We start from the raw sequence: 121,896 nt of genomic DNA, 5'->3' as shown, positions 1-121,896 counted from the left end.
GTGGTCTCTTTCAGCAGGATAATGTGCCCTGCTACAAGGCAAAAATGGTTCAGGAGTGGTTTGAGGAGCACAAAAACGAGTTTGAGGTGTTGACTTGGAAGATGCAGCAAGATAAACAGTAATATTAAAACTAAAAGTCCTCTGGGGTCATTTTAGGTACAATTTTTTTTAAAATGAAGAGAGAGGGAGATGGGGAGAGAGAGAGAGAGAGACGAATGGTGAATATTAGGAAATATCAGACTGCCGAATTCCCAAATTATCCAAGGACCCATGTAATAATAGATGTTAGTTTCTACTTACTGAACCTGATTGTTATTTTTGGCAAGTATGTATTTACACACAGCATTCTGAATGCAATGTTACGATTGTTTCTGTGTGCGGTGGACTGTACAAAAACATCCCTTCGCTCTGCTCTCTCTGTCTGGTGAAGTGTTTATTGGCATTTCCATCCACACTCTGATTTAACAGTTGTATCAATAATTTATGCTCTGACTGCCTGACAGTGTTTTTTTTTCACTGCTCTGCTCAGCAGAATGATAATAGAGCAAAATAGTCTGCAGATTTAATGTTCATCAGTAACATTATGCTCCAGTGCCTAAATCTAGCTTTACATCCAAATCATCCAACAATAAAAATGACTAATACCAAACATTATGGTGTGGACATTTAAATTAATTCTTATGAATAATGTGCGAACCTGGTAGTGTATCTGTAAAGCAAAGCTGTAAATCCAGGTTAAACATTGCCAAGAAGTGTGGAAATGAGAGTATAATAGACACTGGATTTATGCAGAGGCAAGCATAGCATGCAGTGACTGGATTTTTCATCACGGTCATATATATATATCTAAAAATTAGCATCACTTGCAGTTTTGTCAATAATGAATGTACTAATAGCTCAAATTAAATTAAATAAATATAAAATGTCTTAAGTATGGCATTAATATAAATATAAATGTCAAATATAAAATGACATAAAATATATTGTAAAGAACCATACAAACAAAATAGCTCCATCTAGTGAGTAATATGTTCCATTACACTGATTACAGCAACTCAGGATGGATAGACACTACAGTAAACTATTTTTTTTTTACGGTCTATGAGTCTAACCCTTAAAAGCTTTGAGAAATAATCATGAGGTCTGAGCAGGGTGCATTTCAGCCTATTCCCCCTCAGCCATAGCATTACTGCACTGCAAGACTGGCTTAAATATATTCTCATGGATGAATACATCAAAGTTATTTGGCAGTTTCTTCATCACATCAATGGTGAGCATATTAAAATGCAATCCATGTCATCTAATCAATGAGAAACAACAGCATGAGGTCTGAACCAAATTGTGTCAGCATTTTCTGGGCCAATTAAAGCTGATTATTTTCCATACAGTTCGGTTCCATGCAAACACTTGTTTTTAAAATAATAATTATAAAGTTATCTGAATGTGCATTCTAATGAATACAAAAATAAAATATTAAAATAAATTATATCCTTATGTTCATGCTAAATACCAACTAACTTGATTAAATGTGCAGTAATTTGCATTTCTGGCATGAAACTGCTTCAGGATTATACTTGCTCATTGCATCTCATATAATTTAATTCGTCACATATATTTCATCCAGATTTAGAGTTGAACATGGTTGAAAAAGCTGAACTGATGTAAACTTAATCTTAGCTTTTCTTAATCATGATGTCAAAAATCCTATCAAAAAGGCAAGCTTTCCTTGATAGCATTCATTCCACGTTTTTTTATTTATTTATTTATTTTTCCCATGTTCCCATTCATTCACTCAAACAATTATCTCTGATTATTCATGCAAAGATGTATTCTTGGCAGAAAGATTATTTTACAGCTCCAGGGGGCTCAGCATCTTAAATCAAAATCACAAAAGCATAAAATAATCTCTTTGCTTTGAAGTCAAAATAAAACAAACAGACAAACAGTAAATATAAAAACAGTTCAATCGGATTATAGATTTGAAGTAGTTTCGTGTGTAAATAGATAGCTATGGAAAGCCCAGACTAGTTAAGATTATATGCAAAGGTGTTTTACATTTGGTTAGCTATAGGCCTACTTTATTCAATTTCTGCACCTGAAAACTATAAATAGCCGGAAAAGCACTGTTTATTTTGTTTGTATTTGCTTAAGTGTATTTATTTGTGCTGTACGTTGCTTGTAGTGATTATTTGTTCTTATTGTCTTTATTTTATTTGACAGTAGCCTTTTTTCCCTGAGCACAGCATAACCTATTACCGACACCGTGACCAAAACCCGTGAATAATTTGAACTGTTACACACCTAATTTATATGCCACAAATCAATTTACTTAACTTATTCCTTACTTAACATATATTTCACTACTATGTTCCTTTCATTTGTTAACCAAAAATATATTGCAAAAAAGGTGATATTTTGTTGATAGGATATTGAACAAAAAACCACTGCTAGCGAAAGCAAGCATTTTTAACTAAATAAAAATAGTGTATTATACATACAAAGAAGTCGACATCTAACCCGGCCTTTAATGTTTAGCAATTTATTAATAAAAACGTACTTCTTCTGTTCAAAAATACCGGTCTCACGCTGAAAGTAAATAGAGAATAATGGAATGGATACGCATTACATGTGCGGCGTTAGTTCAACAGTTTGGACACTCAAACTTGAGATCACGTCACCGTTTAACTGGTGCACAAGTGTCCAATGAGGGTCTCTTATGATGCGGAGTCATGGCGCTGACATGAGCGAAGAAAAAAAGGACACACTAGCAAAGTTAAACGATACAAAGAGACATAGCACATATTTTAACAATCTGTCAAGCTATCCGAGTCGAAGAGCAACCGAAATCTTTAGCAGCTGGATTCGGTGAGTAGAAATGCGTCAGAAACAGACTGTGCGTATGAAGGTGAAAATGTGACGTCTCGTGGTGTTTTTCTCAAACGAAGCAGGCAGACAGCATACGGTTATTGTGTCGGAAACCGACTTTACGTTTGTTTCTGTTTTGGTCATTACGCTGGATTTTCCTCAGAGGTCTTTATAATTATTTTACTGCATTGAAATCATATAAGACACGTTTCCGTTGTTCCGCGAAGCCTCTTTGCTATGTAGTTGGCAGTAGCCTAGGTTGGTGAAGATGAGCAATGCATGACAACCAATAGGTCAAATCTTAAAATAGACTGTATTTTGAAGGTCTGCTGGCTGTAGGCTATTGCAAAAATGTCTGATGAAATGTTGGCCCATATTGATAGGATAGCATCTTGCAGTTGATGGAGAGTTGTGGGATGCACATCCAGGGCACGAAGCTCCCGTTCCACCACATCCCAAAGATGCTCTATTGGGTTGAGATCTGGTGACTGTGGGGTAGGGCTGTCAAATTTGCTCAAAAATGACGAATCCCTCTAAAACAAACACGAATATTCGAACTATTCGAACACCTGGGTGCACATTTTGTCAATGATGCGCATTACGTCAATAACATGACAAATTAATAAAAAGAAACATAATTACTTGTACCTATACAACTTGTATAGGTAGTCTATTTAAGTAATTTAACTAAATCTCTCTCTCTCTCGCATAACGGTTTAAATAAACAAGCTTTGAGTGTGGACCATTGTCCAATAATATGAGTAGCTATGTGAGGAACCTCGGCGTATTATTTGATACTGAAATGTGTTTTAACCGTCAAGTTAACAGTGTTGTGAAATCATCTTTTTTTCACTTGAGAAAATTAACCAAACTAAAATCTTATCATACAAGGATTTGGAGATTGTTCTGCATGCCTTTATTTCAACCCGCTTAGATTATTGTAATGCTCTTTACCTGGGCATAAGTGAATCACTTGTTACTCGTCTTCAGTACGTGCAAAATGCTGCAGCGAGATTTTTAACAAATAATAGAAAACGAGATCACATAACACCTGTATTGATAACCCTTCACTGGCTACCTGTTAAATTTAGAATACAATACAAGGTGTTAATGTTTGTTTTTAAAGCACTACATGATAGAGCCCCAGCGTATATAAAGGACATGTTAATCCCATACAAGCCTCAACGTCCGTTACGTTCTTCCCAGAACATGCTCTTAACCGTCCCTCGATCTCGTCTGAGGCGTAGTGGAGATCGCGCCTTCTCGGTCGCGGCCCCTGCACTTTGGAATGAGTTGCCGCTATCTCTCAAATCCTTGCAAAGCTTGGACACTTTTAAAAAGGACTTGAAGACTTTTTTATTTAATCAGGCTTTGGGCGTCTGACTGGGTTGGAAACTGTGAGTGATTATGTGATTATGATTATGTGTTTGATTTTTGGTGTCATGTGTGATACCTTGGCTTTGTAGTTTTTTGTGTGTGTGCATTATTGTAAATTGTTGTATCTTCTGATGTTGCTTTATACTCATGGACAGCACTTTGGTCCATTCTAATGGTTTTGAAAGTGCTTTAGAAATAAAGTTGAGTTGAGAGAGTTGAGTTGAAACAAACTTTGAGTGCTAAACAAGAGTTTTGTGCAAACAATTTAAGGTCGTGAGACTTGTGACTCTTGTCCCAAATATTGCAGTCTTCATTCAGTGATTGAAACAAATATTATTAATACAAATTGAAGTTTTACAGCATATTGAGCGCTCCGAGCGAGCTCTGCTATGGTAAACTTGGCACTTTTGCTTGACATGAAATGGTAAATAATCACACCAGTGAAAGCAGTGCATTTATCCTTTATTCATGCAGTATCTCTTCAGTCAGTACAGTAGCCTACACTTTAGTGTTTCTGTTTAATTTTAAATCAAATTAGGCATGCTATGCTAACTGTATCTTACATAGCTTGCATATAACTTTATCTCGCGGCTCAACAATTTTACCTCCTACCGACCAAAATCCAACGTACTTCCAGACATGGCTTTAGATTTTGGAGAGTTAAAATCGCTTTCTCTGCCACGGTTGAGTTAGGCTTTGCACTTCCTGCCATCTTCACTGCAAGACGTGTCAACTTTCAGCAGTGACAGTGTGACCTGTCCCTGAACCCACATGCGCGCACTCACTCGCAAAGCAGACAACCACGCCTCTACTACCGCAGTGTTGTTGTTGTTTTTTTAATAAATATTAATTTTCACCTTCGAAATTCGTTTTTTTTTAAAACTATTTGAATTTAGAATATTCGTTGACAGCCCTACTGTGGGGGCCATTTTAGTACAGTGAACTCGTTGTCATGTTCAAGAAACCAATTTTAAATTATTTGCGCTTTGTGACATGGCACATTTATCCTGCTGGAAGTAGCCATCAGAGGTGGTTATAAAGGGATGGACATGGTCAGAAACAATGGACAGGTAGGCCGTGACATTTAAACAATGCCCAATAGGCACTAAAGGGCCTAAAGTGTGCCAAGAAAACATCCCCCACACCATTACACCACCACCACCAGCCTGCACAATGGTTACAAGGCGTGATGGATCCATGTTGTTGATGTGATCAACAGTATTGTTTTCAACAGAAATCGAGGCTCATCAGACCAGGCAACATTTTTCCAGTCCTTAACTGTCCAATTTTGGTGAGTTTGTGCAAATTGTAGCCTCTTTTTCCTATTTGTCTTCTGCTGTTGTAGCCCATCCGCCACAAGGTTGTGCGTGTAGTGGCTTCACAAATGCTTTGCTGCATACCTCAGTTTTAACGAGTGGTTATTTCAGTCAAAGTTGCTCTTCTATCAGCTTGAATCAGTTGGCCCATTCTCCTCTGACCTCTAGCATCACCTCTCCCCCTCCCCCCTGGCTTGAGGTTGCCAGATAGGCTGCAGGAATGTTTGTAGCTGCAGTTATAACCCGGATGAAGAAACACTACTGCCTTCGTGATTGGTAGATAGGTGGAGGGTGGAGCTTCAGGCCAAAACACAACATTGTTGAGGGCTGCAACAACAACTTTTAAATGACAATATCCTGGCTGGACTAATGTTGTCAGTGATATAAGTATTTTAAATTAACATGATTTCTTAATGTCTAGTGACATATCAGGGACATTTTATGATTAAATGAAATAAATTACTTACATACAGTTCCTTTGATAATAGCAAGAAATTATTGATGATAATAATAATAAGAAATGGTCTTTGAGCTGCAAATAAGAATATTAGAATGATTTCTGTGTCATGTGACACTGAAGACGAGTAAAAATCCTATTGTAATCCTATCCTTATTACAAGGGCCAGTGATGGTTTCAGAATAAATGTTATGGATTGAGGACTGATCTAATTTGGATAGAGTGAAGCAGAGGCTGATCATGGGTGTCCTGAGGCCCAAACACGCTCAGCTACTTTGGGATCGTGCTGATAGAATGCAGAGCCATGGCAGCTGTGTTATGAAGGGCATTTTTCAGTCAGGTGCAACTTTAGACTGTAGGACACTGGTGGGTTAGAGACACATAAAGGGTGTACAATGGCTGTGCAAATGGAAGAGGGCCCCAGGCCTGAGGGGGTTCATAAAGGGGTTTGCTATTCTGAAGTTGTACAAAGACGATACTTCTACTTCTTACAGCATGCAAAATCTAAAGCATTCATCCAGTAAAAGGACACACGTGAAGTTCACTCGACTAATATACTATATATATATATTCAATAATGACAGATATATGTTTTTTCAATAAAGGCCTATTGTTGATACGGCAGCTCATGCTACGTCACAGACGTGCATTTCTTGTAAATAGTCATCTGTCCTAACTATAGATCATGACACCTTATTGACATGACAAGACAGGAAGTCAGGAGAAGTGAAGTGTTTGTCACTGCCAGCCATGCTATTCTCGGACTGACTGGTAAACTGACTACTAGTAAGCACCTTGGTATTTGAGTTGCCTAATACACAACCGGTATGAGAGGAATGAAATGGTTGCTTCATAAACCATGACCTATTTAAAACCAGGGCTCACTTATACAGAACTCTGTGCTTTATTTAAACATTATACAGTCAGCCATTGTCAAGAATGAAATTTGGATTTGAAGAGCAGTGATTGTTAGAAATTAAAACAATAACATTATGTATGGTGATTCCCAACCCACCATTTCAATTTTTTTTGTTTCAAGTTTACAAGGATTTGGTAACTCATTTGGATTACACTCCCGCTCAAAAGTGTGGGGCTGTGTATTTATAAAAAATAAAAAAGTCACAGCATTTTCTTTACGGCAGCGGCTATTTACACTAAGTGAAAATAGCATTAGATTCTATTTACACTCTATGTAAATATAGCAGTGTTTTCTTAGCAGTAAGTGTTAATGCTATTGTATTTATACTTATATATTTGCACCTCAGTGTTGTTGTACATTAAAGAGTATGCAGTAATAGTGTAAATGATTGTTTATTGAAATTATTAAATGGGTGCCACCTTATTGGGACAATAAAGCCCTCCCTACACCTACTGTACCCCTAAACCATAACCTATAAACATTTTATTATTAAACACACATTTAGATTTAGTTTTACAGCATTGAGCATTATAACCAATTATAGCCGATTAACCGTTAAAAATTGCTTAACCGAGTGAAACATTTTGCTCGGTTAAGTGGCGTCAATGACGTGCTTTGAATTTAGTTGTAATATATTTTTGCACCCCTAGAGACCGCCAGAGCACTCCCAGACATTTGTAATATCCACAAGAAGTCATGACCAGCTTTCTAAGCGGGCAATGAAGCGGGCAAAGAAAGCGTGGGAGCACTTTAAAAATGAGAATGCTTACCGCATTTTTCAGGCTATAAGTCGCTCCGGAGTATGAGTCGCATCAGTCAAAAAATGCATCATGAAGAGGAAAATAACATAAGTCGCACTGGACTAAAAGTCGCATTAGGGCAGAAGCAGAGCGGGAGCCACGCGCGCTGTGCATAACGGAGCAGAAGAAAGAAAGTTTGAAGTGAGAAAATTGTGAGGGACTAGAGAAAAGCAGAGGTTACTTTAACTGTAATGAAGAAAACAAAAAAGCAAGATGGCCAGAGCTGAAGGGACGAGTCCACAGATGCTTGAACTCTGCCGGGAGAGGCTCAGCCGCGCGAGTCAAACGCTGTGTGAATCATTCTCCACTGCATATTTTACTACAGGCCCTAATCATGCAGGCGCCCTCGCGGCCACTTGCATTGCTCGTGAACTGGAGCAGCGCATCTCATCTCATCCTAATTTAACGAAACTCAGCGTACGCCTCACAGACATGAAATATATCTTTTAACAATTTAAAACGAAAAGAAATAGGCTACTCTCTGATTATGTAATCCATGATGTGCATTTCTCTCTATAGGCGCGTTCACACTATGGCGGTCGTCAAATTAATAAACTAAAAATAATAACCCTGACGCACACTATGGTTAACCGAGTATGAACCTCTAAGGGCCTCGGTTAACGGTTAATGAAAAACGTGAAAACGTGCAGCCCTAGTCTCCAACCTTTTTTCATTTGAGAGCTACTTTTTAAAAATGAAAGTCGCCAAGAGCTACTCATGTTCTACAATACTTAAAACTCTTAATTAATGCATCATAATTGTCATTTTAACAACAATCCAAAATGTTTTACACCTGAAAGAGTGTAGTAGAAGTTCCTGTAGTCGGTACAAACACCATAAACATTTTACGGTAGTCAGTACCAATTTTGGTACCACAGCAAAAAATTTTTTTTTTTTTTTTACTATTTAAAAAAAAAATCTATTAAATTTAAAAAATGTATTAATGATGATAATTATTATAAGTAAATCATACACATTTAAAGGCTGTATGCTGTTTAAAAGTAATCATTGTTTATACATAAAATATCAAGTGAAAAATAAGGAACCATCTAGGCATAATTATTATTATTAGCAGAGACGTATTATTATTACATAGAGATGAAGTTACATCTACTGTATAGGCTGCAACAGTAGCCTAATATATTCTGTCAATTTCTCCACGTTAAACTTCACGTTAAACCAAACTTTTATTATGACGGGTTGCCATGAAGACCTTTGAGTGTCTGTGTTCATATGACAGCTTTGAAACGTTAAATTCCCATGAAGTGACAGTTTATGCGTCCGTGTGTCCTCATAGTGGCACAAGGCAGAGACACGCATGTGTGTATCTGCGCCTGTTATTCAAGCAGAGACGCAGAATTTGCAGGAGTAATATTTAAATAGTAATCTGCAGTTTAATATTCATAGACACTAGTATATATTCGGCTACAGTTTGGAGCCCTGCGCTTGGATTAACACGGTAGCTGCGTGTACCGAATATACTCGGGAGTCGGTACAACCGGTAATACAGAAATGCTGGTATCGTCATTTTTTTTTAAATTTCACTACCAACATTGTACTAAAGTAGCCTACCTGTACTTGTGACAACCCTACATTTGCATGTTTACATTTACATTTGTTCATAAATAAAAAATTCTAAGTCAGTCTAAATTAGCTCACTCTGACTAGATGCAAAGTTGCCTATGTCTTGGCTATCTACCTCCAATCAGGCCACGAGCTAATGGTAGCTCGCGAGCGACGTGTTGGAGACCCCTGCTCTAGAGTATTCTGATTGATTTAAGCAATTGGTTAAATTTAAGTATTTGACAAAAGACAACATTGGTAATCCTAAAAATTGCAATTGCCAGTGGAAATCAATTAATAAAAAAGTTAATTTAATAGGGTAACGTCTGGCAGTTGCTGTTTGTACTTGGGTGGAAATTGCAAAAATGAAATATAAACTGTTCTGGGTAATTCAAATAGTTATCTTGTTTATGATTGATGGTTATCCAATGAGATTAATGGTAAATAGGAGGCAAAGTTGTTCTAAAATCTATGGTAACGGTGTCCTTGTTACATATATTACATGTACGTACTATAGTAATGACAGTAAATTATGCATAATTACATGTAATTTACCCTCAACCAAGCCCTAATCCTACCCTAACCCTAGTACAGTGGGTACGGAAATTATTCAGACCCCCTTCAATTTTCACTCTTTGTTATATTGCCTCAAAAGTCATGGAAATGTATTGGTAAAAATGTGTATGAACTCTGTATATATTTGCATCTAATCAATTCCAAAAATACCCAGGTTCGGGAGCCCAGTAGAAAATGAATGCATTATTCCTCCTCAAGCCTGCTATACATAATGTAGGTCACTCACTGAAAACTTTAGAGCTTTTCTGTTTAGAGCAGTTCTATTTCTCTGCAGTTTGTTGAACCTTTGGGGCCTCTCTCTCTCTTTCTCTCTCTTTCTTTTTGACGAATCAACCTTCGTAAAACTTCAGAGCTTCAAATCTCTGCAAGTCACATTGCTCTTTAGTAAGCTATGGTTGTTTTGTGCCTTCATATGTGTTTGCCACTGTTTTGATACCTGATCCTGGAGATGGAAATGCCGTTGTATTTTAAACTCACACTGCCATTGAAAAAAACCCTTTCTTTAGATGCTTGCCTTGTGATTTTACATGAGAATATACACAGAATGAACAGGGGAAACAAAAATATTTATGCAGATTGCTAAATGCTCTTTTTCATATTGTTAAATTTAGTTTACTTTTAAAGGGGTAGTTCCCCCCAAAATACACATTCTTTATTCACCTGTATGACATTCACATTACTTTCTTTCTTATGTGAAACACAACAGTAGATGTTAAGCAGAATATCTAAACTGCTACTTTTCCACACCACAAGTCATTGGTAATTTACTCTGACAAGCTTAAAAATTCAATGAATTTTGAAATCATATAATAGCAAATGTGAGCTGTTAATGCCTATTCATACCAAGAAAGGAGTCGAAATAGCAAATTTAACTCGCAGCCAGGGTAGTCTAGCAACTCTCCGTTGTATTGTGAGCTGGAAAAACCAAACTGGTCAGGTCAATCACATAGTGTATGGAGTCAGTGGGCGGGCTTAACAGAATGATGGCAGAACTGTGGTGGTTCCGTGTGCTACTTGTCAACAGAGAAGCTGGCAAACAACAGTCTTACGAAATGGCTTTGGCCGCAACTCTGGAAGACTTGGAGTTGAGCTTTTCTTTGAGAAAAGAATGAAGAACGGTACTGAAGTCATTCTTAAGAAAGGAAGATGTGTTCAGAGTTTTGCCGACCAGATACGGCGAAAGTTAAATCTACCAACTAGCTGCGCTTCACCTTCTTGGTTTCTCTGGTTGGTTGAAGCGCTATCCTATTGCGTGCAGAGGGAATTTGAAAGACAACCATTTATCCCGCCTCTCGAAATAGAGCCCTGCCAATAGTGAGTTCCCAGACCCAACATCTTGATGTGGGTCTGGTTTGTCAGGCTACAGATCCACACCCCACGGCTATAATAACAACACAAATGAACAATATCGTTGGAATCACTTTCAGAACTGTTTATTCCAGCTGATGAATCTAAAATAACATTTAAAACCAATCAGAATCCAGACTTTAACAAGCTCAAGCATTTAAAGTAACAGACAACAACCGCAGTGCATGCTTCTAATAAATTGGAACATTATCATCCACCAGTGGACAATATGCGTGAACAACAGCTTTGTTTCTCACACAAAGCTCACAATCAGCTTCAGAAGACTTTGAATATTGTACACAAGTATTTTATGGTGGGTTTCTGGTCAATTTTTTCCATTCACATTTCTAGTATGGAAAAGAGCAGCTCTGATATTCTCTCTTTTGCATTTCACAGAAAGAAAGAATACAGGGTTAAAACGAATAAGGTTTGAGTAAATGATGACTGTTTTATTTTTGGCTGAACTACCCCTGTAAACCTTCTTTAGTTTTGTTGGTGTATGAGGAATTACTCAGAGTGGAGAAGTTTCTGTAATCTCCAGTAAAAGTAGCTAAACGGAGTGTGAAGACCCCCTCCCATCCTGTGAAAGTGGACACTGCTGGTGTATTTATAGACCAGAAAGGATGAGAACTCTTTCATAAGAGACCAACGGTTGCGCACATTCGTCATAACCACATGATGTTTCATTCTAGAAGCTACTGTGTCCCCTTTCCTTTCACAAATTTAAACGCTTTGAGAAGACACACAGGTAGGCTAAATCTTGAGTTTGAGCAGTTCTCTTTTTTATGACTTGTTTAAGTTTGTATCACAAAATCAAATGGAAAAACTACTACTACAAACTACTAATAAAACTTCTGTTCTCTGTTTAAAGATGAATCCAGCGACTAGACTTACGGCAAGAGAAATACAGTAAGCTATAAGGAACAGCTATGGAGAAACCAGTTTTACAAACGCAGCCCTCAATGCTGCCTTTCTTTGACACGGCCCATGCCATCAACTTGCTCCGAGGCATCCACGAGCTCCGAGCAGAGCGCAAGTTCTTCGACGTCACATTGTGTGCTGAAGGCAAAGAGTTCCACTGCCATCGAACTGTGCTAGCAGCTGCCAGCATGTACTTCCGTGCCATGTTTGCCGGGACTCTTAGAGAGAGCGCCATGGACCGTGTGGTGCTACACGAAGTATCAGCCGAACTGTTGGGCCTTCTAGTGGACTTTTGCTACACGGGTCGCGTGACCGTGACACATGACAACGTGGACCTTCTGCTCAAGACGGCGGACCTCTTTCAGTTCCCTTCCGTTAAAGAAGCGTGCTGCGCGTTCCTGGAGCAGAGACTTGATGTTTCCAACTGCTTGGAGATCCAGGACTTTGCAGAGGCTTATGACTGTCGTGAGCTAGCAACTAGCGCCCGCCGTTTTGTGCTGAAAAACATTGTGGAGCTGGCGAAGAGCATGGACTTTGAGCGATTGTCGTGGAAGCGACTACTGGAGTTTGTGTCTGATGATGGACTGTGTGTGGATAAGGAAGAAACAGCATACCAGATTGCCGTACGCTGGGTCAAATCCGACTTGCAGCACCGGTTGCATTACTGGCCCGAGTTGTTGCAGCAAGTACGTCTGCCGTTTGTTCGCCGTTTCTACCTTCTAGCCCATGTGGAGAGTGATCCACTGGTCTACTTGTCACCGGCCTGTTTAAGGTTAGTCAGTGAGGCACGCAGTTTTCAGTCCTACGAATACGACCGCCATGATCAACCTGGTCATCGGATGCGCCCACGTCCGTCCACCGGCCTGGCAGAAATTCTGGTGATGGTGGGTGGATGTGATCAAGAGTGTGATGAGCTTGTTACTGTGGATTGTTACAACCCACAGACTGGACAGTGGAGATACTTGGCAGAATTCCCAGACCACCTTGGAGGTGGCTACAGCATAGCTGCCCTGGGCAACGACATTTATGTGACAGGTTAGTACAATGATGTTGTTTCCTGTTTGGGACCTGAAAGTCCTCTGTCAAAGACAAACTCATACTTAACAAGCAAATTTCCAAGCAGACTCTGTGTCCTTTTTTCCAAACTGTTTACAACATGGCAGCCAATGTATAAATAAAGCCCTTTATATTTGACTATGTGAGAGTGTGGCGATAGGACAAAATGTTATGCCAGATAATCAACATGATTTCAGTTGACACATCTGTTACCTTCAGGCAATTTTTTTTTTCAATTGAGAAAATTATTAAGCAACATGTTGCTTACATTTCAATCATTTATCTTTATAAATGATATATTGCTGATAGCATACAAAGTGTGTATTTTAACTACATGCTATATGAACAACCAGCCAAAAACTATAATGCTTTAAGTCTAATTTAAGGTGTGGCCTCATTTAACATTATAAGGCCATTTTTTTGTGGGCGAAATCCAAGAAATTCAATTGGAATCCACGTGATCTACATGATTGTGAGCTGTGCTTCAGCTGTTCACATCACTACACTCTTGACAATAGACAATGCACCTTTTTGCCTCTTTCCCTTTTTGATCATTTTCACAAAAATGTGGGGGGCGGTAACAGAAAATGCAACAATGTTGAGTGAAGAATTGTCTTCCCTATTTACAGGTCCTTCTCAAAAAAATAGCATATTGTGATAAAGTTTGTTATTTTCCATAATGTAATGATAAAAATTAAACTTTCATATATTTTAGATTTATTGCACACCAACTGAAATATTTCAGGTCATTTATTGTTTTAATACTGATTTCTTTCTGTGTCTTACCCTCTCGCTTGAGGGTGTCAATGATGGCCTTCTGGACAGCAGTCAGGTCGGCAGTCTTACCCATGATCGCGGTTTTGAGTAATGAGCCAGGCTGGAGTTTTTAAAAGCCTCAGGAATCTTTTGCAGGTGTTTAGAGTTAATTAGTTGATTCAGATGATTAGGTTAATAGCTCGTTTAGAGAACCTTTTCATGATATGCTAATTTTTTGGGTTTTCATGAGCTGTATGCCAAAATCATCAGTATTAAAACAATAAAAGACCTGAAATATTTCAGTTGGTGTGCAATGAATCTAAAATATATGAAAGTTTAATTTGTATCATTACATTATGGAAAATAATAAATTATATCACAATATGCTAATTTTTTGAGAAGGACCTGTATATAAAACTACTCTGAAGAGGCACACATAATCTAAAACAGAGGTCTTCAACCCTGCTCCTGGGGACCAACTGTCCTGCTGAGTTTAGTTCCAACCCTAATCAAAGACAGGTAAAGCTAATCAAGCTCTTCAGGATCACTTGTTAAAAAAGTACAAAGGCAGCTGTGCTGAAGCAGGTTAGAAATAATCTTTGCAAGACAGTGGGTCCCCAGGAGCAGGGTTGAACCTCTCTGATCTAAAAAGTTTCTTGATGAAGGCAAAGGTTTTTGGCTATTTGGCATTGCATATCTGTTTAAACACTTAAACCTTATTCATTGTGACAGGTGGCTCGGATGGATCCCGTCTCTATGATTGCGTTTGGCGATACAACTCCAGTGTGAACGAGTGGACTGAGGTCTCCCCCATGTTGAAAGCCAGAGAGTATCACAGCTCCTGCGTCCTGAAGAGTCAACTCTATGTGGTAGCGTCTGACAGCACAGAGCGCTATGACCATACCCTAGACTGCTGGGAGGCTCTTCCAGCCATGCCGCATCCAATGGATAACTGTTCCACTACAGCATGTAGGGGGCGGCTTTATGCCATTGGATCCTTAACTGGAGAGGACACAATGGCAATTCAGTGCTACGATGTTGAAAGCAACCGCTGGTCACTAGTCAACAGTGGAGAACTGCCTCCATGGTCCTTTGCCCCTAAATCAGTGACTCTAAATGGCTTGATCTACTTTGTAAGGTGAGGTGCTCACTTTTTCCCCAAAATTTTAAAATTTTGGTATTGTCGAGTTTTTATGTGGTATGTAGAAAAAGGAGGAAAGTTTCTGATATAATGGTTGTGTTTTAGGGATGATTCAGCAGAAGTTGATGTCTACAACCCACAGAAAAACGAATGGGACAAGATTAGTCCCATGACACAAGTATGTAAATTTTACCTTGTTTCACTCCATTAAGGTGCGGTCACATTTGCAGCTGTTCTTCACATTTTCATGGTCAAAATAATTAATTTAATAGTCATTTAAAACGATATAACAGTGCTTTTGCAAGCAAGCGAAGTTTCTAGGGGAACACAATACTTTGAAATATTGGAACATATCAATATTCAATATTAATTTCAAAATATATATAAAAATATTAACCATTAAAATGTATCCATTAATCATTAAAATATATATTTTATGTCCCATTTCATGTATTTTACCACCACCATGTTCCCTTGGGGGCTTTTGTTATACAAATTAAATTGAAAAACGTTTTGTATTTTTCAAAGTAATACTTTATTTTATGGTGACACAGTTGCATGTTACTACATGTACTTACTATAGTAATAACAGTAAATTATGCATAATTATAAGTAACTAACCCTAACTCTATAGTAAGTACATGTAGTTAATTAATATTACTCTGTAATTATTTGAGTATGTAACTGCCTCAGTTTGTTTTTCATACCACAACTTATTTTTATACCACAAGTGTGATTATTAGGACAGTTGTATCAACAAAATCATAAAAGAGTGTGTTCAAGTCATTGTATTTATGACTTGCATTTTAATTGTATTTTTGAACAATTTAATAGGATATCACACAGATAAGTAAACAAAGTTTTCACTTACAACATCTCACCCTCCACAGGTACATGTTGGAGGCAGTGTAGCAGCTCTGGGTGGTCGACTCTTTGTGTCCGGTGGCTATGACAACACTTTTGAGCTATCTGATGTGGTTGAGGTCTACGACCCCGCTACTCGATCTTGGACCCCAGCTGGCCGGCTCCCCCAGCCCACCTTCTGGCATGGAAGTGTTAGCATATTCCGACAGTTCATGCCCCTTGTTCCAAGCACCTTCGAACCCATCGACGTTCCTGAGGCCAATGCCATCCATCTCCACAGACACCACCACAACCACAACAACAATGTTAATCGGAACCGCAACCAAGATGTCAATCAAGTGCATTGAGAACTTTCAAAACGTGAGAATGAAGGTCATTCAATGTGACATCGCTACTAAGTGTTTTGCACTTTATCACATCAACTTCACCTCAACTGGGCAGCAGGGAGCTGGTGAATGGACAATCAGTGTTTGCATTATTTCTCCCAGTAACCCAGTGTTACTACAGCTTTAATTGTTGCATGCATTTCTAATGCTGGCTGTGTTTACTTTGAACAGAGACTTGAGTGAAGTGGCTCACGAAATAGTGCCTATCATGTTTGGCAAATTCGAAGCAAATCCATGCCTTGGAAATTGCATGGCTGTTACTTTTTTCTTTTGTTTTGTTTTGGTTTTATAATTCATCACGGACCTTCTAAAGTAATGCACACAATTGCAACTTCAAACCCAAGCCTCCAAAATAATACAATACAATACAATAGTTACCTAATGAGAAATATATGTTCTTTTCAAAAATTATTTTGAGACCAGGCATTCCAAAAGGTTAAAGTTTGGAACACTTAGGAACACTTGTAGATGCATGTTTATAGTATAACTGAACTTTTTTTCTGAAATGTGGAAAACAAATAGTATTTTATATAAGCAGAGACGAGTCAAGATGAAATATTTTGGAAAATCCAAGACAATCTCAAAAACAATTTTGCTTGACAGGTAAACTTAATATCTGTGCAACCCATTTTTTATGATCATCTTACTAGAATTACATATGTGAGACAATCTAGCATGCATGTAGTAGTCATAGTTTTTTTGTTGTAAATTTGTATTAGACTTGCTTTTAAACTCATTTTATTAAATGAAGTTAATGATTACCTAGTCATTCTTTATTTTAGAGAAAGATATGTTACAGTTTATGAAACGCAGCTCGTATTTTTTTTAAGCTCTCTGCGATGATCAATCCATGAACATGTTGTATTTTTATGTCAAATTGTATTTGGATGCTGTACTGATAACTGGAAATAGTAATTCAGTATCTCATTATTCTTGAATAAATGTATGTATTTGAAACCAGTCCTTATGAAACTAATTATTTACAACACGCTTAAGTGGTTCTTGACATTTTGTTTTTCTTACATAACGTTTAGTTTGTTTTGTGCCCAAAACTATATTTGTTCAATATGGACAAGGAGATGATTTGTGTAATGTTTGTATGTGTGGTCAACCAATAAATGACTTAAAGCTACACTGTGTAAGTTTTTTTAGTTTATTCTTAGCTAAAAACACTTAGTTCTTTCAAAAATATATGTGTTCATTAATGTATATTTACTTCTTTCAAGTTATAAAGTATTCTCGTTAGTTTATAATACGCCATTTAAAATACATACGGGTGAGGGGTTCGAATGCCGGTCACCATGTTGGCCCTCCATCTTGAAAGTACATTAGCCAAAGAGGGACATACCCGTAAATTCAACCTTCGCCTTTTGCGTTTTAACACTCGATGGCACCGTGTCGAATGTGAAGAGGGGGATTTCCATGTTAATCTTGGACTAAATCGGCCACCGTAGGAGTTAAAACGAAATCAGAATTGAGAGGAACAGAAACTATTATTTCCTGGATGGTCATATACCTTTTCACCACTAGATGGGGAAAAATAACACAGTGTAGCTTTAAGTGCTTTTACTTTTGCTCTTTTCATGCATGTGAAAAGCAAGATCTTGAGAGACCAAATGTCTGGCATACATTTTTATCATTCAAATGTTCTGTACAACTGTTTGTGCTAGACAATCTAATTTGAGAAACTGTTTGTGTGACTGCGATTGGTACATCCTGCCCTCTGGAATCAATCAGTGGAAGACAGTATATAAGGATGCAGAAACAGGCTTCAGCTCAAGCACAGTGAATATCCAGTAGATCATCTAGCACACATTACAATGAAGATAAAACTGAAAGATTAGGAAGTCAACATAAAATCAGAAATGTTAGGTAATGTTATGAAATGTCTCAACCCTGGTTTTATTGTGAACTATTTATCGCAGCACATTATTAAAAAAAATGTATTTGTGTATTTTAGCTTTTTTTAAATCACAGTTTAAGTATTTTTAAATACAATTGAATAAGTAATAAGTGCTTCAAATCATTAGACAAGAAGTGCATAGAAAAGTGAATAAACACAGACTTAGATTTATGTTTTAATGGTTTATTCTAAGAAAAAGAGTATACATGATATTTATGACTGTTTTCACTTGATTTACAAAAGTCTTTTATTCAGTTTACATTATGAAATCCAGATGCTGAGTAAATCATGACATTCTCTTACAAGAACTCTGGCTGTATGTAATCAAGTCCAAATTTGTCAAAATCTTGCAGTTTAAAGTGTCAGTCGTAGATGGTAGAAATAAGATTTAACTTTTAACTTATAGAATAAAAAGCTTTAAGTTTTGACTGTTCATCCAAACAGAGAAAAAACATTTTCAAGCAAAATTTGTAATTTTTTAGATTAGGAACAATGTATTTTTGTAGACATCAGACTCAAATTACTTCTACTGAGTACAGTAGACAGTTTCTTATCCCAAAAATGTGGTTATAGAAACCTCAAGTTGATCTTGTGTCATGTCATGCTTAATACAACAGAGTCCTCTGTTTTTGCATAATTTCCAAATGAACTTCGCTGAAGATAATAAATTATCAAAACTATTTCTTACCTGAATGTCATGCAAGAAAGCGGTTTATTTACAATGCTGTACATGTCTCAATGACTTTTTAAACTCTTAAACTGCATACTCCAACATGAACCCCCCTCTACATGTCTTTGTTCTGGAGTCAGAAGTCTCCATTTAAACTTTCCCATCAGCTTCAGCGTTGGACAGTTCCACCACCACACTGGACTGATGGATGGGGTACGCGTTGGTCACTAGCAGTGTCTGCTCCATCACATCTGCTACAGTGAAGGGCGTCTGCGCGATTCCACCATCAGTCCTTCCAGTCAGAACAAACCCAGTCTGTTCACCATTCACTGATCCATCAGTCACTGAATATGTGGCCTGCTCTCCTGTTGCTCCAACAGAGGCTGAGGCGACCTGTTCCACCACAACCGCCTCTGGCTGGATAACCAGGTTAACCATGTCCCCTGATCCTGCCTGAACCTCTGTCTGGCTGGGAGGACTAGATGAGGCTGCTGCATTCTCATCCTCCACAATCAGGTTACGCAACCGTCTTTGTCTGGGGTTATAGTTCTCCACGCGGTTGTGGATCTGTGAGTGTCGTCGCAAATGTGCCTGTCAAAAGCAAGATAGAGACACTGAGCTCTCGAGATCTCAAGTAAATCATTTTTCTGATATGTGAATCCATGAATACAACTAATTCGTACCTGTCTAGTAAACTTGTAACCACATTCAGAACACTCAAATTTTCTCATGCCTTTGTGACGTCGTACATGAACACGGAGCTGCTCGATGGCTGATGAGGCATCATGGGATATAAATTATTATTCAACACTTTAAATTATTGCTTTTCATCTATTCTTGTTTTTTTAATAAATAAAAACAATATAATTTATACAACATGTATTTATATTATTTAACTTAATAAATAAATGCTTATAGTTAGATATTAATTATATATAAATTGTATAAAATATATACAATTATATTGTTAAATCAACAATGGGAAATATATTCAGGTCATTCAGGTCAAATATAATAGAAAATAATCAAAAACATTTAACTGTTATAGAGATATTCATGTTGTTGACAATTATCAATTAATAATTATAATATAATATAATATAATAATATCTATCTATCTATCGTCCATCCATCCGTGCAAGTATACCATTTCTCGCCAAATTGCCTCAAACGTGTAATTGTATACCTCTTTATGTATACCTCACCAGATATCTTACCTTTAAAACTTTTGTTGCAGATGTGGCAGAAGTGCGGTCTGCCTTCTTGGTGTTTGCTGGCTATGTGGCGTAATAGAGGACCTTTCTCAGTAAAGCGTTGCTCACAAAACTCACAACTAAACGGCCGCTCTCCTGTGTGTGTGCGGTGGTGTTTGTCCAGACTCGCTGCTCACACAATCAGCAAACATTTGGTTAACAACACAAAAGTAATAGAGAAACTTCCATTATAATGAATGAATTGGAAATCTAAATGGCAAAGGAAAAGTTACCTTGTGTGCGAAACGTCTTGCCACAGAGGTGACACTGGAAAGGTTTCTCTCCAGTGTGTGTTCGAAGGTGCATGTTGAGATTGGCTTTCTGGGTAAAAGCATGATTGCAGAACTCACACACATAAGGACGCTCATTTCTGAAGAGAAGCGCAACAAATGTGGCTCAGCATTAATTCAACCGGTAAACTCGAAACAAGCAAAACTGATTACACACACAAACATCACATCAGATCCCTTCAGATTGTCGGCTGGCCACACGCATGCATGATGCATTTGCTAACAGCCTCATCTTTGAAGAGCGGACAGACCTAAATAACATGTTTCAGTTCTTTGTGTCTTTATGCTCATAATCCGTGAGGCAATATGTCACATGCCTGTGAATGGCTTTGATGTGCATTTGCAGGCCGTTGCGGCTGGAGGCCCGGTGGCCGCACTCCTCACACACAAACAGTTTCTCACCACGATGTTTGGCCGCCTCATGCAGGCGTAGCTCAGTGCGGGACAGGAAACACTTGGGACACAATGAACACTAGACAACACACATGACAAAAATGCATAACTTTTATTAGTAATACCATAACATTTGATCTGATATTTGATTTAATTTTCAATGGCAAGGCATTATGGTAATGCAAACCAAGTTATTAGCATTAGAGTGACTTACAGCGTGTGGTTTAGGAGCTCCATGGATTTTAATCATGTGGATCCTGAGATCTTTCTTCTGCATGAACTGCTCAGGGCATGATGTGCACTAATATGACAAATAAAATTACGTTAGCAAAATGTCCGTAGATAAAAGGTCACATCTGACCTCCAAAATGGATGATGTACCTTGTTGGGCATCTCTCCTGTGTGTGTGACTGTGTGAAGACGCAGCTCATGTCGCTTTTTAAAGGTCATGCCACATTTTGCACACGTAAACACCTAACACAAATTTTAAAAAGGTGCATCAAGTCATTTGCCATTGTGTAACAGTAACCAAAAAGGATACATTATGGTTATTTCTATTACATGCGTGCATATTTTAAATTGTCCCTCATTATCATACTCACCACCTCTGTTCTGCTAAGACAATTCCTGGCTTCATGCTCCAGCAGGTTTTCCTTCCTATAGTAGCACTTCCCACATTTAGAACATTTAAAGGGCTTCTCCCCTGTATGTCTCCTTGCAGACAGAACGCAGGATCATATTAATTCATTACAAAACCAATTAATTCAATTACAATTACCAGATAGCCTTAGTTCAGATCTTTGAACAGTTTTGTCCACATCAGATTTGAATTTCTTAATGATTTAAGCAAAGCGCATGTGTTGTGTGCAAAAGAGGAAGTACAATTTGCACAATAACTAAATGCTTGTTGATCAAAAGAACAGGAAGGAAGATATGAAATATATGGTGGTGTTAGGGAAAGACGTAATAGAATATGTAAAATGAAAACAAGCAACTGTGTATTGTCTGTTTAAATATTACACATTTCTAAAAAAAAAAAAAAGTGATATACAAATACAAAAGTTCGGCCCCACTTTATATTAAAAGTCTTTAACTATGTCCTAACATTTAAATGAATCATTTGATGCAATGCAATTATTGTGTAAATACATGGTTTTACATAATCCTTTTTTTAAGAACCTGCATGCAATTGCAGCACCATCCCTCAAACCTTACCTCTCAAACCTACCTATACCACCAAACCTGTCCCTAACCTTACTTCTATCAAAAAACTATTACTAATTATTGCCAAAACTAAAGTTTAGAAGGATAGTGTGCACATACCTGTTGTGGACTTTCAAGTAGTACTTGCTGAGGAATGTTTTGTGACATGTTGGACATTGGACAGAGCCTTTCTTGCTGTTTTTAGAAGTTCCTTCCCCATTCTCTTTATTAGTACTTTTTTGTTGTTGTTTGCGCTTTCCCCGTGGAGTCTTTGGGGTCGAGCAAGGTGAATCATGAGGCATATACTCTTCATCGGTTCCCTCTTTAAGCATATCCATACTCCCATCTCCGTCATCGTCGTCATTATCATCATCATCATCGTCGTCGTCGTCATTTTGATCATCAAAAGATCCATCCACCTGATTATAGAGACACAATAGTAAATATAATACAGATTACAGGTAAAAATTATTTTGATGTAGTATGAAATGAAAATCAGAACACATGAATTATAGAAATTTTAATAATCAGTGCATTAGATTTTCAGTGTCAGACCAAAGCATTCTACCTAGGAGAAATAGATAATTGGGTTTAAATTATTTGAAAAAATAAATATCTTCTGGGTGAATATAAATGTTTAGAGTACCTCAGCCTCACTCGTGCCTTGATGTTTGAATTGATCTCCTTCCTCAGTGGCAGCAGTCTCCTGCTCTCTCTCATCCAGAGATGAGGGTTTTCTCCTTCCAGCTCCCTGCCTCATAACAGCAGACATGGGACTTTCGCCAACTAGTCGCTTGGGCCCTTTTACACGCCTTCCAGAACGGGTGGTGGTAGTAGACGTCGAAACAGAGCTGTCATCATCGCTAGCTATGACCGGTGAACCGAATCTGCATGCATCAGGTTTATTTTTCGTCCTCTGCCCAGATCTAGTCTTTCCTTTCGGGGTCGGATTAGGCTGAGGGTCTGCAGATGTGAGAGGGAACAGTGGTTTGGCTTCCTCATCTTCACTCAAGGCAGCAGGTGACTGCAAAGTCTCTACACCTGGCGAACCCTGGCAAGGTATGAGACAATCTGGCACTGACAGTCCAAAAGCTGCATTCTGAATCTTTTCTAAATTGCTGTCATCTGACTGGAGTTCACCAGTGTAAAAAAAATGAAGCAGCAGCTCAAGCCCATCATCAGGGCACTCTAATGGCAGGTCGATCTGTATACACGGTGTGTTTGAACTGGGTTCCTGGAACAGGTGGCTGAAGCAGGCAAGAACATTTCGATGGGCCAGATGCACCTGCCCACTTGCTGTGTTCAGCATGGCATCACAGAAGTGGCCTAGACCCCTCTGTTGGTTGAGCAAGGACAGTACACGCTGAGCATGTGAGGTCCTTTTAGCAGGCATCTCCATCTAGACATGCAGGACACATCAATTTCATTTCAATCAATGATTTTATTTGAATGACATTTAAGATAAAGACAACGACAACATAAATGTATAAATTTATATTATAAATATTATATTTAAAATAAATTGTATATATAATTAATATATATTAAATTATTACTACTTTAATTAATAATAATAAAAAATAATGATTTTACAATTTGTTATGGATATTTATAATAATAATAATAATAATAATAATAATAATAATAAAAACTAAGAAATATAAAAAAAAACAATAAAAAATGTGCCTGTTCTGGTGTGTTTTTGATAAAAATTGTGTCATTATTTATTACATATTTACTATTTAGTATTATTACTACTTTAATTAATAATAATTAATACAAAATAATGATTTTACAATTTTTTATGGATATTTATGATGATGATGATAATAATAAGAATAATAAAAACTAAGAAATATAAAAAACAATAAAAAAAATGTGCCTGTTCTGGTGTGTTTTTGATAATTTTTTTTGTCATTATTAATAAATATTTCAAGAAGATATAATGGTTGTATTGTTCTTTTTACATATTTACATATTTTATTAAACACTATTATTAATTGTATTCATGGATATTTATAATAATAATAATAATAATAATGCTCATAATAATGCTCATAATAATAATAATAATAATAATAATAATAATAATAATAATAATAATAATAATAATAAAAACTGTGCATAAAATAAAATAAAAGGTCAGCCTGGTCGGGTTTTATTACTATACTGTCATTATTAATAAATGTTTCATGAAGATAATATCTTATTATATTATAATGTTTGAGGTCATGCAACTTTAACAAATTCTTGAAATACTGCAAATATTATTTTACAAGCATAGTTGGTTATTCCAAGATCTTACTTATTTTGGCTAAACTCGTTATATGAAACAGTACACATAATAAATCTGCACATTTTCATCTATCCATGTTCAACAATGCTTGCCCATACAATGCGCATGACTCTGACAGATTAATTATCTGATTAACTAATTAATATTACCTAAACGTTAACCACGATGTCCGCATTTTACTGACGCTCCCTAAACTACTCGCCGCACAATCAACTGTGTAAGACTCACCTTTCGCATAAATTATGTCATTGCTCTCATGTTTCTTTTCATATACTGAAACTCGACATATATGCTTAATGTAATATAGTGAGTTACTTATATATTACATAGCATCAAATGCTTAATTTGGGCTAAACAACAAGAAGCCATGTTGAAACAGAAACAGGAAGTGACGTTGCAATATTGTTTGAGCTCTGTTGGCCATTCAATCCATTACGCTGAGTGTGACTTTCTTAACATACGCGCTGATTAAATTGTTTAGCTCATGCAACCAAAATAACACTAATTCTTCGATTGTATAACATTTTTGATAGTTATGGTTAAGTATTTTATAGTGAAATATTAATTCAGAAAGGCAGTGTAGAATTAAAGTTCATTTAAACTCCGGGAAGTCTGTTTCTGTCCATCACGTGGCACATACGTTAACTGTGAGGCGCCAGTGCTGCACAAAATCGTTCCTGTTAGCCAACGAGTTGTATATTTAACATGTAGTACGTTTCATCTCTGTTTCTCTTATATGTATGCTTTCAAACGCATTCCCAAAACATTCACAATGCGGTCATTAAAGCAGATTAAAAAGGGGAAATAAACGGCTTCGTATCGATTAGTGGAGTGAAAGCACAACAGCATCGTGCGTGATTTTGATGTTTGCATGGTGCCACTGCCAGGTACATTGAAACAACAGCATATTCACACAAACTTTGATTCAAATCTTGCACCAGGAGAATCGCCAGTTCTCTCTACAAACAGGTCAGTGAACTTACAACCATTAATGTGGCTTTCAGAATCATAGTTTAACAACAAATGATCTAACTAGTGGTTGGTAATAATATGATGCAACAATTTTTCACCATATTTTACCAACTGAATAAATTAACTAGCTGTCTGTGTTTCTCTACTTATATCCAGAAGTCATTTTCCCCCCTTCATTTCTTATTTACAACATTTTTAGTGATTCCTTCATTGCTCTCTTCCTTTACAGGTGTTCCCCTGCCCTGGATTTATGTTGTTTTTAGCCTCGTTGGAGTTCATTGGTTGACAATGAAAGTACACAAGGTTTCTTCTCGGTCCCAACATGAGCAACGGAATGCCACCAAACGTCACAGTAAGAATAAATGGCACAAAAAAACACGCAGCCTGGACTCAACTCTCCTAAATACAAGTCCTGGGACTGCAAAGTTGGAGCAACAGATAGCTAAAAGGGAAAAACCCACAATAAAACGGTTGAAGAAGTTGTGTGCAAAGCCTGTGACTTTTGTCCCTGAAACCAGTTGTGCCGAGGAGGTAAAGGTAAAGCCCACTTCTGTGACTTTTGATCATGGCCACACAAATGGAGGCACGGAACTGGATGACAGCAGCTCTTCAGTGGACTCACAAGAATGGAGTGAATATGCCAATAGTGTTCTTCAGAATGGCATGGAAAGTTCTACAATACCTGACACAGACCAGCAGGAAGAGGATGATCTTCAATTCTATGCCCACCTTGACCAAACCCACAACCGTGCGGTTTTAGTCATGAAACAAGGCCAGGTAGACAGATAATATCAGCATTTAACCACTATGATGTTGAATCAGTGATATGTTTTGTTTATGTGTGCTTGTGTAGTTCTTGCAATTGTTTAATGCCTGGATTACCACTTGTGGTTGACCAGAATGAGCTTTTCAACAGCGGATGCATATTGATACACCTTAAACCCAATTCACACTGCACCGACAGATGCAGTCCGACGGCAAAAGTCACCAGATTACAGCACGTCACTTCTAATTCCAATTCAGCATGTTCAATCGGCGAAGGTTCAAACAGATACCAAGACTCCGATGATCTGACAGTGTCTTTTTTTGCTTTCTGTCAGTGTAGTGTGAATTGGGTGAGATCATAAAATTGCTCAAATTCAATGAAAACTAAGGCTAGAATATCTGATACTAACATAAGAGGCAACTACCAAGTCTTGTTGTTAATATTTGTATATACCTTTTATCATTTTTTTAGTATTAACATTGTGAGTGTTAACATTACAACAAATTGCTGCCAAAGTTGCTGCCGATTAATCAGCCTGACCAATATATAAGTCAATCGCTGTTTTCTGCACATAGGCTGACTTTTGTGTCTGATGTCTGTGCAGGTCTTGTGTTTCCGTGGAAAGTGCCTGCTCACTTGCCTCTATGGTCATGTAGAGGTGCTGGGCTTCACCATTGAGGAGGGCCAACAACCTTACCCCCTGTTCTCGCCACCGTCTCACTGCCCTCTTACCATCAAAGCCTTAGGAAACAACCCCCCCTCCAGCAAGAAGAAGAAAGAGGGGCTGCTGGAAGCCAAAGCCATTGTTCGCAATTATTTCTCTTCAGGTAGCATCACAAGAAGCCTCATTAATACCTTTTATTTGCTGATTTCACAAGGCTTAATGCTGCCTTCACTTGCTATCGGAATTATTGTGAAGCTCGTAATCACGACTTCAGAAGGTGGAATTATCACATTTCTAATAGCATTTGAAGGTGGCATAAGCCTAGTCCCAATCTAAAATTCATGTTTGAGCTGTCTTAACTAAAAGAAACTTTCTGACTTATCTTAAAATTTGTCAGTGCCATTGTTTTGTCTCAAGATTCACGGTTCATCAAGTCATGTTTTTTTCTTTTCTTTCTAAGACACATTTATAAAATCTACTTAAATTTCCTAATTGAGCTAAGGCCTAAGCCTGGCTTAATTGTTAAATGTGAAACCTGGCCTATACAACTTTTAATGACCTTTTTTTTCCTCACCCTTGTATCGCCCTTTAATGCTGCCTTCACGTGCTCTCGGAATTATCGTGAATACGAGTTTCCTAGGTAAAAATTGCACACCCTCCCATTTCCAAATTTGAATGGCATGAGCTCGTAATCACGACGTCAGAAGTGGGAATTATCAAATTTCCGATAGCACGGGAAGGCGGCATAAGCCAAGGCATCCCAGGTTAATAGGGTAAAACATAACTGATAGACATCACTACTTCCCCAGTTGATTGATTACATTAAGATGTTTGTACTAGTTTTCTGAATTGTTTAATTATGCAAATAAGGCATTATCTAATTAAATTGCTCTAATGCACTAATTTGCATACTCTGAACATTGGATAAAGCCTTGTTCGAAATTCTTTTTATTTTGTTGCCAGTGCTTTTTTTGCATATCTCTTTTTATTACTGCATTAATCATAAAATACAGTCAACAGGTCAGACAAAAAATCATCTTGATTTTAGTAATTAAATGTAAAAAAATAATATAATATATCATAGTATAAAATCAGAGAAATGTTATATGAGCCAACACTCTGTAAAACCTTCAGAATATAGATGTGAGTAAAACTGTAATGTTTGGTGTATGTAAGGACTACTGAAGTGGCGCTTTCTGACTTGACACCTGAGGAAAAAGCTCATTTTAAAAAAGAAAAAAAACACCTTAAAAGATATGCATTACATTTGAATTATACAGACAAAAATAGATAATAAACACCTAAAATAGTATTTTGGATGTTTTATTTCCACTAGTACAAACGCGTTATGAAAAGCCAAGTATCTCAAAATTAGCCAGTGCCTGAAAAAACAGTTTACACCTATAGTGATCCCTTTAGTTTCTACCTGCACCTACTTTCTAAAATTGTTGCAATTTGTCTTTTTATGTCTAGAGCCAAGTAAAAGGCTCATGAGTGAGGTGGACTCGGACTCCTGCGTGGTGCTTCTGGAACCTCTAGACACACCACTCACTCGCTTTCTCACCAGCTTCTCAGAACTCGCAGAGATCTTCGGCCTCAACTCGGTAAGTCGTGACATTTCTGATTTTGCATGCTCATGTTCAAATAGCTGATGTGTATATTGTTTATAATGTTAAAATACATTCCCAGTTTAATATGCAAAGGCAACTCTATGCAAGATATTTGTAGGTTGACTTTCAGAATAATTTAGACATGGTTGGCTTTTTCAACATAGTTTGAGGTCCCTGGCATTGCAACACATATATTTGTGTCTCTGTTTATGCATTTTGCAGAAGGAGATGAAGTCTCAGGCTGCCATCTATAACCCCGTTCTGTCAGCCGTGGGTGTAACAGCTTTGCGTGGACCCTGTGCGCAGGGTTTGGTGACGTCACCTAGCTGCAGAGAAGCTATAAGCAGTTTGCTCAGTGCCTGGGAAGGTATATTTTAGTAGTTGTTCAAACTATTGTTCCCGTTCGCCATCTCAGAGTCAGAGAGCTGCCTTCTAAAAAATCAGCATCCATAGAAATAATGATTGGAAAAGCCCCATCCCACACAATGACGGGATTAGTTACAAGTTTCAAACCATGTTTTTGAATTTCGAAGCTTTGATTATGTTTACAGTGTGCAATATAACATGAGTTCATGTTTCGCGTGTAAAAAACAGTATTTTTCACACAATTTACTTATCTGAACACCGCTGTTTCCTCTGTCCTAAAAACATCCTGATGATTTCCTTGTTCTATGAAGTCCCTCCTTCAGAAATACGTAACGAGTTCTGATTGGGCCAGCGCTTCCCGTGTTGTGATTGGACAGCAGCTTAGCGCACTTTGCCCGGAAAGGTCCCGCCTCTTACCATAACGGGGAGATGCCAGCGCTGAATGCGTGTTCTTCTCCACGTGGGAGAGCAACAAGACCACGCCCCCTATTTTGCGTGTTCTTGTGGGCGGAGGGTTAGTCAACAAACGGTTCTAGTGACGTCATTACATCCCTGCACTTCCTGCTGTAGTCCAAACCGGCCGTTTGCTGTAGGCTTTGAAAGGGAACTTCAGTTAAATAAAATATCTCGCTTGGCATTGAACTTTGAGCTTTATAATTTTTCAGGAATTATTTATGCTCTAACAGCAACATTACACACTAACTAAAGTTTGAAAGATGGAATCGCTAAGAACGGGACCTTTAAAGCATATTAAAACACCACACAGATATATAAACAACAAAAAACTTTAACCTTAAATATTATAGAATATACCAACAGAGTGGGTTCCCTGTTTAGTTTACAGATTGATTTCCATAAAAAAAGTACTGTACCTGATATATCAACTACATCAAGAGCTTGTGAATCACAGAATTTTCATTTTGTGGTGAACTGCCACGTTAAGTGTAGATTTTCAATTCTAAATGCATATGTAGAGAAAATAAAAATTTTGTGCTCTGTGAAATGTATAGATCCCCCCCATATGACATGGACAAAAATATTGTGGCTACAAATTAAGTGTTCAGTCCCTCGTTCTAGTAAATCAATGCAATTTGCAACCCCAATTAACTAATTTGTTCCCTGCTTTTGAATCAAGTCCTGTCAACAAATCCCACAATTTACTTATACAATTAATGTGTAAGTGTGTTCAGTCTAAAGCAATGTACAATGTTTTTTTTTTTTTTTTTTGTCCAAAGGGGAATTTGACCGGTGTCCTGTAATTCTTGTGTGTGGGGGGAAATCCGCTGGGAAGTCCACCTTCAATCGGTACCTTATTAACAACCTGCTCAATCAGTGAGTTCAACCAGTTCATTTTATCAGTTTAGTAATGAATTGATGAATTGAGAACGATCTTGTTTTTTTTGTAGGCTAGCCTGCATGCCAAGCTGTAAGCATGATGGTTAGAAATTTGCAAGCATTGTAATTTCAAGGTGATATACATCTCTCTACCTTCTTGTGTGTGCAGCACTGTAAGTGTGGAGTATTTGGAGTGTGATCTAGGCCAGACTGAGTTCACCCCTCCTGGATGCCTTTCCTTATGCACAGTAACAGAGCCACTGCTGGGTATGTGGCATACCCATTTCTATATAGCCAAATGAAGTAAAAAAATGTCATCAATATAATTTAAACAGATTCTGAAGAGCTTTGTACTATAGATATGTAAGAAACAGTGTCTTAAATTTAGCATGTTGGTGGACATGTTAGTGATTTGTGTTGTTCTTTCTTTAGGGCCTCCTTTCACACACATGCGTGACCCAAAGCACATGGTGTATTATGGTCAGGCAGATTGTGAAGCTGACATTGATCGGTATCTGGAGTCTCTCAAATCCCTCTGGCGCCATGTCAATGGAGAGAGTCCTGTCATCATCAATACTATGGGCTGGATCAAAGGTCAGCAAAAACATTGCACATTAAAGGCAATAAAATAGGAATATTGATTTGAATTGCAGAAATATGGACTCATTATTGGATCTTGAATATTTTTGCAAATTTTAGGGCTGTCAAACCAGTTAGAGACATTATTCAATTTTTGTTTTCATTGATAGCCCTAGTAAATATATCAATTCTTTATTTTTTTGTATATGATACATTTTTTCATTTGAGTTTATGGTGCTAACTTGCTAACAATTGTTTTTCTCTCTTTCACAGGCCATGGCTTTCAGATACTAGTAGACCTTATTCGTCTTTTTTCCGTTACGCATGTAGTGCAGCTGAGTTTCGGAAATACGTCACAGTGTCAACTTCTCACCCCAGAGTTCCTCAGAATTGCCCATGGCTGGCAGACGCATCCTCCGACGCCATCCACCTTGACAGAGGAGCCAGGCAGTTACCTCACCATTCGATCTCATGTATTTCTCAGTGTCCAATCAGAGTTCGAAGGCGCTGGGACACCTGGAGAAATGTAAGGCAGCCAGCTGCACCTTTTCGATTTTAACTGTGATCATTTGGCAGTTCTCGCAGTGAAGATTTAACTAGGTAATTTTTGGTTAGTTATACTTTACAAACCAAAGTAAATTCCCATCCTGCATTCCTCTTAGGCAACATCAGCGCAGTAATGAGCTGCGAGACCTGGCTCTGCTCGGCTACTTCAGTAAGCTACAGTCCTCAGAACCTGACCCCATCCGCCCGCTCCACTGCTTCGTACCCTACCAGGTTTTTATTTAATTCAAATTTTTTAAATATATATACATTATTTTGATTTTTTTTTTTTTTTACTCTGCAATTTTGTTTACATTTAATATTTTTACACACATATTTTGTTGTAACTAAAATTTTTTTTTAATGAAATAGTGATTTATCATTATTAATAACATTGGAGTTTTTTTATATATTTATTTTGTAATAATTTCATAGTTTAGTTATTTTAAATGTTTGTTTAATGGCATTTTTTTTTATGAATGAAGGCCAGTATCAGATACCAATACTGGTATTGATATCTATGAATTTTAAAACATTAATTATAGATATTCAGCATTTCCGTATAACTGAGTGTTATAAATTTCAACATGTATTGTTTTTTTATTTTTACAAAAAAAACACCTTTTCATTTGTGAACTTAAAGGGATAGTTCAACCAAAAATATTAAAAATGACCCCATGATTTAGTCACCCTCAAGCTATCCTAGGTATATATGACATTCGTTTTTCAGACGAATACAATTGGAGGTAGATTTAAAAATGTCCTGGCTTTTCGGAGCCCAAAAAGTGCATCCATTCATTACCATGCCATTCACTGCCATTACAATGCTTGGACTAGCCAAGACATTTTTAAATCTAACTCCAATTGTATTCATCTGAAAGAAGAATGTCATACATGCCTAGGATGGCTTGAGGGTGAGTAAATTATGGGATGATAATAATAATAATCATAAATAATAAATGTAAAATGTATTTGTGGCCTTCCTACCTCTCTAACAGTTAGGAAATAGTCTTCACTGCATAAATTATAAAAAAAAAAAATAGATTAAACATTATTAAAGCTACCATTTTCTCTGGTACCTTTTGGTCTTTTATTAACATTTAATAGTTGACCTTTATTCCACACCGCTGTCTCCACTGTCCTTGAACGGCTCGCTTGCTTCCTGCTTCTATGAAGCCCATCCCTCCGAAAAGCGCAATGGTCTTAGATTGGTTAGATGGAAATTGTAGTTTCATGTATTTTTATTGGCTGAGGTGCCAAGCACAGGTTGTCCGGAAACGCCATACCCCTTACCATTACGGGCAGAAGTCACATCTGGGGCAGTGTTTATGTTAATAGCTAGGGTTTATGATGTCGCCAACCCAGGAAGAAGCTCGTTGTAGTCCAAACCGGATGTTTTTGTAGGCAATAAACTGCCATAACTTTAAAAGACAACATCTCCGTTTGCATTGAACTTTCAGTGCTGTAACTTTGCAGATACTGTTTATGCTCAAGCAGCAATATTACACATTAACTAAAGTTAAAAAAGTGAAATCATATGCAACCACCCCTTTAATGACAGACATCACAGCAACTGGTGCGCTGACTCGAAGACCTGCCACTGCTGAACATGATGTGGATCTGACAAACTTTTCTCTGCACGAGTCGTGTTTTTGAGTCACACAGACAGTGCATTCTCCTGATTTGTCCTGATGCGCTTGAGCGCTTTAAAAGCATTTTTGTAAATAAAAGCGTGATCATATAATGTAGCGCTACCCAAATTATGATGCTCCGTTAATTGCGAAAAAATATTTTCCATTAAACTGATGAGAAAAAAAAAATATATATAATTACATTTTGATCATGTTTTATGTGAACACCTTTTTGTGCTCTTATTGCAGGTCCCACACTCATCAGTGGCTATAGGGATAACACACTGTGAGGTTGCACCCAGCAACATTTTTTATGCGGTCAATGCCAGTATAGTAGGGTTATGCTGTCTGAGCGAGAAGGTTGTGGGCAGAGGAGGTCCTGTTGTACTCTCCCAAACTCCTATCTGTCAATGTGTTGGCCTAGGTGTGTATTCAAGGCATTTATATGTGGATCTGAGATGAAATTCTGTAAAATTGTACAGCATATGTACAAATATTCATTATACATCATGCAGACTTAGAAGTATAATAATGACAAAACTTTTATTAAAAAATAAAGATATAAAACCTTCCTTAAACTGCAATTGTTTACCTGCTGTTGTGTTTTTAAGGTGTTCTGAGAGGGGTAGACATGGCACGAGGTCTGTACTTTCTGGTTACTCCAGTGTCTCCCTCTGTCCTGAGGCACGTGAACTGTCTTCTGCTGGGAGAGATCACCCTGCCTAAAGTATTGCTCACCAACCAGGTATGTGAATCAGCGATATACACTATCATTCAAATGCTTGGGGTCAGTAATATTTTCTTTTGAATAAGTATTTTATGCTCACCAAGGCTGCATTTATTTGATAAACAAATATTTTTGAATTAGTATTACAAAGCTGAATTTTCAGTATCATTACAGAATATAAGGGTGCAAAATAATATGTAGACATTTGTTTAATGGCTAAATGATCAAGTACAGTTTATCCAACCTGATGGCTCTTTCTTGTCAGTTGATACTTGACCTCTCTTTCTCTTGTTCCAGCATGGAGTTGAAGGAGATTTACCTTACATCACCACAGACTACAGCTTTGAAGCCAAAGGGGCAGGAAAGCTTCACATCTACAAAGGACTGACAAGACCTGGTTTTACAAAGTCAAATAACTAAGCTCTTCTGTATGGACTCTACTTTATGTGAATGACATTTGTATCCTAGTATTTGTTTTATACCCTTAAATTTGAGGTAAAATTTGCCATTGAATGTACAAATCTACACAAGTATCTTGGCTTTTGGAACTGTGTACTATGGGGAGATGTATGAGTTGAGTTCATATGTTGTTGCTTTATCTCTTGTTGAATGGCTCCATGTTTAAAGGGTTAGTTCACCCAAAAAGGAAAATTAGATGTTTATCTGCTTACCGCCAGTGCATCCAACATATAGGTGTGTCTGTTTCTTCAGTAGAACACGAAGACTTTTAACTCCAACCGTTGCTGTGTGTCATATAATGGTGTGAATAGGTAACAACTCTATGAGAGCAAAACAAACAAACAAAATAAACATGCTTAGGCAACGTGCACAAAAACCCTGCTGCTTCTGACGACACATTGATTTGTTAAGACACGAACCGATCGGTTTCTGTGAGAAACAGAACAGTATTTATTTTTTTACCTCATATCGATCATATATATACCATGTAGATTCCTCATTCGATTGATGAGGATCTATATATACATCTATGATCGCACCAGCTTGACCTCACCTAACAGAAGTTACTGCCGATGGGAAAACTTGATGAGACTCGTCGGGATATGAGGTAAAAAAAAAAAATACCGTTCAGTTTCTCACAGAAACCGATCGGTTCGTGTCTTAACAAATCAATGTGTCGTCAGGAGCAGCAGGGTTTTTGTGCACGTTGCCCAAGCATGTTTTTTTGTTTCGTTTGTTTTGCTCTCATAGAATTGTTACCTATTCACACCTTTATATGACACACAGCAATGGTTGGAGTTAAAAATCTTCATTTGTGTTCGACTGAAGAAACAAACACACCTACATGTTGTAAGCAGATAAACATCTCATTTTCAATTTTGGGTGAACTAACCCTTTAAGATCTAAATGGGAACTTGTTTTGATTTGCTGTATTGTTACAGTTTGTTAACATGTCCTTAAGAATGTCTTTTCTTTTCTTTTCCCAAGTCAAATTCCCAAACCGAGATAATGCAGACTGTAAAATATTAAAGTGGGTTTCATTTTTGTCAAGAAATGAGTCTCCTTCATTGACATTTGCAAAAAATAAATTGAGAAGTGAATAGATCAGCACACAATTGCTGCTGTAATAAGTTACGACAACCTGCACTGTTTTATTTTGAATACTATCTTGTTGGCTCTTGCATGTTTGTTGAAAGCCAACACAATCGTTTGCAAGATGCTTCAGTTGGGGGTTTTAACCAGGATGTGCTTGATGTGCATTTATTCACATCTGCATTTGATATCTGCATTAGATATGGACATATAAAATTCCAAAAAACATTGGCCTTCTACTAAATCTGCTGCCTTTTGCTGTTTAGGTCATGTATTTAATTGTAGGAAGAAGAGTTTAAATAACTTGCAACATTTACTGATTTTGCCAGTAGGTGGCAATGCAATTCTGAAATTCTCACTTTCTGTAACTAGTATTTACTAGCATGATTGGCATTGCATAGAATATTGTCAAAGCAGTAAACACAAACTGTGACTGAATGAAGAGTATAATAAGATAGGTAACAAGATTCCAGAATGTTGGAATAATTGAAAAAAGTACTTATAAATATTATTTATTTAAAAAACAATGTAACGTTATAATGGCAGTAATTTCTTCTATTTTTCAAATACCATGATGGAAAATGATGCAAACAAAATTAAGAAAATACGGGGTGAGAATAATATTAATATAATAACCACAGCATCATGTACTCTTATAATTTAACAATTACACAACGCACTACAGTATTGTTTAATGTTATGTATAAATTGGAAAATTGCATTTTACGTAGGCTAACCTATATGGAACTTCCCCACTAATATTTTTTAGCCGTTTCTTTTTCTGTTCCACAGACATGGAAATTGAATCCCCTAAATTTAGTTGTAAAACTACATTTAGTTTCTTTCTAATTTTCTATTTAATTTCTACAGAAAATAATCTATATTTGATCTAAAACGTTTCAGTTTCACAGTCTACTTTGGTGAACACCTGCCCAACCCAGAGTCTATGACGTCATCACCAGCATGATGTAAACAAGGAAGATAATTAATGCGCCGAGCAAGGAGAGGTTTGTTTTGTGTTTTGTGTAATATTTTTTAGCCATTTCTTTTTCTGTTCCACAGACATGGAAATTGAATCCCCTAAATTTAGTTGTAAAACTACATTTAGTTTCTTTCTAATTTTCTATTTAATTTCTACAGAAAATAATCTATATTTGATCTAAAACGTTTCAGTTTCACCTTCTACTTTGGTAAACACCTGCCCAACCCAGAGTCTATGACGTCATCACCAGCATGATGTAAACAAGGAAGAGAATTAAAGCGCCGAGCAAGGAGAGGTTTGTTTTGTGTTGATTAATTCAATTCAACTCAACTCAGTTCAAGTTCTGTTCATTCTGGGTTTTTTTTAGGAGTTTCTGTATATCAAAAGTTATTAACAAGAAATTGTCGCATAGTCATAAACCCTTTAAATACAGAATCAGTGTAAGAATGGACCCTAAACACAGGCTGATTCTTCGGCGGCGCAGGCGTGATCTAGTCGAATCATTAAATCCTGGAGACATCTGCGATGGGCTTTTGTCAAAGGGGATCTTCACCAAGGACATGATCGAAGAAATTCAGGTAATAGTGATGTCTTTGTTCTCATAGAGAAAACTTCGGAATTGTGGAAGTTTACACGCTGTCTTAAATCAACAGTAACGTTACACCAATAAATTACAATTTATGTTATTTGTTCACTCTCCCTCATTAAACCAGTATATCTTTCGTTCTTTTGTGGAACACGAAACGAGATTTTAAGTAGAAAGACAGCACCAATCATTACTTTCATTGTTCACTCGTTAAAGGGATAGTTCACCCAAAATTGAAAATTAGCCCATGATGACTTACTCGCCCTCAAATCATCCTAGGCGCATATGACATTCTTCTTTCAGACGAATAAAATCGTCGTTATATTTTTTAAAATCCTGGCTAATCCAATCATTAATGACAGTGATTTGTTTTGTTAATGAAGTCCATAAAAGTGCATCATATAACTGCTCCACGCAGCTCCAGGGGGTGGTTAATAAAGTGGTGAGTTTGTGTAAGAAAAATATCTATATTTAAAACTTTATAGAGGTAGGGTAGGTAAGAATTGGTTAAAAAATTTTTTTCCAAATTTGTTTAAACATTATTGATATGTCAAAACATAATTAAAATGTAAGTACTCTAAAAAAGAAAGTATAAAATTTGAGTGTCTGTAGACCTCTCACGAGCTGTTTTAAAGACAGCTCATTATTTCCATTCACTCCACCTTCTCCCATCTGGGCTCTTTCTAAAGCCACGCCCCAAAATAGAATACCGATACTGGTAAAGTTTAAAATATATTTTTATTTAATTCTGTAACGAGCTAGTTTTATAAGGCAAAGCTAAAAACGGGTAGCATTGTTAAAAAAAAATTCCCCAATAACATCAGTTATACTGTGATGAAGATGAATTTTGTGTAAGATTTATAACATATACTGTGTTTTTGCATGTAAGAGTTTCCATGATGAAAGCATTGTTGATTAGTAGTAGCTAAAGCTAACTTAGTTCTAAAAAAAAAAAAAAAGTTCCTGGATGCAGTGTACTGGATTTTACACATGCATTTTGTTATCTAAAGTTAAATTTTGCACAATTCAACACAACAGCGATCAACTTGAACTAAGCATATTGAGTATTTATCATCTCTACTAATGGCTAAGTGTATAATATTGTAACTTTGTGCTAAGTAATGTTGTGCTATATTAGGCAGCTACATGAGTTAGTGATACATGCTTCATGAAAACATAAACCGAAAAAATATATAATCAAAATGAAAGATTACCTGTCCAGCAGAAATACAGCCATCAATGAGTAATTTTTCATCCCCTTTAGGTCCCTCAGTTCTCGACATCATTGGAAAGCCACGCTGATATTTACTCACGTTTGATTTCTTTGTTTATCCAAAGACTTCTTGTGCATTGCCTTTACATGTAGGCCTACTGTCTTCCTTTTTTTTGCATTGTTTGCCTTCGCTGACTGCAAAACCGGGCACCGTGCATTATTAATGCTTTTGCTCTTCCTAGGGGTGCGCGCATGTGTGGGCAGAACCTGTAGCGAAGCGGTGGTGGCCATGGTAGCGAGAGAGAGTTACAGTAGCCCAAGCCAAACATTTGTTTCATCCCGAACGAAAATAATGAGCGGTGTTTATTGCAGATTAAACAGTCTAGATTTACTTGATTTTTATACTCTCTTTTTCAGAGTACTTACATTTTAATTATGTATTGACATATAAAGAAAGTTTAAACAAATTTGGACAAAAGTGTTATAGATCATTCCTACCTACCCTACCTTTAAATAACTAACTTATGGCGGATTGCCTTATTTACTGCAAAAGAATAACCCTTGACCCCGAACCCTTAACACATGCGTATTGACAAACACAGAAGCGCAGAAGAAAAAACAAGGTCTAAAAAAGAATTTTAAGAAAAGAGAAATGGCAGAGAATTTTGATATAAGAGAAGAGGGCTTGGGTTTGTTGACCAGCCCTATCTGCGAGAGGCGTCAAAGCTTGCAATGCTTCAATTCATTGCGTCAGGGGTTACTCTTTTGCCGTAAGTCGAACTGCATATGTACGGCTTTCCACCTGAAGTTAGTTATTTTAGTCTATAAAGTTTTAAATATGGATAATTTTCTTACAAAAATGCACCACTTCACTTCAGAAGGCCTTTATTAACCCCCCGGAGTCGTGTGGACCGGTTATATGATGGATAGATGCATTTATGGGCTTCATAAACGAGACAGCAATTCACTGCCATTATAATGCTTGGATTAGCCAGGACTTTTTAAATATAACTCCGATTTTATTTGTCTGAAAGAAGAATGTCATATACACCTAGGATGGATCGAGGGTGAGTAAATTATGGGCTAATTTTCATTTTTGGGTGAACTATCCCTTTAATATGTGCATTGTTTAGTTTCCAGTTGTGAAGGTAAGACGATATGACCACTGTGCAGGGGCGTTGGACTGGGGGGATAAAGGGTACTGAGTAACCAGGGCCCGAGGCAGGGGGGGGCCCTTAGAAGTCAGTTTTCTATACATACACATACATGGTACGGGGGCCCAGCAAGATGGTTTGTACCCAGGGCCCAAAATTTGGTGCTACGCCGCTGCCACTGTGCATTCATGTATGAGTAGTTCTGCTGTTGTAAATTGTGTAAATTATTTTTCTCCTATCAGAGCAAGGCAACCAGACGAGACCAAGCCAGGCAACTGGTGACAGACCTGGAGATGAGAGGGCATCAAGCTTTCCCAGCCTTCATGGAGTGCCTGCGTGAGACTGGCCAAGATGATCTCGCAGAGCTCCTTCAAAGTGGAGATGGTGCTCCTCTGCCTCCTTCCATCCAAGTACAGCCTTCACTGATTGTTCTGCCAAGCCGTAAGTGTTACTTCCATAATACAGTGGAATATAAAACACCCTATCCATAATCCTCTTGAAATGTGTCTGTAACCAGCACTATGAAGTATATTAAAAGAAGCAAGTTATATAAATATATCTTATCTTATCTGTTCCTATGATTCAATGCAGAGAATCCAAAATATACTGAAAAGCCAGACAGACCTGATCTCACTGCTCCAGTAGTACTACCATTGAGACCAGGAAGCCTCCCTGTGCCCAAGCCTCTTAGCCCACGTAAGTCACTGTCGTGTAAACAGCTTCCTACATTGTATTTTTAATTCTTAAAGGAACTGTATGTAAGAAATGTATTTCAACTAATCATAAAATGACCCTGATATGTCACTAGACATTAAGAAATCATGTTCATTTCAAATACTTATATCACTGACAACAGTAGTCCGGCCAGGATATTGTCATTTAAAAGTTGTTGTTTCAGCCCTCAACTGATGATGATGTTGACATCGGGGTTGCCAGCTCTGCTCTAGTTACCACAGCTGCAGCTACAAACGTTCCGCTGGATTTCTGCAGCCAATCTGGCAACCTCGAGTCAGGGGGGAGGGGGGAGGGGAGAGGGGATAGTGATTGCAGTACCAGTTTTGACCACAATCTTTCATACACTTCCTTTAATAAATGTTCATTTTCATCTGTTTGATACTATACATTTAAAAAATACTTAAAGTCTTGGAATATTGCTGTATTTATTATGTGATTTATCCATGCACATCATCATTTTTTTATGATTCATGAGAGCAAGAAAACCTGCCACACTGTCACATGATGAGACACAGCAATAACATGCAACAAGACTTATAACTTATAAATCTTTAAAGACAGCTGTTTACAGAAAATTCCACCAATCAGAGTCACCACAAACAAAATGTGCCAAAAGAGCTTTTTAGCTCCTCCCACACATTATATGTATATTTTAAAATGTGCAATAAACTTTATTGTTTTTATATATGTATATTTTATATGAGTAGTTTTAGATTTATCCACTGCCTGTTTGCAGTGCTTCATGGGATCGTAGTTCTTTTCCTCACTAAAGCCGTTTAGTACACCATCTTGTACTTTTGAATTTTTGTCCGATTTTCAAATACTTCTTGCTTCAAATCAAAGTTTGTAATGTTATGATTCACCTTGTAGCTTGTAAAGCTTAACAGTTAAACAAAAGCTTCTTTTTTTATCCCTGTGGGATAATTAAATGAAAGAAATACTTCCAGAATCATATACATTGAAAGACTGTGTGGGCACTGTTGAACTCAGCATTCCAACGATCCAATCAATTACAGATGAACAAAATCAAATCCTGTGCTACTTTTTATTTCCTTGTTTGAGAAGGTGTTTTACTATTGCAACTTCTGTTTCATGCATGTCCACAGCTTCTGAAAAACAAAGGATGAGACAAAACAGGCCGAGACGTGACAGTATACAGGTAATCATGTTCACTAATTGTTGATTACAAGTGTATTTAGGTTCTCAAACTAAATGTATCACGGTTTGCACAAAATTGTTTTTAATAGTAATTTATAATTTTATTTTTTTATAAAATATAATTTTTTTTAGTTTAGTTGTATTGTAGTCTAATGTATTTAGGTTCTCAAACTAAATGTATCACGGTTTGCACAAAATTGTTTTTAATAGTAATTTATAATTTTATTTTTTTATAAAATATAATTTCTATTTAAATATATATAGACTTACATTTTAATATTTTACTACAATAAACACTAATGTTCAAAAGTTTGGGTTCAGTTAGTTTGGTTGTCTGGCTATCACCAGACCAAGCTCAATTTAAGATTAAACATTGGTCTGGTGAGTCTGCTCTGTATTTTCTACTGCACAAGAGGCATGATCAACGAGCATTATTTGAATGACTCTGTATGCAATTGGAAAGTCCTTCAACCAATCAGACCACAAGAGATGTGATCAACGGGGGCAAAGACCCATCGTTTTTCGATCTGTCATCGCGTTAAACCTTTATTAAACCTAAGACTTTTTTAATGTTACTAATAATAATGCATTTGAGTTGGTTCTAAATGTTCATTCAACATAAAAAAAGAAAAAGCTTATGGATGATTCATGATATCTGCATATTTGTGTTCACACAAGTTTTTAGTGTTTTCATTTTAAAACTTTATTTTTCATCCTAAGCAACTGGCAGGGAACACAGTGAGCATCCTTGTGGAATAACATGGAATTAATATTTGCACCATTGCACTAAACACTCTAAATGCACTAAATACTTTATTTCTTGTACAGTGCTACAAGATGGATGCCAGTCCGTGTGGGATCTGCCTGATCATAAACAATGTAGATTTTGAGCCAGCCTCTGAACTACAAGATCGAAAGGGGTCCAACATTGACTGTGACAAGATGGAAAAACGATTTAAAGCTCTCAACTTTGAGGTTATTGTAAAAAGGAACTTGAAATCCAAAGTAAGCACAATATTTCCTCTTCTTTTCATTGTAAACACAGCTGTAAGACAAATGTCCGCCTGTCCTTAATGTTTAACTCCAACCGTTGCTTGTATAATGTCAATGGGGTCTAATTCTAATTAGACCCCATTGACGTGCATTAAACAAGCAACGGTAAACATCAAATTTTCATTTTTGGGTGAACTATCCCTTTAATTAATTTTAGAAACATTTTTGCTTCCCTCTGTAGTATATAAGACATGAGATGTCATCTTTAGCGAAGAGGGATCATTCTGCATATGACTGCTGTGTGGTGATCATCTTTTCGCATGGTACTGAGGTAAAACAAGTTGTGAATGTGTATATATATGTGTTCTATATAATAAAAAAGAGGATATATGCTATTTTTGTTTTTACACTAAGGCAGACTATTAGTTGCTCAACATAGAAGTGCAACCTCACTTTTGTTTGCATGAGCAATTTTATTTGCTTCCTCATTTTGTAAAACACCATCATGCTATCCCATTACAAAAGGATTAGTTCTATTTTCTCATTCTACTCTGGTGCTCGACATGTCTATAATGTTTAGGCAAACCACAATCGTTTCCCTGGAGCAGTTCATGGTGTTGATGGACCAGCTGTCCCAGTTCAGATAATCACAAACTACCTCAATGGACAGAACTGTCCTTCCCTGCAGGGCAAGCCCAAGCTGTTCTTCATCCAGGCCTGTGGAGGAGGTGGGTAGCCATTTACCATCGTTCAGTGAATTGTCATGTTTGAAGTCCAGCCATTTAAATGGAAATCCACACAATTGGTAATTTCGCAAGTTCAAGTTTGTCATGTGAACTCGACGTGTTGACCAACAAAAAGAGTTTAGTTTAAAAGAGACTTCTCTGTGAGCTGTGCTTCATACATTACTACACTCTTGACAATAGACACTACACATTTTTATTCATAAATTTCACAAAAATTACACAAAATAATGTGACTGCACCTAAACACAACCCAAGGTTTTTAAATGGAATGTTTCTTAGTGGGCTGCAGTTTTTCATCTTATTCTGTGTAGGTGAGAAGGACACCGGTTTTGAGGTTTCTCCAGATGAGGTGGAACCCTCTTTGGGTGGGATAGATGACCAGACGGACGCCATTCCCCTGTCCTCCAGCAGTGACTCTCTCAGCACGTCTGATGAACTTGATGCTCGGGCCACTTTGCCCACTCCCAGCGACATCCTGGTGTCCTACTCAACCTTTCCAGGTCTGTGTTTTGGTAATGTTGTGCCTTAAATATATGGTTTGGTTGACTAATAGTTGAGGAAACAAACCTTTTGATTTACGAACACAAACGGCTGATCAACATGCAATGTATTTTGCAGGCTATGTCTCTTGGAGGGACACGCAAGCTGGCTCCTGGTATGTGGAGAATCTCGATCTTGTCCTTGAGGAGAATGTTGCCACAGATGATCTGGTTACCATGCTGATGATGGTACGTCTTTGTCCCGTAAAGCTTCTTAAAACTTTTAAGATTCATGCGACAGAGGCAGCCACTAATAATTGCAATAAATATGTTATCAAAATTGGAAAAAATTACAAACCATCCTCCATAATAATGCCACCGATTAGGTTAGAGTAGCATGATAGTATGTACCATATCCAAAACTAGATATTCTGCTATATATCAACACTAAACAAGAACTTTAGTACTATATACTCTTCAAAATGCATTAATTTCTAGTTAAAATACAATTTGCACCCTGTATCCATATATATATATATATTTAATAAGTTAAAATAAGCATAAAGTTTTAAAAAATATTTTAGCAAAAAAAATAGATTAGGAAAAAATGTATAAATGTAAAATTGAGTTTGACTGTCCAGCAAAAAGAACTATATTGTGATATTAATTAAGATTAAATATAATATAATATAACATAAATTAAATATCTGTTTTCTTTAGGTAAATGATGCTGTCTCCCAGATATCTGCGAAAGGCCTTTATAAACAAATGCCCGGATCTTTCAACTTCCTCCGAAAACTTCTCTACTTTCAGTCTTCACAGTCATGATGCCTTGAAGATCTGCTGTACGTTTTTGACTGCTGCCTTCCGTTAGAAAACTATATGTACCCTTCTATTGTACTTTTGATGTGATAAAAACATATTTGTTGTTTTTTTTACATCATAAACTAAATCATGTGATCAGAAAATTTGACTGGAGGTCTTGTTTTTAACTTTTATTTTTCAGTTAGCAAGCATTCACAAATATAAACCATTAATATCTAGTATTAAAGCTGCACTGTGTCATTTTTCAGTCCACTAGAGGGCGCCTATTCAAAGCAAAGGTGTAGTTGGATGACACCAAGTTTGTAGTCTTCACCTCACAGCCGGTGGAAAAGAATCAGGATAGGACTCTGGCAGAATCCATGTTCATGGATGCGGTTATTAACGTTACTGTTGTCTGAAGCAGAGCAGGATAGAGTGTTGTGGAGCTGAGCAAGGCCGCTGGAGCGATTGTTACACAAACACATGGCTCACGAGCAGCGGGACTTTTAATATGACATTACACAGTCTGAGGCGGAACAGAGTATGAGGCACTATTTCCGCTTTTCCAGTCATGAATATGGCGTTACTCAGCTCTGTTTATCATATTAGATATGCTTAAGTGTGTTTAAAATGATGGTATGACGTTACTCTGCGTGTTCGCTCAGCGGCTGCTGTGACACTTGCTGCACACTGCTAAGAGTAAAATATTTCTGCCAAAAACCTGAAACCGAGGGTAACTCCGATATGAGGCAATTGACAGGCGACTCCCTCAGACGTCCCGGCCCCTTGGTTAAAATAGCAATTTTCTCACAATTTACAAATAGTTGGAAATATTTGGGATATTGTAAGAACTCAACTGAACAAAATACACTGGCCTAGTAGTTTTTGGATATTTTACTGCAAAAAAACTACATAGTGCACATTTAATACTATTATTAATAACCATTATTGTTATTTTAAAAGTGTAATTTGATTATTGTTTTACTGTAGTTTGCAGGAGGACAATAGACCTTAGTGCACTTGTGGTTCAGTTGTGGTATTGGAAAGTGGTTAACTGTCACACCATGTTCTCAACAAATACCCAATTGCATAGTGTGCATCTTTTGAGTTAAAAAAATAAGTAGTTATTATAGTATGAAAATTATAGTTGTGTAGTAATATTAATACATTGGCAAACAGATGGATTTTGATTTCTCAGGAAATAGATAAAGCATCAAGGAGAGGAAGGAAATGAATAGGGTCTCACACACTAACACCATGAAAACACAGATGATAGCAAACGAGCTGTGACTTTTTTTTTAAGAACAGAGACAGAGTGAAGTGAAGTGAGATATCACTTAATATGCTATTTCATGTTATGGTTGGTAATAGGTTCCATCTGTTGCAAAAACAAAACAGAACATAACTATTTTATTTCCTTTTGTGTTTTATACCTGTGGGTAGATTAAATAAATAGGAACAATCCATCTGCATGAGTGAACAAAAAGCATGTGTGCAATCTAATCCATATAAGCTGCTTCTCCTTCTGTAGGAGGAAAACCGAAACGTTACAATGCTTGTGTTAACGTGATAGTATTCACTTTAGATGCATCAGAATCAAACTGTTTTCAGCTTTTTACGTTGGTCTTATGACTTCCATTGCTATCATCAACCTGTGTGGGCAGACCTTGGAAACCGCTGTTTACTTTCAGAATGACAACCATTTTTAAGAAACAAGCAAGCAGGCATAAACAGCTTTAACTGTAACGTGCCACCCCAAATAAAGCCGGTCAAATACAGTAAATAGTAGCTTGAATCCAAAATTTAAAAGGCAGTGTTTGTGAAAGAGAGAAGGCACAGTGAGGGAGGAGGGGCCAATAAAGTGAGGTTTTACTCCGCATTCAGTACACTCTCTGTCTGTCAGCACACAGTGACTGAAGGAGTGAGGAAGGAACAACTACCTTGTCTTTCTCTATATTTCATTGTGTTTTAAGTGCAAGGGAAAAGAGTTTCTCATTGATAATATAACAGAGTGGGGGTTGTTTAAGAGGATATATTGAAAATGCCAATGTAACCACCAGCAGGTATTACTAAGGTAAGAGTTTTTATAAAATAAGATGGATATTGCACAGATGCTTTTTTTACTGTAAGACTTGATTGTGCATGTGTTTGGTATTTTTTTTTATCAAACATTACTTTTGGTTAAAAATATGTAACAATATAATTTTAGCAATGCATATTAAAACACATATATTCTTAAAAATGTTTTAAGAATAGTTTGTTTTAAAAAAGGCGGCAAGAGTAAATAGTGATAAATCATAAGTCAAGAAAATGTATCATGCTTATTGTTGGGAAGCAGGCATTGATAGATGTGAAAGTAATTATTTTGGTGAACATTTGGCTACTTTCATGAGATGTAAATGGGGAAGTTTCTGTGAAGAATGATAGAAGGAGAGAGTCTGAGGGGGTGGCTTGTCATCATGAATCATGGTGAGAATGTACTCCTGCTGTCTGATTTGCTCTTAACACAGGAAGTCTGCTACCTTCCCCTTTTTTTGACACCCTGAAGTGCAGTTTGTTAACTAAAACAGAACAGTACACTACACTATGCATCCCATGTACTGGAGGTCATGGTATGCCAGTGACCGATGACATGTTGAATGAGGACACTTTTTTTGCAAAAGATTACAATGAGCAGACAAGCATAAATGAGTGCAATGTCTTATTGTAAAAATTACTCTGGAGTATATATGTATATATATGTATATATATAATGGTCAGTTTGTTTTTAATCAGAATATATTATCCAATACATTTTACTATGATGTTATATACTGATAACCTTATTGTGAATTAATAGCATAGATACTCAGTTCTTGTACAACATGGTTTATTTTCTTATTTGTGGTATTGTGTAAGTTGGTAGACAATTAAAGTTGAGTGATTATCATAGTCCAAATGATCTGAAAGCCAAAGCAATTTGAGTATGGATTTGACCTTGTGACTGATCTTGGAGTTAAATTGATTAAAGGAGAATATGAATAATGCCTTAATGTCAATAATAGTTCAGCCATGAAACTCTGTTCACATTCTGATTGGTTTGTTCAATGTAAAGTTCTCAGCCAATCGATTTCATTTATCCATTACCATTTCCCTTTTTAACCACGACACATCAAAATTAATCTCTGTCCGCAGTGCAAAAATTCTCATTCTAGCCCCCCGCCTCCCCAGCACCACCTGCCTAGTCTTAGCCTCAGACGTCACGTTCACGGACCGTTGGCTGAACGTATGATGCATATGACATATTTACCTGGACACACTTCAAGAGTTTCAAAGTCGTCATCCGATTTCTACAGGATGTCCACAAGACGTGTATGTAGAATTATTTAACAGTCCGCCTGAAAACAAATGACATGATGTCAATCTCCCTTGTGAGAAGAATGCTATCATATATACAACTGTGACAATGCTTACTAGGATCGACTAAACGCTCAATTTTGACAAGTACAAACCTCATTCCAAAAAAGTTGGGACACTGTACAAATTGTGAATAAAAAAGAATGTAATAATATACAGATTTCAGATTATCTATAGATTATAGATAACATAAATGTTGAAAGTGAGACGTTTTGAAATGTAATGCCAAATATTGGCCCATTTTGGATTTCCTGAAAGCTACATATTCCAAAAAAGTTAGGACAGGTAGCAATAAGAGGCCGGAAAATTAAATTGTACATATAAAAAGGACCAATTTGCAACTTATTATGTCAATTAGCAAAATGATTGGGTATAAAATGAGCCTCTCAGAGTGGCAGTGTCTCTCAGAAGTCAAGATTCTTCTCTGAGAAAAATTGCAGAGTTTGAAGTTATCATCATCTACAGTGCATAATATCATCCAAAGATTCAGAGAATCTGGAACAATCTCTGTGCATAAGGATCAAGGCTGGAAAACCACACTGGGTGCACTTCGGATGATCTTTGGGCCCTTCGACGGCACTACATCACATCTGCTACTGTAATGGAAATCACAACATGGGCTCAGGAATACTTCCAGAACACTGTCTGTGAACACAATTCACCATGCCATTCACCGTTGTTGGCTAAAACTATTGTGAAAAAAGGAGCCACATCTAAATATGATCCAGAAGATTTTTGGCAAAAATGGAACCCCATAAGTTGTCATCAGTGCTCATTTCAGAAGCCTGCATCTCTGATGGTATGGGGTGCATGTGGCATAGGCAGCTTACACATCTGGAAAGGCACCATCAATGCTGAAAGGTATATAGTTCTAGAACAACATATGCTCCCATCCAGATGTTCTCTCTTTCAGGGAAGACCTTGCATTTTCCAACATGACAATGCCAGACACATACTGCAATTACAACATCATGGGTGCGTAGAAGAAGGATCCAGGTACTGAAATGGCCAACCGGCAGTCCAGATCTTTCACCCATAGAAAATATATGGCACATCATAAAGAGAAAGATGCAACAAAGAAGAAGACAGTTGAGCAACTAGAAGCCTGTATTAGACAAGAATGGGACAACATTACTATTCCTAAACTTCAGCAACTTGTCTCCTCGGTCCCTAGTCGTTTGCAGACTGTTATAAAAAGAAGAGGGAATGCCACACATTGGTAAACATGGCCTTGTCCCAACTTTTTTGAGATGTGTTGATGCCACACTCTTAGAAGAAAAGGTTCTATATAGAACCTTAAAATGTTCTATTGCTGCTAAGTAGTTGGAACCCCTAAAAGGTTCACTGCAAAAAATGCTTTTCTTACTTAGTATTTTTGTCTTGTTTCTAGTCCAAACATCTAAAAAGTAACAAGGTTATATGTTCATCTCAAACATTTTTTTACCTGCAATATGCTCTTTAAAACAAGAATTTATTTACTAGACAAGCAAAAGTAGGCTAATTGTCTTATTTTGGGGGGGGAAATAACTCAAAATGAAGAGAGTTTTTGCAGTGTTGTATATAGAACCCTTTTTAAGGGTTTTTAAGTTTAAACATTTGATATGTCATCTATGTTGTATTCTGAATAAAATATTGAAATTTAAAACTTCCACATCATTGCATTCGGTTTTTATTGACAATATGTACACTGTCCCAACTTTTTTGGAATCGGGTTTGTATATGAATACGGCTCTATCGTTCTTGAATTAATCATTTATTGATGCACGCCGGTCTGTTATTGCAGTGACATCGAATTTACATTTCCACGCCCATAAACATGACGTGGAATAAAACGAACTGTGATTGGTTGCGTTTCATGTCAGTCAAACATCCTCTTGGGCGGTCCTTGACCAATGAAAGCTGCCGTCAGTCTGAAGGTCTAGTTGCCTAGATCTACAGTGGTCTCTCTCTCTTTGTAGCAGCATCAGCTGCACGTTTCCAATTGATTTAGCATTAGCGAGTCGTACCCAAGAGTTTTCATGACTGAACAAAAAGCATATATTGCCAATGAAATTATATATTTTTTAAGTAGGCTATATATCATGTTCAAAGCAGAATTTCACCTAGTTGGAGCCACAATGTCATCCCACGTCAAACTTTGGAGGGACAGAGTGGTGACGGCGGACTATGACACACAGATTAAAGGTAATAGATGTTCAAACACTGAACACCCAATAAGCATTCTAAGGAATAGAAAGTGGAACTCAACTCATTGCTTTCCAATTAGATGAAATCTGCTGATCAGTTTCTACTTCAAGTTTTGTAAGCACTTCCACCATCACGAGACAGATAACCAATCCTTATTGCCTCCTATCTTTGTGGACCAACATGTTCTAGTTATTTGACACATGTAAGGAGGAACTATATAAATATAACTGCTCTCTCTTTCTCTTCTCTAGAGGTGCGTTTGCAGCTGGCAGAGCAGTTGAGGATATTTGACGGTGAGGTTGAGCAGAAGAGTCAGGTGTTTCAAGATCTGATTGATTATTTGCGCAGACGAGGCGAGATCGAGGGAGAGTACGCCCGCTCACTGGACAAGCTTTGTGACAGGTTCTCCTCTAGAACCAGGAAGTGAGGATACACAATAAACAAATCCCCATTAATACACAATTGATCAACCTATGAACGGATTCTTTACAAACGTATGCCACCCTTAAAAAACCTCGTAAGAGCAATTATCTTAAAGAAAGATAGCCAAAGTACTTTTTCCAAGCAAAAATTTCCACAACAAAACTAGTCAGTGAGAATGTTTTTCAAAGAAGACATTTATGCTCACCAAGGCTGATCGTTAATACAGTGAAAACAGTAATATTGTTGCATTTTGTTATTATTTAAAGTATTTAATATATAGGCCTAATATAGGCTATTACAATATTTAATATATTAAAAGTTTTAATATATTTTAAAAGCAATCTAGTCCTTCGGGTATCAAACTTAATTTTCATTATAATTCCTCCAGGCTTCAGTGTCACATGATCCTTTAGAAACTATTTGTATGGGGTTACTATTATGCCACAATTCTGCGCGCGCAAGATAATATTTTGAGCGTGTGAACTGAGTTTTGCCGAAAAATGTTCGTCTCGCAAATAAGAAAGTATTTAGAGCGAACGAAAATCAATTTTGCATTTAAAATAAGCTTATTAGGATGTGCGCCGACATTAGGCTATATTTCACATGTGCACCGTCTCGGTTGTTTGCGCTCCGATAGTACCCGATACAATAAGAATTGACAAAATGTAAAAATGTGTACCTTGAATGCAATGTAAGTCGCTTTGGATACAAGCGTCTGCCAAATGCATAAATGTGAATGTAAATACCCAGTTACCCGTTCAACGCATAGACAGTAAAAGAAATGGACGGAGCGTTCCCATTGACGTCAACAGCGGAAGAATGAAGTCAACCTAGAGGCACTCACTTCCTGATGGCTGAGCGAACTGCGCAGGCTCAGACTGAGCTTGACGACGTAGTTGTGACGTGAGCAACCTGTCTGACAGCTGTGAGTCTTCTAGTAGATGTGGAAAGCGAAATCTGAATCACGTTGTTTAAATATTTTCTCCCGTTGCTTTTGGCTCACTATGGGCTTCTCCCCATTCTTCCCCCTTATCAGACTAGTCTCCAGGACATGTCTCCACGTCCCCCCGACTGTCTCATAGACAGTAAAGATTGCCTGCGAGCGTCTCCTCAGGTCTATACGGTAATTTCTCAACTGTGCGACAGAGTCGCGTTGGTTATGACGCAATCGTTAGCCTCTTTTTACAAAAACAGCTTCTGCGGGGCGATAGTGTAAGATACAAGGTAATGGAGCCTTTTATACATTGTCGTGTTTCTTTAGAAATAAACAATGGACAAATGGAGTCTTTAAACGTCTCAGATGTAAAGTTATTCACTGTCAAAGTGACTCAAAAATGAATGGGAGTCAATGGGATGCTAACAGCAGGTGATGGCTTGGTTAGCAATGGCAGCCCCTAGGGGTGGAACGCTTTCCGAGCGCTAGATTACCCCCTTGGTTCAACGGCTCGCTTGCTCAACACAACTCAACATTAGCCTACAATATGACATAATTCCAGCCAATCAGAGATGAGAATGCTAAATTCTGTTAGGCTGGCTTAACCTCTCACAAGACTCCCTGCATTAGGCTACTCTACAGCGGACAAGGAAATATACATGTAAAATTAAATTTAACACTGTTATAAAGTCTTTGGCATTTATTTCCGCCCACTGCCTGTTGATTGGCATTTGTGAAATGTCCTCTATTATTATGAAAAAAATATTTGGGAAAATCATGCTTTGGAAATGCATGATTCGTCAAATAGGTGTTGGTAAATGTAGCATATTATTATGAAAAACAGCTTTTTGAAAAAGCACATTAAATAATGAAAAAATATATTTTTTAAACACGACAATAGTGTGTGTGAAAGAGGTAATTGTGAAATATATTAAACAATTTCATGTAATTTTACAAAATAAATAGATACATTTATTTATTTAATTATCCAATTCATAAATTATTTAATTAATTATTTATTTCAGAATAAAATGGTACATTTAATTGTTGTTTATTGAATTCATTTTTTTTTTACATTTTTTTAAAATTTTGAATAAATTGGTCCTCCATATTTTGATGCTTGTTTGTTAAATAATATTAATGTCATTAAAAAAAAATACTGACCTCAAAATATTAAATTGCTGTATTTTAGGAACTTGATCAGTTTTCTGTTCCTATCACCCTCAGGAAGGAGCCTAGCCATCAGTCAGTGGTTAACTGCTGGCAGGTGTTGTTGACACAAACACGTCAGGAAAGCCGAGATCACGGTCTCTTGAGTGATAGCTACATCAACACTCTGCCTCAGCAGCTTTCACACTGTGTTGAACATGCTCAACGCCTGGCTAAACGGGTACACACCTACCATCTCACTGACACACAAACATTTTTACATCCTTCCACATTTGCAGACATAAACACCCACACATTACAAGACTTGAAGGAGCATGCATGCCCTATACAATCAGTACATGTGGCTTCCTTTGCATTTTGCAGGCACCCACAGAAACAACAACTCTGGCATAGTCACGACCACTCTCCTGATGTTGTAATACAATGCTACTAAAACAATCATTTACCTGTCTCTTTTTTCCCCTATTATTTATATTTTTCAGAGCAGGGACATTTGCACCCAGTTACAGGATGGACTTCTGAAGGTCACCACAGAACTTCATACAGTGAGTTCAACCTCTCATCCCTTTCATCAAGCCACTTTTTTGTTTCAGAATCAATTGTAAACATGCATTTACAGTTAATGGACTGCAAATCTCATTTCTATGTTTGTGAAAATCAGACCTTGAAGACATATTATCAGTACTATACTGAGTTCCTGTCCGCAGAAGGCAAACTAAAGGAAGCAATCAGAATGGAGGAAAAGCAAAAACAAAGTGCTTCTAAAAAGATGGAACGACAAATAGAGAAAGTATGTCTTATTTTTTTAATACTAGAATATAAAATGGATGTGGATGAAATGGTTATAAGTAAATATATATTTAAGGTTCAATACAAGTTAAGCTCAATCAAACAGCAAAGAAAAAAAAAAAAACTTTAAAAAAAAGGACAAAGTATGTTTTCTGTGTAAATTTATGCCCAACAGCTTTGTTGCCATTACAACTTACTGCCTAAAACCCTATTATTGCCTAAAACCCTAAACCAATCATAACTTCTATTAAAAGTTATATTATTTTTTAACAATTAAAGGGTTAGTTCTACCCCAAATAAATATTCTGCCATTAATTACTGCCCCTCATGTTGTTCCAACCCCTTAAGACCCTTCATCTTCAGAACACAAATTAAGATATTTTAGACAGCTATTTAATTAACACTCAAGGCCCAGAAAGGTAGTAAAGACGTTGTTAAACATTGTTAGACTCTTACGCTGTTGCACAAGTCATTCTTCAGTAGAACTAGGAAGCGCTGCACTGTTTACAAGAGCCTGACACAGACTTGAAATTGTTGAATAAAGTTATTTTTGTTTTTGTTTTAGTTCCCTTGTCACTTCTTGTCACACAAAATATCTTAAAATATCTGTGTTCCAAAGATGAACAAAGGTCTTACAGGTTTGGAATGACATGCGGGTGAATAATTTGGCACAAAGAATGGCAGAATTTTCATTTTTGGGTGAACTAACCCTTTGATATTAATATTAATAATGTTAATATTTTTATAAAATTATGAGGTTCACATTTGAAGTTTTAAATATTTTTTTTTTTAATGTCTGTAACGCAAGTTGCAATAGTCTTTTCACCCCCATATGTGATGTACATTACAGTTTATCAGAGTGAATTGTCTTATCGAGCAGTGTGGGACTGTCCATCAGGATTCAATTGGATTGTTGGAATGTTGTGGTTTGCTATTGCTGTAATTCTCAGGCAATCTCATGTGAGTGAGAGGTTGTCCCGCCCTCCTTGTGCCAGTGAACACATCATGAATTTAAAAAATAAATGTTCACAGATAAATCATTAATAATAAATACTGCAATATTCAATACAAAAAAAACGTTTAAAAAAACTTGATAGATTTGGATTTCAGTGTGGCTTTAAGGAAAAATAGCCATGAGTTGAATAGTTTTTTGTGTGTTAATCATCATAATGCAACAAATGCTGTTGGCTTGAACTTAACATGTATTGAATGTAGTTTTTTGTGTGTTAATCATCATAATGCAACAAATGCTGTTGGCTTGAACTTAACATGTACTGAATGTAGTTTTTATTGTGTTAATCATCATAATGCAACAAATGCTGTTGGCTTGAACTTAACATGTTTTGAATGTAGTACAAAGTCAAAAGAACAAAAGAATATAGCTGTGTTTTGCCTACATGAACAAGGGCAGCATCCTCCTCTGTGCAGTGATGTGGGGCAAGGGTTCTCTGTATGTGATTGTGGCTGATTGTAATGCAGAGTGTTTGGTTTATGTGGTTAAGTAGTGCAACTTATTGAATGTGTGTGGATAAATTATTGTTCCAGTAACATTTGAGTTTTCACCTTTATGTGTGCACAGAGACAATGTAAAGTTCAAGAAACTCAGCTTAAGTGCACAAAAGCACGCAATGACTACCTGCTCAACTTGGCTGCAGCAAATGCATGCTTGAACAAATACTACCTTCAGGATCTCTCCACTCTCATAGATGTGAGTTTCTTTATATTAACTCTATATGATCAGATTTTCATACTGTGCAGGCAAAATTCAACCTCATTATATGCCCTTTCAGTGCTGCGATCTGGGTTACCACCAGTCCATATCCAAGGTGTTCCGTTTCTACCTGACCAGTCGCCAATGGGCAGAGCAGAACTTGAGCTCTGGGCTACAGCAGCTGGACACAACTGTGTCAGAGCTGAACCAGAACCAGGACAGAGACACTCTCATGCAGGCCAACATCTCAGCCTTTTGCCTGCCCCTGCGCTTTCAGTACCAACCCTACGAAGGCGACCAGGTACTGCGTGATACAATTTCTAAGTGTAAAAATGTGATATTGGTTATGTACTGTATGTGTCCTCTTTCAGGTGGTTGAAGTATCTGCAAAGTGTGAGATGATGAGCGAGCTGGTGACTCGCTTCCAACAGCTGCAGTCTAGGCTGTCTTCAGTCACCATGGAGGTTGAGGAGGTATACAAACCCCATCACCATCACTCTATGGTCAAATGACAGGATAGATGTAGTGATATCTGGATGAATAAATACTGTACGAGTACTCTTTATAAGTCTGGTTAATCAGTAAAAAAAATATTGCAGTCCAGCAAATTACTTCAGTCAGCTCAGTATTCCATGCTGGATAGCATCGTTGAGGACACCTTTGGATCCAGCCCAGACTTTCCCAGCAGCCCTTCATCACCAGAGGGGAACAGTGACCTATCATCCAGTAAGACCAATCAGCTGAAGCGCAGAGCCAGCCTTCCGGACACAGAGAGTTTGTACTTCACAGTAAGAAAACAAATTATTAGTTATTTAGAACAGCCTTTTCATCAAAGAATCCTGGAAAAAAATGGTTTAATTCCAAACAAAAAATTTTAAGCAGCAGAACTGTTTTCAACACTTGTAATAATAAGATATTAATGAAGAATTATGCGACAGTGAAGAACTGGAGTGATGCTTAAAATTAAGCTTTGCTGTCACATAATTTTAAATATATTAAAATAGAAATCCATTATTAAATAGTTATGTCAAATATTTTAGATATTAAATATAGTAAAATTATATATTTATATAATATAAATCATTTTATGTAATTTTATTTTTCTGTAATAAAATACACATTGAATATTATAAAATATTATTATAGTAAATATTAAATCTAATATATATATATATATATATATATATATATATATATATATATATATATATATATATATATATATATATATATATATATATATATATAATATTATTTTTATTTTATTTATTTTATTTATTATATATTTCTTTTGTCTTTGACTTTTTCTATTACAATGGCCTTCTATTGCAGAAAGTCAGGGACCATCTATGCAACAGCTCTTTAATATCAAAACTGGAGGCTAAACATGACCTGCTGAAGGTTGCCATTCAGAAAGGTAGAATTATGTCTTCTATCTATACAGAAATTGTTCTGAAGCGAAAACCTTTGATTTTCTTCAACTTTGTTCTTTTTTGTTATCAGCTGAAAGTGTTGATGGCGCCCATTCCAGGTAAGGAAACAAAGAGTTTCTTTAACTGAAATCTTACAAGAGGTAATGTTTAAAATAAAAAAAATTATAAATAAAAAAAAAAATATATATATATATATACACAGTGCCTTGCGAAAGTATTCGGCCCCCTTGAACTTTGCGACATTTTGCCACATTTCAGGCTTCAAACATAAAGATATAAAACTGTAATTATTTGTGAAAAATCAACAACAAGTGGGACACAATTATGAAGTGGAACGAAAAACTGAAAAATTGGCCGTGCAAAATTATTCTGCCCCCTTAAGTTAATACTTTGTAGCGTCACCTTTTGCTGCGATTACAGCTGTAAGTGGCTCAGTGAGGTTGGATGGAGAGCGTTTGTGAACAGCAGTTTTCAGTTCTTTCCACAGATTCTCGATTGGATTAAGGTCTGGACTTTGACTTGGTCATTCTAACACCTGAATATGTTTATTTTTGAACCATTCCATTGCAGATTTTGCTTTATGTTTTGGATCATTGTCTTGTTGGAAGACAAATCTCCGTCCCAGTCTCAGGTCTTTTGCAGACTCCATCAGGTTTTCTTCCAGAATGGTCCTGTATTTGGCTCCAAATATCCTGTCCCTGCTGAAGAAAAGCAAGCCCAAACCATGATGCTGCCACCACCATGTTTGACAGTGGGGATGGTGTGTTCAGGGTGATGAGCTGTGTTGCTTTTACGCCAAACATAACTTTTTGCATTGTTGCCAAAAAGTTCAATTTTGGTTTCATCTGACAAGAGCACCTTCTTCTACATGTTTGGTGTGTCTCCCAGGTGTCTTGTGGCAAACTTTAAACAACACTTTTTATGGATATTTTTAAGAAATGGCTTTATACTTGCCACTCTTCCATAAAGGCCAGATTTGTGCAGTATACGACTGATTGTTGACCTATGGACAGAGTCTCCCACCTCAGCTGTAGATCTCTGCAGTTCATCCAGAGTGATCATGGGCCTTTTGGCTGCATCTCTGATCAGTCTTCTCCTTGTATGAGCTGAAAGTTTAGAGGGACGGCCAGTTCTTGGTAGATTTGCAGTGGTCTGATACTCCTTCCATTTCAGTATTATCGCTTGCACAGTGCTCCTTGGGATGTTTAAAGCTTAGGAAATCTTTTTGTATCCAAATCCGGCTTTAAACTTCTCCACAACAGTATCTCGGACCTGCCTGGCGTGTTCCTTGTTCTTCATGATACTCTCTGCGCTTTAAACAGACCTCTGAGACTATCACAGTGCAGGTGCATTTATACGGAGACTTGATTACACACAGGTGGATTTTTTTTATCATCATTAGTCATTTAGGTCAACATTGGATCATTCAGAGATCCTCACTGAACTTCTGGAGAGAGTTTGCTGCACTGAAAGTAAAGGGGCCGAATAATTTTGCATGCACAATTTTTCAGTTTTTGATTTGTTAAAAAAGTTTGAAATATCCAATAAATTTCATTCCACTTCATGATTGTGTCCCACTTGTTGTTGATTCTTCACAATTACAATTACAGTTTTATATCTTTATGTTTGAAGCCTGAAATGTGTCAAAAGGTTGCAAAGTTCAAGGGAGCCGAATACTTTCGCAAGGCACTGTATATATATATATATACAGTGTATTGGCAAAATGCCTTCATTTTATCACTTTAAAGGGGTAGCGGGAGTAAAAGGGCCTGTTTTTAGTTTTAGTGTTGACTAAATTATACATTTTTGTTTAATTAGAACACGCTCCAAAAGATCTGTACGTCATAAAAAGAGTTACCCCGGTGCCCAGATCAACCAGAAGCTCTTCAATGGAGATATAATATCATACATCCAAGTAAATCTCTCAGAAGTGCTCTGGATTTACTCAAAAAAGTTCAAGGCATCTGACTCACTCAGTGTTTCCTCCCTATTAGGCATCAGGACAGCTTATTCCTGCAGTGGTGGAAAGTTGCATTCGGTTCATCAACCTCAATGGTAAATCTAAGACCGTAGATAATTCCTCTTTTTACCATTCTTTCCATCTTAATCACTGGTTATCTAACCCATTCACTCTTTTTTCTTTGGTAAGGTTTACATCATGAGGGATTGTTCAGAGTGCCGGGATCTCAAATGGTGGTAAATCAACTGAAGGATGCGTTTGAGAAAGGTATGTGCAATGGGTGATGATATTCTCCTCCCTTTCACTGAGCATTAGTAATAGGCTGTGATTTAAAAAAAAAAAATTGTATTCATAGGCGATGACCCCCTTGCTGATGGGATATGTGACATGGACTCTGTGGCTGGAGTGCTGAAACTTTATTTTAGAGGACTAGAGAAACCCCTCTTTCCTGAGGACAGTTATGACAAACTGATGGAATGTGGCCGTAAGAAAACTCTACACCACACTATTATGTGCTTGTTTGCTGGATTAACTGTATATAATCTATGTGAGACATTAGGTCTGTAACTGTTCGAAAATTCAATGAAATATTTTGAATGTGCTTTTCTTTATAGTTACAAGGTTTCCTGTTGAAGCTTGATGTTGAGGCGGGGAAATTTAATGGGCTCGTTTTTAGTTAGCCAGTATCCTTCAGTTTATATGATGTCATGAAGAATTCGGCCCGCTCGTTGAATTGCAGTTTTATTAAATTAAAATAAGGTTTTATTCAGTGCCTAATTCAAAATACAGAAAATAGCTTTTTGGTATACACTACCATAAGTACATTTTTAAAGAAATAATATTTTTTATTCAGCAAGGATGCATTAAATAGATTTTTACACTATTCCAATCATCTCAAATTCTTCAAAACATTTTTTTTAAATTGCTATTTATCAAAGAATCCTGATATGTATCATGGTTTCCACAAAAATGTTAAGCGGTTTTAAACACTAATTATTAGAAATGTTTCTTGGGAACCAAATCTGCATATTCTGAAGGATCATGTGACACTGAAGACGTAATGGCTGCAGAAAATTCAGATTTTTTTTTTTTAAAGTATATTTTTAAAAGTTATTGTAATAGCCTATACATTTTATCACTAAGAGATTTAAGACTGTATTTAAAAGAAAATCTTACTGACTCCAAGTCATAACTTTTGAAAAATAGTTGTATAATTTTTGCATAAATTTATGAAACTTTTCTTTCTTTATTTCATATGGAATTTTTATATATATAATTTTATATTTTGAAATGTGTATGTATATGTATAGATATGTATATATACACCGATCAGATATAACATTATGCCAGATGAAGTTAATAACACTGATTATCTCTTCATCACAGCACCTGTTAGTAGGTGGGCATATATTAGGCAGCAAGTGAAAATTTTTAACTCAAAGTTGATGTGTTAGAAGCAGGACAAATGGACAAGCGTAAGGCTTTAAGCGAGTTTGAGGTCAAATTATGATGGCTAGATGACTGTGTCTAAGCATCTCCAAAACAGCAGCTTTTGTGGGGTGTTCCCAGTATGTAGTAGTCAGTATCTATCAAAAGAGGTTCAAGGATGGAGCAGTTATATATATATATATATATATATGTGTATATATGTATATATGTGTATATATGTATATATATATATATGTATATATATATATATGTATATATATATATATATATATATATATATATATATATATATATATATATATATATATATATATATACACACATATATACATATATACATATATACACATATATACATATATACACATATATACAAAAGAAGAAACAGGAGCAAGAGACAAAAAATAGAAAGTAGGCAATTGATTGAAAACTGCATTTAAACTCAAACATTGATCATTGATCAGCTGATCAAAGGTTTAAGACCATAGGCCAAAAATAAACGCACAACAGTATTAAAAGTGTCAAAAAAGGACTCAGTAGTGAGCACAGCCCCACCATTCTTTTGATCACTTCAAAAACTTGTTTCGGCATGCTTGATGCGACTGTTTCCAGGAGGCTGGTGGATGAAGTGCTCCATGTGGTGAAGATGGCTTCATGAAGGGCATGCACGGTATGGAACTAATGTCCATTTTTGTACACTTCCCTTGCCATCCATCCCCAAATGTTCTCAATGGGATTTAGATCAGGAGAACCCGTGGATGGTCCAAAAGATCAATGTTATTCTCCTGGAAGAAGTCCTTCGTCAGGCGGGCGTTGTGAATTGCAGCGTTGTCCTGTTGAAAGACCCAGTCATTAACGCACAGATGGGGGCCCTCGGTCAAGAGGGATGCCCGCTGCAACAGATCCACATAGCCAGTCGCCGTTTGACGCCCCTGCACAACCTGAAGCTCCATTTTCCCACTGAAGGAAAAAGCACCCCAGATCATGATGGAGCCTCCTCCACTGTGGCGCGTAGAAAACATCTCAGGTGGGATCTCCTTGTCGTGCCAGTAACGTTGGAAGCAATCAGGACCGTCCAGGTTAAATTTTTTCTCGTCAGAGATTAAAACTTTCTTCCACTTTTCAATGTCGGATGTTTGGTGCTCCCTTGCAAATTCCAAACAGGCAAGTTTGTGTCGTGGGAGGAGACGTGGCTTTTGAAGATGTTTTTTGTTCTTGAAGCCCTTCTCTAGCAGATGACGTCTTATGGTTATTGGGCTGCAGTCAGCATCAGTAAGGGCCTTAATTTGGGTTGAGGATCGACCTGTGTCTTCACGGACGACCCGTCGGATCATGCGGATCAGTGCAGGTGAAATCTTTTTGGGTCTACCACTTAAATTTTTAAAAATTTTAAAAAACTCTCAGGATTAAAAAAAAAAAAAAGTTAAATGACTATCTTACTGCGTCCAACCTCAGCAGCAATGGCGCCGAGGTTGCTTGTGCAGCTCAACAATCCTGCCACATTCAAAGAGAGAAAGCCTTTTTGCCTTTGCCATCAGGAGATCTTGACAGTATGACTGCTTGAAGGATAATGACATGAAAGGCATATTTTTGTGCAGATTTGACCTTTTTATGGCTATGGTCTTAAACTTTTGATCAGCTGATGAACGGCCTGTTTGAGTTTAAATGCAGTTTTCAATAAATTGCCTACTCTCTATTTTTTGTCTCTTGCTCCTGTTTCTTCTTTTGGCATTTTGAAGCAGCACTTACAACCCGGTTATGATCCACTAGTGCGAAATGTGTAAAACTTGCAATGCATCCCCTGGTTTTAAGATTTTGTGTGTATATATATATATATATATATATATATAGAGAGAGAGAGAGAGAGACAGATAGACAGATAGACAGATAGACAGATAGACAGATAGACAGATAGACAGATAGATAGATAGATAGATAGATAGATAGATAGATAGATAGATAGATAGATAGATAGATAGATAGATAGATAGATAGATAGATAGATAGATAGATAGGTATCCTGGTTAATGGCAGTCAATTATTTAGTGAGCATTGCATTTTATTAGTCAATACATTTGCACAAGTTGTCAACTTCAGTAGAAGCATTGAATGCATTTCATGGTGTCTTTAACTTTTCCACTCTTCTAGAAATAGATGATGAAACAAAAAAAATAACTCAGCTGAAGTGTGTCATCTCCTCATATCCTGCCTCACTCATCATTGTCATGAGATATATTTTTGCATTTCTTCACCAGTGAGTATCGCAAGGTGTCTGTAGGTTTTGTCACTTTTTGTAAAATTCAACACATTTTTTAATGAAATCACCACATCTAAATGTTTGTATGTGCATGTGTGAAGTGTTTCCCAGTACAGTGACGAGAACATGATGCAGCCCTATAACCTGGCAGTCTGCTTTGGGCCTAGTCTAGTGAGGGGGCCAGATAATGGTGATGCATCAGAGCTTCAGCGCATCAATGCCCTGGTCAAGAGTATCATCATCCAACACGAGAGCATCTTCCCTAGCCAGAATGAGTTGCCCGGGCCAGTGTATGAAAATTGCATGACATTGGAAGAAGAAGACTGGTGAGAATTAAGCTCCATCTGTTTCACTCACTCACTCACTCACTCTCTCACTCACTCACTCACTCACTCACTCACTCACACACACACACACACACACACACACACACACACACACACACACACACACACACACACACACACACAAATATTGTCTATGTGGTTTACAGGGACTCTCCATAGGCATAATGGTTTTTATACTGTACAAACTGTATTTTCTATCATTGCCCCTGCCCCCAAACCTACCCATCACAGGAAACATTCTACACACACACACACACACACACACACGTGATAACAACATAAGGCAAAAATCTTTTATGCATGCTTGGTATTTGTATTTCCAACTTTATTCACATACATACAATATTCTTAAATAAAGTAAAGTGATATGTGCCATACAAATCTCAGTTACTTGACTTTTACTATCATTGGCAAATGTAATTGCCAAATTGTGTCCAAGCCATGTTTGCAATTACGAGATTTCAGCTAGTAAAAAGTGTTCACGTCCTTGTAGATTTCATAATTACAAAATTATAATATGCAATATGTAGCAAATCTTCATCATCATAAAATGTAAAACTATATTATCACCTAGCTCTAATCTGCTGAATGTGACTACGGTGAAGGTATTGATATATCATAAACATTAACATCAAGGTTTTCTATAAAATTGCATTAAAAACAATGTGTATTGTGAAAAGCAATATACAGACAAATTGGTGTATTTATTGTGCCTACAGTGAGACTGTAGCAGAGGAAGGAGATGGGGAACCAGATCAATCTCAAACAAAAGAAGGAAAAGATGGTAAGGTTCACATAATTTACTTATCAACATCTGGGCTTGTAGAACCTAACTAATTCCTCTCGCTCTGTTTTTATGTGCAGAGCTGCAAGGAGTGGCCCTGTTTGACTACACTGGCCGTTCTTCAGCTGAGCTGTCTTTTAAACAAGGGGACCGCCTCATCCTGCACAGCAAAGCCTCCTCTGATTGGTGGAGAGGGGAGATGAATGAGACAAAGGGTCTCATCCCAAATAAATATATTAGTGTGTCAAGGTAGATTTTTATCTCTAAATGCATAGAGCATACAGGACACTGTTAACAGTTTAACAACTGAAGAAACGACTTACTGATTTCACTTCTGTATTAACTTGATTTCCCACAGTCAGTGGATGATTTATACTCGTATACACTTACCTAAAGGATTATAATGAAACACCATACTAATACTGTGTTTGACCCATTTTCACCTTCAGAACTGCCTTAATACTAACGTGGCTTTGATTTAACAAGGTGCTGAAAGCACTTTTGAAATGTTGGCCCATATTCATAGGATAGCATCTTGCAGTTGATGGAGATTTGTGGGATGCACATCCAGGGCACGAAGCTCCCGTTCCACCACATCCCAAAGATGCTCTATTGGTTGAGATCTGGTGACTGTGGGGGCCATTTTAGTACAGTGAACTCATTGTCATGTTCAAGAAACCAATTTGAAATGATTCAAGCTTGGTGACATGGTGCATTATCCTGCTGGAAGTAGCCATCAGAGGATGGGTACATGGTGGTCATAAAGGGATGGACATGGTCAGAAACTGCTCAGGTAGGCCGTGGCATTTAAACGATGCCCAATTGGCACTAAGGGGCCTAAATTGTGCCAAGAAAACATCCCCCACAGCATTACACCACCAGCAGCAGCCTACACAGTGGTAAAAAGGCATGATGGATCCATGTTCTCATTCTGTTTACGTCAAATTCTGACTCTACCATCTGAATGTCTCAACACAAACCGAGATTCATCAGACCTGGCAACATTTTTACAGTCGTCAACTGTCCAATTTTGGTGAGATTGTGCAAATTGTAGCCTCTTTTTCCTATTTGTAGTGGAGATGAGTGGTACCCGGTGGGGTCTTCTGCTGTTGTAGCCCATCTGCCTCAAGGTTGTGCGTGTTGTGGCTTCACAAATGCTTTGCTGCATACCTCGGTTGTAACGGGTGGTTATTTCAGGCAAAGTTGCTCTTCTATTAGCTTGAACCAGTCGGCCCATTCTCCTCTGTCCTCTAGCATCAACAAGGCATTTTTGGCCACAGGACTGCCGCATACTGTATGTTTTTCCCTTTTTACACCATTCTTTGTAAACCCTAGAAATGGTTGTGCGTGAAAATCAGTAACTGAGCGAAATACTCAGACCAGCCGGTCTGGCACCAACAACCATGCCACGCTCAACCTTGCTTAAATCACCTTTCTTTCCTATTCTGGCATTCAGTTTAGAGTTCAGGAGATTGTCTTGACCAGGACCACACCCCTAAATGCATTGAAGCAACTGCCATGTGATTGGTTGATTAGATAATTGCATTAATGATAAATTGAACACGTGCTCCTAATAATCCTTTTGGCGAGTGTATAGGTCACTGTCAGTTGAAGATACATGACGTTAAGTCATTAGAAGAATTGGTAACACTCTAGTTTAGGGTCCACTTCTCACTTGTTATTTGTTGCATATTACTAAGGTATTAGCTGGTTATTAGTACTTAAAAAGTCACACTCAGTGTGAACTACTTACTGATTCCACTTATTTATTTGATTGCCCATAATCTATGCATTTACATACCTGTGGCTGTGGGTCACCACCTGTTGGAGTTGTAAAGCTTTGTTGGGAGAATTAGAGGCATTTAAAAGAATTAGCTTTATGTTGTGACTCAGTAATCACTATTGAGTCAAAAGCACAGTCAGTTACTACAAACCACAGTGCAAAGAGTCATAACACTCCTCAATTCTCTCCCTCTGTATTTTTCAGTGTGGATGGAAGCCAAGATCAGAAAGGGAAAGAAACTCTGAAATCCATCTGTGGTAGACAGCAGACAGAGGAAGAGCTAAAAGCAGAGCAAAGTATACGGTAAAACACTCACAGATGACTGCTGTATATAAAGACATAGCCATGTGGAGGAGAGTTTTGTTAAATTCTGTTTAGTATGTGACTTGTACATATTTTATATAGTAAAAATATAATGTACATTTGTGAGCCTTGTGCGAACCTCATTATTATTGCATAATGATGATTAAAGAATGAAACATCATTCTTACTTCATAAAGATGACCAATGATTCTAGATAAACTAGACAATAATTCTATCAGTATTCGTTTTCTAGGCCCAAGGTCACAAGTGACAAAGCCAGGGTCGGACCCAGCCATGTCACTTCAGGAAAGACTTTGTTACAAATACCCACAGGACAATATACACAACCAGGAAATTCTCCAGGGGCCCTGCGGAAAACATTAGCGTGTGTAATTAGACTGTTTATTTGGCATTATGGAGATTTTAATGTCACAGATTATTATCTATGGAATAAAGACTAAATCAGTTAATTTTTAACTTGACAGCCCTCAAATGAGACGATTCACTGCGGAAGGAGGAAAAGGAGAGGAATTCTCAGTAGAAGTGGATAAGGTCAGGATGTTTAAATCACAGTTATAAGTCCAATGATATCTCCTCCCTCCCCCTGCTAAAGTGTGTTTTTTTCCATCATATTTTGCAGGAAGTGCATCAAAGGATGCACTCAGTGTTTAAGGAGCTTCTTGTCCAACAATCTTCCCCAGATCGAAACACATCTACATCCATTGAGACCACATCCTCTGTGCAAACACCTCAGAACAGAGGGCTGGGGTGGAAAGGAAAAGGTTTATTTAGATCAGCTGACCATGTTGGCTGAGAAAAAATAAATGAGAGGGGGAAAACTAGTAGGGCCTAACGAAAATAAAGAGCACAAGAAAATTTAGGTGAAATGTGTGCGAGCTCACTCTGTATTTTTTATGCTGTTTAAAAAGATGGGGTTAAGAGGCACTTTCAATCCATCATGTGAAATAGTTGTATGTACAATACGTATTCTATGTAAAATGCCATTTTCTTTTTTCTGCAGTCTCAATTGCACACTTTGTTGTAACAAACAACTGTTCTTCAGTGTACTTTACTCTGTGGAATAAGAACATGTCAGGCCTACAGTAAGGCTAGACTTACAAAGGCTCATCTACTGTAATTTCTTATATTATCTATGTAAGTGACTGAAAACTTTGTAAGAATTTTAAAATACTAGCCACACCGCACCAGACCTACACAAGGTAAACTAATTTTAATATCAAGAGAAATTCGATAAGTGTGGCAACTGATTAAAAATTAACACACTGAAGTTAAACAACAGCATGTTTATGAAAGACAATAATATGCGATATAAACACCTCAAAGACAAAGGGAGAAAATGTTAAGAAAGGGTTTAGGTGCTTTAAGAGATAATTTGTATGCAGAAATAGCCTTACTCCCTGAAAGGTGTAACCAAAAGATCAGCCCTGACTGAGATAAACAGTGAAATTAAAGATGGCCAAAATGTTTTATTTCTAACTTTGAAAGCGAATCGTTTATTTGGGTACATATCACGTGACATACACAGGCGAATGACATGCAAATTCCACCTAAATTTGTCCCCAACTACAGCTCTAAATTATAAATCATTATTAGGCTATGTTTATCAAATTGTATTTTTGTAAAGACTCTCAAAAGGTCTTTAAAAAAATCTGTTGTTCTTTTTATTTAATAAAAAATAAATACATAAATCACTAAGTCTGAGGTAAGCTACTTTCTTCATGTCAATCTTTCTTCATGTCAACCAGTCCATATATGGTAAACCGGAAGCTGGGAGCACGACAGACCATTTTCAAGCGAGTTGTGAAATCTTCGCGACATCTCAACGCTGACACGTAGATTAAGAAAACAGAAAAAGAAAGAAGAAAAACTGTACTAAAGTGACAAAACGTATTAAAGCTAAAGTCTAGTGGAAGTTCTAAACATTGTTCACAGACTATTACGTGGTAGGACCTCGCTCTCTTTCCACCCTTTCCCTGTATACATTTTTTTTCTTATATAAATGCATAGTTTTAATCATTCAACCAAACTCATTCAGTCATACTTTTAAAATTGCACTAAACCTCCACATGTTATAAGCCTATATCACATTTGATCTATCTGAATACTCTCTTGGGCATTCTATAATAGGCTATAGCTTACACATAACAGTTGGTTTTGATAAACAGTTTTTTCTTTCTTTGAAAAAAAAAAGCAGCATACTATCAGCGATTATTATTTTGTGAGGTGAATCTCACAAAAATCTCTAAAAATGTAAAATTACATTTCATGTTTTTTCTTTTCATATATTGATTTTCCGTGGTGTCCACGACCTGCTCTTGTAGTTCATATGTCTCCATTAATAGCCATATTTTTTTTTTTTTTTTTGGTCGCTGTGATGTAATGGTCTGTTTGTATGGTTTGTATTTCATTTCCTTTGACATTTTTACTTGAGTGCAGTAGCTAATCACTGAATTGTAATATTGCCTGTTGTTCAGTGGGTTTTGAACTGATTTAAATACTTCAAATATATATATATTTTGTAAAGTGCAAATAAGTAAACAATCGTTTAACTTTAAAAGGTAAAAGCAAATTGTAGTTTTAACTAATACACACTTGAGGGCAGTAGGATTCCTCTGATATCAAGTGACAAGTGAGACATAAAAATGTTCTTCAAGATTTAGTAACATTATAATAATAACATGATCTTTTCCCAAAATTGTAAGAGCACAAACTTGACACATTTCCACCCCATAAAAATGTCAGTATAGGCTAATTGGTTACACAAGGAACAACATATTGGAGCAGTTATTTCCACATTACTATCCAGTAGTTTCCAAACTGTGTATGTCTTATTTGACAGCTTTACATTTTTATAAACTTTATAGACCATTCATAACTTTTATATAATACTACAACGCTTAAAGATATTTGCAATTAACTATAAGTGCAAATATTAAACAGAATGCAATGTCTGGCCTTCAGAATTGTGTTTCTTGTTTTTTTTTTCAGTATCCAGCAGCGCCATGGCCAGCTGCCAGGACGTCCTAAGGCCAACTGAAACTCAAGGTGTAAGTAATTTCATCCTTATTAGAGTGTAATGCTCAAAGCTTATGCAATACTGTAAAATAAACACGCAGTTCTTGCCTAAATCCAGGAAAACATTCTATCAAAAGGGATTCTATTTCATCTCTGAAATATAATAAATATTTCAGAGATGAAATGGGGTACAAAATAATCTTATTTTGAGCAGCTTTTTATCATAGGCTGATTTGGTATTCTATTTTTATGCATGATTGGCTATCATTTGGCTATCATACCTAACTGAAAGATACATCTTGCAAACACTAGTAAAACACATTGATCAGCGTCAGTTAAATTCCTTCATATGCAGAACTGAACTCTTACAATCACTAGAAAATCACTAGTGAAATCAAATGCATCAACCTTAAAGAAATTCATTTATATGCATAACTGGAAAAAAATCTCAAAAACACTAGTGAAATAGCATTGATCAACCTTAGTGAAATTCATTCATACACATTATTGAAATGAGAAAAGATTTCAGTAGGTGATGAGAGCTAATTTCACTTGAAAAGGAAGCTGTGTACACACTTTTGTTTAATTTGGCGCGTGTCTCACAAACTATTTAAGGCAATGGCGGTTAGTCGAGTTGCGAAGTGGGATGAAACGTGCGGTCACAGCTCGCGGTGCAGCGCTGACTACAACGGTAAAATTAAATAGTCTAAAAATAAAGTTATGAAACTTCACTTTGCCCTCATTCGACTAAATGCCATTCCCTAAAATAGTTTGTGAGACATGTGCCAAATTAAACATTAAAAGTTTTTTCAGTTATGGGTGTTATGGGGGACTAAGGTTGATCAATGTGTTTGTTTCACTAGTGTTTGTAAGAGGCTTTTCAATAATTATGGCCTATACAGGCCCTCATATTCAGCCCCTAAATACTAGTTCTAATTTGGACCAACTCTTTGTTATCATGCTGTATACTTAATAATAATAATACATTTTATTTGTATTGCACTTTACATTTCTAACACATCTCAAAGTGCTACAGTTAAGGAAATTTAAAAATGGGAAAATACAAATAGATTAAATGGCTAAAAGACATAAGCTCTCCCAAAAATAAAAGTTTTTAGTCCTTTTTTAAAAGTCTCAAGAGCTTGAGGTGCCCTCAGATGGTCGGGTAGGGCATTCCAAATCCGACGAGGAGCAGAACAGAAAGCCCGATCACCCATAGAGCTGAGCTTAGTCTTGGGAAGATGACGGAGGTTTGAATTTGTTGAATGAAGTGATCGAGTAGTTCTTTCAGATAAGAGCTTCCATGCAGCACATCAGTGCTTAGTATTCAGTCAGCTTTTATATTACACAAAGTTCACACCGTTATTTCTTGTTCATCGTACTGTCGTTTTCTCAGCTAGTTATAGGGATATATTTTAAACAATTACACAGAATGGAATAAGAATAATATACTTCCATGGTGTCTTAATATGTGTCATCATAAATCAATAAACGATAGGCTCTAAAATCCAAACTTAAAGACTCTGCTGCTGGAATGATAATTATTTATTGAGATCCCAAATATGCGTTTGCTCTAAAATGGACCACATTTGCCAAAAGAAAAATGTTCATTATAGTATTTTGGAATCCATCATTCATCATTCAGAGTGGAATTCCAGGCCAGGTTTGGCATTTCCGGACTATTTTGAAAGTTTAAATTCTTTGTTGTCACTTCATGCTGTTTATTGAGTAATATATCTTTCTATAAAAAGAAATCTGATTTATTTCCTTTATAAAATCTTCTGATCCCAATTTCCTCTTCATGGATGGGTCAGCCTCTCAACAGATCTATTCCCCCTTTATATCTCTAAAACTGACAGAAAAGACAAAGAATTAGTTAATGACTTCGGCCACATACACACCACTCCGTCTAACACTGGCAGGATTTCTGTTGTTATCCTGAACCATGGCCATTAATAAGCACCGTGTTTCTGTCCAACAAAGCCTACGGGATGAGAAGAAATTATGGTTTCATTTATAGGAATGTTTCAGGGATCCAAATCTATCCCACATGACCCTGACTTTCAGGTTTGCACTTTCAGACGGATGTATATTTTCTGCCACATAAACAGTGTTTAATAAAGCCCACTTGCCCATCAGTTCACATTAGTTTAATACTGGTCTTCATTGTATTTCCTGTTCTCAGAGCAAACAGACTTTAAAGGAATTCGAGGGATAATCTAGGATCCAAAGAGATGTGTATATGATTATGTCAGAGTGATGGATACCCATTTAAGGACATAGTTTTGGTTTTGCTAGTCAGCACAGAATGTTCCAATTACTATCCCTCTATGAAGTAAACATTATATGTTAGTATGAATTGTCTGTTACCTTTATAAACAGTAGTGTTTTTGTGTACAACTTTTACCAGCACCTTTATAACAACTGGCGATGTATATAATTTAAATAGGTAAATATTAAAGCTGCAGTCCATAAGTTTAACCTATTTGTCGCCATCTCTGTTTGAATTCTAAAATTGCAGTTATTTGTGGAGTTGTGGAGTTGGAAATAGCTTACTAGCCCGGACTCCCTTATGTATACAGACGTGATGTAATGACGCAAAGACTATCGTATTTCCAGCGGAAAGCTACCAGTACCACTCAAATTATAACACATTATTACAAACTTATCATTGTTAGTCAGGCTAAGGTAAAGACACAGCTGGTTATACACTTGCTAAAAAAAGTGATTTTGCATATTTTTTTACCAAAACAGTTACGGACTGCAGCTTTTAATATGGATTTAGGGTGCTGATAGCATTACCTGTATATTATCTAAAATTTTAAATAGTCCTCTGCAACATACAAAACAACTGTCGTAGCAACAAGAGGAACAATGCAACAATATTACATTAATGCAAGCATTGCCATGGCTTTTGGGTTGGCTAATCACATAGATGGATGCTGGATTTAAATGAGAACAGTGAAATGATATTTAATACGTTGCAGTGATTTTTAAGGATCCTCATTTGGAATGTGCAAATTACTTTCATTCACAGATGAATATGGAACAAATCAATAAATAGTTTAATAGTTTAAAATAGTTTAGGTCATTAGGTGTTTCGTCTGGCTCAGTATGAGCTTCAAGAAGTGAAATTATTTGAAATGCTGAGAATTGTCTTCCTGCATTATAGTTAAAGGGGTAAATTCTGTCATCACTCAAGTTGTTCCAAATCTGTATGAAACAAAAAATACTATGGCTGTCAATGGAGCCCATCAGATGTTTGGTTACCGACATTTTTCAAAATATCTTCCTTTGTGTTCAGCAGAAGAAAGAAAGGTGAGTAAGAGATGACAGAATTAACATTATTGCGTGAACTATACCTTTAACAAATGTGATGTTTATGTTTATTTATGTGAATATATGCAAGCAAACATTGCCTAAACTAACTAATCTGTTGTGCAGATCAGTTTGTGAAGAATTCTAGCCCATTTGTACAGTCCGATGCCAAGTGATAATCATCATCATATGTTATGGCTGAAATGAGATACTTTCCTGCAGTGATGCATCAAACTTTCAGTCCTAATTTATGCCGCAAGTTTAACTTTCATCTAATCTGTCTGCAGTGCATACTTCAGATATGCATTCTGCAGTCATAGATAATCCAGGTGGTCTTTGACAAACAGTCATGGTGGCAAGCCTGGGGTTATTTGAGACCCCCTTGTGTGTTTGCTATATGTGCAGTATTCCTCTTGCATTAATTTCGACTCTTAACAACTGTGCTTGGCTTCTTCTATTTGTACACCATTTACCAAGTAGTTGTGTAAACCTTTTTCATTGTCCAGAAAGCCTTTAATCTTAATGATATAAACCACTAAAGGTGATGTTAAAAATGTTTTGTTTGACAAAGAGGACAAATTGTTTCAGTTTTAATTTGTTTTCTGATTTCATGAATCAAACCAATCCTCTTTGACTATCAGTAAAGATAGTCATGAAGATCAGCTCACATTTGGAATTATCCAAAATATAAATTACATTAACACATAACAGATAAAATAATAAAGAAATATATATATTTTAAAACAATAAATAAAAACAAATGCTGTATCTGTAAGTGTCCCACACAATACTAATAGGTTTTATTCATTTTTGTACAGATTTGTCCGTATACCTTGAATTTGTTTTTAGCTTTTGTTTTCTGGACTATATCACAAGCAGGGCTCGACATTTAACATGTTCATGTGCTTGTCCTTTGAACAAGCAAATCGGTCATTCACTTGGCCAGATAAAACATTTGCTTGTCCGGAAAAAAAGTTAGATTTGTGTGTGTGTGTGTGTGTGTGTGATTAAGACTAATTCTTACTTACCCCTCTTGTTTAATGGGGTAAGCACACTTGCATTCTTATTTCAGAGGTGTTGTGAGTAAATGATTACACACCGATTCGTGAGTTCAGTGTTGGACAGATCAGTTCATTAAAATGAATCGGTTCAAATGAGTCATTAGTTTGCGAATCGGACAAAAGCGGACGCGTTATGTGTGAATCCAGTTAAAACAACGTAACAGATGTGAGTGAGAAAGAGCTAAGAGTGCGCTCTTAGCTAAGAGTGAGCTCTCTGCTCGTTCTCTGTCACTCAGTTACCCCCCCCCCCCCAAAAAAAAAAAATCAATGTAGGAAAAACCCTGTAGGCTATGCTTCAGGTTTCATATTATATTCTTAAATTTGATCTATACATTAAATTAAAATAAGACACTGTTACCAATCCAATTAAATAATGTACACAGAAAAATGATAACTGCATTCAATAATGTTTTGAGATTTGTGTTTTTGAATAAACAAAATAAATGTTGAGAAGTATATGAAACTAAACCACCAGTAGGTGGCAGCAGGTGGGTCTTAATGAGTGAGTCATTAATTCAAATTCATTCAAGAATGAGGCAGTCATTTACGAATAGGTCATTAAAACTTTGATTCAACCGATACATTCAAACACTGAATCATTCAGTAACACTGTTTCTGTTAGAGGCGTTATGGTTCTGCTGTTTGGAACTTTGTTGCTTAGAATCTTTGTTTGGAACTATTTTTGCTGCTGAAATAGAACAAAAACACTTAATATTGCATCTAAAATGTAAGTAACTAAAAGTAATTAATTGTTTATGGAACTGTCATATGAAATCAGTGTCATTTTCAGTCGTGATGGTATTCAGGCAAACATCACATTTGGTTGTGTGATGTTGTTTAAACGTATCATGTTATAAATATAAAAACTTCACATTTTGAATATTTGTTGCAATTTCTCTGCAACATTATATTGCATTATATATTATCCATATCTAGTATCCATCACCAACACTAAATGTTGATGCAGAATGCAGAATCATTCTTGCATTTTTGTCATTGGCGTTTTAATCAGGCTCTTGTCCCTCAGGCAAGTAAACTTATCTTTCACACTTGTTCCTTCAAGAAATCCACTTGTCCCTGACAAGCGTTAATGTCGAGCCCTGACAAGGATATAACAGACATTTTTTCCTCTTTAAAATACAGAATAAATATATTAAGATAAACATCTGTATCAATAGATTTGTACTTTTATTTACATTATATCGTGTGTGTTTTGTTTAATCTAAGCCTATATGAACAGTGAAAAATCCACTACTGCTACAAAAATATTCTCTTAATCAGTACTTTGCTCTTTTTTTATTGAAAAAAGAAAATAGCCAGTCTTAAAAAAAATATATATTTAATTGATAAGCAAAATCTTGCAATTTATTACGACTTGTCTTTTTTAGAGGTTTATGTTTCTTACCCCGCTGGCAAATGATTTGTTCTTGTTTTAAGTAAATACTGATTAAGAAAATTATTATTATTATTATTTTTTACAGAGGACAGGATCTGACTTATACATCAGTTCATTTCAAGGCACTGTATAACCTGAAGTCATTTTAGTTTCCCTTCCTTTCCCATCTTCATTCTTTATGACTTCCTATTATGCTTACACAAATTTAAATAGTGCTCCTATAAATAATTTTCAACTGTTATTGAGGAACTGAAAGTGCTTCTGTTTTGCACACTGCTTATTTTGTCAGCCTGCTTATTATTCAAAATATGACACATTAAATATACAAATCAGTCCATGTTCAGTTTGTATACCTGAATCTTTTGTACTGAATGTGTAAGTCAGGTATTTGTCCAATAAGGAACATATGTTACTTTTTAGTCCTGGATTTTTCTGTTTGGCATGGATTTGAACTGTCCCCTGGATGTAGTTTCCATGCATGGATCCCATCATTTATCTTCCTCCTCAGTCCTTGCCAGCCATGAAAGCTCTGAATCTGAAGAAGTCTTATGACAGAAAGGCTGATAAATGGGATGAAATTGCTGGCTCTGAGGTTAAGGCCTTGATCTCTTCTTCCTCTGCGGTTAAGACTTTTATCTCCATCTCTCACACAATAGTGGACAATTTCAATAAAGTATAATGTTTAATAAATTATCTCAGTATTCTTAGGAAGTTTAATTAAGTTTATTATGACAGTCAGTAAGCCGTTCTTTATCCTGATGGATGAGAGCGGCCTCATTATCATTGGTCTGTTTGTGCTTAAAATCCTCATGATCTTTATGTTATTGGGCCTGTTTGCTCATTAAAATGTCACTCTTCACAGTTAAAACGGCATCCTCAGCTACTCTGAATAGAAGATGTAGCAATATCTCATGACAGCAAGTCTTCCACATGCGTAGGGGGTAATGCATTAATCGCCACCTCCGCTGACACTCAATTGTAGCTTGTTAGGGGTCAGTACTGGTTGTCCTTGGTGGTTGAAGTGTTTATATCGCTGGAGTGGTCATGTGTCGAGCTCCTGCGGGGCAGCTTTGGCCGACAGCGCAGTAGAGCGAGAAGTTCACGGGACACGCTGCTGGAAAAGGCTGTGTAGATCCACGGGTTCGTACAGGAGTTCAGACTGGCTAACAACATCAGGATGGTGAAAGCCACTCCTGAAAATGAGGGGGGAGAAAGTCGAATCAATTTCAATTCAAATAGGTCAAGTTTATTGTCCTCAATTAAGGGCTACTACTATATAAACCACATCAGAGACGGTGACACCTTGAAATGTGCTGATCTAAGAGAGGTTTCAAAACTCGACTAGCATAAAACCTTGTTTATACTTACGCAAACATTCGCCACCGCTAACAGGCAATGTTCTGAGAAAAGATTCTTTCAAAGTTGCGAACAAACATTATTTGCGTAAAGTTATCTGGTCGTAAATTACATTATCAAAACATGATAATTTTTTTATGCATGCATACATTTCTGTTTATGCATAGTTCATGGCTGTTTCCCTGAATATAATTTTTATACTCATTTCAGATGGTTCATTCAAAAGTAATGATTGTAAATTAAAAAAATTGAACATTCCATTAATGTTTTCTCTAACATTGACCATTAACGATGAAACAGTTTTTTCAGGATTCTTTGATAAATAGTGGGGAAAAAATTGGATGAATTTTTGAATTTGTTCCTGTACTTTTCAGGCAGTGTAACATTACAGAAAATAATGCGAAGTTTAATTTCATTATAAAAAAAATCATATTTTCTTTATACTGCATAAAATCAAAATGTACACTTCATAAAATTATTTTAAAAAATCATAAACAAACCCCATAACTTACAAAAACACTGGAATGTATAATGTAAAGTATCCTACTGATTTGGTTCTTAAGCTTGTTTGTTGCTTTGTGAATATAAACTATAAATGCCTTGAGGCACTGAGAGTGGCCCCAGCTAACAAAAATATGTTCTAAGAACATTTAGCTAACATTCCCATTAAGTTATAAAAACATTATTTCCTGATGTTCTCAGAACATTCAACACATACATGTTTCCATTGTGGGAAATGCAGTATGAAAATATTTTATACTAAGCAGTTTATATGACTAATGGCAGAATGTTGCCCATTTGACTGCACATAAACAACTGAAACCAATCAAAAAGCAGCTGGAGTGGGAGCACAGATGTGTGTACATTAGCAGCTCTGCAGTGGTCTGTGGTGCGAGATATCAAAATCTGATTATTGATTTAAGATCAGCAGGGAATTAGAAGGGTTATTTATTGGTGTGAGGAAAAAAGGCTTTAAAATGAGATGAAGAGATGGAGTGCATTTGCAGGGCATTTCTTGTAGTAGTAAACACCGATTTGCTTCATTGCATTGACAGGCTCCACATTTTCCGGATAATTTGCAACCATTCCAAAGCTCTTCCACAATCCAATGAGTCCGGAATTAATAATACCCTTACTGAACAGCCAAATGTCCTCATTGAGTTGTACCTCATGTTTTACCTACAAAAATGACTATTCTATGGTGCTGGGTAGTAGCTGATTAAATGTAATCTGGATTACATAATCTAAGTATTTATGTACTTGTAATTAGATTATTTTACATTTTAAAATGATTTTAATCAGACTACAGTTACTTTTTATTGATTGTATGATTGCATGTTATTCTCACAACCTTTTTTTTCATCGGAACCTCATTCACCTAATATGTTTACTTGAAGTGCCCCCTGATATTTTGAGTTAGTAAATTAGGCCAATAATAAAATTAAGCCCATTAATAGATTTAAAGCTTCACTGTGTGATATTTTCCCCCATTTAGCGGTGAAAAGGTATATGACCATCTAGGGAATAATAGTTTCTGTTCCTCTCAATTCTGATTTAGTTTTAACTCCTACGGTGGCCGATTTAGTCCAAGATTAACATGGCAATCCCCCTCTTCACATTCGACACGGTGCCATCGAGTGTTAAAGGTCCTGTTCTTCACGTTTCCATCTTTCAAACTTTAGTTTGTGTGTAATGTTGCTGTTAGAGCATAAATAATACCTGTAAAATTATAAAGCGCAAAGTTCAATGCCAAGCGAGATATTTTATTTAACAGAAGTTCCCTTTCAAAGCCTACAGCGAACGGCCGGTTTGGACTACACCCCTGCACTTCCTGCTGTAATGACGTCAATAGAACCGTTTGTTGACTAACCCTCCGCCCACAAGTACACACAAAATAGGGGGCGTGGTCTTGTTGCTCTCCCACGTGCAGAAGAGCGCGCATTCAGCTCTTGCATCTCCCCGATATGGTAAGAGGCCAGACCTTTCCGGGCAAAGTGCGCTAAGCTGCTGTCCAATCACAACACAGGAAGCGCTGGCCCAATCAGAACTCGTTACGTATTTCTGAAGGAGGGACTTCATAGAACAAGGAAATCATCAGGCCGTTTTTAGGACAGAGGAAACAGCGGTGTACAGAAGTAAATTGTGTGAAAAATACTGTGTTTTTTTACACGCGAAACATGAACTCATGTTATATTGCACACTGTAAACAAAATTAAAGCTTCGAAAACACGCGAAGAATGGGACCTTTAAAACGCGAAAGGCGAAGCTTGAATTTATGGGTATGTCCCTCTTTGGCTAATGTACTTTCAAGATGGAGGGGCAACATGGCGACCAGCATTCGAACCCCTCACCTGTATGTATTTTAAATGGCATATTATAAACTTACGAGAATACTTTATTACTTGAAAGAAGTAAATATACATTAATGAGCACATCTTTTTTGAAAGAACTAAGTGTTTTTAGCTAAGAATAAGCTAAAAAAGTTACACAGTGTAGCCTTAAGTTCACTATTCTCTGATATATGTTAATGGTCACATGACATGCAGGTAAACAAATAAAATATGTATCTTTTTAGAAAGTGTATTTTATCAGGTGTTTAGATATTATTTTATTATATTATTATTATTAAAAAATATTTTAATTTGACTATTAAGTTGATTACTTAATAGCTTTTTTTATTAAAATCACAAACCACCTGCATTTTCACGAACCCCAGTCTGGGAAACCCTTGTCTCGCGTAGCTCCATTGCAGCATTCATTGGACGAGGACCACCTAAGAGGACGTTTGACTGATATGTAACGCAATTAAATCACAATTAAATTTGTTTCGTTCCTCGTCATGTTTAGTGGTGTGAAAATGTAAAGTTGATGTCCCTGCAATAACAGACTGGTGTGCATCTATAACTGATTCATTCAAGAATGTTGTGTAAGTTTACTGCAGCAACGTAGCCGCAAACTTCACATACTTACACATCGAGTTACTTAGTTACTTTATTAAAAAAGTAATGTTACATTACTTTTGCGTTACTTTTTCTCACCTTTGTTTTTATAACAAAAAAGTTATATTTTTGTGCAAATGTAAAGACCTCTTCACACCAACATTTAAATAATAAGCCTCAGGCCGAAGTAAAAATGCAAATTCACGCATGTACAGTAGAGAGCACAACTCAAACAAAACTTTCAGCTGTTCTGTCGTTCTGTATAAAGGAAGAATAGGACGCAGGAGAAAAAAGTTTAACACCCTTACCAAAAAAAAAACACAATAATTGAAAGTCATTTTTGCTTTTGGTTTGAATCATTGAAAGTTAGCAGCAAAACATTGGTAATTATTGGAGGTTTGCAAAGTATTCTGATTTTGCATTTGACTGACTTTATTCATTTTAAAGATTACTTAATCTTTATTGAGCAAGTGAGATAAATAAATGCTCACATTTGCACACAACGCCTTTGCACTTACGCTCAATTTTTTTCAACATGGGGAGAAAAGAGCTGTCAGTGAAATGTAAAAAAAAGTAACTTGCATTACTTTAAAAAAAAAAAAAAACTATTTTGTTGTAAATTTTAAAACTAATGCTTGGAAATGTAATCTGATTCTGTAACTCAAGTTACTTGTAATGCGTTACCCCTAACACAGGACATAATGTTATATCTGATGCACTTGTTGTAAATCACAAAGAATGGAATATATTCTCTTTGTATTTTTATATTAATATGGTACAGGATTATCTTATTCAAATCAATGTGATAAACGAGTTAAAAAGTCGTCAACTTTATTTAATGCTTTTTACAATGGCGATTGTTTCAAAGCAACTTCCCAGTGTTAACAGGAAAATAATGCAAAATAATTTGATTTGGCTGTACAGCTGCTCTGAAGAAAATGGTGTTGTCATCTAGCTCATTTCAATTATCATATAGTGACAATGTGGGCAAATCAGTAATTTAGTTGATATAGTTTAGTTAGTTTAGTTAGTATAGTTTAGTTTAGTTTAGTAATTAAATGTATTTGGATATTTAGTTACCGAGCAAGCCAAGCCAAAGGCGAAAGTGGCAAGAAACCAAAACTCCAAAAGTAATCTAAAAGTTTAGATTAGTTTGTAAAACTAATTACCATTTTTTTGTCATGTAACTTGGGATCAGTAACCGACTATAATTTGTATAATTTGTTACTGATTACATGTAATCTGGATTGTTTAATCAGATTCTAAAAATCTAGTACTTGTAATTAGATTACATTTAAAAGGTTCATAACCAGATTAAATGATTGAAACAAATTCACAGATTCTCCCAATTTTTTTTTTTTTTACTTTAAATTTTAGTTTTCTTAAAAAGCCAACCACTTATAGTATATTTGCAAGGGTTCCAGTTTTGTAGAACAGCACACACCAGACATTAGTCAGGTGAATCACCTAAATTGTTTCTCTTTGCAGGAGACCCTTTTTTTATATTTAGTTAGTTATTCGTTTTTCATCAATTTACAAACCAAAGTTTGTAAAACCTTTATCAACATCGTACAAAATAATTCTACTCAAATCTATTGTGATAAGCAAGTTACTAACTACAATTATCGTCATGTAATTGGTAATCAGTTATGGACTACAATTTGTAAGCAAACAACCCAGCACTGGCTGTGAGGACTGCTTTAGTTTCTCACCTTGGTTAGGGGGGTTGGGGTCCCAGGCAGCCCACAGCTGTACAATGAAGAAGGGTGACCAGCACAATGTATAGACAAGCACAATGACCAGAGTCATCCTCACTGTTTTAGACATAGCTTTCGACACGCCTGTAAGCGGTGGATGGAGAGGGCAAGGTGGGAAAGAGGGGTTTGATGAAATATTGGATTCTTCTCTAGTGGTGTTCCTGTGAGAAGCAGAGTTGCTCCAGATGGTGGGAGGGTGAGTCTGAATACGAGGCAGCACATCAGGGGATGAATTCTGAGTCTGTGAGGCTAGATAATTGGGACTGTAGCCATCCTGACAAGATTGATCACAACAATGAGGCTCTGGTGCGTCCTCAGCGTTACAGGTGTGAGAATGGGTTGAGCCACTGTTGGTGTTCTTTTTGTGGAGTTCTCTTGTTTCTCTCGGCATGTGTGAGAGTCTAGCTTCGCTGGCCCGCTTTTTGAAGATGGGAAAGTGAAAAATGACCAGGTTCTTCTTCATGTCAGCAGAAACTATGCGTTCTGTTTTCAAGTAGATGTTATCATGGATCTCTTTGAATATGCGTACCTGGAGACACACAAATAAAAGTTTTAATTAACTTGTTACTTAAATTTGACATTTCACATGCTTTATCCTGTTCTAGGTTATTACTAAAGCTCACAATCAGTTGGTGTTGCGGTTCAATACACATATAAATTGACATTGTGGTGGGTTAATCACATTATCTCGAAACGTTTGAGAACCCTCGAACCATGTAAATCATTTAATTGAAAAGGTTCACTCAGATAGGCTCACTTGTTAAAGGTGCAAATTTTTGTAATTTTTGTCCCTCGCGGCTACCCCACAGCATGGGGGGGGGGTTCCTCACATAAACCCATAATAATAATACATTTTATTTGTGTACCTGTGCTCTTCCTACATGTATAACAACTTATCACAACTTAAGGGAAATTTATATTTCCCTTAAGTGGGAAATATACAGAAATTGTAGTTGTACTGCATAAGTTAAGAATTATATATAGATTAATCCTTCTTAAAGGTACTGAAGTTATTTACTCAAGAACAGAGCATATTTAGTGAGCAATTACTTCTGTTCTTTATATTGTCATTATAAGTGAATGCTGTCACTTTAAAAGATCTTCCCCTGTCGCACATGAAGTCAGTTACAAAACTTACAAAACGCGTGACTGTCCTCCATCTGCTCCTCTTCAGAAAATTAAATTCGCTGTCCCATTGATCACGGTATTTACACAGGGTTTGGGTTTGTTGGCAGGAGTGCCTTCCATCTCTATCGTTAGTAACGTCCATCATCCGTCTGTTTTGTTTTTCCCCGCGTTGTCACTCGTCGTCATCTGACCTCACACACTATAACCTCGCGACAACGGCCACCTGTAGGCTGGTGTAGGCTACTGCAGATGGCAGTTATCGCGAGGCTAGTTACAGAGCTCAGATTGGAAATGTTTTTTAGTTTTTTTACTCCGGTATTATTATTTTTTTAATAACGCAGGTTAAAATACGGGAGGACGGCGGGAAAGAAGGGTAAAATACGGGACTTTCCCGGCCAAAACGGGATACTTGACAGGTATGCCCCACTGTTTATTTACCCTCAAGCCATCCTAGGTGTATATGACATTCTTCTCTCAGATTAATACAATTGGAGTTATATAAAAAATGTACTGACTAATCCAAGCTTTATAATGGCAGTAAATGGCAGTTAAAAATTTGAAGCCCAAAAACGTGCATCCATCCATTTTTAAAGTAATCCACACTGCTCCAATGGAGGTTAATAAAGGCCTTCTGGAGCAAATCAATGGGTTTGTGTAAGAAAAATATACATATATAAAACTTAATAAAGTAAAATATCTAGCTTCCACCAGACTGCCTTCAGTATTCAAATTACGAAGAAAGTGTAAAGCCTCTCGCAGTTCAAAACGCTTGCGCTATTTCCAATTTCATCTTCGGGCCAGTAACGCTTTTTTCCGAAAGTTGAATTAGGAAGATGGTCTGGCGGAAGTGAGATATTTTACTTTATAATGTTTTAAATATGAAAAATATCATATTATGAAAATATCTTTCGTACACACAAATGCATCAATTCGCTTCAGAAGTCCTTTATTAACCCTCCGGAGCAGTGTGAATGGATGGATGCACTTTTTTACTGACATTATAAGGCTCATATTAGCCAGGATATTATATAACTCCAATTGTGTTTGTCTGAAAGAAAAATGTCATATACACCTTGGATGGCTTGAGGGTGAGTAAATCTAGGGATCATTTTCATTTTTGGGCGAACTATCCCTTTAGTAAGCAAAATGGCATGCGTCTTGCAGAAGAACATAGTGAACGTGATATCATTTTTTTATTTCCCCCGCAAAAACGTCCCAAGCCCTTAACATAAAAATCAGTCAACAGGCTTCAGTGGACAACCTAGGAAGATGGGGTAGGTCTCATTACTCGCAAACAGTGGTTTTTAATTCTGGATTGTTTTCAAATTTAGCACATGGAGTACCTATTAGGTGGTGAATTGATTCTGTAGTGTTACATAGAGAGGATATCCTAAATGTGCCATTTTGAGAATCACTGCTTTCTAGTCTCTAGCACTCATTTATTAAGTAAAAGTTGGCGAAAACCTCTCTTAATGGAAATCTTGTTTATAAACTAAACCCAGATGGGACATTTAACAGAAGTAAAGTCATTTAAAGACTTTGTATGATGGAACTGAATCACAAATGAAGCTCAAGTATGAAAAATTAACAGCAAGTAATACATAGCATCATTTATACAAACATTCACAAGGATGTCAAAAGACATCTGGAGGTCAGTGGCAAAAAAAAGTTCACAAATGTGGGAAGTTTTTCATTATTGCAGGCTTTTATTTTTTTTCACGATGTATTTTAAGATATATAGAATCTTTTTTAAATCAGGAAGTTTGCTTGAAAGGATTACCATGAAGGTATTTAACGGTCCAGAGGTTAAAGATTCTTGCAAACTGTTTTCAAACAATGTTTGTTGCCATTGTCACTCAGTGAGAAGCAGTGTTAGGTTTGGTTTATGCATGGTGTACTTTTTCTTAAATAAAACTGGCTTCATGGGAACAGTATCAGCTGGTGGAAGGAGAGATCTGCACATTAGAGAATTTCTCTCCTGAAATAGAACTTTACTGACCAAAACCCCTTGCCCAGGTCAGAGAGCATAATCTCACCAAATAAGCAGTATTGGGACATGTCAGGGGGGACAGGGACAGCCTGAAGGGCAGGACTTTGTGCTGATATGTTCAACCCCTCGAATGCAAAGTGCAGAAACGGCCTGTGTCAAGGAAGAGTCAAGATATGATATTACACGTCATTCAGGTCGAATGCTGCACACAAATCTCTGGGATGGATGTGTTCAAAAATGTGTCTCTGCGTGAGCATCTTGAACGGTAGCTTGTGAAGGCTCTGATTCAGAACTCTCAGGTCCAAGATTGGCCGTATCCCACCGATTTTCTTGGGTACAATGAAGTACGGGCTGTAAAGTGGTACAGCCAGTGGTATGTTGCGCTTTATCGATTGCCCAGCACTATCCTTCATATTAACGTGGTACATTTAGACTGTATTTATATAAACTATTAGAGTGTAGATAACTAAACTATAGTCTATGGTAGAAAGAAATAAAATAAAAATCCAATGTTGATTTTTTAAATTTATTTTTTATGAAGAAGCACTAGATTTAAAAACTGTTAATCACATCAAATACAGTAGTTCCTTTTAAACTAGGCCCAATAATGTTCATTCTAATGTGATTCTGTAATGTCTAACTAATGTCTTCACATTTATGTATTTTTATTTAAGGAGAATGAGAACTGGGATTAGAGACAAATGAAATGCACTGGCACCAGCAGTACCTGACAAATGGTGATGATAAAGGTAGGAAGCACAAACACGGCTATAGTCATCCAGGTAACATACGCTTTCAGACCCCAGGGCTCAGCAAAGTGTCCCCAGCATTCAAACACTCCTGGAGAGACCTCTGACCTGGAGAAAATAAACACCTGTAGGGAAGACAGCATTGAGAAAATATGGAAAATATTTTAAATTAGTTCCTTTTGTGTTGCATGCAATATCACCATATGGGTTTGGAAGACTTGAAGGCGAATAAATAATGCCAAATATTGGGTGAACTATTGCATTTAAAATGTTGTAAACTTTAGTATTGACAACCATAGTACCTGTGGCACACTGAGAACAAGGGCTAGACTCCAGGCTACCATTATAGGTGTATTCCAGCATGAAACTGCCCCTCCATTGTAAGTCTGTAAGGGGCAGCAGATGGCATTATGGCGGTCCACTGTCATAGCCACAATCATGTAAGAGGATGCAAACATTCCCACAATCTGCAGATATTTCACTGAGCGGCACAGCACATCAGGACCTTGAAATCTCTCTGTAATAACCCATACCAGCTGCGGGAGCACCTGCAAAACAGTGCACTGCGGTTGACAAGTCACTTAAAAGAAATAATGCCAGGGTTGCAACTTTGGTTACCTGGCTGGAGTGACATTTTAAAGACATGGCTAATTCACGAAATGGAAATACTTGTGTGACTTACATGTTATAATGTTTACAGAATAACGAATATAAGAGTAAAATGTAAGTTATGGTGGCGTGAGAGTGGGAGACACCCTGAAAGCATGTTGGCAACCCTGCAATATAATGCTAAGCATTAGACAAAGTTCAGCTCACCTGAAAAAACGCCACCACAAGGTCTGCAACACACAGATTGACCATAAATAGGTGCATTGGAGCGTTGTATTTGCGTCGCCTCAGCAGAACCCACAGTACAAAGCTGTTTCCTAGTGTTGTCAGCGCAAGAACCAGACCCAGAATTCCAATCTCAGCTTGAGCCAGAGCCATGTCCCGCATACTGGTTGGACCAGGCGCCTGAGTGGAGTTTATTGAGCTGTTTTGAGACACCAGCCAGAAGTATGATCCTCTTCTGAAAGTGCTGTTGAGTTCAGCATGCTCAGAGAATGAGGAGGTGAGGTTGGACCATGCAACGGTTGCATGGAGGGATCCTTCCCAACCTGCCTCTTCTGAGAAGGTCTCCATGCCTGCAAGAATAGGTTACATAGAGATATGGTATCATCAAGTGGCAACCCAAAAGTAAATGGTCTTGAAATTAAACACGTAAATGTATTAAAAAAATTATTGCATGTGCATAATTATTGACATGACTAAATTCATTATTTTGTGAATTAAATAAAGCACATGAAGTGTTATTTACAAACACTAAGGTAGATATTGTATTAGTATTAGCCCTTTGCTCTACACACACATGGCCATCACATTGCATTGCAACTCTTGTCATCAATCTTGTTTTATGAACTTTTGCCACACAGTTAGTTTAGCAATTTCACAGAAACACAAAAAGCAAGCAAACAAATCTGCTTCCTCTTCCACTCTTTGATTTATTTTATTCCCCCATTGCTACAGCCCCCCACAAATGAGTCTGTCAAGTCCTCTCTTTTGTTTTCTTTTCAAAATTTTCCCTGACTTGATTTGACTCCAACTATCCCACCCCAGCTTAGTCCATCACATTCGCTCCCTATTAGTATCTCTCTCATCCCTGATTGACTCCATTAAGTACTCCTCCTCCTTCTTCTACCCTTCTCTGTTTTTCCATTGCTCATTCCTTTACCCCATATTCTATCGCTTCCTCTGTCTGTTATCAACTGCTCCTTGATCCCAATAAAATGTGGTTTATTTTTTTAACTATACAAATAAATAATAAAAATAAAAATATCAGTTGCAAAAATGAGACTGACCGTTTGAGAAAGAGTGGTAGCATGGGACGCTGGGTTAAATAAACAGAGAGGAGGAGGTGGAGTGAGCAATAGGATACAGGGCATGAGATGAGAACAAACAAAAGAGAATTAACTAGATATAGGGCCACACATACCAATACAAAGTTTGCCCATATATGTGAATAAGAAAAGAGAAAAATAACCAAAATACCATCTCACATGAAACATTATCCCCATACATTACACACTGAATCTGACAGGATTGTATAGTGTGGAACACAATGCTGATAATTCATCATAGACTGGTTGAACCTGGATACTTGATAATACTTATTAATTCATTTCATTATACTTTGAAATTAATTATAGATTATACAGTCCAAATAGTCTGCCTATACATCTTTTTTATCATGTCTTTGACTCTACCTTTCCCTTTGTTTCTACACATTCTCTCACTCCCTTTGTTTCTCATTCGATCTCTCTCTTTCTGAAAGACCATTGTTTCCAGCAATCGCTTTATCTTAAATCAATGAGAGGTTTCTTTGCACTGTGTGTGAGCTGTATGTCTCTCTGTGTAATTATCTGGATTTTGGTGTTAAATTAATCCAGTATTCATCTGTCCTCCCCATTATTCGCACACACAAGTTTAGAACTTTCTTGCAGGAAATCAAATTCAGATTAAATTATTTACATATTTACAGTCTTTAATCAGTGATCTGAAAGTAAATATTATTTTTTCTTTTTTTATATTGAACCATTTTAACTCTTTAGCCCTGAAATACAAATTCTAATTGTAAAAACAAATTTGTTCAGTTTACTCACTCTTAGAAGAAAAGGTTCTATCGGCGTTACGTATTTGGAACCCCTAAAAGGTTCTATATAGAATCCTTTTAAGTGCCAAATGCTTGTCATTATAAAACCTTTTTAGCATAAAAGGTTCTTTGGAAACTTCAAAGAACCTTTGGAGGTTCCATATAGAACCTTTTCTAGAACCTTTTAGGGGTTCAAAATACATAGCGTCGATAGAAAACAAATTCCTTGTTACGATTGTTGTGTTTTGCATGCTGAATGTTGAAGTCTGTGTGTGACTCAAGCATAGTCAATTTCTATTGTCACAAATATATATATATCAACCCAATTAAAAGGTTATGCCATGAATATTAGCAAAAAAAAGTTAAAAGATCATTATTTGACATTGTTATGTTATATCATTAATATATAATATTTTAATTAATATATAATTATTACTTTACTTCCTTTGAATTCAGAAAACTGTGATTTCTTGTTGCATTATACTGCATTAATAAGAAAATTACAATAATATGAATGAAGTTCCAAGTGCCACACCAAAGGGAACATTAATCACAATTATTGTGAGAGGAAGTGTAGGAAATGAGTACCCTGACGTGGTCATACTCAATTCTAGTCAGAAAATGAGTTTGAAACTGCTCCATTAGGCTGTGATTATGGGGCGAGTTTCAACCGAACCAGGAAAGACATCAATTGGATAGACCTACAACCAATCAGAGCAATGAAGCGACGTATTACGCTAGTTGTCACATGTCAACAGAGCTCAGCTGCACTGTGTTGCCAAGTCCGCGTTTTTTTCCGCGGGTTATTTTCTATACCCGTGGGTTGAAGCGACTATTATGAGACATATAGCCGCATGAGTGCGAATTTTAGCAGGCAAACTTGCCAAAATAACACATTTTATCCCCCAGACACAATTTTTTCCTTCCCCCCCTGTGGACCAGGGTTAGGGTTAGGGTTCCTAACCCTTCCCCACACACACACACACTTTTATTTATTTTTATTTTTTAGCAAAATGTTACTCAAACCTGTCAAGTAATGTTTGAATGAAGTGCAAGCGGTTCAACCCGGCGCTCAGGTGGAGTAAAATAGTCTTTAATAGGTGCTCTTGGGAAAGGGAAAATTCCCAATGACAAAAAAAACAACAACAACAAAAAAAAAACAAGGAAAAATGGCAGGTCCAAGGCACTCAGTCAGCCGTAAACAGGAGAAGGAATGATTTAAAAAGCCTTTATTTGGTACGGCTTAAGTCAAGAGCCAGCATGTTTCAACCAACAAATGGTCTTCTTCAGGGCAAAGCAACAAGGCTTTTAAAATCATTCCTTCTCCTCTGTTTACATCTAACTGAGTGCGTTGGACCTGCCTTTTTAATGTTTACTTGGGTTTTCTAAGTTACAAAGGCGTAGCATGCAAATAGTTCAGATTACTTAATTAAGTTAGTTCAACAAATTATTGGACATTTAGTAAAGTTTACTAAAAAAGTCTTAGTAAAAACTACTGTTGGATTTTACATTGCTGGGCCAAATAATATTAGACAGTATCATTTAGAAAAGTAATTTACAGCACCTCATAAATAATACTGATGATATCTATCATCTCTCATTCTAGGACTCTATACTTCATTCTCTTTCAGCATAAATACTAAGATTGTGAAATTCTTGCTTTTTACAAAATGAGTTTTTTTTTTATGTATTGCGATGTCTTTCCAGTTCCAGTCATAAATAAAAGCAAGTGTCCTTGTCACAGCGGTGTTTAAGGTCATCCTCTGAAGCAGCTGATGCATGAGCTGTTTGGTTTACCCTTGCTTTGTCATTTTCTACCTTTCCTTGAATCCCTTTCCCTCTGAGGAATCCACTAATATGGTGCAGCAGAAATGTTGACCTAGACTAAATATAGCTGATGATACAAAAAAGCACTTTGCAAGCTGCTTTTTATGCAGAATACTTGAAAGTGTTTTAAACATGGTTAGACAGCAGAGGTATTGGTGTGATGGTGTTCTTGGACAGATCACCTCAATTGTGCAGTGAGTTGTTTTATTAAATGCATATTTAGTCTGGCTTATGCATTTGGGAAGGCAGATTATCTTTTTGAAAATGGTCGGTAAAAGAAAGTGCGTAAAAATGTTTATTGGAATGTGTGTTCCATATATACTAAAAATATTATATGAGCTGCTTTATTTTTGGATTAAGCAAGAAAAAACAAGCAGTAAAAAGCTAAATGGTATGTTTTGGTCATTATAAGTTTAAAAATAGTTTTGGACTATTTGGACAATATTCTTTGATGTGAATATTGGTTTAACAGATTACGTTAACGTTATAATGTAATGATCATAAAAAAATACATATTAATACATTAATAATAATTGATCAAATATATCTAGTACTCACCATTGTGGACAATGTTATGTTGGACCTTTAACATAATAGGACACAAAATTGTCCATATTCAAATAAAAAATAAGAAGATTTTTGTTGTTGTTGATTTGGCAAAATCATACTACAACAAACACAATATAAACAACAATCGCGTCTGGGCACGGTACAAGACAACCATGCCTAATGTAAGCCTTAAACTAAATAAACCGAACTAAACATAATCCTCACATTACACATAAGGAAAGTGCATCCTCGTTTCTCTGGAGGCAGGCGAGGGGCTGGAAAGAAACAGCGAGAGAAACCAGGGCGGTGATGATGGTGGGAGAAACCAGGGAGTAGAAGGAGGAGCAAAGTTGAAATCCAGAGCACATCCAGGATGAATGACCACAATGAAGTCCAGGGAGAGAGGAGGCATGGTGAAGACTTGACAGGCAGATCAAGGTGCACAACAAACTGAGACAGAGCTGATGGACATGGAGACTCAGACAGTGCCGATGAGACACCAATGGATCTGGAGGCTGAGTGTCCGAGGTGGAACCAGGGTGCCGGAGGACTTAGGCGCAGCCGGTGGGACTCAGGATCAAAGCAGAGCCAGAGAGCAAGTGGAGCTCGACAGCCAAAGGGCTGGAGGGATGAAGTGCAGCTGAAGGCACGTATGTCCATGGAGTCGCATGCAGAGTAACAACTGACCGAGGTGAAGCTGGAGGAACAAGGGAGGCCGGAGAAGTCATAAGGAGGATGCTCCTAGGTGGAGCAGAAGGAGGGAGGAGCCAATGTGAACCTGAGTAGTCAACAGGCCAAGGTGGAGTGACGAGCTTGGTGGCTGGAGGTGAAGCCAGGGGATCCCCTAGCCAAGGCGGAGCTGGAGACTTGAAGACCCAAGGCAGATCCATGCAGCAGAGTGAAGTCAACAGAGGGGGAGCCAAGGGACTGAATGAAAACAGCAGAGGCAGGGCCGAAGGATTGACTTTTTTTAGTACAGTCCCTGACAAAAGTCTTGTCGCTTGTGTAAAAATTGACCTAAAGTGCCGCTGAAATATTTTTCTAATCAAGATTTTTTTTACAAGAAATGGCTCATTTTAATCCCACCAGCTTTTGTGATAATGTTTCAGTGAAAAAAACTAAACTTTCAAAAAGTATTCTAATATTCACAGCTTGGTAAAGCCCATTGAGTCAATTTTTGCAAAGACATGTGTTGTCACCTTGTCATATGAGCTTCACCTGTGACTAATAATGGATCAATTAGGTCTCAAGTGTGTATAAAAAGAACCCCAGTACACTAGACCTTCACATCAACTGCAACTAGACCTCTGCAAACATGCCTAAGATTCACCCTGAGACTAAAGTTTTGATTATCAAGAGGCTGAAGACCAGATCCACTGCTGATGTGGCAGACACCTTCAATGTGTCTCAGCATCAAGTACAGAGGATTAAAAAAAGATTTGAAGAGACTGGAGACGTTTTTGACAAGCCCAGGTCAGGCAGACCCCGCAAGACAACTGCTCGAGAGGACCGTTTGTTGGCTCGAAAATCCAAGGCCAGCCCATTTTCCACTGCAGCAGAGCTCCACGAGACCTGGTCACCTGAAGTCCCTGTGTCAACCAGAACAGTTTGTCGGATTCTGTCTCGAAATGGCCTCCATGGTCGAATCAGTGCCCAGAAGCCAGCACTAAACAAAAGACAATTGAAAAACCGTGTGGCATTTGCCAAGGCCCACAGCCTGCTAAAAGGATGGACGCAGGAAAAGTGGCAGAAGGTGGATTTTTCAGATGAATCTTCTGTTGAATTACACCACAGTCGCCGCAAATATTGCAGGAGACCTACTGGAGCCAGAATGGATCCGAGATTCACCCAGAAAACAGTGAAGTTTGGTGGCGGAAAAATCATGGTCTGGGGTTACATCCAGTATGGGGGTGTGCGAGAGATCTGCAGGGTGGAAGGCAACATCAATAGTCTAAAATACCAAGAAATCTTTGCTACCTCTTATTCCCAACCATAAAAGAGGCCAAATTCTGCAGCAGGACGGTGCTCCATCGCATACTTCCATCTCCACATCAAAGTTCCTCAAGGCAAAGAAGATCAAGATGCTCCAGGATTGGCCAGCCCAGTCACCAGACATGAACATCATTGAGCATATGTGGGGTAGGATGAAAGAGGACGCATGGAAGACGAAACCAAAGAATATTGATGAACTCTGGGAGGCATGCAAGACTGCTTTCTTAGCTATTCCTGATGACTTCATCAATAAATTGTATGAATCCTTGCCAAACCGCATGGATGCAGTCCTTCAAGCTCATGGAAGTCATACAAGATATTAAATTTGGATCTCACAGCACCACAACTTAATTTGCTGATATATTTTTGTATTTGCAGTAAATTTGTTCAATTTCTGTATAGGTGACAAAACTTTTGTCTTGCCAAAATTTGACCTTTCTGTCTTGATTAAATGATAAATATTTTTTCTATGAAAATTATTTATTTCAATGCATTAAACATCATTTGGGAGGGTTTTAGCTTTTCATATGAGCTATTTCTAACACCAATTAATTAATTAAAAGTCAGGTTAATATCAGGTATTTGTAGAAAATAGATAAGCGACAAGACTTTTGTCAGGGACTGTAGAGGAGGTGGAAGAGGGAGACTAGGTGGAATATTTGGAGACGCAAGAGTCTTGTTGCGGGGCGGGACCAGCAGAGATGCTGGAAACTTGGAACTGGGTTGGACCAGCGGAGACCGGAGACTCCGGAAAATATTCTCTTCCACTCCTCGTAAAAGTGACCAGAAGCCATTATGCAGCTCACCCTCAGGAGTATCGATTCCATGGCTCTATTCCATTCCCACAAACTTTACGAGGACACCCACTGGCAATGCTGATGTTGTCAGCTTACACACCTGGTCAGACTCTCTTTGGTGCTCGGGCTCCAGTGCGATGGTCGGCTCAGGCGTCCGCTCTGGCATTGCAGCAGGCTCAGGCTCTTCTTCTGGGCTCTGGCATAGGCTCCCTGCAGTGTTTGGGGGGCGTCTGGCTGTGTTCTGGATCCAGTGTGGGGGGGGTGATGTCCTCCACAGCAGGGCAAATGGTGAACACCGATCCGTTGTTTATCAGCACCCACTAAACCAAAGCGACGAAATCCCCCTGAGAACCATTCCCAGATACACAGTGTGAGCTGTTCAGATAGTGGGTGATTCACACTGGATCTAAAAAGTCCCTTGTGTGGTCTTTGCTCATTCTGCTCGAAGCAATGCAGCTGACTGGCATGCAAGTACATTATTAAAAATCATTTTAAACTGTATTTAGTAATAATCTAACTAGGAACACACAGGAGAATCATATGAATATACCAAAAAAAAAAAACACAACCACTTACACAACCATTATAAACAACACAAAACCAAAAAAAAAGAAGTTTAAACACATTGGGATGAGGTAACTAAATGAACGACCGGTGAACATAATCAGAAACTATAGAAACAAGCAAGGATCAGGCACACAGGCAAACTGAATAAAACTAAAACACACTGAAACAAACCAAAGCCTACACCTGACAAATACTGTATATACTAAGACAATATTTTCTCATTTACACATGTAATTGTGTGATTAAAAAGGGGGTTAATGAACTTTGCTAACCTTTAATTTTTATTTAACCTTATTTTCACAGCTCTTGTTTTTTCACTTATACTGACAAACAGAATAAATATTTTGGACAAAGTGATTGAAACAGAAATTGGCCATAATTTCAGATATACCTGCAGGTTGTAATAATTGCTCAAGATGGTCTAAAACAGGCCAGGCAGTTTTGTGCGTCATTAAAAATACTTTTTTCTTTTAGTTGTATCTTCCAACAGCTTATGCAATTGCAAATTAATTTTCCGTCATGAATGCCTGCCATGTATCATAGCATTCAGCACATTATTAATTAAATCAAGTGCACTAAAATATTGCGTCAGCATGTGTCCAAAACCTCCCGGCTGGATTTCAACAGCTTCTTACACCTGATAAGAACATCTTGAGGAACCTCGGTTTCAGAAAGTTCACAGGGACTAAAATAAGAAACTGTTTTCCAGGATAAAATAATAATTTAAAAAAATACATAACCAAAGTACATAACCTTTGTCTTCATTATTACACTGATTTATTTTTCATTCTTAAATACTAAATCTCATTTTTAATTAGACAAGAGCTAAAATGACCAAAAAGGTGACGAAAGGCTGGAATTTTAGATCATGATATGGCTATTATCTTCACACCTAATGTTTAAATGCCCTCAGCCATCTTTGAGCTCTCTTTAGGCTTTTAATGACAACATCAATCCTAATACCCTGAGAGACTCTTACTGTTTGTAGAAGTTAAAACATTAGCAATGTAGTGTTTATGCCAATTAACATTCTCCATGTTCTAAGAGATTAAGTGGTTAGCGAATTACAGTGACCTCATCACAAGTCTCCATGAGCAAAACTCATCAATGTAGCACAAAATGTAAACAAATGAGTTGTGCTTTGTTTCCACATTACAAAGTAGTCATTTATAGACTATATGGGTTGTTGACATGACCATGAATTTATCTTATTCAAGATACATTTTCACCCCTTTTAAAAAACCTTTGGAATTTGTAAAAATACACACCACACACATCTCAATTAACGTGAATTAATGTGTCATGAAAACTGCACATAATTCTAAAGTAAGAAGCAATTAAATTGTGTTATTTAAAATAGTTTTAGATGGAGTATTGACCAAATTAGTTCAACCATGAATGTATATTTGTGTGCATTCATGCTCGCTTCACCCTTCGTCGCTGCATGCTTCTCTTACTTTAAAAGTAGTTTCTCTTTTATTTTATTCCCCTATAACATGATAAGACACATGAATCAAATAAAAATGGGGAAAATACATTATTTCAACACAAGTTAGGATAAGACTTTCATTCAGTGTGACTTTTATGGAGAAAATACTTTATGTTCTAGAGAAGAAACAAGAATTTTTTTTTACATCTGCCCACAGGAAAACTATAGTTCTGTCAGTGTGGCAAACATACTCCCATTCTAATGGAATCAGACAGAGTTTGGCTTGCTAATGCAGAATTTCTGACTTATTCTTGCAGTAAATAACTGAAAATATTCATGTGCACATTTAAATTTCCAAATTAGTATTAGAACTTTTATTTTTTTTACATGTTATCCCAAATCTGTACAATGCTATATAATCTAATATAAATATATATTTTACCATAAATCTCAATCAGTTTTGTTAAATTTATGCTTACAATGCCGATACAAATTATTTGCCATTGAGGGGGGCAAGAAAATACTCAAGAAAATTTCAATATATAGCCCTGAAAAGTCTATAAAAAAATTTTTTTTGCTTGTCAAATTATTTTGCATATATGTTCAAAAAGATGCATTTGTATTAGCAAAACACATTTATCAAGAACATTTGTTTTGCAGTGAAGAGGCATTTTATTTTTTCAAGAACTTACTCTGTTTTCTTGAATCAGCTGCAATAATCCATGTAATCCATGTGTTTTGTGAGGAGCTTTGGTCGGTTCTTTAAAGCTGCAGTTTTGCTTCGTGATGGTTAGTTGACATAAGAGCTTCCAAGCTGCTTATGAAGAGCATTGAGATATTTCACCACCCTATGTGAACTTGTAAAGCTGTAGTTTTGCAGCTTTCACCCGAGTTCATGTTCACAGAATTCAGAGCTTCATTTCTTCATGCAGCCCTCGGACAGAGGCACGCAATTTATTCCAAGAAATGTCCCACCGTTCCTGAGACTCTGCGTGTCTGAGCTTTAATTTCCCACATTACATGAGCACCGGTGCACCGGTGCCGTTGAATTTGAGCCTGGCTTAATATAAACATATCTCTTACGTTCACTCGCCCTCTCTCTTCCCTCGCTCCCTCCCTTCTCTCCATTTCTCAGGTCTCTTGTGTCGTTAGATGAGGGGAGGAGCCAATAACATGAGGTGTTTTTATACATCCATCTCAGCTGTGACACAGAAAACAAATAGATTGAAGCTGAGAGCTGTTTGTCACAACTTGTGCTATAGTGACACTGTTCAGATCTGTGTCAATATTTGCTCCCATATTTACATTAACCTCCTCTGGGTGTGACTGCACTCTTGTTGGTTGTTTGAACTAATAAGATGCCTGATTAACACTCTCACAATGTACACGATGTGTTTCCATTTGTGTAAATTGTGAAATGTTTTTGCATGCCTTCAGCTGTTTGCTCATTTTTTTCTGGGCTGTATTGCACTGATTATTCCACTGATTCTTGAAAGGTGGACAAACAGGTCACAGAAGGCACATTTCCATTTCGGTTGAAATAAAGAAATGGTCTTTGATTTTTTTATAGAATGATAAAATAAGTAATTTTATATTAGACCGCTGGTTGGGTGTTAGGGTTTGGGTTAGAATAAGTTGACATATAGTTTCTTGTAGTCAGTAGAATGTCTGTTGGGGGACCATCAGAATAAAGTGTTAGCAGATATTAAACAGACTGAGTTAGCTGATGTAGTTGCAAAGCTAATAGTTAGTAGCTGTACTCACAAAATGTCACCCACAAATGTTTACATTATACATAATATTTTCACATGTGTAATTTGATTGGGTAAAATAATTTATATTGTAAAAAATGTTTATATAAATTAGACATTTATATATTTGCATAATTTATTTTGGTAAAATTATAAAATTATCTAATACAATACTTCATGCTGAAGATCCTCTATAACATGGGCTATATGAGTTTTATGAGTTTTATCACTTTAACTTAATGTGTTTATATTTTCTGATAAAAGCGTGATATGCCAACTCTTGTCAGAAAAATTCTAAAGAAATAGATTTTTAGAAAATGTCCTTAATTTTAAGTAGGTCCAATCACTTCTAGAAAACTAACTGGAAAATAGAAGAAGCACAACGGGGCAACACAATAATTTGAAGTAAATTTAATTTCCATAATAAATACGTGCAAAAAATGTTAAATGCACATTGGTTTTCCATTGGCCTTATTTGTACCTGACTATAATTTACTAAACTGTTTTGTAACAGACAAATATTGACATAATATAAAATGACACCGTACAAAAATTACAAATGTTGAAATAATAATGAGTAATAAATAGGCTTAATAATACATTTAAATAAGCTTCCTCTTTGAACAAACGATAAAATAAAATTCTTTAAAGAGCCACAATTAATGCCTAAAAGAGCAAAAAATTAGACAGATGCGTGATGTGCATGGTGGCTTTTTATATATAAATCAAGATAAATATTCCCAAAGTGCACAGGGGCTCCAAGTACTGCACATGACTTTTCCTGAACACAGCACACTCAACAACATGCTGTCTTTCTGGCCTCTCCTGTACTGTAGTGGATTTGGACAAATATCTTGCAGGCAGAATGCATTTTTGAGGCACAAATCAAGCAGACATGGAGCAGGCTGCAGTCATTTCCCATCACCAGTGGATTTATTGAAGGAAGCGTTTCCAGGGCCCCGTTGGACATGAACGAAGGCCAGATCGGAGCAGTTACACATCTCACTGACCTCATATGGCTTTTAATACATTCAGACCTTCTTCTGTGGCCAGTGATTAAAGTGACGGCTGTTTTCATCTAACAGAGCATTTGTCAGGCGACGCATCGCAAAACGCAAAACAGTCCCTCACAAGATCAGGCGTGAAGTTTTAAACAGATTCCATACTTTCTTAAAAACAGCTTGATAATTGACATATTAATACACTTAATTGTACATACAATGAAAGTCAAAAAGGTCCGATGTGGAAAATATATGTTGTCATTCTGTGGACCGGTGACTCTGAGTCAACACCTGGTTTTGGATCTCTTTGGTGGCTCCTGCTCCATAATCCAATGACTTTCAGACCTCTTGCAAAGGGGCAGGGGAGGTATACGTGACGGTTTTCTGTGGAGGCTCTAGAGGCTTTACAAGGGGAATGCAAGGAGACAACGCTAAACTGACAAGCAGTAAAATCAATGTGAGGTCTCGTGTGAAAAGACATGAAATACTACTTCATTTAAGTCATTTTCTCCTGGGCCGTGAGATGAAAGGGCCACTGAATCAACAAGTTTAGACAAAAGACCTTATTGACTGTTTTGAGTCTGAACCACACTGTTATGAACCTTAGAACTGGTGCATGTCCATCCTTGATGCAAGCGGCATCAGAAAGATATAATATAAACCGTTCTCAAAAATATTTGTTTTGGATTTATTTCTTATACTGACTATACTTTACCCTCACCTGTTCCACCTTTTCACACCAGAACATAGTTTATTCCTGAAAAGCTCTATTTATTAAGTTGGTCATTTATCTTTTTGTCCAGTATACATAAACTAAAAATAATAATAACAACGCTAAAATTTTAGGAATCTGTCTGGCGCTGGTAAAAGTAAACAGAAGGAAATTAGAACAAGCAGACCAGAGCGTGTAAACCAGCGTGAGGTTAAATGAAAGTCAAACTCATTATATATAATGCATTAGCTAATGTTAAAATATAGAGATGTTCTCATTTTAGAAAATATATGACAACTGTGTATTAAACATTATTTTACAACATAAATCAGTGGACCATTGTTAATCAGTTATAAAGTGCATTTTATGATTTGCATTAACCATGCAATATTTGGCACACAAATAAATCATACTTCAATCACTCAAAAAATGTGATGTCGGGTAACAAATCACTGTGTTTGCAACCACTGCATAAATTGTGGGAGGCTGTTTCTTTATGTCTATTTAATAACTGTTCAGCTTTATCTGAGTATGCTTTAAGCGAAAGAGTGTAGTGTTCTTAGATGCATTTTAAACATTTTGCCACATTTGAATCCATCATTGTACAAATAATGTGAAGAAAAATCAATCTGTATTATGTGTGTCCAGTGGAGTCCAAAACAATATTATACTCCGTTGGCATTCATTTAATGGATTACATTTTTTTAAGATATCATATTAGAATTTTGTATGTTTATGAATCAATGTTGAATGTTTCAGCTGTGTTTGTCCATTCTGTGAAAGACAATGAAGTCCAAAACAATATCTGACCTCTTTGACTTTCATTGTATGATGAGAAAAACTCAATACACACATGATGTAACAACAGAGTAAATTATGACAGAATTTTTTCCCTTTAAGAAATGAATATCATGAGAGATGCTGGAGCCATGAATCAGAGCTCTTTTATGTCTGTATGTCCACTGCAGGAAACCCTTTTAAATCACAGAAAAGATCTTTATTTGCTCATCATACGTCAGAGCCTAAACTAGATCATGTATTGAGTTTACATAACCATGCATGCTATATAGATGTGTTCGGTGTGCAGGCATACATATGTGCGAGCGCTCTGCTGCTCAGCGGAGGGCCGTCCTGATTGCAGTCATTAACTCAGTGGGGGGCAGAAGTCAAAAAGGACACAGATCAAGGACGGCAATGCCTCTTTATCCGCTTTAAACCTCGCTTTGAACTAAAGCTTTCTCAACCCAGCCTCCCTTGATAGACAGACAGAGAACATCAACAAAAGCCTGGGAGGAGTAGAAAAGGATGACAGATGAATATATAGGAAAACTCAAATTGACAGATAACTGCAGATCCTGTTCCGCACCACTCACACAAACACAAAGAAACGGAGCAAAGCACAAAGGCTCTCAAATCAAAGGATGCATCTTAAACAGACTGTAATGTTATGTTACTAACCAGCCGAGGCAAACAGACTGGCAGCTGAGGAAATGAAATCGCAGTGTTGTGTAACTGTCTTATTAATTTTATATGGACCACTGGACTTCTCATGCTAATGATTTTAACAAGCCGATTTATTTTTTTGTGTTTTTTTTTTACACTTATTTGGATGTCCGAGAGAGTAAATACGTCATACAGTAATTATGGTGGGGATCATGATGATGATTGTATTTATTTGTGAGAGAAGGTGGAAAAAGGACTGAAAGGCAGCTCTGTTGCAGAGGAAGGTAGATGCTGAAAGGAGCTACAGAAAAGAGGGGCTGAATGGTGCACTTGTGGTCAGTTTTACTGTTAATCATAAAAGAAAAATGAAATAGACATATTAAAATCGTACAGCAATCCAGAACAATAATGACAAAGTCACATGGCTTATTTCTTTATTTTGGTATTTGAGTTGCTTCTATAGGATTTTTTCAATTTAAAATCAGCCAAAACGTATTTAATTAAAATAAATGCGGGAAGCCAGACAATAATTATACATGTCAAATCAACAGCAGTATTGTAATTATGTTCACATTTTTAAACCCCTTTATGTTAGTCTCTCAATTAATATGAACTCATAAATGCATAATAATAATACAAATAATAACTTTAAATTGTTTTAGATGGAGTATTGCATGTCATACGGTCATACGTCAGCATGCCAATAGTACTTCATGTCAGCTTTTCCATTATAAACATTCAGATTACAGATCAAAGTCTGGCTGTACAATTGTTCCTTGTATAATGAGGGATGTGGCCAAATAAACTCCTGATGGACAAATGCAGGAAAGAGGACATTTCCGATTCATCTTGATTATAATGTTTAATTTTGACTAAAGCAAACAAATTGATTGTCAAGTTTGACACAAGGACAATGGATGGTGTGAGAAAAGATGAAAGAGTTGGAGAGGGAGATATAATACAAGATGTAAACAATAGTGGTTTATTTTCATTGCATTATAGTTGACAAATAAAAAGAGAACAAAGTTAAAGCCTACAGACAAAAAAGAGACAAAATACAAAATGTTTTACAGCATGTCACAGAATAAGAAACACTCTCTGTATAAGAAAACCCCTTTAGTCAGCGTCCCTACTTGAAGGATTATTCACTTCAAAATGAAAACTGGATATTTTACTCACCCCCATCTCATCCAAGGTGTTTGTGTATTTCTTTCTTCAGTTGAAAAGAAATTACGTTTATTTGAGAAAAACATTCCAGGATTTCTCCACATAATGGACTTTGATGGTAATCAATGGGATGAAGGTCCAAATCAGTGGAGTTTCGAAGGGCTTCAGAGGTTCTGCACGATCTCAGCCGAGGAATAGTCTTATCTAGTGCAGCCATTGCCCATTTAAAAAAAAAAGGCATCTGTTCTGTCACGCCACGGATTATGCAATCATGTCGGAAAGGTCACGCTAGGTTGTGTAATTTAGGTTAAAAAGTATACATTTTTATTCCTCTTTAAACGACCGATAGTTTCGCTAGATAAGACCATATTCCTCTCCCGGGATCCTGTAGAGCCCTCTGAAGCCCTTCTAAACATTTTGAAACTACATTGATTTGGACCTTCAACCCATTGGTTGCCATTTAAAACCATTATGCGGAGAAAAACCCTGGAATGTTTTCCTCTAAACACTTAATTTCTTTTCGACTGAAGAAAGAAAGACATGAACGAGATGGGGGTGAGTAAATGATCAGGAAATGCTTATTTTGACGTCAACTAATCCTTTTAGTGGGCTCCTCCCCCCTAGTGGGCAGTGTCATGTTACAAAAGTTCATTTTACAAAATGTACTGCACTATTTTATAATAAATAATATTTATAATCTTGATAAAGCACATATTGCTGGAAAGGTCTGACATTCAAAGTTCATAATTTGGTGACTGTTTAGTGATAGAAGTGATATTGTGTCAGAAATTAATTTGTGACAGAAGAACACATCAATTTATTTTTGGTACAGTGCCTAAAGAAAATCTCATTTTTCTTAAAGGTCCCATTCTTCACGTGTTTTTGAAGCTTTGATTATGTGCAATAGTAACATGAGTTCATGTTTCGCGTGTTTAAACACAGTATTTTTCACACAATTTACTTATCTGAACACCGCTGTTTCCTCTGTCCTAAAAACATCCTGATGATTTCCTTGTTCTATGAAGTCCCTCCTTCAGAAATACGTAACGAGTTCTGATTGGGCCAGCGCTTCCCGTATTGTGATTGGACAGCAGCTAAGCGCACTTTGCTCGGAAAGGTCCCGCCTCTTACCATAACGGGGAGATGCAAGCGCTGAATGCGCGCTCTTCTGCGCGTGGGAGAGCAACAAAACCACGCCCCCTATTTTGCGCGTTCTTGTGGACGGAGGGTTAGTCAACAAACGGTTCTAGTGACATCATTACATCCCTGCACTATCTCCTGTAGTCCAAATCGGCAGTTCGCTGTAGGCTTTGAAAGGGAACTTCTGTTAAATAAAATATCTCGCTTGGCATTGAACTTTGAGCTTTATAATTTTACAGGTATTATTAATGCTCTAACAGCAACATTACACACTAACTAAAGTTTGAAAGATGGAATCGCTAAGAACGGGACCTTTAAAAAAATTCTTATTTTTGTAAAATCAATTTCAAATTAGTGCAAAATAGTTTAACGTATTACACATTTTAGGGTGCATTTACACAACAACGATGTACTACAAGCTGAAAAGTTTTTCATCACCATTGTTAAAACGATCTGCGTTTGCACGGATGCGTGTAAACGACTAAAATCGTTGTATTCTGCTGCCAGTACAGAAACACTATGTGCCTATAGATTGAACACATTATACGCATGTGCATGAGGTCACGAATGAGTTATAAAAAAATCCACCTCCTCACAGTTGTCATGAATGCCAAAATTAGCCGTAAAGACCAAAACCACAATTTGTACCAGGCTGTAAACATGTTTTTTTTCTGCTGTAATTTGGGAATTTTAAAATGGGGCTAAATGAGATTCTGCTCTCTTCTGGAGCCTGTCCCTAGTGGCCAGTCAATGAATTGCAGTTTAAGTTACCTCCGTATTGGCTTCAACAAAAACGTGTTTAATAAATTCGTCTTTGTAGTTTAAATAGAGATGTTTTTTTTTTTTTTTTTTAAGAGACAAATAAGCAAAGGATTTATTTGTTTTATAAATAGCTAAGCGGGATAATGTAGTCATCTGGCCATTATTGGAAAAAAACACTTCTTAAGGGTTTATACAAAACCCTGTTGGGGTTAATTTTGCGATAATGACATCAGATTGTACGTTATATAACAGCTTTTTTTAAATCAAACAATTTAATGGACATGAAATGTTGGTTTGAGTTAAAATATTTGATTATGGCATGGAGTGCTGCATGACACAGTGTTGCTAGGGACAATAGTCAGATACAGTTTAGTGGTCATTATCCAAAAATATTTGGAAAAAATATAAAGCGACTGATCAAATAGACTTGTGTATTCCAGTCCAGTCATGGAAAGACTCTGTGTGGAGCTCCTGGAAAAACTCTCACAGCCTTCAGAGAATAAAAGTGTAAACATTAGAAAATGGTAAATATGAGCTGAGCAATAATGGAAACAAGTACTCAAAGTGCTCAATAGAAGAGATAGACGCTTGGCATTATATAAAACATAAGTTTGTTGTTCGGCTCATATGCACACAGGAGGTGTTAGGTTGAAAGTCTGATGGAGCTGATTGCATGTGATGTAAAGCTGAGCATGCATAATGTAAAGCTACGGAGGTTTTGTTGTCAGTCTGGGTGAGGTCAGAAAAAACCAAGGAGCTGCAGACACTGACTAATTAGGTCTATTGTTGTCATCTATTTACATTTCAAAGACACAGAGTCACGCTTGGGTAAATGGAAGTATTCTCTCAGGTTATGTGAAAAAATGTTTCTTCATCTTATTCTCTAAAAGCAAATTGGGTTTAACGTATATGTGCAACAATATCTGAATGGCGTATTGCAAATAATGATTCCAGCTTTTATAAGTAAATGCTGGTATTACTTTACCTTCTCATAAAATAAAGAATTAACCATTTTATAAAACGTTCTTGTACTTTATGGACGGCTCACATAATTGAAAGAGAAAACCGAAACCTGTTTTCCAGGCCCGATTTGTCCAAGGAGGTAAAAAAAACCTGCGCCTCCTCGAAGCAATTTAGATGAGAAAATAATAACGAAAGGAAATCATAGCGAAAAGGAAAATCAAACCAAAAAATAATGACATCAAATAGCGTGTAAATCACTTTTCCGAAAGTGACCGCATTTCGGGAAAAGAAAAGTAAATGAACTTGAAATGACTTGAAACATGAAATGATCTGTGAGGGAGGTGGTTTTAGCAAGCACTCAGCTCGGGTAGATTAAAACTGCACCTACGTGCCTGCGGCCTTAATTACACCTGCAGTGTTTACAGAGGATGTGATGACTAATGGTCCGAAAAGAAGGTGACTATTAATAATAATAGCCAAGAAACAGCTGGTGGTGAGGTGACAAATAAAAATGCCCAAATAATCTTGCTATTTTACTGAAGCATGTAAAAAAAATGCATAAACTTCAAGTCACCATGAAATCAAAATGACAATTCTTATTTTTTATGGAATATTGCATTCCGTTATGATTTTTTTAAAAGGGTTATTTCAGCGATTAGCATATGGCTTTGTATCAGTAGAAACCCTGGAGTATATTCAAATATATGTCTCTTCTCTCCCCCCCCCCCCCCCTAATCCCCCCCCCCCCCCCCATATCCCCCTGAGACAAGAGATGTATGCATTTTATTTCTGGAAAAATTGCTCCTGTGACGCAAATTGACGATATTTGCATCATAGGAGGAATGTTTGGCCAAAGGCTAAAGATTACAGCCAGCAGAGGGAGCCATTTCGCATGTTTTGAACCCGTGCATGGGGGATGGAGATCACACTCACAGCTCAGCTCGCAGCTACAGGCACTCATTTAAACAGAGCTATGCTGAGCAATGTAATCAGGGTTGCCAACTCTCACGCATCTGGCGTGATTCTCACGCTTTCAGGCTCTGTCTCACGCTCTCACTCCGCCCAACTCAATCTCACGCCAAATTGCCAAACCTGCTTTTGATATTAAACAAATCTATAAGCTTTAATTTTTTTTAAATGTGTTTTAATGAAATTCAAACAATAAATAGCGTTTTGGCGCTAATGTGGCATAATGTTAAAGCCAGAGGCGTTAAAAAAGCGTAGTTGCTCATGCTCTCGTCTCCCTGCGGCGCGCGCTGGTCACGTGGCCCATGAGCGCTCAATACTTCTAGCGCTGTGCCAATGCATTTAAATGGCTTAAGCGGATACAAAACAGTTTCACCATATAGATGTTTGCAGCAAGTTTTGGTAAACAGTACAGCATAGTGTTAGTGTTTATTGATTATTAAGTCAGCCATATTTACAGGATCGTTTTATTATGGAGAGTGATAGAGATGCAACATTGTTAACATTAATGTTATTCTTGTATTTAGCCCTCAGGTTTTCCTTACTAATTGGTCACACTCATACTCATTAAATTATATTTATTGAATATTTTGAGGAGATCTTTTGGTACTAAATACTATTTGTGCAACAATTATTGTCAATAAATGACCACTTAAAATATTTTCCTTTTAATATTTGTATATATTTCTTCTAATATTTATTTATATTACAATATGTTTAGTAATTAATGTTAAAATAGAGAATTCCAATTCAAAGAGGACAAATACAGTCATTTTGTGGCAAAAAAAAAAAAAAAGTTTATTTGTAATGCCATTAGGTGCCTTATGGCTCTTTAATAAATATACATGTATCTAATCTAGTAGCTCAAAAAAGTATTGCAGTCTTTGCATTCTAATAAATATTTAGATATGATGATCAAACACTAGATTTCTTTAAATGTGAAATTTCAAAACTTGAATAACTTGTATCCTAATCTTTTTAATGAATAATGATAATCACTCACAAGTGAATATTAAGGAATGGCACATATAATTTGACCCAAGAAATGTTTAAACTAGTGCTAAAACAAACATATTTTTTCTTATTATGTATAGTATATATACTAGATATAAGCTGATACTGAATCAAGATCAAAAGCACAAAAGCCCCCCCCCCCCCCCCCCCCCCCCCGGCCCCAAAAAAATCTCACTCCAACCTGAACTTAAAAGTTGGCAACCCTGGTAATTCTTTTAACTTCTCAAATTAATTTCTATGAAAGTTAAACTTGCAAAGGCATGAACTGTTTTCTACTGTAACCCCATAGAAAAATCTCCCCCACATTTGTTTGAATGGGTTTTTGCCAGACTGAACTCGCGTTGTGAATGTATGCCGCGAGTGTAGTCGCGATTACCTCAGCTCTCATCACGAGAGCTCAGCTCATTTATCTCACTCCTGCAGTTAGTGCTCAGTGCTGTGATACTCGCGTGGTGACTCACTCATTATATTGAACAGACATGTTCAGTTTTTAATTGTAGTGTCTGTTCTCTAACTCAGTCACTGTAATCCAATAGGTGGCTTTGGGAATGGCCTCACAGGGCAGCGAAGCATTCTGGGAATTGTAGTCTTTCATCCCCATGAGACAAAAATACATTTTCTGTCTTTTCTCAGTCTAGAAGGCACCAAATTAAAAAATAATTTCACATTTCTACTACATTGATGACCGAGTTTAAATACAGATTCATCTTTCCAGCGCTGAAGTACCCCTTTAAACTCTCACCCTTCCCTCGCACTTCGTAATAAATCATTCCCTCGTGTGTCAAGATGACCCAAACCCTAACATTATATTTAATGTTTTCTTTGTTTAGTAAGCTTATTTTATTTTATTTTGCTATATTTTATATATTTTAAGTTTTTTAATGCTATTTTTTGGGGGGTGGGGGGAGAGTTTTTTCATTTCTTTTTTTATTTACCTTTAGATTACTATTTTTACGATTTTATGAATAAATAATACATTAATAGTAATTTAAGTACATTCTTCACATTCTTTCAACTTCCCTTCAAAATAACTATTTCATGCATAACCTTTTTAATTCAGCTCAAAATATCTTAAATTGGGTGTCGACCTCTTGTGGAAAAAGATAATATAACATGATATTTCATGACTCTTGCCACTAGATGGCCTTATACAGGGGATGGTCATATAATTAGAATATCATCAAAAAGTTGATTTATTTCACTAATTCCATTCAAAAAGTGAAACTTACACACAGACTGATGTATTTCAAATATTTATTTATTTTAATTTTGATGATTTTAACTGGTTATAACTAACTAAATATGATTATAACTAAGGAAAATCCCAAATTTAGTATCTCAGAAAATTAGATTATTACTTAAGACCAGGGGCGTGGGACTGGGGGGATAAAGGGTACTGAGTAACCAGGGCCCGAGGCAGGGAAGTCCGTTTTCTATACAAACACATACATGGTACGGGGGCCCAGCAAGATGGTTTGTACCCAGGGCCCAAAATTTGGTGCTACGCCACTGCTTAAGACCAATACAAAGAAAGGATTTTTTGAAATCTTGGCCAACTGAAAAGCATGAGCATGTACAGCACTCAATACTTAGTTCGGTCTCCTTTAGCCTGAATTTCTGCAGCAATGTGGCGAGGCATGGAGTCGATCAGTCTGTGGCTCTGCTCAGGTGTTATGAGAGCCCAGATTTCTCTGATAGTGGCATTCAGCTCTTCTGCATTGTTGGGTCTGGCATATCGCATCTTTCTCTTCACTCTTGATTGACAATTCACAATCTATGGGGATTCACCATCAATTGTGAAGTAGCCAGCAAACTTGTAAAGCCTGACCGTAACCCCATAGAAAATCTCCCCCACATTTTTGAATGGGTTTTGTTTCACAATCCTCTCCAGAGTGCAGTTATCCCTATTGCTTGTAGACTTTTTTTCTACCACATTGTTTCCTTCCCTTCGCCTATCTATTAATGTGCTTGGACCCAGAGCTCTCAACAGCCAGCCTCTTTTGCATAACTGTCAAGTCAGCAGTCTTCCCCATGATTGTGTAGCCTACAGAACTAGACTGAGAGACCATTTAAAGGCCTTTATTGTATTGCAATAGGTAGCACTTAAAAGTCAATACCGAATCAAACTTGTTAGCAAATCATTTGTAATTGAAAGAATTTTGTGATAAAATCTTGGTATGGATTACATTGCCCCCCCCCCCCCCCCCCCCCCCAAAAAAAAAAAACCTAAAGAGACTTATTTTGGCGTCCTCACACAGTCCGCCACACTGCTGTTTCCTTACAGCTAAGTAAAAAGATCAGAGATCATTTTACATAAATATTCTTAGTAAATGGCATGATTTAAAAAAGTGTTGCCCTATACATAGTTAACTTCATATTTTCAAGAAGTAAAGACAATTTAAAATGTCAGTCTTTGTTGCATATTTTGCTCATACTATTTTTGGATTATAAACCAGTGAGGAGATGGGCAACAGGCCATTAGTGTTTAATGATACTGACTCTTGAGAGTATTACATTTACTTCAATAATGAAGAGAAAGGCAAGAGAGACCTCACAAAGCCTCACTGCTTTTGTGTCAGGGCTTCATTATGCTACACGGATTAAGGAGCTTTTCCTATCATATTCTCTTTAAATTGAAACTGGGTGGAGATCCGATTATAGTATTATTCTTTCTTATATCATCACAAGACTTTCCCACCAAAGTCCCATCAACTCTCTCATGGTGGAACAAAGATCTGTTCTTGTACTTAATGAGGCAAGTTAATTTTATTTTTAGGGCACCAAATAAATAATAATTTTGGGATCCTTGAGATGATACAAGTAAATGAGACTTTAAGTGTTTGGTTTGTTTCATTCAAACGAGAGGAATCCAACAGATATAATATAGATACAACGCATAAAGGCCCTTTTGAGTCTTTAAGATCACATAATGTGGATAATAGGCAATAAACAACTATTTTTGGTGTATATGCAATCCTTACCAGACAGCTACTCCTTGTACCTTATGGCATTTGCCATTCCACCCCTGAGGATGTGAAGACATATCCAATAAACATTGGACAAAAGCAAAACAAATTGTCACTCTTTGTTGGAAAAGACTTGCTGAGGATGTGCATGTACAAACAAAATTTTTAGGCTGACAGGAGAAAATGAGCTGATTTGAAACAGCACCACTTTGAGTACCATCAGGAACACGGAAAAAAGCGAAACCCATGCATTGGTCTAGTGCCATTATTCATTTGAGAAAGCAAGCCTAAATGGTAATAGCTTGTTGTGTATAACCCAGTCATACTGGAGTCAAAGTAAAGATACCTTTATGGAAAGCCAAAGTGCATGTCATATACAGCTGATTATAGCCATAGCAACTAGTTGAGTGGTGGGCGATAGCGATGAGGTGCTAGGATGATAGGATATGTGCTCTACTACAGTTGTGCTAAGATGCACTTTATAACAAGACCAAAATATCACTATGAAGTTGAGGAGAAAGAAAAACTGTGATGCATTTTTTTTTTAGGATTCTTAGTTTGATTAATAGAAAGTTCAAAAGAACAACATTTGAAATATAAATTTTGGCTATTTAGTCCATAATGAATTCTGAAGCCTATCTGCTAAATATTACAAGTATCAACAGTTCTCCAGCAAAACTTGAAACATCTATCATATAAACAAATCTACTGGCAAATAACTTCAAATTCTGCATTTCAGAACGTTCATAATGTGTAAATCATATTAAATTAATTTTATATCCAAATGCTTACACAGGCTGTCTCATCTGATTTTCCAGTGGGAATCTATTGTGTGTTGTCTAGAGCACTTCTCTGCTAAGTTTGAAGAATGTTAAAATGCCAAAATGCCTTTGATTAAAGGACAACTCTGGTGAGAAATGAACCTAGGGGTAATTAACAGATGGTTACCGAGTAGATCGTTCTCTGGGATGCGTTCTCTCGAATGTAAAGAGTTTTATCTTTTAAAATGGATTAGCTTATAACGCTAGTCTATGGGGCACAGGGTAGACACAGGGTGGTAAAATTAAACTGCTAATACCACTAACAAGGCTCAAAATAGCCTCACACTAACACGGTAGCATAATGAGGGTCCCTACATGCAAACCGAAGCATTGAGAACTTTGTAAGAGTACAAACAGTTTAATAAGAAGATACTTTATAAACATAGTGCCTTACGTGTTCACGGACAGGCACCATCTTGGAAAACAGTCTCGAAGAATCGATCCACGAGCGCTGTAAATCATGTAAATCATGGGGTCATTTAAATTTTTTGGTGAACTATCCCTTTAAGTTTCTATAGAAGTGTATAGAGTGTTGTGAGCTGTACCATGTTTCCACATAGAGGAGCTCACTGCTACGTTTGATTAATTAGGCCTACATTACCTCTGCATATCTATTGGAAGCCTCAGAAATTTCCAACTGATTGTTAGATGGTTAGATAACAACTTCAAACCCCCCAGAAGCCGTCACAGTCATGCTTATCTGAAGTACTTTTGATAGGAAGAATGAAAGCGAAAGTAATCAGACTTGTGTTTTCTGGTGGATTTTCAGAAATATCTGTTTCATCAAAAGCTCTTTAGAAACGGTCCTCAAATATATGGGGAGGGGAAATGCTAACATCAGAGAGACAGAGAAAGGAGTTTATGCATGTTCTCACTCTCTTTCATTCTATTTATCTACACGCACTTCCCCTGCCCGTTCATAAGAATTTCTGTAAATGCCTTTAGTCATAGACAAGTCTTTTGGCAGTTATGACTAGGGGAGGCTGTATAGCTAAAAGTACAGCTGAAAATACAGCTGCTCTTTAATGGCTCATGTGATGGATTTTTCTAAATGTGTTGTGCGCCCTAAAACCTGCTGTATATAAACTCAAGGGAGTGAGGGAGGTCACACATTCACATAATTGATGGTATGATTCCAGCACTCAGAGGAAATTGAGAGAGTTGTAATGAGACAGTAAAAGTAAACTATATGAATGATGTGACAAGAGCTGAGGCTGATGTTAAATCATATGATGTTAAAAGTCATTCTAAGCAGAAGCTTTTATCCAGGGCCGGCTCTAGCTCTTTGGTTGCCCCCCCAACCCCAACCCACTCACTTTAATCGTCTCTAATTCAGCTGTCTGTTTACCTAGGCCTAGCCCTAACCGAGAAGCAATTTAAACACGTTACGTTAGATGCTTTATTTCCACTTTTCAAATATTTTCTCACTTTTTATTGAAAATAAATGCCTTTCCGATCTGATATGTAATGGGAAAAGAGAATAGAATGAGTGTGGCAAAAGGCGGATTCGAACCTCTGTTCGATTTGCGTCAAAACTTAATGACATGCGTCTTACCCTTACACTACAGCCATGGAGAATTTGGCAATTTTCCTAATTTTGTCTGGCCCAAACAATCTTTTAGTAAACCACAGTATATTTGTGTTTAATGTGAATAATATGGCGTCGTTACTCCAGTAAAAAAAAAAAAAAAAAAAAAAATGAGAGGCCCAACTTTTTATTTGCTTCCAACGCCCACGTAGAGAGCGTTTGTACTTTTCACAACTAACATGCATACGTTATCCATATTTATAACAAACTGGACTTTTGATATTTAAATGACATCCATGTAGGTTATTGTAGATTATTGTCAGTGAAGTTATGTTTGCAATACGTAGTAATATGTAGAAAACTAGCAAGTGATAGCTTAGTGACAATATTAATAATATTAATAAAATTAATATTAGTTGATAATATTGATAATACTAAGTACATTTATTTAGTTTGACAACTTATTGGCTGAGATAAGAAGACTAACATCTATACTGGGCTTTCTTTCGGTTTTCTTTTCTCTTTTACCATCCCTGTGTATCCGCAGGTTTAGACGCCTCATTTTTGATGAACGCGCAAGATGAGCACTGACCTAAAGCCTGAACCAATAATCAATTATCACCATCAATTCAATATAAAATCAAGTTGATAAGTAATTAAACATGTGGCTGAGGGGGCGCCCTATGATGATCATGTTTAATAAACATTATGTTGTAATTTTCTTGTTCCGATTCTATGCTTAATGGGAAGTGATGGGTGGCACTAGAGGGCGCTCGCGCCCCTAACCCAATTGTCGCCCTAGGCAACCGCCTAGCTTGCCTATAGCAAACGCCGGCCCTGCTTTTACTGCAAGTGTTTCTCAGAGCCATTTCTATCTACATTCACCGCGGGTCCACTTACAGTGAAATCGCCATTTTGCACCGTCATGTTTCTACAGTAGCCCTAAACGGACAAACTTCTCTACAGAGCGCTAGTCACTCTCTGCTCTTTCCGACGACAACATTTTTGTCCTGTGTTGGCCCTTGTAGCTTCTCTATGTGCTCTGAAGGGGGGTGCAATTAACAACCTCGGCACTAGATGCTGCTAAAAAGCTTACACTGCACCTTTAAACAAATGGAAAATTTACACTATACATGTACTATACATGGGCATTGTACTGGACTTTTCACTTACTGGCATGTCACTTAATTGTTTACAAAAGGTAGATAATTTTATTCTTATTGAGTGAAAGTTTAACAAACTTAAGCATAATTTCTTGGTAGTTTTACACTCGTTATTGAGGTTGGAATGACTCGCTATACTTATTGGCTCAGTTTAAATAGGCTAAATATCAAAAAAGGCAGCATAAATAGATCATCCATCAATCATGATAATATGTTAGAAGCTCAAATGAGGGCAATGGAAAACTCTCCTGAACTCAGAGGCCTGAAATTCATTGAGGGAATGACTGAAGAAAAGCTGCTGGAAATGAGCTAAAAACAAGAATGTAGTAGACTGATGGTGCCATATAAATAAGTGATTGTTTTCATGTTGTGCTGTTATATCAAATGGAGAATTGAGTTGAGAGAATGCTCAAAGGACTTGAAGGCATTGTAAATCAGCAGAATAAGAATAAGTGTCTTATAAGTAACTCTGGGGTTACATTTTGGAAACTAGAGGTGCCCTGAACAGGAGTTTAAACGTACCGAAGCTCAGACCTCGAACATATTTCCGTGCAGCCCCTTGATATTCACTTCCTGCCAATATCATGAGTCATAGCTTGACCGTTGAGTAAAAAACATAAGTGAACAGTTCATGAACCCTTTGAAATTATTTTATATTAACTGACCATCTGCATTGTAATGATAGATAAAACATTCTCTTATTTTAACAAAAACAAACACACAAAAAACACTGCATAAAATAATTTGACCAGTCACTAAATATGTATGAGAAACTGCAAGCTGTGGCTAATTGATCAGTCCTGCCATGGATAAATTATTTTCCTCATCATAATTCTTCTGATTCAGTAGGCATCCTGAAATTATCTGTGCAAGAGCAAGACAAAGAATCCATAAACCAGAACCCCAGAGGGGTAGATATAGATCAGCAGACATTTCTTGCTCCTAACATGTTTCTTCGCGAATCTCCACAGATCTGCAGTGTATTTGTGAATCAGCACAGCAGTATCCAATATGCTTTACAGCCTCAAGACCTAGACAGCTTACAGTTATGAAGGGATCAATGAATTCCAAGTTGTATCAGAAAATTCTGAAGCAAAATGACCGTGAGATCCAAAATTCCCTAGGAGTGAGGTCATGCAACCTGACCAAGATAAATAAAAACTTATACTTAAAAACATAATATCAACATGAGACTCAAATGTATGTGAAATAGATTAAGTCAAACAGGCTATTGTGCATCATCATGCTTATTACACGACTATTTGACAAATAAACATGCGTACATAAAATAGTCAAGATCGACTGAGTTTAGAACATGTAGTGCAGTACAGAAAGAAGACTTTTCGGTTACACTTTATTTTAAGGTGATGTAGTTACATTGTACTTAACTACAACCCCAAATCAGAAAAAGTTGGGACAGTATGGAATGTGCAAATAAAAAAAAAAGAAGTGATTTCTAAAATTATTTTGACTTGTATTTCATTGCAGACAATATGAACACAAAATATTTCATGTTTTGTCTGGTCAACTTCATGTCATTTGTAAATATGCATCCTTTCCTGTCATTCAGACCTGCACCACATTTCAAAAAAAGTTGGGACAGTAAAGTATTTACCACTTTGTAATGTTGCCATTCCTTTTCACAACACTTAAAAGACGTTTAGGGACTGAAGACACCAAGTGATGAAGTGTTTCAGGTGTAATTTTGTCCCATTCTTCCAACAGTACGGGGTCTTTGTTGTCGCATTTTGCGCTTCAAAATGCGCTACACATTCTCTATTGGAGACAGGTCGGGACTGCAGGCAGGCCAGTCAAGTACCCGTACCCTCTTCCTCCGCAGCCAGGACTTTGTAATGTGTGCAGAATGTGGTTTTGCATTGTCTTTTTGAAATATGCATGGACATCCCTGGAAAACATGTCTTCTTGAAGGCAGCATATTATGCTCCAAAATCTCTATGTACTTTTCAGCATTAATGGTGCCTTCACAGAAGTGCAAGTTACCTTTGCCAAGGGCACTGACACAACCCCATACCATGACAGACCCTGGCTTTTGTAATTGTTGCTGGTAACAGTCTGGATGATCCTTTTCTTCTTTGGTCCGGAGCACACGGCGTCCATTCCTCCCAAAAAATACCTGAAATACTGATTAATCTGACCACAGTACACATTTCTACTGTGTGATGGTCCATCCCAGATGCCTCCGAGCCCAGAGAAGTCGACGGCGCTTCTGGACACTGTTAACATAAGGCTTCCTTTTGGCACAGTACAGTTTTAACTGGCATTTGTGGATGTAACTACGTATTGTGGTACTTGACAAAGGTTTGCCAAAGTAGTCCTGAGCCCATGTGGTGATATCGCTTATAGATGAATGACGATTCTTGATGCAGTGCCGCCTGAGGGATCGGAGATCACGGTTGTTCAGCTTAGGCTTGCGGCCTTGTCCTTTACGCACTGAAATTCCTCCAGATTCCTTGAATCTTGTAATTATGTTATGCACTGTTGAATGTGAAATATCCAAATCTCTTCCTATCTTTCTTTGAGGAACATTGTTTTTAAACATTTCAATAATTTTCTCACGTATTTGTTGGCAAACTGGCGATCCTCGGCCCATCTTTGCTCCTAAAGGATTAGATCTTTCTTGGATGCTGCTTTTGTACCAAATCATAATTTCAATCACCTGTTGACATCACCTGTTTCAAATCACATCATTATTTAACCCTTTTACCTCATTACTAGCCCTAAATTGCTCCTGTCCCAACTTTTTTTGAAATGTGTTGCAGGTCTGAATGACAGGAAAGGATGCATATTTACAAATGACATGAAGTTGTACAGACAAAACATGAAATATTTTGTGTTCATATTGTCTGCAATGAAATACAAGTCAAAGTAAATTTAGAAATCACTACTTTCTTTTTTTATTTGCGTTTTCCAAACTGTCCCAACTTTTTCTGATTTGGGGTTGTACATGTACTTACTATAGAGTTAAGGTTAGGGTTTGATTTGAGGGTCAGTTACTTGTAATTATGCATAATTACTTGTTATTATTATAAGTACATGTAGTAACGTGTAATTGTCACCTTAAAATAAAGTCTTTATCTCAATACTTTCTCCAAGGCATTACCTTTATTAATTTGCATGTTCTAATATTCAAAGCTTTTTACAAGCCACCTCACTGCTTTTGGCTCTCGCTGAATACATGTGATGCACAGGGCCACAGGATATTTTACCAAAGTCCTTGATATATCTTTAGTTCATAGATTTATTGTAATGTACTACAAAATAAAATTACGCATATTTTCCCCTGCTGCTGTATTTTGTCAGCGATTGCAAAGGCTGTTGAATGCCAGCCTTTGGGAAATGGCTGTTTTTTTCTGACTTGTGTTATTGGAAATTATATTTCCATTTAAGATTCTTAATATAATTTTTTTATAAGATTCCCCTTGGGTTTCCCTCTCAGAACATGCTATTTTTCCACACAGAAAAGTCCAGCTGTAAACAATCAAAAGATTTTCATGTCAGTGACTGTCAACTTGTCAGATTATTTGGAACAGAACGCATGTGGTTTTGTGGCTAAGAATCAATTTGAACTGACTTTATTGGTTACGCACAAAGCTGTTTCCATAAAGATACATTTATCTATGATTTGTTGCCCTCTAGTGCCCAGACTCTCTTGTGATACATCAATCCTTTTGTCGGTATGTTGGCCTGTAAATAACGATGTCTACAGGAAAACAATACTTTCTTTCTTGGTTCAAATTCATACAAAACATTTGGCTATGGCCTCTAAAAAGTAAAATCCCTCATGGAGAGTTGATGTTTTCTTGTCACTTGGACAGTGTTTGCTTTAATGGGTACTTTCAGGCTCCCGAAAGCCTCAATACTATACACATCTTGAATACATCCCATTTTTAACATACCTGATTCAACTCTTTATTGGAAAGGACTCCAATATTTGAATATGGCACATCAGATAAAGATGTAAGAAACTACAAATCCACAAATATATTTATAGCCATATATTTTTAATAAGAGACAGATCTGGACGACAGGCAGGCAGGCAGGCAGTCAAGCACATCCCTTCTAGGGTGTAGTGTTTCTAAACTCTAAACCACTCTGTTTAGCATGAGGCCTGGCATTGTCTTGCTTGCCAGGAAAAATGTCATCTTGATGGCAGTATAAGTCTCATTACACATACAATCCCAGTACACGTCTCCATACAATGACAGATGTTTGATTTTGTACCTGTCGCTGATGAAAGTCTGGATGGTCCTTCTCGTCTTTGGGACTGAGAACTCAATGGACTGTCTACAGCACACATTTCCACTGTATTTTAGACCATGAAAGGAGCAATTTGGCAGTATCTCTGCATAGCTTTTTCCTTTTTTAACAGAGATTCAAGTTGCATTTCTTGATACAGCAGCAGTCTATTAAGTGACAATGGTTTTCCAAAGTACTCCTGAGCCCATGTGGCTAGATTTAACACAGCATTACGGTTTCTTGTAATGCTGTCTGAGAGCTCAAAGGTCACGCACAGGTCACGCACATTCAACAGAGGTTTCCTGCCTTGCCCTACACGTAGGCTAAAAAATGTATTCAGACACTTTCAACATTTTATCACATTATCAGTTTATTCGCTATAGTTTTGATAAAATATGACAAGAATTCAGAGTTAAACTGTAAGAACATATTCATTGTAATGTCAGATAACTCTGATAGAAAGGTGTGGAATGGATTACAATCAGCTGTCAGCTGTTCAACTTAAGGTCAACCAATGGCCACGCAATATTTAATTTTGTTCAGTCTGTGGTGTAAAAGGTCACATTAGCAATTAAAGAAAAAACACTTAAACAAAACATGGTCAGGTCAAAGTGTCTGAATCATTTTGGTCCCAATTTTTTTAAAATCATTTTTACTGAGAGTCCACGATATGAAGAATTTTTGGGTATAATATGTCCGTTTACTTTATTTCGCTGTCCTCACTTACTCCTAATCCTCATAAATGAATTATAGTGTCCTGCACCCACTAGTAAAAAAGTATATCTGGTATCTGAATAATTTTTGGTTTGACTGTAGATACTTTGCAGTGAGCCATGAGTGACCCATCTTTGCTTGCAAAGAAAGAATCTTTGGTGGATGCTCCTTTTATATGCAAAAATCATATACCTTCAACTACTACCAATTAATTGTGGACTATTTAAAAACAATTTAACTTGGATATTCTATAATCGTTTCACTTTTATTTTGCCTCTCTCAATTTTGTGTGTAGCAGCTGTTGATGTTGTGTTTACATTTACAAAATACAATAATTTGCCCAATGAAAACTGAAATTTTATTATCCATTAATTGGAATTTTATTATCCATTTTGTTATTTTCTTTGTATTTTTGTCAGTTAAATACAATTTTGAGTGAATTAACGAATAACAGATTGTTGATTTTATTACGTTACAAAATGTCCCAAATTAGTCTGGATTTGGGGTTGTAAAATGTGCATTATGACTTGTTAAAGGATATCTCAATCTATGTTTAATTTTAAGCTGTTGGTGATCTACAATAAACAAGACATTGTTTAGAGGACAACCATTTTATTTATTACATCATTGGATTACCTTTGTGCCATTAATGAATTGTGAGACAGTCCAGTTTTTTTTTAACCCTTTACAGCTGTGTTTGTCAATCGGGGGGCCTCAAGATGATTTAATAACTATTTAAAAATTTAATTGAAATCGGACAAATGAAAAACTTAAATTTAAAAATCAAATGTGGATAGTGGGCATATGAACAAACCAAGGTCATTAAAGTAAACATAAAAGTTATGGACCCAAAATGAATACATTGTGTTTGAGGATAACATAGTAAGAAAAGATCAAATTCGGAATGCAATTGAGCAGCAGACACCCAATGCAAGAACCTCATCATAAATATTGCATTAGCATAGCATTTAAACAATATAACTGTTTAGATACAATATAATACATCCAAAAGCTCAGCCGTTCCCAAGGAAAGACCACTATGCGCAAGAAACACCACAAGCACAATGCTGAAGTATGCAATGCTGCATTTCAAACTGTAGAAGGGAAGTTCAAGTGACACCATCTTCACCCCTGATCCCCATAAAAGCTGCTGGAGCCAAGAATAAATCTGGTCTCAAGTAAAAGCAACGTTATTGAGTCATAAAATGAAGTGCAGATGTCCTTGTGAAGCGGATACATCTGCAAGTAAATTGTAAAGGGAAAAGATATTAGTGGAAGTCAGAACTGCAACAAAAACCACAGACAGAATAAAGAACACATAGGTGGAAGTAAACTTCTGAGAAAGTTGAGATTAACAGCTGTACCAAATAGGAAATGACATTTACAATAACTTAGACATGATACTCCTGGCCATGGATTATAGACTGATTGACAAAAAATATAACATAGAAGAATTGCTCTGTACCAAACAGCTGTGGAGTGATGCTGACTCAGATTAGATCTCTGTGGTGAGGGGACCACCGCTCTGGATGTTTCTCATGATGGACTGAACCACTTCTGAGGTAGTGCCCTGCCCCCCGATGTCAACTGTGTGCAACTGCAAACAGGAAACATTGCGGAACGTGGTAAAAATTTTGCAACAAGGATGTAAACTTATCCTCTGAATTTTTTTTTTATTCTGGTAAAAAAATACTGCCTGGAACTAAGAACCTAATGTAGAAATACGGACAATGTTCCTAAAAGAACTAGCGTCTTTTTTATTGAAAAAAAGAAAAACAAATCTGACAAAGATGAAAACTACGAAGAGTTTTTTCTTAATTAATTAAGTTTTTTAAACTTAATTAATTTGACCTAAATAGACATTACTACATGAAACTGTAATGCCATCAATATTGTTGGAGTTCAATTTCAAGCACATACACCGTTCAAAAGTTTGGGGTCAGTAAGATTAAGAAGAAAGAAAGAACAACATTTTTATACACCAAGGATGCATTAAATTGATCAAAACTGATATCAAATACATTTTTATTACCTTCATTTTTAATGTGTTTCTGTGTTGATATATTTTCTTTTGACCTTTCTATTAATAATTTTCTATTAATAATAATTCTATTAACCCTAAAAAATAAATCATGGTTTCCACAAAAATATTCATCACCACAACTCTCTTCAACATTAATAATAATAATAATAATAATAATAATAAGAAGAATAATAATGTTTCTTGAGCAGCAAATCAGCATATTACAATGATTTGTGAAGGATCTTGTGACACTGAAGACTGGAGTAATAATTTTTTTTTTTTTTTACTTTGCCATCATAAGAATAAATTTTAAAGTGACCAAATAGAAAACAATTCTTTTCAATTGAAATGATTTCACATTAGTGAGTAGGACTTTTCAAAAACAAAACAAAAATTTTACTCTCCCCAAAATGTTGAACAGTAGTATATATAGATGTTGGCAGTCAAATAATACGACTCATTACTATTAGGACTGCACTATATATCAATTAGCATTGAAATTGAGATGTCTGCATCCGCGATAGTCGCGTCGAAGGATGTGCGATGGGCCAGCTGCTCACCTGGTTCGTATTGCATGTGATTCGTGGATTAATTGCAAAGTTTATCCATTATTGAGTTAAAGGGTTAGCTCACCCAAAATTAAATATTCTCTCATTAATTACTCACTCTCATACCGTTCGACACCCGTAAGACCTTTGTTTATCTTCGGAACACAAATTAAGATATTGGCTCAGTAAGGCTGAGGGTAAACAGCATGAGGGTAAGTAATCAATGACAATTTTCATTTTTGGGTGAACTAAACCCTTTAAGTCCAGTCAGGCATCAAGTGCAAAAGACTGTGCACGCATACACAGACAGCATGTGAATGCTGAACTCTTTCTTTCTTTTAAGCTTAAACAGACACGTGCATGCAAATTTAATTCAAAATGCCCATCTCTGAGAGTATCCTAGTGAACACAGTCGGTTGTGTGTTGTAACAATTGTGAAAGAAAACGGATGAGTGTCAATGTTATGAATGCCATATTAGGTCCGTGCATTTGTTTTAAAGGGAAAGCCGCCTAATATACCAGCATCTGTTTGTCACTAATGGTGATTAAACGATAAAAGAGAAAGAAAAAAATACTTTTGTAGCTTTAACAAAGATAAATTGTATTAATTTATTATATTAGTTATATTTCTTTTATACAGTGAATACTGTAATTTTACATTTGACTATTCAGCAAAATATAATATAGCACAAAAAAATGTTGCAATGAAGGTTTTTCAATATTGTGGCGTCATACTACAAAAAGTTCTTTCATGGACAAATCCAAAGAATGCTAAGAATGTCTTGGTCTAACTCGGGCCTATTCAAATCTTACCCTGGAGGGCCAATGCGGTGCAGAGTTTAGCTCCAACCCTAATCAAGCACACCTGAACATGCTAATCAATGTCTTCAGGGTCATTAGAAAATCACAGGTGGGTGTGTTTGATTAGGGTTGGAGCGAAACTCAGCACCGCATTGGCCCTCCAGGGTAAGATTTGAATGACTTGATGTGCAGGTTTTCACACTTGATGGTATCCTTATTGACTAAATTAAGTTCTAAAGATCTAAAAACCTGCCATACAAGACATGTGAGACCAAGTGTAACAGGAGTAGGGTTGATACTATAGAAACAATATATGTGACTAACCCTGGTCTCATTCATAGTGTTGAGAATTGAACCCCGGATCATGGTGGCATAGTCATGAAGCCTGAAAAAGAAGAGTCATATGCTCAGCAACGCACTATAGTTACTGCTAAAAAATGCTATGCACATCTATTTCGTTAGGTTAAAGATACAAGAGCTAACAAAGAACCGGAAAGGCAAAAATCAGCAAAATTACCATCATAAGAGCTGACATTTATAAAAAATAACACATGAGCTCCTCACTTACTTGAGATGATCTAACATGAGGCAGCTGGCAAGCAACATAGCAGTGGGGTTGGCGATGTTCCTGTTGGCAATGCTCTTTCCTGTATTCCTGGTGGCCTGTTATAACATATTTAATGGCAGTCATTCAAACATCACTCGATATTTGCATTTTAATTACAGTGGCATAACTCAATTTCAATAAAGAAACGGTATATAAGCTTTATTCCTTTAAAATGGGTCTATGAATAATGCAGATGCAGTATATTGTTTGGAAACATGGAAACAGTATCTTTCCATTTAATAATACACTTAAGGTAACAGAAGCATGTAAAAAACTCTGGCTTATGAATATTATTTAGCCTAGGTGAAGTAACATTCAACCCAGTAGTTGTGACTGATTAGCTAAAAAGTACACTTTTTATTTTTTTAATGCTCGCCAAAGTAATCTAATACAGTTAAATCTGAATTTTTTTGAAATATTACAAATTTTAAAGGAACTATGTAAGAAATGTATTTCAATTAATCATAAAATAGCCCTGATTTGTCACTAGACTAGGGCTGTCATTTAAAAAAAAATCTAATTAGAACGGATATCAAATATCAACCAATGCATTCGAATATATTCAAATATTTCCTGACACGCAGGCTGTTTTGAACAGTTAAAAATGAGAAATAAATGCATACTCCGAGAGCTCTCCACAAGACATGTTTGATTACAATCTGGATGCTCAAAATTGATCGGGAGAATGCACGCTTATTGTACGCGTAAGTTAATCATCGCGCTAAACTGCGTGCTGCATTGCAATGCACACACACAGCCTGATCACGCGGAGATCACGCACGCGGAGATCACGCACGCCTCATACAAAACCATTCAGTAGCGCAGAAATGTATTGTCAACACTGTTCTGTGATTTATCAATAAAATAGCTTAGAGAACTGAAAAGTTCTAGCATATATTTCTTGATAACTAAAACTCACAGCTTCACTATTAGTAGAAAGACGATGCCAGGTAGAATTAATTCACACACAATCACCCACAAATGCATTCATATACATGAATATACGGTATACAGTAATCTTTATTATGGTACTTTATCTGTATCTTATTCAGAACGAGCAGAAATCTGTGAGAAATATAACAACCATAAGACAAAAGAATTGATACGAAAGCTGTCATGTAGGACCAATAACCTTATGGGCAGCGCTGTGTCATATGCCATAGCTATCAGCTGTGCACAAGACGACCCGTGTTCGCGTCTCAGCTCAAGGTGCAGGTTTATTTGTTCATTAATGACGTTATCAGCGACTTGTCGACATCGACTTGACTTTCATCACATAAATGTCGACTTGAAAAAAATGGAAGTCATTCAACCCCTAGTGTGGATGCAGATATTTCTTGAAACGAACGGAAAAAAAGGTTGGATAAGAAAAGCTCTGGTTTTGTGTGGACAGGGCCTGATGTTGATGTTGACATGTGTTTTGGCCTGAAGCACCACCCTCTACCTATCGACCAATCACAAAGTCAGTAGTGTTTGGGCATCCGGTTTGCCAGCTCTGCTCTTGTTATAACTACCACAGCTGCAGCTACAAACGTTCCTGCTGGATCCTGCAGCCGATCTGGCAACCTCGAGTCAGGGGGGAGGGGGAGTGATTGCAGTACCAGTTTTGGCCACAATCTTGCATACACTTCCTTTAAATAAATGTTTTCTATGTTAATATATTTAAAAATGTAATTTATTTTTGTGATGGCAAAGACCATCAGAAGTCATTTTAATAAGCTGATTTGGTGCCTTAAAGCCGCACTTGGCTACTTTTGCTCTCGGGGTCCCCCTACAGTTTGGAAAATATAATGTCCTCAACTACTGTCGTAAGATCTGTCATCCTACAACAGGGGATGCCATCGCACGTGCATTTGTTGACATGACAACCCTGATAGCCCTGAACTAGTAATGCGTGGGTCGTCTCATAACCCGCGGACCCCGTATGTCTATTTAATGGTCACGGGTGCGCGGCGGGTTGTAAAAATATATACAGTGGTGCGGTGCGGGCCAAATAACTTCATGAAAGTGGCGCCGCGGGTCGGTGCAGCACTAACAGTTCCCCTGAACACTGCAAGAGGAGTTCAGAGTTCTTCTGCCGTCGCGTGTGAAATGTCT

General features: G+C 36.9%; 7 protein-coding genes and 1 long non-coding RNA gene across 12 annotated transcripts in view; 5 read left to right on the top strand and 3 right to left on the bottom strand.

The window, feature by feature from the left end:
• Positions 1–2,686: 2,686 nt before the first annotated feature.
• klhl21 (kelch-like family member 21) lies at positions 2,687–17,476 on the top strand. Of its 2 annotated transcripts, none has more exons than XM_067446175.1 (5): positions 2,687–2,865; positions 12,092–13,176; positions 14,686–15,091; positions 15,200–15,272; positions 15,985–17,476. In XM_067446175.1, the coding sequence occupies exons 2-5, from the start codon at positions 12,150–12,152 to the stop codon at positions 16,303–16,305; spliced, it is 1,827 nt and encodes a 608-aa protein (XP_067302276.1). In that variant the 5' UTR covers positions 2,687–2,865; positions 12,092–12,149; the 3' UTR covers positions 16,306–17,476. The 2 variants fall into 2 exon arrangements, with proteins under 2 accessions (XP_067302276.1, XP_067302277.1); XM_067446176.1 differs by lacking the exon at positions 2,687–2,865 and adding an exon at positions 8,741–11,968.
• Positions 17,477–18,420: 944 nt separating this feature from the next.
• On the bottom strand, positions 18,421–24,735 carry zbtb48 (zinc finger and BTB domain containing 48). Its single transcript, XM_067446173.1, has 11 exons — positions 24,581–24,735; positions 22,703–23,455; positions 22,177–22,475; positions 21,456–21,567; positions 21,235–21,327; positions 21,068–21,154; positions 20,778–20,932; positions 20,404–20,540; positions 20,135–20,299; positions 19,601–19,689; positions 18,421–19,508 (listed from the first exon to the last, which is right to left on the bottom strand). Exons 1-11 carry the CDS (start codon positions 24,587–24,589, stop codon positions 19,068–19,070), a joined length of 2,340 nt encoding a protein of 779 aa, XP_067302274.1. The 5' UTR covers positions 24,590–24,735; the 3' UTR covers positions 18,421–19,067.
• Positions 24,736–25,001: 266 nt separating this feature from the next.
• On the top strand, positions 25,002–34,305 carry nol9 (nucleolar protein 9). The gene is made up of 13 exons (XM_067446174.1): positions 25,002–25,321; positions 25,554–26,101; positions 26,695–26,917; positions 28,228–28,358; positions 28,587–28,731; positions 29,966–30,062; positions 30,235–30,332; positions 30,498–30,659; positions 30,918–31,170; positions 31,307–31,421; positions 33,068–33,242; positions 33,430–33,563; positions 33,843–34,305. Exons 2-13 carry the CDS (start codon positions 25,613–25,615, stop codon positions 33,963–33,965), a joined length of 2,145 nt encoding a protein of 714 aa, XP_067302275.1. The 5' UTR covers positions 25,002–25,321; positions 25,554–25,612; the 3' UTR covers positions 33,966–34,305.
• A 1,962-nt stretch (positions 34,306–36,267) lies between these two features.
• casp9 (caspase 9, apoptosis-related cysteine peptidase) lies at positions 36,268–47,241 on the top strand. 3 transcript variants are annotated; one of them, XM_067446172.1, is made up of 12 exons: positions 36,268–36,373; positions 36,542–36,656; positions 39,274–39,472; positions 39,623–39,727; positions 40,873–40,925; positions 41,753–41,929; positions 42,159–42,248; positions 42,498–42,645; positions 42,975–43,163; positions 43,282–43,391; positions 43,863–46,020; positions 47,157–47,241. In XM_067446172.1, the coding sequence occupies exons 2-11, from the start codon at positions 36,639–36,641 to the stop codon at positions 43,968–43,970; spliced, it is 1,197 nt and encodes a 398-aa protein (XP_067302273.1). In that variant the 5' UTR covers positions 36,268–36,373; positions 36,542–36,638; the 3' UTR covers positions 43,971–46,020; positions 47,157–47,241. The 3 variants fall into 3 exon arrangements, with proteins under 3 accessions (XP_067302273.1, XP_067302272.1, XP_067302271.1); XM_067446171.1 differs by having other exon boundaries at positions 36,512–36,656; XM_067446170.1 differs by having other exon boundaries at positions 36,317–36,656.
• A 2,039-nt stretch (positions 47,242–49,280) lies between these two features.
• arhgap4a (Rho GTPase activating protein 4a) lies at positions 49,281–66,581 on the top strand. 2 transcript variants are annotated; one of them, XM_067446164.1, is made up of 23 exons: positions 49,281–49,526; positions 49,781–49,952; positions 52,114–52,276; positions 52,539–52,601; positions 52,718–52,846; positions 54,425–54,553; positions 54,636–54,857; positions 54,928–55,029; positions 55,156–55,344; positions 55,889–55,973; positions 56,060–56,087; positions 57,808–57,904; positions 57,984–58,044; positions 58,139–58,216; positions 58,305–58,433; positions 61,547–61,652; positions 61,757–61,981; positions 62,722–62,786; positions 62,867–63,035; positions 64,774–64,872; positions 65,126–65,257; positions 65,358–65,424; positions 65,513–66,581. In XM_067446164.1, the coding sequence occupies exons 1-23, from the start codon at positions 49,361–49,363 to the stop codon at positions 65,684–65,686; spliced, it is 2,850 nt and encodes a 949-aa protein (XP_067302265.1). In that variant the 5' UTR covers positions 49,281–49,360; the 3' UTR covers positions 65,687–66,581. The 2 variants fall into 2 exon arrangements, with proteins under 2 accessions (XP_067302265.1, XP_067302266.1); XM_067446165.1 differs by having other exon boundaries at positions 65,126–65,261; positions 65,513–65,650.
• A 6,922-nt stretch (positions 66,582–73,503) lies between these two features.
• avpr2aa (arginine vasopressin receptor 2a, duplicate a) lies at positions 73,504–94,476 on the bottom strand. Its single transcript, XM_067447250.1, has 6 exons — positions 94,145–94,476; positions 84,419–84,786; positions 83,905–84,150; positions 83,581–83,727; positions 79,691–80,264; positions 73,504–74,876 (listed from the first exon to the last, which is right to left on the bottom strand). Exons 2-6 carry the CDS (start codon positions 84,782–84,784, stop codon positions 74,677–74,679), a joined length of 1,533 nt encoding a protein of 510 aa, XP_067303351.1. The 5' UTR covers positions 84,785–84,786; positions 94,145–94,476; the 3' UTR covers positions 73,504–74,676.
• On the top strand, positions 81,214–83,590 carry LOC137079287 (uncharacterized). Its single transcript, XR_010905448.1, has 3 exons — positions 81,214–81,279; positions 82,084–82,137; positions 83,528–83,590. It is a non-coding gene; the product is annotated as an uncharacterized lncRNA (long non-coding RNA).
• Positions 94,477–116,412: 21,936 nt separating the features above from the next.
• Positions 116,413–121,896, bottom strand: part of idh3g (isocitrate dehydrogenase (NAD(+)) 3 non-catalytic subunit gamma) — a 9,551-nt gene continuing 4,067 nt past the window's right edge. The window contains exons 11-14 of the mRNA XM_067446163.1: positions 119,761–119,855; positions 119,517–119,577; positions 117,286–117,417; positions 116,413–117,059 (exon numbers count right to left, since the gene is read on the bottom strand). Of these exons, the coding sequence (XP_067302264.1) occupies positions 117,316–117,417; positions 119,517–119,577; positions 119,761–119,855 (258 nt within the window). The 3' untranslated portion in view covers positions 116,413–117,059; positions 117,286–117,315. The remainder of the gene's footprint in view (positions 117,060–117,285; positions 117,418–119,516; positions 119,578–119,760; positions 119,856–121,896) is intronic.

This window comes from Pseudorasbora parva, chromosome 6 (assembly GCF_024679245.1).
Source record: "Pseudorasbora parva isolate DD20220531a chromosome 6, ASM2467924v1, whole genome shotgun sequence".
NCBI classification, from domain to species: domain Eukaryota; kingdom Metazoa; phylum Chordata; class Actinopteri; order Cypriniformes; family Gobionidae; genus Pseudorasbora; species Pseudorasbora parva.
The sequence above is the reverse complement of the archived record's forward strand: the minus strand, read 5'-3'. Positions and strand labels throughout refer to the sequence as shown.

Coding starts and splice junctions, on each gene's coding strand:
- klhl21 (XM_067446175.1), top strand. CDS start 12,150: ATGGAGAAACCAGTTTTACAAACGCAGCCCTCAATGCTGCCTTTCTTT. Junction 15,092..15,199: donor GGCTTGATCTACTTTGTAAG/GTGAGGTGCTCA, acceptor GTTGTGTTTTAG/GGATGATTCAGCAGAAGTTG. Junction 15,273..15,984: donor AGATTAGTCCCATGACACAA/GTATGTAAATTT, acceptor CACCCTCCACAG/GTACATGTTGGAGGCAGTGT.
- zbtb48 (XM_067446173.1), bottom strand. Junction 20,933..21,067: donor GAGCTCCTAAACCACACGCT/GTAAGTCACTCT, acceptor TGTGTTGTCTAG/TGTTCATTGTGTCCCAAGTG. Junction 19,690..20,134: donor CTGCAACAAAAGTTTTAAAG/GTAAGATATCTG, acceptor ATGCCTCATCAG/CCATCGAGCAGCTCCGTGTT.
- nol9 (XM_067446174.1), top strand. CDS start 25,613: ATGAAAGTACACAAGGTTTCTTCTCGGTCCCAACATGAGCAACGGAAT. Junction 31,171..31,306: donor GCTGGGACACCTGGAGAAAT/GTAAGGCAGCCA, acceptor CATTCCTCTTAG/GCAACATCAGCGCAGTAATG. Junction 33,243..33,429: donor CTGTCAATGTGTTGGCCTAG/GTGTGTATTCAA, acceptor TGTGTTTTTAAG/GTGTTCTGAGAGGGGTAGAC.
- casp9 (XM_067446171.1), top strand. CDS start 36,525: ATGGACCCTAAACACAGGCTGATTCTTCGGCGGCGCAGGCGTGATCTA. Junction 42,249..42,497: donor TCTTTTCGCATGGTACTGAG/GTAAAACAAGTT, acceptor TATAATGTTTAG/GCAAACCACAATCGTTTCCC. Junction 43,392..43,862: donor TGGTTACCATGCTGATGATG/GTACGTCTTTGT, acceptor TGTTTTCTTTAG/GTAAATGATGCTGTCTCCCA.
- arhgap4a (XM_067446164.1), top strand. CDS start 49,361: ATGACTGAACAAAAAGCATATATTGCCAATGAAATTATATATTTTTTA. Junction 57,905..57,983: donor ATATAATATCATACATCCAA/GTAAATCTCTCA, acceptor CCTCCCTATTAG/GCATCAGGACAGCTTATTCC. Junction 65,425..65,512: donor TCTCAGTAGAAGTGGATAAG/GTCAGGATGTTT, acceptor CATATTTTGCAG/GAAGTGCATCAAAGGATGCA.
- avpr2aa (XM_067447250.1), bottom strand. CDS start 84,784: ATGGAGACCTTCTCAGAAGAGGCAGGTTGGGAAGGATCCCTCCATGCA. Junction 84,151..84,418: donor TTGTGGTGGCGTTTTTTCAG/GTGAGCTGAACT, acceptor ACTGTTTTGCAG/GTGCTCCCGCAGCTGGTATG. Junction 74,877..79,690: donor CCCCAACCCCCCTAACCAAG/GTGAGAAACTAA, acceptor CCTCATTTTCAG/GAGTGGCTTTCACCATCCTG.